Source organism: Eleginops maclovinus, chromosome 9 (assembly GCF_036324505.1).
Source record: "Eleginops maclovinus isolate JMC-PN-2008 ecotype Puerto Natales chromosome 9, JC_Emac_rtc_rv5, whole genome shotgun sequence".
Classification (NCBI taxonomy): domain Eukaryota; kingdom Metazoa; phylum Chordata; class Actinopteri; order Perciformes; family Eleginopidae; genus Eleginops; species Eleginops maclovinus.
Window position 1 is genome coordinate 10567158 of NC_086357.1, and position 144179 is coordinate 10711336.

General features: G+C 39.0%; 6 protein-coding genes and 1 long non-coding RNA gene across 15 annotated transcripts in view; 2 read left to right on the top strand and 5 right to left on the bottom strand.

Moving 5' to 3' along the window:
• Positions 1-33251: 33251 nt before the first annotated feature.
• LOC134869736 (complement factor H-like) lies at positions 33252-54561 on the top strand. Its single transcript, XM_063891618.1, has 26 exons — positions 33252-33501; positions 33608-33790; positions 34016-34121; positions 34545-34621; positions 34713-34895; positions 35164-35346; positions 35441-35635; positions 35752-35928; positions 37279-37446; positions 37728-37901; positions 38371-38529; positions 39063-39242; positions 39336-39521; positions 45254-45258; positions 46284-46392; positions 46579-46758; positions 47626-47731; positions 48096-48172; positions 48934-49125; positions 49231-49419; positions 50195-50380; positions 50716-50895; positions 51136-51324; positions 52218-52436; positions 53188-53367; positions 54209-54561. Exons 1-26 carry the CDS (start codon positions 33432-33434, stop codon positions 54397-54399), a joined length of 4044 nt encoding a protein of 1347 aa, XP_063747688.1. The 5' UTR covers positions 33252-33431; the 3' UTR covers positions 54400-54561.
• A 1730-nt stretch (positions 54562-56291) lies between these two features.
• On the bottom strand, positions 56292-60115 carry LOC134869641 (uncharacterized). Its single transcript, XR_010166438.1, has 3 exons — positions 60092-60115; positions 59992-60018; positions 56292-59910 (listed from the first exon to the last, which is right to left on the bottom strand). It is a non-coding gene; the product is annotated as an uncharacterized LOC134869641 (long non-coding RNA).
• Positions 60116-61211: 1096 nt separating this feature from the next.
• On the bottom strand, positions 61212-84390 carry aspm (assembly factor for spindle microtubules). Its single transcript, XM_063891459.1, is given in 27 exon segments — positions 61212-61969; positions 62068-62240; positions 62357-62533; positions 64162-64316; positions 64497-64689; positions 65104-65295; positions 65413-65562; positions 65820-68944; positions 68947-71743; positions 72041-72235; positions 72766-72894; positions 74065-74213; positions 74634-74838; positions 75332-75544; positions 75625-75710; positions 76478-76623; positions 77672-77847; positions 78640-78770; positions 79970-80111; positions 80221-80288; positions 80433-80672; positions 80878-81024; positions 81138-81242; positions 81349-81441; positions 81734-83270; positions 83769-83912; positions 84046-84390. Coding segments are annotated over 27 exon segments (11247 nt in total). The 5' UTR covers positions 84322-84390; the 3' UTR covers positions 61212-61866.
• A 1120-nt stretch (positions 84391-85510) lies between these two features.
• rpe65c (retinoid isomerohydrolase RPE65 c) lies at positions 85511-94352 on the bottom strand. 3 transcript variants are annotated; one of them, XM_063890481.1, is made up of 14 exons: positions 94225-94352; positions 92786-92868; positions 91935-92085; positions 91256-91363; positions 90541-90682; positions 90057-90204; positions 89827-89908; positions 89513-89645; positions 88678-88820; positions 88458-88587; positions 87416-87530; positions 87156-87250; positions 86947-87058; positions 85511-86727 (listed from the first exon to the last, which is right to left on the bottom strand). In XM_063890481.1, exons 1-14 carry the CDS (start codon positions 94257-94259, stop codon positions 86582-86584), a joined length of 1623 nt encoding a protein of 540 aa, XP_063746551.1. In that variant the 5' UTR covers positions 94260-94352; the 3' UTR covers positions 85511-86581. The 3 variants fall into 3 exon arrangements, with proteins under 3 accessions (XP_063746551.1, XP_063746552.1, XP_063746553.1); XM_063890482.1 differs by lacking the exon at positions 94225-94352 and adding an exon at positions 93937-94132; XM_063890483.1 differs by lacking the exons at positions 92786-92868; positions 94225-94352 and adding an exon at positions 92630-92727.
• Positions 94353-96468: 2116 nt separating this feature from the next.
• depdc1a (DEP domain containing 1a) lies at positions 96469-104482 on the bottom strand. 2 transcript variants are annotated; one of them, XM_063890671.1, is made up of 12 exons: positions 104290-104482; positions 102958-103223; positions 102703-102850; positions 102448-102572; positions 102144-102274; positions 101902-101949; positions 101007-101144; positions 99759-100700; positions 98479-98651; positions 97630-97806; positions 96852-97058; positions 96469-96766 (listed from the first exon to the last, which is right to left on the bottom strand). In XM_063890671.1, exons 1-12 carry the CDS (start codon positions 104335-104337, stop codon positions 96629-96631), a joined length of 2541 nt encoding a protein of 846 aa, XP_063746741.1. In that variant the 5' UTR covers positions 104338-104482; the 3' UTR covers positions 96469-96628. The 2 variants fall into 2 exon arrangements, with proteins under 2 accessions (XP_063746741.1, XP_063746742.1); XM_063890672.1 differs by lacking the exon at positions 99759-100700 and having other exon boundaries at positions 96477-96766.
• Positions 104483-106208: 1726 nt separating this feature from the next.
• Positions 106209-117649, bottom strand: si:ch211-198n5.11 (methylcrotonoyl-coenzyme A carboxylase 2). 4 transcript variants are annotated; one of them, XM_063892326.1, is made up of 13 exons: positions 117483-117649; positions 116124-116222; positions 115024-115188; positions 114723-114919; positions 114413-114591; positions 114209-114289; positions 110171-110349; positions 109863-110082; positions 108805-108896; positions 108020-108176; positions 107723-107845; positions 107216-107446; positions 106209-107134 (listed from the first exon to the last, which is right to left on the bottom strand). In XM_063892326.1, the coding sequence occupies exons 1-13, from the start codon at positions 117500-117502 to the stop codon at positions 107048-107050; spliced, it is 1830 nt and encodes a 609-aa protein (XP_063748396.1). In that variant the 5' UTR covers positions 117503-117649; the 3' UTR covers positions 106209-107047. The 4 variants fall into 4 exon arrangements, with proteins under 4 accessions (XP_063748396.1, XP_063748397.1, XP_063748399.1 ...); XM_063892327.1 differs by lacking the exon at positions 116124-116222 and having other exon boundaries at positions 117483-117625; XM_063892329.1 differs by lacking the exon at positions 116124-116222 and having other exon boundaries at positions 115053-115188; positions 117483-117612.
• A 1762-nt stretch (positions 117650-119411) lies between these two features.
• The window catches only part of fnbp1l (formin binding protein 1-like), a 39799-nt gene continuing 15031 nt past the window's right edge, over positions 119412-144179 (top strand). For all 3 annotated transcript variants that reach the window (XM_063891435.1, XM_063891436.1, XM_063891437.1), the window contains exons 1-5: positions 119412-119546; positions 140073-140188; positions 141463-141513; positions 142058-142205; positions 144076-144138. In XM_063891435.1, coding sequence (XP_063747505.1) covers positions 119523-119546; positions 140073-140188; positions 141463-141513; positions 142058-142205; positions 144076-144138 — 402 coding nt within the window. In that variant the 5' untranslated portion in view covers positions 119412-119522. The remainder of the gene's footprint in view (positions 119547-140072; positions 140189-141462; positions 141514-142057; positions 142206-144075; positions 144139-144179) is intronic.

A 144179-nucleotide genomic window follows, 5' to 3' on the forward strand; every position in this document is an offset into this window, starting at 1 on the left:
CAGTTCAAGCCTTATATTTTATATGTGTCTCATCGATTTTACATATTTAACTGTAGATTCCTAGCTTTTTGAAATCTGACAGTGTCTATGTTACTGAACAATAAGAATCTTCATATCACCCACCATAATAATAAGTGTATGCGTCATTGTCTGAGTGGTTTCACATCTTTTATTTGAGATAGTGTTAAGGCCCTCACATCTGTGAGCAAGCTAACAGACAGTTTAATATGCAAAACATAATAATGAACAATCACAAAAGGCTCCACTACATGTTCTGTCACATGAGCTAAGATTATTAAACCTACTTGCAATAATCGATATGAAACCCTAATCTGTTTTTTTTTTCATCATCTTTTCATTGCATTGAAATGTGCTTTTAATTAATTATTCAGTTTCATTACAGCAGAGAGTATGAGCAAGGGCAGGCAGCAAAAGTTATTTTCTTAAATCACGTCCTTATACAGAACTCTCCTGCTCATATAGCATAATTAATTTAACATTATCTTAATTAAATCAATAATATTACCTTCATTTTGCCTGGTTTAATTGCATGCTAATACATCCAGTGAGATTTCGTTCTCTTTTTTTTGCCCTGTTTGTATTTCTTTCTCTAATTTAGACGACCTTGAGGTTCAAATCCCTGTGTGTCCTTCATTAGTAATTAACAGCTGTGTGCTCTTCCCTTAGAGATGTACAGATGTCTGTTGCCTTTGTTGGCATTCTTGCCCCCCCCCCCCTCTGCACTGGTGCAGGTGCCGATGGTCTACAATTCTCTTCAAAGCAGGGGGGAAATTATCGGACCTTTTGAACTTCGAAAACCCCCTGTGTGAGATAAAAGAACTTGAATTAATATCCCCAAATTACCGCCGGCAAGAATACGGTGGAGCTTTCTCTGGGACGCCAGCAGATGCCACTCAAAATGAGATAGACTCCCAGCATTCCCTCTACTGGGGTTTGCTGTCAAATATCCACAATTTTCTCATAAATACAGGGGAAATCTTTCTAAAGGCAGATTGCATTGTCGTGAATATTAGCCTTTAGCTCTAGCTTGTGTTTGCATACAGTCTGTTATTAAATTACAATCATCTGTTACTTGATTAAAAAGAACATCACTCTCCACTAATGATGTGTTCGGAGGTTTATGAGCAAACAGAAGCTGTTGTTTTCCTGGCATACACACTTAATCTGTGTTTGTTCCAGGATTTATAAAGTTAGGAGAGCTGAATGTCTGCACAGATCCAGAAAGATCACTTTACCATTGTTACTAAGGGGGTTACAACATTGTGACTAATTTTAGATTAAGCTTCTGTCCCTTTAATTCATTTTTAATTATTTCAGAAGGAGTGTGAGGAAATAAGAGTAACATTTGTTAAATACAGTCTCCAGTTTGATATGTTGTATTCTGTATTATTGTAATACACAACAAAAGCAGTAGTAGAAGTGTTGCCCTTTGTTCCCTCCAATAACGACTGGCTCTGGCTCGGCTTTGGATGTTTTAACTGGATGCCATGAGTACTAACAGAGAACTACAACAAAGCCTTACAGTTTGAAGGCTCTTAAGTCAAATGAATTTATTATCATGGAAACTCTACTCAACCAACAACAATTTGAATCCCTTTCAAAGGGGATTACAATTACAGGGGTAAAAAATATTCCTCTTTAATAAATTCCAGATAGCATTTAAAAAAATAGAGCCTAAAGATCATACTAATACCTGTAACAGACAATGCAACGGTACGTTTTATAAGCACTTTTTTTTACTTACACTGGTTCCCAAATTCATATGTATAAGCATATTTTCTTTCATCAGGAAAAAACCTGATTATATGCAAGGTGTTTTCTCCTTAATTTTATAGAGGACAGTGTGGAAATGGCTTCGACGGATATGACATGCAAAAACAATCCCAAGGCCAGAATCCATATTGCCCACTTACTATCTACATTTAATGGTAAAATAACCCTATCTTCAGTATCCCATTACAGATAGTAAGTACATTAAGTCGCCATTGGATGTATACGCAGTTATAAATCTAGTTAAATGAAATTAATTAACAGTCATTTAACAGGAAAAGTATTAGCGACGCAGACAGCGGGGTATTGGTGGGCTTAGAGTTGAAAGCCAGAGTCAGAATGTATTGGGAGACAGTCTGACATATTGTTGATTTAAATAGATTTGAATGAAATTCATACATTCAATATTATTACGTATGTACAATACAAGAGAGGAGGAAAGATATAAAAGAAACAGAATAAATGATTAAAGCAGGACACCTGGAAGCAATGACCCAAGGTTGTTCACAGTGTGTCGGCGAGGACAAAGGATAAAAGACCCACAATCCACCAGTGGAGGTTCAGCACCTTGGACAGTGACCGCCAGAAAACAGGGATGTAAACCTGCAGCCCTGGGCCCAGCCGGTGAACCACAGTAGAGCAGCGGAGGTGGTGAAGGTGAGACACTGCACAGTCTGCATGAGTGGGGCTCTCACTATTGTTACTCTGACTCAATGTCCAGGACAATCAGGTCAACTGTGCTGCCTGTCCATCATCCTCTAAACAAGTGGACTCTGGAAATATAACCAAACTTGAGCAGGAAATAAATTCTCATATTGGTGGGCAAGGTACACCAGAAAGAGAAAAGTATATTATTGGGAGAATGAGGCACTGAAAAATTAAGGCAATGAACATACATTGGGTTCTTTCATTGTAATTAGATTTATTACATGTTTTCCTATTCAGAAATAACTAGGGAAACAGCAATGCAGTACAAAGACAATGCACATGCCCACAAAGAAACCAATAAACAGTAAGCGTAGGGTGGGGAAAGGACCGTTTTAATTGGTTTTATGTCATATTCAAGATATATTTAGTGGTGTTAATTATGTGTCACCATTTGACAGGTAGTGTCAAACAGGAATGTGCAATGAGCATTTATGTAGGGACACGGTACATGGTTAACTCCAACTATAAATATACTTTTTTGCATGTATGGAATCAAGTGGAAAACACTCTTTTTGCAAGCTTCATTGTGGTTTGCACCACTGATTGAAAGCCAAACAGATAATAAAAAATGACTATGAAGTTTTTTCAAAATATTAAAATGTAATTCAAACTTAACGCTTAAACGAAACAATGAACCAACATAGGAGATCACCAGGAATCCTGAAATGTGATGATCTAAATGCTCCTCAGCAGCTGTTCCACCAGCCTATATGTTCTGTGTCACTCTTCTTCGTCCCAATTTGTCCAATCTCTTATCTGTTGTTTAATTATTCCTTTGATCTCCAAATCTGTGGTCCATACCTCTCTTCGCTCCTCTTCAACTTCCTTCCCTCCCTGTCTCACATAAAATAACTTTTCAAATGTGTGATGTACAAGTGAGACCTTGAACTATCCTGGACTGACCCACTCTGGCACGTTTGCGGACACTGTTTAAAAAAAAAGGGAAAATTGAAAAAAAGGATAGGCCTTGTGTCTTCAGTGCACCTGCTCATACCGTTGATCCAACTAAAGGAAATATTAGAGATTCAAAAGCTTCTAAGATGTTAATTCTTAGCACTTTAATACTAGATATCCTCCTAAATGTGCAAATTAAAAGTCAGACCAGACGATGGACATAGAGAAAAGTAAGAAGTTCACCAATGCTATTGCAAGTTGATCTTGTTTTAAAATTGAAGTTTATGAGAAAATGTTGTTCTCACATTACTATCTTGCTTTGAGCTGCATGTTGTTTACTGAGGGAAAAAAAAAATTTTTGTTTATTGTCACTGAACAGTATGATTTAGAATCTTAGTGGCTCAAAAGCAGCAGTGGACTGGAGCGGATTTGATGTGCCATGTAATTGTGTAAGATTGTAAAGCTGCCTCCTATTGTCTGCGAGACAAAAACAATGGTATCCGAAATGCACAAATCCACTTGTTTGCTGCTGCAACTTAAGCCCAGAGAACATCCAGAAAATGTGTAGAATGTGTGAACATACTCTGCTCCAGGGTGGTGTTCACATTCACACATGCACAAACCCACACAACTCAAGCAAACACACAGAGCCACTCACACCCTCCCATGGCTCTCACTTAGGAGATCGTCTGGATCTTGCCTATTTCATGGATTAGTTACAGGAGACGCTTTTAAAATTGTTTCTGAGTGAACATTTTCGGAAGGAACCTCTGTATAACCTTGCCGCTTCCACACTGTGAGACTAAGGCTTCTCCGTAATAAGGCAGACACAAAAGAATATCCTTCCTCCTGCCCTGTTCGTTTTGAAAGCTTGGCTTCTTTTCTTTGTCCATCATTGTGTGTTTTTGCTGTGCTATTCAGGAGAAATATGTCAGCTAAATATTTAATTTAGTATTGTGGAAACTTTAGAGAGGACAGAAAATGTACTGCACACAGCACAGAGAAGGAAGAGATTACAAGCCGAGTTTTGGAAATAGAATGAATAATTCAAACAAATCTGAAAATGAAAACTGGTAACTGTCATAAAATGGGGAAAAAACATGTGACAGAAAAGGTAAAGAGACAATTCTTTACCTTTCTCTATACCTGCCAACTACACAGGTTCCAATGCACAGAAATTAGGTATTGAATAGAGAGTGTCATGCAAGAACTAAGAACTGTGCGCACGCTGCATGTGAGCTCTGAACTGAAGTTGCTAGCTTGACAGATTTGAGTACTAACAATAGCCCTTGTTCATTGTTGACATTCATAATCATCACGTCGGGGAGGGGCTTTGCAGGAAACCTTGAAAGACTGGTTACCAATTTGACCACTTTCTCTCTAGATTTAGCTACTTGTATAAACCTGACCTGCAAGACTAACAGTCTAGTCCGCCATGCTAGATGCTATACTTTGAGCTAATTGCTAACATTTGTATGTTCACAATGAAAATACTAATATTTGGATTATTTGGTTTCATTGTCTTAGAATGCAAATTATTTTCTAATTAGCGCTAACAAAGTTGAGCCTTGGCTGCATGTAAATAGTTTTGTAACTATAACGTTGTTATTCAGTATTAAAGAAATGAAAAGATTAGAACATTTGATGAACTGATGATGGCTCGCACAACTGTGGCAAGTTCTTACAGTTCATCCTGTGAGAGGAAGATGCATTTTTGTAACAAATTTCATGGCATTCAATCTTTATGTTAGCAAGACATTTATCTTAAAACCACATATTCTAACTTTATCGCAAGAAGGAACATCTGAGGATTGCCAAAGTATGTAGGATTTATCCAATGGGGATCACGAATGCCTGTATTAATTCCGATGGCAATCCATTTAACATGTTTTGAGAAATTTCAGTCTGGAATAAACTGACAGATTGACAAACAAACCCTGCCATTCAAGAGTTACTAACAAGGCCAAAAATTATCTCATTAACATCATTTTAATTCAAAGTAAAATCGGGCCCTAGGTTAAATTCTGAAACTCTCCGCATAGTAAAATAAAATTGCTTTTTCATGTTTAATAATGTAATCTTCCCAAAGCAGCTTTTTCTTCACAGCATTTATAATTTTAGAATCAAAAACATGATCCTTTAATGTACATCAGAAGAATTATTGTTGACAGAGTCTTGGTAACATAAAAAATAGATGTCCCTCACCTTTAATGATCAAGTACAAACCCCGGGGCATAATGTTGAAAGTATCACTTCAAAGTTTGCCGGCCTTTTGAATGGAGAAGAACTTCATAAAATCACAACTCTTCCTGTCCTTCAGGACTTCTCAATAATTCACTTTTCATGACCTAATCACACATGCCAAAGTGGAACACATCAAGGGGAATTAGATCATGGTGTCAGCAGCAGTGTGTTAATGAGCTATCACTTCATGAAAAATCAACTTGAAGGTTTATTTATTGTTAACTCTTTGCCCTAGAGTGCCAATTAGGGAGCAACCAGGGCCTTTTGAATGCCTGAATAAAAGAGCAAACATGTAAACATACAATTTTGAGGGCAGATTTAGTGAAAAGTTTTAATGTAAAATAGTACCTTGAAAACAGTTTTACTGTAAGATAATATTATTAATGTAACGAGATAATTTAGTCAATGTGTGATAAATATAAAAAGCAAAAATGTAATGTAATTAAACAAATGATGTTTTAAATACAGTTAAATGCATTGTAACATACTTTTAAATACCCACTTTCATTCATTTGTGTATTTTTCACACTTTTTTATATTGGTCTCTTATATTGTTTTTATTTATGATTATCTTTTTGTATTTTTGTATTTTCAAATGTCCTTGCCACAAATTTGATAGACACATGGGGAAAAAATCAACATGTCATCATCATGAGCATATGCAAAGTTATTCTCAGTATAGTGTAGTTGTAAACTAGGGTTACGGTTAGGGTAAGAGTTATCATGCAGAGAGAGACACCAACAAAACAGTTCCTTAAAATACCTGAACAATACATAAAAACAACCAGGTAAAAATAGAAAAATTAGTTCTTTCTATTTAACAATTCCTCGATCTGTAATTGTAGCATCTGACGCTCTAGTTTGGTCTCTGTGTTTCGATATACTCTTTCAAATAGATAATTTCTCATTAAAATGCATTTTTAGAAACACTCTTTATATTTACTGAGCACAGTTGTTATCACACTGTTTCTTAGCTTTGGCCAAATGCTGTGCCACTTGATTATGGAAGCTTGTGAAATTCTTCTTAGACTCAGAGCTTTGGAAGACCAGCAAATGGATGAGATTCTTCAAAGCCAGACAGGTTTATTGTTAGATATTTAAATGTGCATCAGCATTTAAATGGCAAAGGCTAGCACATGTGAACAGCCACACATTCAAATTAAATCTCCTATTCAAAAGCATTTTTGCTCACTACAGTATGGTTTAGAGTTATGGTAAATAGGTACTCTGCCAGTGAATGAAGTTGACCCTGCCCGCTCCCCACTTTTGTGCGCTACAGTCTGCTCTTTCCATACCAGTGCTTTATGACTTACATTTTCTCATCGGCATATGCTTTTTCTTTCCAGTGGAAAGTCTTCTGATGAAGCTAGATTCCATTCATCAATTCACTTTGAAACCAAGTGAAGAGGATGCCGTCTCTTTTCCTTTAATGGACTCCTTCGTACCTTGGATGACACCAGCTGAGGATTTAGCTGCCAGCCTGTCTTGGCTTTTTATTCTCTAGGAGCCTGGCTGACTGTTAGGCTGAACTCCAGGCTAGGAAATGTGTAAAGCTAACATGTCTGTGTAAACAGCATTTGGCACGTAAGGTTAAGTACAATACCATGGAGATACTCAACAAAGTACAGCTACTACCATCAAAAGTATCAATGCATGTTTCCAATATTGATAATAACAGACAGAGACTTCAGCACTGTAAACGCCCACCTTATTTCAGTACAATTCAATGTTTATTCACAAACAATTAAAACATTTAAATACAATCATATATAATGGAGATATGTGAAATGGGAGACTCTCCCTGACAAGCCACCTGAAGCTTAAGAATAGCAGCTCAAACATTGAAAATAAATACTTAAAATATATATTATTAACACATTTAGAATTAGAGATGAATTATACATAAACATTACAAGCTAAAATATCTTATACTAACCAAATACCATTAAATCAAATGGTCCAAGACATTGATTTCCACAGTATAAACATTGTTTTAAAATAGGTACGATTTAGACCCTGGTTCCTATATTGGGAATGGTGGTAAAACTCCTCAGTTCTGTAAAATGTTTTTTTATTCCTGGAAAGATTTCAGCATTTGGGCTTTTTCTGCCAATGAGTCCTGTTGGGTGACAATCTGAGTGCCTGTTTTCCCTTTTGTGTGGCATCAGAGGATACACAGCATCTCGGCCTGATCTGGATTCATGTCACACGCCTCAAGGATGCGTAATCGTTCAACTGTGGGCTCAACAGGTCATGGTCTGACTCAAGGGTTCTTTCATGGTCGCTAACCTCAGCAGGGACATTGCATTTCAGCAGAGTGGGGATCAGGTGAAGATACGTTACAGAGGTGACCTCAGCATTGGCCTGGCGATGATGATCTTTGACTGTTCTGCCTCAACAGCCACTTGTGTGAGAGTTAAATCAATCAGGAGCAGTGACTTTTTCATGTGCACTAGAATGCGTTTATTTTACTACAGCTCAATGAATGTGAATGAATCGCTCAAAGGATAATTTTTCCACCTGTGTGCTGCTTTTGTAGCCTCATCAAACATGGAGAATGGTTATTAGGTCTATGAATAAACTTTAACAGTGAACTGTAACTCATCAAAACTACAATGACACCTTGGTCCGGAGTCATGAGAAAACTGCATTGACAAAAAAAACAGTTTAGTAACACAACTGTTAAACTAGCATTAACTCGCCCATGATAATTCATATAGTAACACAAAGACAGGGATAGCTGAAATGTGTAAAATACCACCCAAAAAAAAGAAGTGTGTTACATTGCAATAGCATAATTTTACATTCAAACAAATCAATGTGGTTGCATAAAATGTGTCTATTTGTATGAAGAAGAGTATCTTTCATATATTTACCAGAGGCAATCTTGGGGGAATATTTCCTAATATTCGCTCAACATCTGTGACGAACAATGTCTTAAATACATGAGGTTGGGCCTGGACTGTAAACATTGATTGGGTGTACGGTATGTGTGCTGTTGCTATGTTGTCACCGAGTTTTCAGCAGAGTGTGGGCCTATATGTCTGTGCACCTTTGTATATGGGAATGCTTTGATAAGCTGTGAGACACACTGGGGAGCTCTCCTCCATAGGCCTGGCAGTAATCACTGATCAGAGGCTCAGCTCGTCTCACCACATTGGAAGGTTTTTCTCCTGATACAGAAAGCATGCCACAGCTGAGCTGTTGGAAAGCCATCAACTGATGGCCTCTTTCTAGGAGAGACGTGGGTGTATTGGAGTCTGTGCCTTTTTTTATATGTTCATGTTTATGTCACAAGTAGAGAAAAAGTCAGGAAAAGTCTTCACTCTAAGGTGATGCGAATCCAGGTTTGTTGACGCAATGGTAAAGGTTTAATGAGGAAACAGACAACTGTTTAACATTTCCTTTCCTAGTGTTTCCAGGCAGTAGCATTGCCGGTGTCACCAAAGCAACCCATGTCACTTTGTGTTTTCCTTTAGAGAAACCAACAACACAGGACATGCTGAATGTGTTTCTAGCTGAGAACCTTAGTTAAATAAGACAAAACAAATTAAATATCTCCTTTTATTTATACCCCCATTATTACTGTGATACTATAGTACAGTTACAAATCATCCCCCATCTCTCAATAACTGGAAGGATGCGTTACCTCTCTTCCTCTTAATAATCATTATCCCCACATGCAAATAAACATTCATACAATCACAAAATAGGGTTATTAATCTTTATACAAGCTTATCTCATCCCAGTTATTGTCATCAAAAATAAGTGTACTGTAAGTTTATGGAATGCTCAGAGGGAGAATCCTTAAAATGAGTTAGAAAATACTTAGAGCTAACTTGAACTAAAAGAAAAACAAGACTCACATCGTTTTCTGGTCATGTGTTGATCTCAGCTTTTTGTAATTTAAACCAACTTTTGTGTGTGTGTGTGTGTGTGTGTGTGTGTGTGTGTGTGTGTGTGTGTGTGTGTGTGTGTGTGTGTGTGTGTGTGTGTGTGTGTGTGTGTGTGTGTGTGTGTGTGTGTGTGTGTGTGTGTGTGTGTGTGTGTGTGTGCACGCTTGTCTATGTGAGACCCAGACTTCACCATTCAATGTGTGAAAGTTGCATCACATCATCACAGAATTTTCCAAAGTAATATAAAACACTTTAGGGTTTGTTGTTATTCATCAACCTGTTGAAAGGCTTAGTCATTTTTTTTCTTTTCGCTTCTGTACCAAAGTTAACTTAAATAAAATAAAATAAAAATTGATACCAGTAAATGCAATCAGAAGTCCGGGAAGCCTGATCTGAATGTTACACTGCCTAGCATGCACACAATGACACCTGCTTACCATACAGTAATGTATGTACATGTGTTAGGTTAGTCTGCCAGACTCCTGAATTGATCCGTTATCTGACTGAGTTTGTGCAACACAGAAAATATGGCCCCAGCTCTGGCTTTAAAATATCAGCAGCCTTGCAGTGATGTGTATAGATAAATCCATGACGGTGGTGCAAAAGTAGAAGACTGACGTTTTGTTTCAAGGATGGGTCGTATGTTGCCGGTAAATAAAAACAAATTAATTCCGAATAAAATGTAAAACAATGCCCAATAATTACATCCACTCGTTGTGCTCCTTAGCATGTCACGGTGCATGTTCATACAAAATACATATATTGATATCAATTTGCTACATTAGTGATGAGCTAATTGTCCGATGGAGACGGCATGTCTCTTTTGAACTGGCAAAGTTACACAGCTACCTGCAGCCTGTAAGACCTACATTACTGTATATATAGTAATTAGAATCACAAACATTGTTACAGTAATAATGTTACCTTGGCACCCTTTAACTTTAATTTGGAATATTTTACATCAGATGGCAATTTATGAAATTCTAGTTCTTTTAAAAATGTTTCCCTATTGCAGGGCTGGACATTTTTTTAATATTATTTGTACTGTAAGTCGTATTTCCTTAAGAAAACCCTAACCTAAAGTTGTAGTTCATGGCAACCAGGGGACACTTTTAAAATTGAAGTTGAGATTACAAAATCCTTCTAAAAAACCCTCCATCATTTTTTACCAGCAGCCTTTGTTATGAATAGATTAACACCATGGTAAATCCTTTGAGGGCATTAATAGATATGATGGGTACATCACAATAGCTCAACTAAAACCATGACTGTGGAGATAAACCAATAATTGTTCATCTTACATTTAACTCTGTGGTCAGCAATCCCAAGAGATCTAAAGCACTCTGATGCACCTGAAAGTCCTTCATAAAGCGTTAGGAACGGCAGTGCTAGGGCTCAGGAGACTCTTTGTCAGGGCCACTGAAAGAACGGATGCTTTCATAAAGGACTTTTAACTCACATCAGTGCTCCAGAACTCTTGGGATTGCTGCCCACAGTGTTGTGACCTTAACTGAGCCATCATTGCTTTATATCTCACTTGCCACATCCTAAAGCTGAACGTGTGGAGATTTCCTCGCAACCTTGCTCACAACCCTCGTTTTACCAACGATATGTACCATAGCCCACTGAACACAAGTTAGTGGTTTTAATGTCATAATTTAAATCTTGTCAAAATGTACTTGATCTATTTCTTTAACCTTCCCACTAGTACTATCATGATAGTTTAAATGATAACATTGAAATGTTTCCAATACTGTACTTAATGACAACATACCTAACAGACTAACTACAATCCCATCAGATTTTTGCTAATTATCTAATAGCATGCCAACATGCTAAACTAAGAGGTCCCGCATGTTGAAGCTATTCTTTCAACATTCTTACTAGCACTATCATGTGGGTAACATTTTACTGTGTCCAATACTTCATTTAATGACAACACACCTAAGAAACAAACTACAATCCCATCAAAGTCAGAGGTTAATTAATAATTAGCCAATTTTAGCATGCTAATACGCTAAGATGCAACAAGCATTTTGGCGTTATCAACATATACTCACTGGTTGAAAAAGGATTTATTAAAACTGGTTATTTACATTTTAAGCATTATTCCATCATTATTTTGCATATGCTTAGAGTAAATAGTTGATCTCTTTAAGAAGATCACAAAAATTGTAGCAGATTGCTATTGCAGCAGAAAAATATGTGTTTCTATATCAGCGCAAAGTTTAGGATCCAATTTCCACCCGTAGAAAAAGTACTTGTTCTTCCTATAAGACAATTTTCCCCTTTTGCGTCATGCACATGGTATCAAAAATTCAAAGATGGACAATACAAATGTCAAGGTCAGGAAAATACTGAAGAATCTGACTACTTCTTGCGTCATTGCAAAGTCATGAAAAAATATTTGTAGTTCTGTCTTCTTTTTATAACTAGGATTTATGGTCCTCTTTTAGCAATCCCTGCCTAATTAGATCATTAATTACTCTTGTTTTACTTCTATTAGTGTTTGCAAATCAAACTGTTGATCTTTCACTATAAGGAGCATGCTTGCAGTCCTATTGACAACACACATGGCACACATTGCTGTCCCTGTGTTAGTTAGAGTGCTTTAATTTTCAAATAATTTACTAACAACACCTGCTCTAAACGCCGCAAATACATTTAGACCTGGCTTTCGCTCGCCAGTGAGATGTGTGGTCTGAACGGCTCATTGGCTTGATTATGATTACATTCTATGAGATAACCTTTTCTTGCTTTGTACAGATGCCAGTAATTTTAGGGGCAGTTTTGTCAGAACAGCTCATTTTTCGAGTCAGGGCCCTCTGATGTCCAGATTCATCAGAAATCAATGATGGGTGTGTGTAAATTAAATCTTATCAGATCACCATCGGTGCTGGAAGGTTAGGTGACGGCTAAATATTATGTATAATAGTCTTTGTAGGTCCTATATACTGTGTGTACAGTACATAAATACATATACTGCATATCTAATTGGAATTATTCCCCTTTAATGTACAAACCTATTTGTTTGCTCTCAAACTCAACCATTTTATTTTTCCAGTGATCTAAAATCGGAGGAAGCTGCTTCCTAATGACCTATCCTCTCATGCATATTTTACGCAATTCTCATTCACATTTGAAAAGAGGCTAATTCACAGCATAAATATTTGATTTGGACTTTTTATATTCCCACCTCCTACATTTCAATTAACTTCTAAATGTATCTTTGGGCTCAGAATGTACAGCTTTTTTAGCCACAGTGGAAAGTACTCACTTCATTACCCTTACGTTTGTTATGCTATACCATTTAAAGAGGCAACACAAAGCATTTCCCATTTCACCTTTAAACGACTATTTAAGTCACCGCTGTTGACCATATTAAACACATTTTCCAATACGTTTCTGATGATTGTGAATAAAATGTTGGTAGCTTTACATGTCGAGGGGCACCTTATTATATTACATTACCACCTGTGTCAGTCCTTATGTAAGACCAAAGGCGGAAAGGGGCCAGTGCACCTCATCAATCAAACTAGGAGTAATCAGACACAGATTGCTGCAAATCGCCCAGGAGGATGGAAATCGATGTGAAGCAAAATTAACCCGAGGACAAAATTGACAAAGATGAATCAACTGGTACAAAATTGGATATGAATTCCAATTATGATAAATGCCATGGCTCAAGGTTCTAGACCTTGTTTGTTGGCAGTGTATCCTTTAAAGGACGCCAAGTGGAATTGTTCTGCATGAGTTGATATTGAATACGGAGTGGTCTCTTGGCCCATGAGAAATATCAATTATCTGTGTTCACCTTGTAAACTGGATCCCAGCTCTTTGTTTTCCAGAGTGTAGTATGATACTGCAGGACTACTGTAATATGAATAAAGTACAGTGATGAGAGCACTCAGAGCCACTGCTGGACACAGTGGAACATTCGTCAGCAAATAGCCAAATCTTTCCCTTACGGGTTGGTGGAAACCAAAACAGAGCTGAAAAAAAAGATTGAATATTGAATTTCCATTTTGCAGGTAGATGAATGTTGATCTAAAACATCAATATTAGGTGTTTTAACCTAGCAGTTTTATTGGCTTGACCTGAGCCATCCTCGACAATAAAGGTGGTAAATTGGAATAATGAATCTTAGAAGGCACATTGTCTTGTGGTCCTGACATTTAGCCACTTTATGTTTAAAGGTTCACTGTGACAAAAACAGGTAATTATGAGGTCTTTCCAATACATAGTATCATTTTAGCAATGATCAACAATTTATGCATTATTTCATTCTGTCTCGATCTTTATTAGTTTCTCTCTGTTTCTCTCCAAACAGGATTTAAACCAGCATGGGACAAGGTTTTCAAGGATTTTCCTTTTGGTTAATTAAAAATGATTCATTATTTATAAGAAATTATCATAATGTATGACTTTCAAAATATAAGTGCATCACTAACATTCAATAGGTCAATATTTTTCAAAAGAACCAACCAGAAGCATTGACAGGTTTCTGAACCCTAGAAAGAACTGAGCCACATTTTTCTGTAACAAGTCACTGAACCCAGACCAGTTAAACTGATCCTTTCTCCAGCCGAGCTCTGCTGTGCTCTTATCTGAAGGAGTCTGTTGATGTGAGTGTGTCATGATAATGGAGTTAGGGCCACAGAAGCCTGTTTCAGTGACTGAGTGATCGCCTGAGGGTTTCTGCCACCACACTCATTTATCACAGCGATGATAGTTATTCTCTCTTTCTCACTCTCCGTCCCTCCATCTGTCTCTCTTTTTTTCCATTCCCAGTCCCAGCATTTGCATTTGTACCCTTTCAGCTGTTCATTAACACGTGATGAATGCTGCTATGTAAAAAGGTTTCCTTAAAGTCATTTAGTTTGCCAGTTGTGAACATTTCCTGTGTGCCCCTGCTCTACCATACCACACCTATCACTCGCTATTTTCCCGGCTTCACGGCTGCAACACGGTTTCTAATGCAGGTCATTTGTCAGACACCCACTCATTATCTGTTACCTCTGTGAATATGAGATGGTTGAGGGCACCATTACCTCCTTTAACCCCAGAGCAACCTGAAACCTATGAATATCAGCAGAAGCAGCAGATCTGATCGGGCACCATAATGCCTCACAATATGCCATACTATGTTTTCGCTGTGGTTCATGTGTTATCTTCAGTCATATTTAGTGTGGGTTTTTTTCCGATTACTTCACTTCCAGCCTTTGTGTGTTTCCTGCCAGTTGTTGATTGTCTACCCTAGTTTCACCTGTCCCTCGTTAGCCCTGCACCTGTCTGACCCTCATCATCAGCCTCCTTTCTTTGTGTATTAAGTCTTTGTGCTCCCCTTTTCTTAGGCCAGTTTGTCTTAGTTCATCTACAGTATTTTAGCACTCAGGGCTTTTTCCAAGTCTTTAGTGTTTTTCCTTCAAGGTAATCCCAGTGAGTTGTTTTCATCTTTTTTTTTTTAACCTTCCGAATGTAATGGTCCATTTGGACTGGTAAGCCTTCAACTGTGATAGTATAATAGTCTCATGAACTGTTGTTGAACCTCATCTGCGTGTATCTAGTAAGTAGAGGGTACTAATAGACTGCTCTGAAGTTGGCATGCTAGAAAGCTACCCGCTAAGCTATGGTTTAGTACTTTTTACCTGGCTTAAGAACAATTTTAAACTCCCCTGATTCCAAAACCTACAAGTGGTATGCCTTTACCCCTTTATGCTAGCTTCCAGTCTGCTTCCCCTTCAATTAGCAAGCAGTTTTATCTCCATACTGTTAGTGGCCAGCCTCCAATGACGTAAATTAGCTATTGGTTCCTGAATATGCAGCCTGCTAGCTACCTGCAACTGGGCCCACTAATTTCCAGCCTTCACTCCGTCCGTCTACATCCTTAAATTAACTTTACTACGTTTCACCTGGTCTCTTGTCAGATCCCCTCCCAAAACACTTTGACCTTTTTCTTTTTCTGGGGACTTGCATGATTAATCCTCTCGTGTTATCCATTAACCATTGGCCCACATAGCAAAGGTGTTGGTCCAAGTACCTAATGCTTTCACAACAGCCACAAGATGGCCAACCATCTTCAGCTTATTACCATCCTGCTCAGTCATACCTTAAGCAGAAGTGAGTGCTTTTCCACTGCAGGTGTCACATAAGCAGTGACAGAGGAACAAGATGAAATACTTTCAAAAGACGCTAACGCTAATTGTGATTGGTTGATTGGACGCACTGCTCCTAGATGGAATACTGATTAATGACTGAGGCTTTTTGATGATAGGAACATGAATGTTACAGCATAATCACATTGAAAAATGACCTTCACCGCTCTTCTGCAACTGCTTGCTCTTAAATTGGCAAAGCATTTGATGTTTCAATTTGTGTAAATTATTTAAATATTTAATCCAGCCATATCTACTTGCACTGCCAGTGTAATATACTGTAACAGGGTAGAGGTACAGGACTGTATTTTCAAATGAAATGCCAGCTTGATAGCCTCAAAATTAACATAACGTTCAATACTACCTGGTATTTATACTGGAATCAGAAGGTAAAATATATGCAATAGGAATGAATCTTTGTTTTTCCCTTTGTAATCTTTGTGGCATCTGACAATTAGAGCGTCATTCTGCTGCTGATTACATTTGCAGCAGGTATCAATTATCCCCTATAACGAATTAAATGTGACACAGTTGTTACAAAATTATGTCCAGGTGAGTGCCTGTTGTACCTGAACGGTTCATTGTAATTATTCATTTAAACCATTTGCTTAAACTCCACAGTCAAATGCTGTGTTTAAGTGCTTTCTCTCAGTCAGATGCCATTTGTTGTTCATTTTCAACACAACATCATCGGTATGGATCTATGGGCTTTTAAAGCAGGTGATATCATGCAGAATAAGGTTCTCTATGAGGCTAGGAGAGTTTCAAGACACCGCCTTCACTGTCCAATTACAGTTTAGCAACCGTAACTGATGTAAAATGGGTCGCTTGTGGTGCTGAACCTACAGAGAATTCTGCAGCTCTGCTTAAATTTAATGAGCTTTACAGGGAGTTTCAGCTCATTGTTTATCCATCTGTCCCCTTACTTTAGTGTCTCTCTCACTTCACTCATAGTGTCGTTCCAGAGAAAAGTTCTTAAAACCCACTGAACATTACCTGCTCAGCCAGATACTGTACAGCAGAAAGACATTTAGTGATTATCTAGAGAAAATAGTAGTGCATTAATCAGTTAAGGAGACAAATCTTCTCTCTTAGGCGTTGGGAGAAACAAAAAACAGTGCTAAACAAGACTGAATGAAAATGTTGTAAAATCCTTCATGAGCTCACTCAAATATATGTTAATGCTTTATTACCATTACACAATTACTGATAAACTTCTTATAATAAACCATGAAACAACAACAATAAATATGTCCTGACGGATAAACTAGACAACTATGCAAAATATAGTCATCAAGTAGAAAACTGAAAAGGTCTGGCTGGAATGAGACTGCAGTGTAGGCGTTGTGTAGTTACAGGATGTTCTAGTGTGACTGCCTCAGTTAGCATGTTGGATTAAGCACAGTGAGCTCTGTAAGACCCCAGACCTTGCGGCCAACAAACACACTGGGATAAGCTGTTGCAACTGAGCAAGGTAGCGCTGGCACTCTTGGGTCAACTTTGAATTCCTGCTTCATCAAAACAATTTATACATAAATAATTTTGCAAAAACACTGCATAGCCGTAACTGCATCATGTTTGCTGTGTGGGGGATATGGAGAGATGTCTTTATTTTAAGCTTTTGGTGCACTGCAAGGAGACTGTTTGTTTTCCCTCTGCTACTAAAACAGTCTCTTTGAATCCCCACAGGACTCCGAGGCGTCCACTCTTCCAGCCTTGATATTGATGCAATTTGATGTTCACATCTGTGTATCTGTAAGGCAGGTTTTTTTTCTCTGGCTGGTTTCCTTAAGCACAATGTATACTCTGGTTTCCCAGCTGCAAGGTTGATAAAATTGGCCCAAATACAGATATGGTCTTTTAGCTACAACCAATCAGGCTTTATTATTGCAGGCTAAAAGAGTTTACTGTGGGTTGGTGCTCTCTATCATGCTTCAGAGGATCAGGATTCTGTCATCATGAGGTTGAGACAGAAATGCAGAGTCCTACCCACAGAAATACACACTGTCTTAGTCACAATTCCTATCAACCCACTGGCAGAAGTAGAAACAGCTGAGAGTATGCACAGGTTTAGATGCCACGGTAAGTATGATTTTGATTGGATTTAGAGTGTTATGTAGCCATTAGGGGTGTAGCATAAAGCAACTCCCTGTATGTGATAAAAGACAGCATTAATATAACACTTATCTATAGAACCAACCACTTACGTAATGTTATAACACGTGGCAGAATTTACACACACACGTGTGAACTCTGGGGAGTGTGTGTTTGGGGAGCTTCAGGATTTGACCTTTCGATTATTAGACCGCTCCAGCTCCATTACCAAAGCTACATCACCACATCATTGTTGTTCATCTATATTTCACAACAAGAGCTAACAGTTATGCTAATGGGTCAACACAAGCAGAGTTGCTTCGTGCTCAATGTTAGCATGTTGTCAATGGCAATGCTAGCATGCTGATGTTTGCCAGGTAAGATGTTTACCATTTTTACCAATATGGTTGAGTTTTGCTTACCTGGCGAGGGTGTGAGTGAGACAAAACTTGAAAAGATAATCAATGTCATCAGGGCACATATTCACGGAACCTTGAATGATGTGTTTCTTAATAAGTGAAAACTCTTGCTGCTAGTGCTATAAAAAGTCATAGGATTTAGCTGTTTAAATTTGCAAAAATGATAAAGATGGGAATGTAATGTTTGTCTAAAATGTCTTTCATGGAAAAAACTAATACATTGACAGGCAGTCCTGATAGCTAAATGAAAAAAAAATAATAAAACTCTGAAATAAAGAAGAATAACTGACCAAATTTGACCACCTCGAATAAACTTTTGAGACCTGATTACAGCTTTTCAGTGTTTTGTGTACTAGGAAGTAAGGTGCCAGGCTTCAAGAAAGGATCATAAAAGAAAAACACCTGGGCTGGTTACGCTTCATCTCGCACTGCACAACAAATCAACTGAAAAGTTATTGAAGAGGAACCTGGCTGAATGTCAGAATACTGGACTGCAAAGCTATCTACAACTCTGTGTTTTAGCCTTAACCTATTTATTTTCAGTCAACAGGGCATGTTTTCCCTGAAATCAACTGGATTTGTTAGGATTCTGAACAAAAAATACTGAATCTGATAATGTATTAATTTTTGGGCCTTTGCCCCTTTATCAAGTTATATAAGACCCTCAATATTCGATCCCTTGTTTTATGAAAAACACATCCTTTCCCTTTAATGTACTGTATTAATTATTAATCTGATCATTGAAGGCTGAACTCTGTCTACAGGGTGGGAGCCAAGCAAACATCCTCGACATGTTTCCAGTCCATTGGCGGGCAAACACACATTCATGCAGACAGCCTACAGCTGAGGAAGGTAGTTTAACCGTTTGCTGTCTGGAAGTCAACTCAAAAAATGCAGAAAGCTAAAAATAGAATGAGCAGACATATTTTGTCACAATGGCTGCTATACTTTCAAAATCACAGTCTTATTACCTTCATTTTCTGAACATTGTTCTCTGACTTGACCTCTTGGAAAAAAGACTACATGTTCTGAACCTTCTATGCTTTCCTGTCCAGTCCGAGGATTATTTTCCAAATGTCACATGCCCTGAATGTAAATCTTATCCCCCCAATTCTCTCTTTTTCTGTCTCTGTGTTTTAAGAAATAAGACAAGAAGCTGAATAAAAAGACAAAGACATTTTTGGCTTAATGACAATGAAGCTCAGCTCATCTCAGACTAATCTCTTTAATTCTCTCCCTCAGAAAACCCAAACTCCCCTTGCTGACCCATCACACTCTCCTTTGCCAATCCCTGATCCTCCCTTCCCTTTCGCTTTCCCCTCTTACCTCTCCAGTTTTAATACCAATTCTCAGAGGCCTGACTGTGCATATAACCCACCGTGGCTTGATAAGCCTCTGATAAGCAGTCTGTCTTCTCTCCCTGAGGACCCTGGGTTTGAGTTTCTCTCTCTGACCTCTCTTTGAGGTCCAGGTTTCTTCCCTGTGGAGGAGCCAGGTCCAAAGCTCTCATCCGGTGACACGTCCGAGACAGCCGCATGGAGCTGACAGGATCAAAAGCAGAGGCATGGAGCTCAGGGAATAGAGAGCTCTGTACATGTTCAGACTGGAGAGGAGGGATGAGACTCACCAGCTTTTCATCTGTGTGTCCATTTCTCTCTCTCTCTCTCTCTCTCTCTCTCTCTCTCTCTCTCTCTCTCTCTCTCTCTCTCTCTCTCTCTCTCTCTCTCTCTCTCTCTCTCTCTCTCTCTCTCTCTCTCTCTCTCTCTTTCTTTCTTTCTTTCTTTCTTTCTTTCTTATAGAGGGTGATTGTTGCTATATACATGTCTGGTGAGGCATGATGCTGAATACAAATGTATTTGAGCCCTCTGCGGCTTTGTATTATTCCTCTGCTGATGTTTCCCTGGCAGAGGTGTGATGTGCTGACCACAATATGTTATTAGGTAGATGTAAACAGAAGCAATGAACCTGAAACAGAGGTGGACTTTTTCCCCACAAGATAACACAACTAATCATAGGATATTGTAGACAGGTTTCATCAGATCACACAGCGGAGGATGCTGTAAAGAGAATTTCACTAGTTTAACAAAGGCAGTGGGCATTTGCCAAGTTTGTTCTTTATTTATAATCATCATTAGATTTCTTTTTAAGGGTCAGTTCACCCATATTATAAGATTTACACTTGGTTTTTTTCAGTCCATCTAGACTTGAGGTACATGTGTTATGGCTTTATGTCCCAAATTTTTGAGATAAGAGTCTGATATATTGTACTACCCCTATACATCATCTTTCAACCATTCATTCACCAAATATCCACACTGCACATACTGTTGCCAATAAGATTGTAAACAACATTATATGTTATGCACACTGCCCATTTTCTTTCTGCCTGGATTTATACAACTAAGAAAACTTGAAGTACTAGAGGTACATGTAAGAACTTCTTTAGTGGAATCCAAATTGGCCACCTTTGTTTGTTTACTGGCTTTGCTTATTTGTTATTTCTCATTCAGATTACAGTTAGATGAAAAGTCAGAAGATCACCAAAGCCGTTAAAAAAATGTCTTTAATGGACTGTGAATGTCTGTACAATATATATTTGCGCACTATTGAGATTACACAGGATAAGTTAAGTCCAAATGAAGGCTTCCTCTATAATGCTAAAATAAAAATGGCAACAGTTTAGGAGAAAATTCAGTCTGGTTCAAAATTGTAGAGATGATCATGCCTAAACAACTCAGCTTTGTTGAAATGTAATATATCTATAGTTTTCTCTGCATTTTCTAAGCAAACCTTAATTTAAATACTATATTACATCTGTGCAACACCTGCAACTTTGACACAACAACTCACACTTTTTTATATGAGAGTGCGTTTGAGCAGCTGTTGATGAACACTGTCATGACAAGGTCACTCGTGCCTCTGCAGACAATGAGGTCATGGCAAGCAGGAGACAGGGCCTGGCAAAGACTTGCTCAACCCTATCAGCCATGAAAAAGCAGATAAGAAGTGACAACACACTCACAGTTAACGCGTGTTGGATTAAGGTGACAGTAACAAAGACTTGGGGCAGTTTTTTTTTTCTAATTTTCAACGGAAACAACAGTAAAAAACCTCATTAAATGGAGCACATTTGTAGCAAAGAGATGATACATTGCATTCGTCATTCCTACATGTCCTTGGTTTGATTTGGGCCATGGTACCTCTTTTTGACATAGCCCTCTTTCCACATTTCCAATCTGTCTTTACATTGTCAAATAAAGACAAAAATACAAAACATGAAAGGTCACAAGATAAAAAGCCTGTGTTAGCTGTGGGATGGGCTGACCAGGCTCAAAGTACCAAATGGAAACGTAAAAGAGTGTTTCCCAAACGAAAATCGAATCAATTATTCATAGATAGATGAATAAACTAGAGACATTTTGATACACTCAAAACTATGTGAACCAAAATTAGGACACAAAATGAAACGGAAAATGAAATGAATAACGGAAACACAAACTATAAATCAAAACAATTATAAATCCACAATGTTTGTGATACGGTATGTATATCGTTCTTTATTATTTGAAAAACTGTCCTCTAAGGTGCTTGCTCTTATACCAAAATCAGCAGCCATGAGAGTATATCTACTAGAGTAAAACATTTCATAAATCTTTTCACCTCTGACTATCTAGGGAAGAAATACCTTCTCATAAATTCTACACAGGAGAGAACAAGTTCCTGAACTGAGTTTCAACATCAATGGGACAATATATTATAGCTCTGAGGTTATCTTCTTGGTTCTGGGTATACTGCACCCAGGAGAAGGTAGTACATACTAGGGAGTTAGCAATTTATGAAGAAATCAGGGGAATGTATACTTATTCACATCATTTTAAAGCACCCCAACATTTACAGCCATACTTAATCCTCCTGGTTGTTCCAGCAATATGTTTTTTTTTTTATTCTAAAACGTACTTTTATTCGTTAAAGTGCAGCATTGCCGTGTTGCCAGAAAAAGAGAAAAAAATAGTTCACATTTCTTGTAATAACAGCAAAAATTGTTTCTACTGATACATACTATGTATATAATTACACTGATCAAAAAACAATGTGTAACTTAAAGATGACCCCTAAAGTGGCAAACTAGCCAGGACAAGAACATGTGTACAAATTGTCATGGAAATTCACCCAATGGTACAATTCAAAATGTAATTGCAACCCATTAAATGGTTGTAAGGATATTTCAGTCAGGACCCAGGTTGGGCAGTGACCAAAATAGAGCTTCAGATTGACATTGGCTTAAAACAACTACAGTCTGCATTTGTCCAGCAGTGGCTCAGTAAGTAGGGGCTTGGACTGGGAATCGTAGGGTTGCCGGTTCAAGTCCCGGAACAGACTTGAAATAAGGAAAGTGGACTGCTACTTAGAGAGGTCCCAGTTCACCTCCTAGGCCCTGCTGTGGTGCCATTGAGCAAGTAAAACTCTAAGGCAGAAAAGACATGTATATGCTGCCCTCGAACGTCTGCCTCCAATCCCCCCTCCACCTTGCTCCCCAGTGGGCGCTGCACAATAGCTGCCCACTGCTCCTAGTAGGAAGGGTCAAGTGCAGAGAACACATTTCACTGTGTGTGCTCTGCTGTGTGCATGTATGTGACAAATAAAGAGGGTTTCATCTTCGATTCTATCTCAAGCTTTAAAACACTTCACAAGGTCCAGTCTCCATGGTTGAGTAACCTCCTAATATACATAAGCCTGTGCTGTCATTATATTAGTCATAGAGCCATTAGGGTCTATAATGCAAATGTGTCAATGCTCTTTCAAAGTGTTCACTTGTTGTAAATGTATCCCAGACAAACATCAGTAAGGATGCACGAACATTTACATAGTGACCTGGATTTGTGCAATGCTGCCGTGGTCGCAGCTCAGTGATCACAGGGCCATCTATAAATAATGTTGCAGCCGTTAGTTGGCTCTATTTTGTTCTGACCTCGCAGAGTGACTGATTTTATATCGAGTCTCCAGGGGAGTTGACATCAGGGAGAGTCTACTGTGTACTGATAGAGGTTTGGCTCAAAAACTACAGTAGGTTCCCAGTTTTTTCATGGGTGTAGTGTTATTTGCAGCCTTAAAGACAATTATTTTCTTTATTGTCAGTAAGAAGAGTACAGGACATAATCAGGTTTGCAAGGCAATGTGGAACAGAGAAATACGTATACATAGTTTCCTGACCGATCGGACTTTGCACTTCTGGTCGCACCGGATGTTATTGTTTTAGCCTCACTGTAGCATGTAGCTGATATTATATTGTATATGAGTAGAGGGAGAATGAAGCGTGGAGTTACATACTAAACACACCGCCTCTAACTCTCACGGAGTTACATACTAAACACACCGCCTCTAACTCTCACTCATTGACGCCACAATAATACTATTACGTGTTTAATAAACCAATAAACCTCAGAAGAATTGTATAATAAAATATCATAAGGGATCCATATTACTACTTCATAAGAGGGCGAAGCAGAACGTGCCCTGGACCCGCCTCCATCGACGTCAGCCAACAGAAGAAGACATAACTGTCCATCAAAAAAAATGTACCGCCAACCTCCACCGGGTGGATTTTAGGTTAACAGTACTGTGCTTTTTTTGCCAGCTCTATAAATCTAAGCTTTTCCCTCTGAGGCCATTATGTCCTTCCATGATACTCTCAGCTCCACAAAATACACGCACTGTGTTTCACACCACAATAGATCTGGTCTTATATAAGTGGTAGCAGCCATGTCCTAGGGACAAACAACTGATTTATTAAATGGAGGCTGTGTCGGATCATGAGGTATCTTATTTGCGACAAAGATAAAAACTGTTTGACATCTCTTAATGCTATATCAATATTTAACATTCTCAGAGATTATCATTAATGGTTAAGCGTTGGACTATTATCTTAAAAACATATTTTGAATAAAAAGGATTTTGCGGTTTGAGAGAGATGGGATGAGTGTTACAACAGAAAAACTGCAGGGGCATCATTGCCACTGGCAGTTGGAAAGTGACAAAATATACAGGACAGTGATGTGATAGGGTTTCAAAATAATACTTCAATATGAGGATGCAGGATGACTTTGCACCTGGCTGTGCAGACTGATTTAGTTATGGCCTACACCTAATCCCCAGTACAGTCAATTAACTTTAATTCCTCAGCAAGAGAGACAGCGACAGGGTTTTCTTTTGGACGACTAACCTCAGTAATAACTCTTCATTAGTTCAGAGAGGACTGAAAGGAAATAAAAGGATTGCTGTGTGTGATGCTCCTGCTGAGCTCAACAACATTGTCCCTGATTCGTGTGATGAATGCCTCATATACGTCCGTGAGAAATACTTGTCACTTACCTTAGGATTGCAGCTTTGTCAATGAGTGGGGAAATTGCACTTTGTGGATCTATGTGCACAGTGCGTTGAGTTAAATGTATTTGGATAAATGTGTGAGCAATGTGAATTACAGGTCAATCAATACAAATATTCTTCAGAGGAAGAGCTGCTTGGGTGAGCAGAAATAATTATGATTTTCTGGTAGCACAATTACGATGACGTTTCCTACCCGGACAGAGTTGTTAACCAGGTGCCTTTGCTTTTTAATCTTCCTTCTCTGATTAAGGTACACTGGTGTAATTAAAACTTGAATGGACTTTAAATTGATGATTTAACAGTCACAAACACAAGTGGAACTGTTCCCTATTTAATTTTACAATTCATAACAAAATGCATTCAGCCTGGCAGCCAATATATGTTTTCAATCTGGCCGACTGCATTTCAAGTCAACATCAAAGCGTGGATACAAAAAAATTCTACAACAATCAAACAAAGATGTCAACATTAAAAGTGGTTTCCCAGTTTTCCCCCTTTTTTAACTTAAGAAGATGTGGACGCAGCCAGATGCTGTAGCTAGCTAAGAAGGAAGATGATTTACCCATTCTCAACACTGCCTACAGAGCTCTAAATGGTCAGTTGTTACTTTAACTGGCAAAAATGGGCAGAGAAGCAGCCGGTGTTTTCACAAAAGGTCAGCAAAAGAAGATGCATTTTGAAGACAACACAGCTGTTTGACGTTCAAGTAATATCTTTCTGTCTCTTGTTGGCTCCCTGTTGCTTATCCAATACTACACACTGTTGTTGAAATACCTACACCGGCTAGGAAAGGACATGTGTGTAAGTGTGTGTGCCTACTTTTTGCCTTTGCATGAGTGAGATGTGTTGCTCTGTCTTCCGTCAGCTTCCTCCATGTGATTTTATAATTCCCTTAAGCAAGGCACTTAACCTGCCAGCTGCTACAAAAGCTGGATGATTTGTTTGAACTTCATTGTGAATGTACAGTAACAAGTGAAGTGTGGATATTGTTAAGAATATTCTTTGTTCTATGAGTTGGTCTTAAATGGACCAAGAAGCTTCTCTGTAAAGTATAACAATATTTATTTACTTAACGGCACGATAATTCTACAAAGGAAACACAGCTGCAGTCCCCCCACACCACGGATCCATAGTCCACGTTGAATCAGTTAGCTGTCTACCGCAGAGTGGAGAAAAGGCCTCGATCTTCTGTTTCCATCAACCATTTCTACTCTCTGGTCCTTCCAGTCTCATCTTCCCTTATTGGTTGGTGGCCGGATCCTATTGGCCCCTTGTTGTCACATGGGCATATCCCGTCTCTTATAGCCCTGTCAGCTAAAGTGACTATTCGAGGGATGAGCCTAAAAGCAGGAAATGAAAAACATGGCAAGCCAGTCTTAATAAAGGGCAGTGGGTTAGAATATGGATAACTGACTGTCAAACTAAGGTAAGTGCAATAATTGACAGGCTAGTTAGTTTGAGTTTAGTTGTTTGGTTCATTTGGTGAGCTTGCTAGTAAGCTTAACATCATGAATTTGATTTGAACAGCCTGATACCCATTGAAGGGCCTTGCGAAAACACAATTCAACATTATTACTCAGCATCCAAACGAGTGTATTTGTACACTATAATTCAAATGTGACATTACCTTTTTAAATAAAAGGCACAGTATGTCACATTCCTTCGAATAGTGGCCACAAAGAAGTCAGATGTTGTAAAAGGAAACTGTCTCGAGGTCTTTGGACTTATTTGAAGAAGTACTTTCAGCCCCTCTTATCAACATTCTGATGTTAACCATGATTCAAGTCACACCATATACCATGAAAGAGGTCCCTATAAGGATCTCGAAGAAACAACGTCCTCCACATGATTCACCAGTTTTGAAGCTTTACCAAGCTTTTTAGTTAATTTTGGATCATTATTTTGACCCCAACAAACAGGGAAAGTTTTGCAAACTGCATCGTACTCTACATCATGCTGAGAAACACCCAGATGTGTGTTTTTCTTTTCGTCTTTCATAAGTTGGTAGTCACAATAACAGAGCTAAAAGAATATGTACAAGAAAATGCTCTTGCTTTACTTTGCTTGCACTGTATGTCAAAAGAGAATTGTTTGCTTAATCATAAACTGTATCAGCTTTTATAGGCAATGCAATGTCAGAGGAGTGAGTTTCATAGATTGTTGTAAATGTTATACCAACCAGATATAATGTTTAGGCTGAAACGTCAATATAACCCAACAAGTATATCTTCAGGCTGTCCAATGACATGGAGCTCATGTGTGTCAAAGCATCAGCCTTCAGGAAATAATGATCATTTGATAGCATCGGAGAGTGCTGTGCTGTATTGTTGAATTATTTCTATAGACTGAGAACAGTGAGCCTTGGGAACTTCTTAGCACCTCCACTGCTGACCAAGCAGAAAGACAGAGAAATACAAGCTCAGTTTGAATTTATAGGTGGTTTTGAAGACACAATTCCAGTATTTTTGGCATACAGTCAGGTCTTTGACCTGCCGAGACATTCTGTTTTACTGAAGTATTATTGTTGTCAGATTAGGAAATAAGCAGAAAGACCCTCCTGACCACACTGAAAATTCTAACACAACGGTATTGGTCAGACCCCTCAAAGCACCCTTCAAAGGTATTTAGTTGTTAAACGATAGTTTAGGTAGGGTGTTGATTAGATTATCATATACATTTAATATGAATAAATAACTGGCTGACATTTTCCTTCATTTTGAGTTGTGTGTCTGGCCACTTGGCAAATCTTGGTTTACTGTTCACACCGTTCAGCTCCAGAGAAAATATCTGGTTCTTTAGCTGCTTAATGCTGCAAAATGTTAACCAGCCTTCACTAGCATTGTTTATATGTTTGTTTGGTGCTGTGCAGGTAGTGTACAGTGGGATTTTAGAGCTTATTCTCTGAAAACAGCTGCCTGCCAGGAAGCTTAACAATGAGCTGAAACGTGTTTTATATTACGGAGCAGAACTGCGGATTTAGCCTATTATTCTCTGCAGGTTCATCCATACAGGCAACCTTTTACACACCATGTCACTTGATGAAACATTGTTATTATAAAACGATCGATTATACCCATTTTGAAGGCGTAGCTCTAGAAGAGGATCTTGTCATATTATAGAAGTGAACAGCACGCTCTGGTCAATAAATGACATGTAATAAAAAAGCAATTGATATTTTCAATTCAAATGGGGGCATGGTCAATATTGTTTTGTCAAAATTCCGTCCCACCTGTCTTTATCTGATTCGTTGCTCTGGCTTAATGTAGTTCCGACGAGTCACTGTTTCAGCTTTCTACAGGTTTTTCACTGAGTATGTTTAAGATGCATTGATGGACCATCGTTTGGGCTTTTTTAGGTTCAAGTCTGCAGAGACCTCTTGTTTCATCACCCTGAATCATTCATTATTCCTTTTTTTGAGGGGCTCGGCCGGTGAGAAGACATGTATCGGATCTGAGTCGGTCAGCCATGTGTTTTTAACAGGGCCTCTCTTCTTGACAGTCAGCTTTGAGAAACATGAGGATCAAAGCAGGAGAGGCAATGGAACATAAATGAGTATTGAGTTTGTAGAAAGCCAATGAAGGCTAAGACTAAGCTTATCGTGACAATCTGACATTTTCACACATCAGCCAATGTTGAAAAGAAAATCCCCCTCTCTGATGGAACAACCAGTTCATTAACATGAAAAGAAATTGCTACTGTATATCATTAGCATTCAGTGAAATCCTTAGGGAGATCTTGGCTCTTTGTTCATTGGGGTATAAACATTTATGCTTATCCCGCAGAATAAACAGACACCGATTATCTTGCAGCCAAAGCCAACATGGTAACTGCTCCGGCTACAGCCTCAAACACATCTAAGCAGTCCCCCATCAGGAGCCTTACAAAGTTTACTCAGATACATGAAGCTGATTGGCAACTGATCAACACCGAAAATCAGTTCATTCATTAAAAAAAAGAAAAAAGTTTAATTATTGATTGGGCACATTTGAGGTTCATTATGTCAGTCAGATAAATAATGTATAGCTTCAACATTTTAACATCATGTATATTCAACATTTTACAAATGATGAACTGAGGTTTTCTCAAATTAGATATATTTGTCATCCTTTGTGCCATGGCCTATAATTCTTTTGAGGATTTTACCTTTCTTTTTTTTTTTTAAATAGCCATGTTTTGCAAATGCAATGTTGCACTGGTAATTTTGAAATAACAAATAAAGCAGGAGAAGGCATATTATTGCAATCACACATGTTTTGCTACGTGTAGAAGTTGGAGTCTAAACAGGTGATAAAATATTTCCGCAACAGCAGTCAGAAATAGTCTGAATTCTGCTCTTATTACTTTACCATCCATCACCTCTGTGTGGATATCTGCAACTAAATGAATGTGAAACACATATTTGCTGAGCAGAGCAAATATACATGTCCTCCCTGAAATACATAAACACTGTAAAGGTCAGACAGTATGCATTTCTTTTTCTATATTCTTTGAGATATTTGGTTTATTTTACATGAAGGCAAACTAACAGGCTGAGCAGAAAAGTTCAGGTCAATAATATGCTTACTTAACGTAATAAAACCAGATGGTGTCCAGTTTTGTTCGGTCCAACAATGTGTTATTATATAAAAAATGACATTTGAAATATTAGACTTTCGTTTGATTTATTTTGTTGTGTTTTCTTTTCATTAAACCTTCAGTTTGCTGCTGTCCCAGCATTGTGGATCAATTCTGTCCTCTAGTGGAGAAATAAAGAAAAGGTGCTAACACAACCACAGTTGTCCTCAAAATATATAGCTTATCAAGGCGTAAAATGTTTAGAATAATGGCTTGGATGATGCGTGTGATGACATTTTTACATTGGGGTGTTTTTGCCAATTTATGATGCTTGATATACATTCGCTGTGGAGACATTGCTACAGTTTTGGCACATTTTGCAGTCCATAGCCAGGGCCTCTGACCCTGTTGTAATCCATACATGGGGATATTTCTATCCTATTCACCCTCTATAAGCCTACAGTAAATGTATCCACATCAAGCATGGATGGCCCCTGTGGGAATGAGTGGGAGGGCCAGTGGGATTTAAATATGCCTCTGTTCCCACAGTGACTCTCAGCTGTGCTCTAAACAAGACTGACCCACAAAAAAATAATATTGATATCATTCATTTGATTTTCTTTTGGCTTAAAGGGGGGAAAAATGGTATACTTAAAATGGTGCTTTTGTTTTTCATATTATCATGTCAAATTAATTGACATGCCCCCAAACAAATGAAAGCTTTTGGTTAAATCCATAGAAATATTAATAAAGGATGACCTTTGTTAGTTTGGCTTGCAACTTTTGTGATTTTCATGTTGTCAATAAATAGAAAAGTTCATTTTATGCATACATAAATACGTTTTTATATCATAGATAATAGCTTTTTATGTTATAAATATATATTAAAGGAAACAAATAAAGCAGAGAAAAGATGCTCCTCATCGTATTTAACCACATAAAAAGTGCAAAGTTATGACTGGACTGCATTTCCAAATAATATTACAACAAATATTTGTTTGTCATTTCAATTTGGGGAATTGTTGAAGATATTTTAGTATAGTAACATACTACCAAAAAATGTGGTGAGTCCCAAATCTATGGCAATTGGTGCGTCATCTGTAGTAGGAATTTAAAATACAGTTTCTTTTAAAATAGAAAAACACCCAGCAGATTGACAGTTTCTACCAGAAGAACTAAACACAGCTAAGTTTATTTTTGTTGCATTCTGCTTCTCTGTAACTGCATAGCATTTGAATATTCAGCGCCATCTGTTTTAACCTCCACTCTGTATATCTGCCTGTCTGTCTCTTTGCCCCGCTGATTTACTTCATGAACTCGGTTTAAGGAACATGTGTTTAATCTAAACAGAATTATTTATGTGCCAGTTTTTGGCTGAAACAGTAGACTTAAGGGAAAGAAAATTGCTTAGTATAGAAAATTGTTTATTACCTCATTCAAAACACTTGCTGGGACCCGTTATTTTACCTCTGGTTATCTCTTCTTATTTCTCTTTTTTGTGCAACACCTTTCCAGTAACTCAGGAGGTCACTGTTGAGCGAATCCTGCAGAACTATGTTCTTTAGTCGATATCTAATCTTTAATCTTTGTGTTTTTATTTATGCTTGTCTCCTAGGCTCTCTTAAAAATGATTGATTGAAGTATTTTGCTGCTTTTATCATGTCTCTTCCTCCTCTATCATCTCTTTACTGTACCTAATGCAGAAATGCAAACATACTTAAATAAAACTGAAACAATCATAGGATAAGGAAACTAAAGATATCTGGAAGGTTTTTTCCACCCTGGCAGGAAAATAAATGATATTCTTCACACATAAAAATAGAAAATGTCAGCACATAAAATATCCAGTAATTGCAATTTATATCAAACCACAGGCCATCCAAAACCCACACTGGAACATTGCTCTATCCTTCTCTCCTTTCCTGCTTTGTGAGCAATGGAGGATAACGTAATTGAAAATGCACACAGCTTTCAAAATCATTAAACTATCAATAGAGAAGTTCCAAAACCATAAGCAACCAGTATTTTACTCTTAACGTTGCAATATTTGTAATGACTCAAACACTTCTGCTATTATGAATAACATCAAGCCATGTTGAGAAATGATGGCAAGTCCTGCATTGCCCAACAGCTACATTTTAATTTCCCAAATGAGTTTGGGATCTGAATTTGTTTCCAAAGCCTTTGGCAACTTTTTAGAAGGCCATCAAAAAAAAAAGTTTGTATTACAGTTTTTTTCAATTGCTAAAACACTTTTTCTGAAAGCAGGGCTCATTTTCTAAAAACACTAAACACAATTCACAAAACCACACACTTAATGTACAAAACACCTCATATATCTTGCAAAATTAAGCACTGCACCCAAAACTACATCAACACTTACCATACCAAATGTTGGCACCAAATGGTACAAACTTTGTCAATAGTAAAAAAAAAACACTTTGTCCAACCAACTACACATGGATGTGATCAATCTAAAGCACACTCATCTTTACAGACTTTTTCTGTATGGGGAGAATTCTGCACCAAAGAAATATTTGCAGAAACACAAATATTCTGTTGAAACAAACCTTGTTTATTTTTCAACGTGCATGCACAGCACATACAGTTACAGTTGTGTGAACTAAAATGTGCTCAATATCAAAGACAGTAAATGGAAAAGAAAACTTTGAGGAAAAAATCAACAAACAAAATCGAAAAAATAGAGGAAATGTAAATATTTAGGTTGCATTTGACCACCTGGCTGGGTTTGGCCACATCATCCATATCAACTTCTTCCCTACTCTAACATCTCCAATAATGGTCATCTGGCCAAAGATACCTTTATTGTAAAAGAAAGCATTTTCATTTGAGTTTTTGTTCTGAAAACCTTTGTTAGAAAAGTGTTCACTAGAGAAATTTGTGCAGAAAAAGCGATATACTGTTGGAACAAAACGTACCACCATGCATGCACAGTGAGAGTTGTGTGATCAAAAATATGCTTTCTATCAAATACAGTACATTTAAAAGTAACATTGACCTAAAAATAAAAAGATTTATTTATACAAAAAATCCTTATTTTGATTTGTGGCCTAGCTTTGTGTGGCCCCAGCACCTCACCACCATCACAGAGGATATCTCACCTCTCTCCCACTGCCTGTAGAAGAGGCATGAACACAGGGCTGACGCTCATATAGCTCCATGCTGAAACAACTCCATCACTTGATATCCCTCTAGCTCTTCCTCTCGCTGCTATGTCCATATATCCGCTGTTGTTGTAAAAAGTTATTACCTGTAGTCTTTTTCTAGTGTTTACATCCTGATTATTGTGTCAAGAATAAAGCAGTTCCGTGTTTATGGTCATTGGGCGCATGCATTTCTATTCTGGTTCATGTGTGTAGCATTTTTAATGGCAGTGTCTTGAAAATGACAAACAAGTGAATCTGACATATGTCTGTGTCTTCCTTAGAGAACTGTGTGCAGTGTTTTGCAAGAGTGAAAAGTTGAATTAAAAATTGAGTGCAAAGGTGTGAATGTGTTTAGAGTTTTGGAGACTTGAGTTGAGGTTTTGCTCTTTGAGTGTCACTTTAAATAATTATGCTTTATGTAATTTTAGTGTGTTAGCAATGGAAAAAAATCTGTAACTCTGCGTGAATGTAGTGACAACTTTGAAATGTATGCATATAAAAGAAACTCAGGATGGTTGGATATTCATTTTAAATCCAACTTTGAATCAAATTTTAAAGTGAAAAGTTTACTGTTTTATTTTATTTTATTTTCACTCAAGAAGAATCTGTGTCGACTTGATGAAACGCAGTGCATGTGTTTGCACTATTGATTGCTGCAAATGATTACCAAGAAGTAAAAAACAAATAAACCCTTACAGGAATATTCTGTTTGTGTCACTGAATGATAACAGAGGATGACTGCAAAGGAAAAAGAAACCATTGAAACATTAATTGCACTGCATTAAAAACAAAACAAAAAAACGTAGGTAACTTTTTTCCGTGATGTATTGAGCTTCTACTACAACATAAATCTTAATAATACTTGAACCAATATAAAGAATACATGTTTTCACGTTTTTTGTTTGTGCTGCAGTGTGTAATATAAGGTGTGTGTGTTGTCACTTCCCCCTTTGTTCTGTTCCCTGTGAGCCTCAGATTGTGTTTGGAGGCTGGAACAGACTTGCGTAAATCATTGAGCAACCTCTCTCCTGTGAAATCCTGAGCTCTCTACCTCTCTCTGTGTACAATAGTGTTTCAGTCTCCTGTTTCTACTTCTGTTTGGCGGTTCAGGGTAATGAAGATAAAATGCACCTAATAACCCAAAGCTTTCTTCTATTTTTGTGGATGCATTCGCTGACCTACGTGAAAAGTCAAGGTAAGTCCAAGTAGTTCAATGTTTTTATCTTACCATTACATTTACTGCTTTTTGTTTTGTTTCGGAGTTGGACCCAAAATAGTGATATTTATTTCTTGTCCCACAGACTGTACACTCCAACAGTTTTTAAATGGCCCCCTGTATGATCAAAATTTTGACACAAGCGGTATGGCGGACAGCTACAGTGGTGGAAGACAAGTCAGAGTGGGCTGCAATGTTGGCTTCAATGGCTTTTTCAAACTGACCTGTGTCGAGGGAAAATGGGATTCCAAAGGCACAATATGTAAACGTGAGTTAGCATCTATTACTTTATATATTCTACCATTACGAAGTCAGTAAGTACTTGTAAACATAATATGCAACATGTAATGTTGTATCAGTATAAGATTTGATAGATGAATGTTGTGGTTTGAATGGGTGTACATTGCCCAAGTAGGCTAAAAGTACTATTGTATCACTACTATCTTTATCTTATATAGGCTAAAATATATTTTTCTCATTCTTACTTTTGAAGCAAAATCATGTGGTCATCCCGGCGATTCCCCGTCTGCAGATTTTCATCTGGAAAAGGGAGACGATTTTGTCTTTGGGTCACAGGTGAAATACACCTGCCACAAAGGGTATGAAAATATGTATAATTACAAATGTTTAGTAAGTTTGTTTATGATTCATTCACTCACACCGTTACACATATATATTATACTTTTTACCTAGAGTTAACCCAGCAAAACAAGCAGTGTAGTGTAAATGTGGCTTTAACCCTTACATTTCAAATTAATTGATTATTATATTTCAGCCGTATTACATTCAAAGTTAACTCATGTCACAACCATGTTACACTGTTATTCCACCCATATTGATCTGCTATTTCACACATGTTACACCCTTATTACAACCGTATTACACTGTAATAACACTGTCATAACAACCATTTTATATATGGACGGAGCATGTCAAATGACTGTATCAACCGGGATACAGGAACCATCTAATGGTTGATAAGGCATGTCCATCATCCTGTTACTACATTACACTGTTTTCAGTTATCAAATGGTCAGTCGCATAAACTACCGGCGTTGCATGGCTGAAGGCTGGGATGGTAATGTTCCTGTATGTGAAGGTAAGAGCTAAAAAAATATATGTTATTCTTCCAATACCTGACACTCAAGAAACTCTACATTTAAAAATTGTTTGGGTTATGTTTGTTTCAGCGCAACAGTGTCCACTAATCAATGTGGACAGTAATGTCCTTGTGAATGGGGACATAGAGGAAGCTACCTTTGGCAATGTAGTTCGATTCAGCTGCAAGTTCAACTCTGAAGTGATGATTGGGCCAACAGAGATCTATTGTGATGAAAATGGAGAGTGGGAAGGCCAAGTGCCAAAATGCAAAGGTATTACAGGGTTTAAAAACAGGAAATACAAAGTGTCTTGTGTTGAGAACATAAAGGGAAAGGGGGAGAAGAAGACACTTACACTATTAATCACCCTGTCCAGAACACCAACATCACAAAATTCACATAATGACCACCATGTCAAATGTTAAAATAACAACAGATTTATGCAACCACACCCATGGTTAAAAGCTGCATCCAAACTACGGCTTTTCCATTTGCCTTTTCCTAAAGAAATGTTTATCCTCCTTTGTGTATTATTCAACAGAGATAAAATGTATAGCACCCGAGATTGAAAATGGTGATGTGCTTGGAGAAATCCAAGAGTACAAAGAAGATCAAGTCCTGGAGTTTCGGTGTAAACCCTCATTTATACGCGCTGAAGCCAGAGATTCAAAATGCACAAAGCAAGGAGTAAGAGCCGAATGGAGCCCCACACCTTTGTGTGAACGTAAGGATAAACAGAGTTATCCAATGTGCTGGTGACACTTACCAATAAATGTTGGTTCTGACGTATAATATGCGTACTGTTCCAACACATACAGCAATAAAATGTAAACTACAACTGCCAGCGCTGAAAGGAACCAGGTATGAACCTGCTTATAGAAACACGTTTTCACCTGGTGACGAAGTGACAGTAAATTGTGGAGACAAATACTGGATTTCTAACCGTCAACGCACCTCATTAGTAACTACATGCAAAGAGGACGGAGAGTGGACTATCAGACCGATTTGCCAAGGTATGATACTACTGTGATTGCTGTTTTTACTGTGTATGGTTCATTAAGCTGTGATGATGGTATCACTCGTCTCTTAATTTGTCACTTGAGATTTACGAAACATTTTCTTATTCTAGAGGTTACTTGCAGCAAACGAGGAGTCCCAGATGTGACCTCATGGAACTCCTGGATGGAAACATTCAAATTGGGTGAGACAGAAGGTTACAGGTGTAAGAGAGGCTACAAGAGCAAAGATGGCACCAATAGGGCCAAATGTACCCGAGATGGATGGCAACCAAATCCACTTTGTCAAGGTATTGTGAAATAAACCTTATGTTTATATGATTTCTGTTATCAAAACACACTTCATTCATAGTACGAGACACTTTTTCCAACCAACTACACACTGTGGTGCGCAATCAAAAGCACACCAATCGTCTATGGGCTTTGTACTGTGTATAGATAATTCTGCATGACAGAAACATGTGCAGAACCACAAGTAATCTGTGAAACTAAACCTTTGTATTTTTCTCCTTAACTAATCGGCGCAACATGAATGCAAAGAAAATACAGTAACAGTTAACAAAGAATATGCTCTGTAGCTGATAGACTTGTTTAAAATAGCTAAATCATGTTTTTTGAAACACAGCTTATTTTCTCCAAACACTAAACACAATTCACAAAACCACACACCAAAGTGAAGCACTGCACCCAAAGCTACATAAACACTTACCAAAACCAAACTGTTGCACCAAATGGCACACAATCAATCCAAATCATAATTATATCTCATCTATGATGGTGTTCTGTATGTGGAGAATTATGCCTATAAAGATTGTTCAAATCTATAAAAATATGGGCAGAAACACAAATATACTGTTGTTATACTTACATTTTTCTCCAAAACAAATTGCTAACATTTATTCACAACACACAGTAACAGTTGTGCAAACAATAAGTATGCCTCAAATACAGGAAATGGAATGGAAAACTTTGAGGAAAGAGAAATACAAAAAGTATTTTGACAAAAAACCGAGGAAAGAAAAATACTTACAGTTTTTTTTCCATTGCTAACACACTAAAATTACACAAAAAGCATGATTCTTTAAAGTGACACACACAGAGGAACATCTCAGCTCAAGTCTCCAAAACTCTTAACACATTCTCAGCTTTGCACAACATTTTCAATTCATCTTGGCACTTTTTGCAAATCACTGCACACCCTTCTCTAAGTAAGATACAGAAATCTGTCAGATTCACTTGTTTGTCATTTTCAAAACACTGCCATTAAAAATCCTGGCCACCTGCTCTAACCACTAATCTGCCAGCCAGTTCAAAAAGCTTTAGATTGAGAACAACGTAGGTGTGCCTAAATAAGTCAGATTGTAAAGAAATCACCCTACTTCCCACATGGTTTACAAACTCAATACAAAATGAATTCCAGAGGAGATTATGGGCCGAGTTTCTAGTCTTTTTCAATACAGCATGATATTAATTTAGTTTATTATTTTCCCATTTAGGGTAAAATAGACATTAAATCAGTGTATGTTTCAGGGTGTGGCTAACTTGTAATAGACAAGTCGCTCCCGCTGCATTGCTACCACTGATATGAAACAAATAATGTGTTTTTCAATCAATCTTTTAATTATTTTATTTTCTCCCAGTGAAAACATGCATTCGAAAGGTTTACGACAATGCAGACATTGACGGACTCTCCCTGAATGAATACGAATACACTGAACAGGTCCGGTATATTTGCAACAAAGGTTATGAGGGGCGTTTCATTATAACTTGCGGGGAAGACGGTTGGAGGGGATATTCACAATGTAGAGGTAAGAACTTTTTATTGTTTTTTTATGCTTGAACCACACCAAAATAATTGTATTTATTTGTAACAGCATCTGTTTAGTAGATTATCAAGACATTGGTCACTTAAAGAGTAAAAGGGGAGGTACCTTACTTTGTGACCTTGTCTTTAAGCTCCATAGTTTCTATTTTAACTTCTATTCATATTGTAATTTCGTTCATGTCTATTCATTTTTGTTTACTATTTGTTTAAATGTAACCTGAATAGCTGGAGAATGGGTGACTAACTTCATATTTTTCATTGAAGAGGCAGAAAGACAGTGCAAGACACCTACAATCGACTATGCAGACATTATCGGCGTTGCAAAGGAAACTTACAGGCAAAATGAACGCATCCGGTATGCATGCAAGAACAATGTTGAAAGACTCTTTACTGTTACCTGTAAAGAAAATGGTTGGACTGGGATTGAGAGCTGTTCAGGTAAAGTCAAACAACAAATTATACAACAAAAACAGTTTAAAGGCAAATTGTAGCGAGATTGGCTTTGGGTGTTTTAATAGCCTAGTCTAAGCGTGTTTTTTTAACAGCTAAAACATAACATCTTCAGTGATTTTAAAATGCATAACTACTCTGATGTAAAAAAAATACTCTTTCATGAGATTAATGTGTTTAGCAGAAATGTGTATTGTTGAATAATTTCTACTTGATGAAGTTCCTCTCTTGATTTATTGCACTCCACAGCCTTGCTATGACTTTGACTTAAATCATAATGCTATCTTGCTATCATTATGAAAATTGCAATGCTAGCATGCTGTAAAGATTTAATGTAAAGTGTCTTAGTTTAGCTTAGTACAGTTTAGCTTAGTTTAGCTTGTTAGGATATTAACATTAGCTATTTATCAAGTCACGCCATCTCAATACCTCTTATTTCTTTGTTTTTCATCGACAGCATGTTCAAACGTCATAGTCCCACATGGATTTTTTGTCGGGCCATACAATGACACTCTGTACTACTCCTGCGAAGACGGATATAAGTTTCCCACCAAGGCCTGGTGGGCTGAGGCCAAATGCAATGACAGCGTGTCGCCTGAACTTAAACAATGCATCGGTAATTCATCTTTAATCACTAAGGTCTTGTTATTACCAGCATGAAGCATACCAAAAACTCAATGAAAAAGTAGTAGAAAAATAAAGTGTTTTGGAAACGTTTAAGAGCAAGATTTGCAAAGGAAATACACAAACACATAAAATTATATACTTTCTGAAAGAGGTCAATTCTACCAGTATCACATTTTTTTACTGATTTTGCAAGCATAAAAACAATCGCAAGTATAAAGTTAACATTAAAACTTAATTTCTGCTATTAATGAATAACACAGTCACGCCACTTCAACTCCTCACCACCAAACTAAAGGCAGACCATTGATGACCTTTAATGTCCCCAAAAACCTATGTAGTCGGATTTTGCTAGTAGTTAGAAAACTTGAATTAGTTTTATTCTTTGTTTGAATTTGTTACAACTTCATTAACATTTTTTTTAAGTGACATCCTTGATTTGTGAAATTTAAAAAATGAGTTAATTATTGCTTATACCTGTTTGCAATAATAAAAACCAAATTGTTTGAAATGTATCCAATCTAGAGAATACAAAGTGTGGAGAACTTCCTGTTATTCCCAATGGGGAATTGATAGAATCACGCAGACAAGGAGAAAGCACCCAGGTTAATTGTAAAGCAGGATACCGCACTGATGTCAGATCCTTCACTTGTCGTGATGGAAAATGGCATTCCAATGGAATACCACTCAAAAAAATCTGTACACGTGAGTCATCTTCACTCTTATTTTCCCCTGTAAGTTATGATTTGAAGATCACATGGCGTAAACTAATGCTCTACATGTTTTCAACTTTTTCAGCTATTGCCACTCCCTGCAGTCCCCCACCTAAAGTAGAGAATGCAGTTGTTTTGACTCCATATCAGAAAGAGTACTTATCTGATTCGGAAGTTACCTATAAGTGCCGTGAAAGCTATACAGCGAAGGGAGAAACCACAATTCAATGCAGAGATGGGCAATGGGAGGAGAAGAACATGGAGTGCACACGTACGTACATGAACAAGCATTTCACTAAATATTTGTTATATTATATAAACTATGTTAAAGTGAATTTATATAAGGTAGTATATTGTTTCATAATAGAGCTGTTATTATGTAGCCTTAATTTGGTGTTCTTACAACTTTAATAATGACCTATGATTTTAACTGATAAATAACGCCTTAAGAAATGCTACAATTATTTTCCAATGTATTATCATCATTAAGAGGTGACGCAGAAGATGCACTGATTTATGTTTATAGGTCGCAAATGAAAAGCCTCTCAACATATGTAAAAGAAATGGAATAGAAGACAAAACGCATAACTATAATTCAGCAAGAAACATTTAACACTAACATTGCTACGCTTACGTTTAAATGTTTATATTTAAAACTACAAACCATCAGCCTGTTTCTTATAAGTTGTATAAATTATTAACAATAAAGATGTTGAGATGTAACTTCATATGTTGTCAGCCAAAATACCCATTCTGGCAAACCTAAAATGGCCTGTTACAACTACAGCATTTATAGACTTTGTTATGGTTAGGATTAGGTACTAGCTTCTCTTGGTAATGGTTAGAGAACGATCAGAGGAATCATGTAGAAAATGATGGAGCTGAATGCATTATTCACACACTGCACTTATATGATAGTGAACACATTTATTTCCTCCCACAGCTCCCACTCAAAAACAGTGATGCAGTGTTGGCGGTCCAAAGAAATGCTTTTTGCCTCTGTTCATCAGTCAGAAAGTGATTTTGCTAGGTGCATTACTCATACTCATATATCGTCTTAATGCACAATCATAAAACACACAATTGTTGAAAATGGAATGACTGAATCAATCATTTTTGTATTACAGCGCCTTTATACATTTGTCATATTGATTAAAGAAATCAGTGAAAATTGCCTTATTTGGTCTCTTTATTGTGTTATTCTGAAAAACAAGTCCTTAGCGACTAAATATTCCTTTTTTTAAGTTATTGTAAGCAGCATTTAGAGTAATGACAAACTAAAGCTGTACTTACACAGTGCTTTATCAGGTCTTTTTGCTTTTTCATACTACCAGTAATTTACCCTTTCACACCTCATTCATACAGAGCTGTTCCAAGGTTTCAAGGTTTCAAGGTTTCAAGGTTTCAAGGTTTTTATTTGTCATATGCACAGCAGATACAGCGTATATGTTGGCAATGAAAATCTTATGTCGCGTGCTCCTCCAACAACTCAACATACATGGTGCAAAAGATAAATAAAATAGTAAAAAAGAGAGAAGAATATTTACAATATCAACAATACAGATTTGAGGAGGTGAAATATATATATGTGGAATACATTGAGAGTATTTAAATACTTTACACTGTTGAATGAGGAGGTATGGACAGATGCATATATTATGTATAACAGATGTATATGGCAGATATGTATAATATATAGATATGTGTACTATAAACAGATATGTATAATATATAGATATGTGTACTATAAACAGATATGTATGGCAGATGTGTATAATATATATGTATGTGTGTACTATAAACAGATGTGAGTAGACATTCACACAGCTCAGGAGTTCAGTAGTCTTATAGCCTGTGGTATGAAACTGTCTCTGAGTCTGGTGGTCTTGGTCCGGATGCTGCGGTACCGTCTGCCAGACGGCAGCAGACAGAACAGATTGTTGCTGGGGTGATGGGGGTCCTTTAATATCCTACCGGCCTTCTTCCTACACCGCTGGGTGTAGAGGTCCTCCATGGATGGCAACTCCGTCCTGGTGATGTGCTGAGCAGTTTTCACCACCCTCTGTAGAGTCTTACGGTTGAGGGCGGTGCAACTGCCATACCAGGCGGTGATGCAGCCAGTCAGGATACTCTCGATGGTGCACCTGTAGAAGTTGCAGAGTATCCTGGAGTCCATGTTGAACTTCCGCAGCCTGCGGAGGAAGAAGAGCCGCTGTCGAGCCGTCTTGGATATGACCCTGGTGTGATGTGTCCATGTCAGGTCCTCACTGATGTTAACCCCGAGGAACCTGAAGCTGCTGACTCTCTCCACAGGAGTCCCGTCGATGGTGATGGGTGTGTGTGCTTCTCTCTGCCTCTTCCTGTAGTCCACAATCAGCTCCTTTGTTTTGCTGACGTTGAGATGGAGGTTGTTGTCCTGGCACCAAGATGTCAGGGCTCTGACCTCCTCTCTGTACGCCGTCTCGTCGCCGTCTGTGATCAGGCCGATGACGGTCGTGTCGTCAGCAAACTTGATGATGGTGTTGGAGCTGTGTGTGGCCACGCAGTCGTGCGTGAACAGGGAGTTACAATTACTATTGGAAACCTGCATTCACAAATTCATGCCATCAGAAGCAATTCAGGGTTCAGTATCTTGTCAAAGGATACATCGACATGCTGACTGCAGAGGCTGGAATCGAACCCACAACCCCCAGGATCAAAGACGACCGCACTCCATCGCTGCAACAATCACCGACACAAAAACTAATTAGAACTTTCCTGAAACCTATAATAATAATAATAATAATAATAATAATAATAATAATAATAATAATAATAATAATAATAATAATAATAATAATAAAACATGTTATTTGTATTGCACTTTTCATTTCAGCAATCTCAGAGTGCTAAAGAGCAGGATTTTTTTTTTAACCTAAACCTTTTAATCAAACAGTCATAAGGAGGAAAAATACAGTTTCCAGAATCACAGTATTTACAGTGGCTTCACAATTTAAAAATGTTTAATCTTGGGAGAAAATAATAATAATAATAATAATAATAATAATAATAATAATAATAATAATAATAATAATAATAATAATAATAATAATAATAATAATAATAATGTGTTTTGAGGAAAATTATAAAGAATAGGAAGAAAGTAACTTGTGAAATTCCTTGGTTCTATTGCACTGTTGAGTAATATAAATGTAACACTGTGAAATTGTGAAATATGAAACAACAATATATTATCAACATGATTTAAAATAATAAATAATGATTTGTGATTATTTAAATACTTAATAAATAGTTATTACAATTTTAAAGAGCAAATAAAATGGTTTATTAAAAACTAAAAAATATAAACTATTTGGACAAGAAATGCACTTACAGAGCAGTTGTAGAGTATAGGTTGCCCCCAATGTAGAAAAGTGCAGTAGAAAAAACTATAAATAAAACAGCACAGTGGTCATTTAGATTTAAAAGGGACAAAGTATACTATTGTTTTCCACCAGGACTTTCAAGAACAACATTGAGTTAAAAAAGGGCTCATTGGTCAGTCAAGTTAGGGTAAGAAAAATGTTTAGGGTGACTCGTACTTTAAAAGATGTAAATATGAAATTTCTTAAGCATTATTTAATTTACTTTTAGTTAAACATCAATAGTGCAGTATAAACATTCATTTTATTTCAATACATTAACTGTAATTCCTTCTTTGACAGTTGTTTTGAAGGTGTTAGTTCTACTTACAGTTTTTTACAGTTGCTAACACACTAAAATGACATGCATAACACAATTATTTAAACTGACACACAGAGAGCAAAACCTCTTAAGTCTCCAAAACTCTAAACACATTTTCTGCTTTACACACATTTTGCAATTCAAAATGGCACATTTTAAATGCACTGAACACGGTTCTCTGCATAAGACACAACAATCTGACACAAAGTCACATGTTTGCCATATCAAAACACTGCCATTCAAAATAACATTTCATGAGCTAATTGGCCAAAATATTTGCCACCTGGCCAAACACCTCAATGCTTAATTGTTAGCACTTCAATCAGGAAGTAAGCACTATAAAAGCACCACAGGTGAGCATCTTTTTTTACAACAACAATGGAAGAAGTTGCAGAGAGAGGAAGAGGAAGGGTGAAAATGAGAGGAGGAGGAAGAGTGAGAGGTAGGGGTAGAGTTGGTAGAGGAGTTCATGGCCAAAGACAACAACTTTCAAATGAAATCAGAGCAACCTTAGTTGATCATGTCATCAACCATGGGCTGACAATGCGAGAGGCTGGACAGAGAGTGCAGCCCAACTTGAGCCGTTTTACTGTCGCCTCTGTCATCTGGACATTTAGACTGGAGCACAGGCATGTAACTAAAGGACTGAGAGACGCAACCATGGTGGAGGAAGGGGCCTAATGTTCACCGGGGTACAGGAAGCTGCCATTGTAAACTTGGATTTGGAAAGTAATGAAATCAGATTAAGAGATATTCAAAGTCACATCATCCAAGACAACACCGTATTCAACAGTTTGTCCACATTGGCTCGCATTTTCGAGCAAAACCAAATCAGTATGAAACAACTTTATAAGGTGCCTTTTGAGAGAAACTCTGAAAGAAACAAAGAGCCCATACCACCGTATGAATGATGCAGAGCATCGAAGAAACAGGTATGTTATAGTATGGGACAACGTGAGCTTTCATCATGCAGCCGCAGTCCAAACCTGGTTTGCTAACCACCCACCATTTGTCGTGCAATACCTCCCACCATACTCACCATTTCTGAACCTCATAGAAGAGTTCTTTTCAGCATGGCAGTGGAAGGTTTACGACCGGCAGCCCTTTGTGCACATGCCTCTTTTGCAGGCTATGGAAGAGGCATGTGATGAAATTGATGTGGGTACGATTCAGGGATGGATAAGGCACTCAAGGCGCTTATTCCCTCGATGTCTGGCAAGGGAAAATATTGCCTGTGATGTGGACGAGGCGTTGTGGCCAGATCCAGCTATGCGGCGAGATGCTGCCTAATTACAGTATTTTTCTCGCCTCTTTTTTAAATATATATTTTTTCTGCACATTTTTTCTGTAATTTTCTTTTTCAGTTTACTGTTTTTTGTTAGCATATTTTTGTTTACTCCAATGTATCTGCTGTGCATATTTTGCATTGACTTTTTTGGTGAAAAATAAAAAATAACAGCAGCATGTGTGTGTATCTGCAAACATTTCTGTGCATGTGAACAATCTGAAGAATTTTCAACAATTTGAACTATTTTAGTATTATGGCAAAGCTTACTAAAGAGGTTAGTGCTTTACATTTTGCCCAACAGTGTGTAGTTGGTGAGACAAAAATCTGGTAATATGAATGAAGTGTGTGCCGTTTGGTACAAAAGTTAGATTTTCATAATGGTATATGTAGTTTTGGTTGCAGTGCTTCATTTTGCAGGATATATAAGGTATTTTGCAGTTTGGGTGTGTGGTCGTGTGAATTGTATTAAGTATTTTGATAAAACCAGGATAGTTTCCAAAATTGTGTTTAAGCAATTATAAAAAACTGTAATGATTTCAACAACGGACTTTGACTCTGTAGTATCCACACATTGAATATGGGTGTTACGTGCGGTGTTGTTTGTGTTTTTCTCTCCCCCTCTCCCTCTGATTGTCTTGCTGCAGGTGCAGCTTCTCCCTCAGGTGCTCCCAATCTGCAATCAAGGCCTGCCTAAAGGCCTGAGGAAGGCTGCAGTCTCGCTCTCTTTCCCCTCCTGTGACCTCCTGTGACGGCAGTGGCAGTCGGTGCAGCAGCGTGACTTTTCGTTATCCATTAAACCGCGTTTGATTAGTGTTGTTTCGAGTTATAGCTGTCGCTTTTGTTTGTAAGAAAGTTGTTTTGATTTACAGTTAGTTTGCTCTATTTTGTTTTGAGTAATTAAAGTCTCCCAACTTTTGCAATCAGTTTCCTCTCTCTGTTTTACTCCCGGTATTTTATCTTTTGTTACTTCCCTTGTACCCCTTGTTTTTAAGAGAAGGTAACAGAGGTAACTTGACATAATACTCACAAACATATCAGTCCCTCAGCTTTAGTTCTAGGTTTCTATTCAAAGTTGCCTTAAGATAGTGTTAAACCAGTATTTTTTACTGCATAAAACGATACCAATTTATATTCACTTTAATGCGGTAGTTTATTAAATACATCATTTGCTTTTGACATCCTTGTGACTGATCCTGTTGGGTCTAACTTGAGTTATCATAAAATATATCCTGACATCTGTCCCAAATGTTTATTGACATAATGTTTTTAGAAGGTGCAGACTCTCTTGCTGTATGTTATGAATTATTTAAAGGATACCAAAGGAATACACAAAAAAAATGGTGGAAAAGGTATTCTCAAAGTACCAGATTATAGGAATACTCTGCTACAAGTTTTGCATTTAAAATGTTGCTCAAGTAAAAGTACAAAAGTATTAGCATCAAAATATACTTGAAATACCAAAAGGAAAAGTACTCACTTTTCAGATTAGCCCATTTCAGAAAACTATGTATTATATGTTTTGATTATAACTATTTACGCATTAAAGTCTTATCGAAGCTGGTAAAGGTGCAGCTAGTTTTAAAGACTTTGTATGCAGGTTAGCATGTGAATTTACTCCAGGTGTAACTAAAATCTGATTTAAGGGTAGGTTATATTTCACATCATTAATCCAAATTAACTGAAGGTATTAAATGAATGTAGTGTAAAAGTACAAAGGAGCATAAAATGGAAATACTAGAAGTAAAGTACAAGTACTTAAAATGTTACTTAAGTACAGTACTTGAGTACATCTACTTACATACTTAACACCACTGCAAATGGATTATTTATAGTACAAAATATACTGTATGTGAACTTTTCTGGAGCTTTTATTATTGTTTATGTGAACAGCGTGTGCTCTGTGTTTTCTTATGCGTCACGTTGTGTTCATATAGCGTTGTGCAATCCCACTGACCCTCAGTAGTCCCCGAGGACTATGGCTGGGGACAAACACAAAAAGACAGAGTTTGTCATAGAAGTTAGTCTCTGTTAGACTTTGTCACTGCACGGCTGCTCCTCAAAATGCAATTGTCTTTATTCCTCTTCTTTCTCCAACTGTGGGGGAGTTTGGACGTTACCTTATCACAGCATGGTAAGACAGACTTTTTTTTGTATTTGTTTTTTCGGTAGTAGAAACAGATGACAGGTTAAAGGGAGCGGGGTGAAGTTCATGGTTGTGATGTTGGACTTTTTTAAGTTATAGTTTCCTGTAACTTTATATCCTATTTTTTAAGACATGTTCAATTAACTATTTTATTCCCATGTTGCTGTTTGTTAGCATGTTCAAAGCTCCCAGATGTTCCTAATGCCCATGTGGATGACGAGACCAAGAAAGTTGAGTACCAAGAAGGAAACGTGATACATTTCACTTGTGAAACTGGTTATATATCAGGTCTAACCATCAGATACGTATGCACAATCAAAGGCTGGATTGCAATCCGTGAAGGAGGGTGTCACTGTGAGTTAAATATTTTTCTTCTTCATTTATCTTGAGTCATTTTACCATTACCACTGTAGTGACGGCTTTCATCAGTTTACAACATATATGAATCCTTTATAAACTAGAATTCTTTTGTCACTGTTGCTTAAGTAAAACTACAAAAGTATTAGCATCAATATATACTTAAAGAGCCAAAAGTAAAAGTACTCATTCTGCAGATTGGCCCGTTTCAGAATAACATATATGATATATTTTGATTATAATTATTGATGCATTAAAGTCTTATCAAAGCTGGTAAAGGTGCAGATAGTTTTAAGGACTTTGTTTACTGAAGGGTAGCTTGTGAATTTAATCCAGGTGTAACTGAAGTCTGATTTGAGTGTTGATTATATTTCACATTATTAATCCAAATCTGCAAATTATCTAAAGGTATTAAATAAATGTAGTGAAGTAAAAGTACATGATTTGCCTCTAAATTATGGTGGAGTAGAAGTACAAGGAAGCATAAAATGGAAATACTTCAGTAAAGTACAAGTATCTCAAAATTGTAAAAGTACAGTACTTGAGTAAATCTACTTAGTTACTTCCCACCTCTGAAAACACCTGAATAATGTTTTACTCTTTTCATCAGAAGTAATAATTACATGGTACGAAGAGATTTAAAAAATGGTACATAAATGGTGCTGACAAAAAAAATCTAATAGACATCGATATTGTTCTATCCACAGAAAAAAAAAATGAGCCTACACAATGCAGAGTTCTTATCAAAAACCAAGCTTAATTGAAAATCAAGTCAATGTCAATTTGCGTTCATCTTTGATTGAAATACAAAAGATCAAATCATTGATAATTGCAAAGCTCTGTTACGGCCTTTTTTTTCTTCAGTAAAGCCATGTGAACTTCCGGACGAGACTCCCAATGGCTTCTATGAAATTATCCGTGGGAAGGAGCTTGTTTTTGGATCAATAATTAAATACTTTTGTAATGAAGGGTAAGTGCACATGGAATTATTCATAAAATTGACATGTTGTTGTAAGACATATGTCACATTATTTCAATTGTTTTAAATGATGTGTTTTTAGTCATAGCAAATTAAAATGTCCCAATATGTACTCTCACCTTCTTTATGATGTGTTATAAACCATATAATATAGTTTTACTTAAAAATGCAGAAGTTTTAAATTGGAACTGGCACATTCCATTACACATAACTGTTACACAATTGTTTAATGGTGTTAGAGTGATATAGCTCATAAATATATATCCATCTGGCACTTTGTTTTTCCTACCCTTGGTAATTTATCTGATGATGTTCATCTCAGCATGTAAACCTTTATTGTACTGTTTAATTACAGATATCACATGGTGAGTAAGGAGGACACCAGGACTTGTTTGCTGGATAATTGGACCAATCACTTGCCAATATGTGATTGTAAGTCTTGGTAACAACACAGCAGCAATATTGTTCAACGTTCTGTCAATTACTATTAACTTCATAGCTAGCATGAACATTCGTGTGGTTGTTTAACAACAACAGATTGTATTTTATTAAAGAACAGTAGCTTCTTCAGTATCTTTAGAATTGCAAAGTCATAGGAGCCCAGTGTTAATGTTAAATGACTCAGTTGGCTCAAAACTCTACCGAACCAATCATCAGAACCAAAGAGCCACAATTAGAAAGTATGTGTTTCTTTGATAAAAAGTCAAAGGTACAAGACTGTAGTAAAAAACAAAAAAGGGAGGGGTTAATACAACTCCCAAGGTGCATTTCGCTAAAATACATCCAAGCTTCAACCCATTCCGTTGACATTTTTTGGGTTAGTGATGGATGAATTCAACATCTATGGTGATATGTTTTGACAGGAACACCTGATCTGTGCCTCACTGTCTTACCTCAATTACAACTGCGACCAGGGCTCATGGATACTGTAGTGTTTCATTTGTTGATCTTACAAAAATGACCTTAAGTTCTACAAAGGAATCTGAAATGATTAAAGTGGTGGTCACAACAACAAAGAGTTGTTTCATTACCTAAAAAAGTCTTGTGTTTTCTGTGGTAAATGAGAATATTTGTCTCATTTTCAGACTCATTGTATTTTTGGTTTACTACAACATGTTTTACATACTTGTGATGTTTAAAAAACCCATTTTATTTTCCTTCATTGACCTTACTGAGTGTTTGTGTTGACTCAGCTTTGAGCTGCGATCCCCCGCCTGCAGACGGAGGGTTAACAGTAAAAGGTATTCCAGAAAATGACGACCCCATACTTCCTGACCGCTTCCTGGAATTCATCTGTGATGGTCCTGGGAAATATCTGAATGGCAGTTCGTGGCTGACATGTGGTAAAGACGGAAAGTGGGACAATGCATTCCCAACTTGTGAAGGTAAAATTCAATAAACATTCTGAGCACAATAGCTGTGTAAAACCTTTTTTTATATGTATGTCACTAAGTTCCTCATTTGACAATATCTGTTTACATTTCTTTCAGACATCACTTGCGAAGTTCAAGAGTTGTCCCTTCATCTCAATGTAGCTGGACTAGCTACAGCTAATAAAACAATAAAGGTTGGACATAAATTACACTTTCAATGCGAGGGTGAATATGCAATAGATGGCCCTGAAGAAATCACATGTTTACAAAATGGCCAGTGGAATGCCCCATTTCCAACTTGTGCTGGTATGTTCACTTTCATTGGACGTTAAACCAATTTACATACATTTTACATTACTTTATTCATATTTGAGTTCACCCATCCCTTCAGGACATAGTTATTCACAGGCCAACCCACTGAATATCATAAAAAACTATGGTAGCTAGACACAATCTAAATATTTGATGTTTTATTAGAGATACAGAAGATGTTAACATGTGAGATATGTTTATAGTAACATTAAGCTCAAAGTCTGCTGATTCATAATTGCAGACATTTTTCTACAAAATTTCCTCTCAAGAAACAGCAATATATTTTGTATATGCATTTTTAAAAAGTGTTGTTACTTGGGGGCAGTCGAAAGGAGCTGACACTGACATTAGTAATTATCTTCAAGTTAACTTTGTTTAAATGCTAGCAGTCAGTGTTTTAGTGTTGGTTTTTTTCTTTACAAACAAAGCTTCCCCCTGACGTCGAACATGATGAAATCAGAGCCCTGAGAGCAGACCAAGCCAGTTAAGTGGCGGGTCTGAAAAAATCAACATAATGTGACTTGTTGTTAGCTTTAGAATGCTCTTTATAGACTCATTTATAAAATCAAACATCCAATTAGATAGACATTTTTGTGCTGAATGCTGCCACATACCCTTCTGTAGCTCTGTATGATTCTAATATAAATGAGCAACAAGACATAAGAAGTTTTGGACATTTTAGATGAAATCCAAAAAGTCAGATTTTTGGTCTTTCTGTTGTTTGGACTGAACAAAACTCTTGATTGACCAGATTTTCTTCTCCAAACAGAGAAATGCAAAGTCACGGGTGTATCTACAAGTGTAATCGTCACCTCACACCAACAACAAAAGCAACTAAAAAAAGGACAAAAGTTGACGTTTAGATGCCGTAATACTGCAGACACTCTTCGGGGGAATGCAGAAGTGAAATGTTTAGAAAACGGACAGTGGAGTGCTCCCTTCCCAACATGCGGAGGTGAATCTTTTTGTTCTAGCTTATCTACATTACATCAACATCAATGTCTTTCTTCTGCTATGTTTCCTAGTATAGAGATTTAATTCTGACTGTCTCATGGTGATTAAACTGTCATAAAATTCACTGCAATCTGGATATATATCGCCTTGTTCATGACCTGAACATCAACACTTGCAACAAGGTATGGTTTGTTGCAGAGCTGTGACAATAGACTGTATTTGTTTTAAGCTAAGTGAACCCAGTAAAATGGCAGTGTGTATGTTTACAGACTTCTGTAGGAAAAATACCATAAGAGCGTTTATTCATTTGTGTGGGGTTTTTTTACATTCTTTCAGCTCCTTTGGGTTGTAGAACACCAACATCCCTTGAAAATGGAGACATTGAAGGAACTCTTACACACGAGTACAGGCACGGAGCAAAGGTTAAATACATCTGTCAGAATTACTACACCATGCAGGGTGATCCTTACAAAACCTGCAAAAATGGCGAATGGATTGGACAAATGACATGCCTCAGTAAGTTACAATTGAATTAATATTTTTCATTCTGTGAGGGTTTTGGTATAAGGAAATATCTTGTTCCTGTCTGTTTACCAGTTTGCTAGCCAGTAAGTCTTTGAATGTTGATTACTGAGAACAAGAACAAGATATTGCTTACATTTGGTAATTCAAGCCCTTAATATATGTTTGCGTATGAATTAGGCGTTATAGTCATTTCCCATTAAAAATGTGCTGTTTATCCATTTTCTCTTGCAGAACCCTGCACTGTGAATAGCCAAGACATGAGCACACATAATATTGACTTCAGATATAGAGGTGACAATAAACTTTATTCAGCCCATGACGATGTAATCGAGTTCAGGTGTACCGAAGGAGACCCAGACCGTAGATGGAGCATGCGTCAGAAATGTATTGATGGTGTGATGTTCCTGCCCACTTGTCAGTAAAGCTTTTTAGTCAACTGTATGTCATAGACAGGAACTAGCTGGATAAACATGTAATGGATTAACCAAAGTAAAGAGTAAGACCAGTTATTTCCTAATCGACTGTGTGTAACCCAGTACTCTGTGTGGTCATTTTAATAAAACATATATGTTCACTTGGTCTGTATTCTGCCTCTATTTTCGTTTCTGGGATAAACTCTTTATCTTTCATGGAAAGGAAAAAAAGACGATATCCAAAATATTAACAAAGCACAATAAATTAAGAAACTGGACATAGATTCCTTATAATGATTGGACCTAAACGTAAAGAGCATTTTCCATGAAGGCTTCTTCAACAGTTTTCAAGGAGCAGATCCCCCAAACATCAGAAATACATATTTTGCTTCGCACCTGTATTGCTATTTAGCAATCTGTATTGTTTGGGTCTGCTGTAGAGATGTCTGCCTTCTCTTGAATATGATGGCACTAGATGCTACTCGACTTGTGTTGCTCATAGCTTCAAAAAGAATGCATTTCAGATTTAGAATTTAAAAGCAATGTTTATTTCCGGAAATCTTAAAATAAGCCACAGAAATGGTTGTAAGCAGTTTCATGTAGGAATTATTTTCTTTCTACCGAGCTACATTTGCCTCCAGATAGACAAATACTGTATATATATATATATATATACAGTATTTATTTATTTTTTCATTGGATTTGTTCACCTGTTTTTACCATATTTGTAAAAAAAAAAAAATCTACATATGAAAATCCCCAGACTTACTGTATATTCTAAATACTGAGAAAAAAGCATAGAATAACTCTAAAAACATGTTTTTGTGAACTAAAACAGGAGTTTTTATAGTAAAAAGGTAGTTTATACAAATGTGCAAATAGTTGTCTGTATGTACAAAGATGCTGTCCAAGCAATTTGGGAATTTTTAGTATTGCAAAGAGTGCGGTGTGTTGCAGTGCGACGTGCATTGTACAATCCCACTGGGCAGTCCATGCTTTTAACCTCAGCGCTCCTTAAGGACTCAAACAACAACATTACTCAAAGAAACATGCTGTTGTCTGTAATCCTCCTGCTTTTCCAACTGTGGGGGAATGTGGAAGTTTCCTCATCACAGAACGGTAAATATGAGTCTTTTTATCAATGTTATATTTCAGGGTAAATATTGCACAGTTAATAATAATAATAATTTGACTTTATATAGCGCCTTTCTAGGTACCCAAGGCCGCTTTCCATTGTGTGAGGACAGACAGAAAACAAAAAAACAAACAAAAAACTAGGGCAAATAAAAAAATAGAATAATAGAGTCAAATAAAATAGAAAACTAAAATTGCAGTTGTGGTAGAAGAACGGGGGACTAAGATGAGTTAGTGGTCAAAGGCCATGGTGAAGAGGTGAGTTTTTAATGCGGATTTGAAAATGTCAAGGGAGGCAGCATTGTGGATCTCTGCAGGAAGAGCGTTCCAGAGGGTGGGGGCACTGAACACCCTGTCACCAAAGGTTCGGAGGCGAGTGCGGGGAATAGAGAGAAGGCCTGTGTCCGAGGACCGCAGACTCCGTGTAGGTGTGATAAGCACAGTCCAGAGTAAATATGTGTACGTAAATAAAACCTGTATTATATATTGCCTTTTAAAAGATATGCTTAGAATGGGGGAACTAGACTGATTCAATTTGTCATTTTCTTTTTAAAGATATGTCAAAAAGTATTTTGGGCTGAAGGGTAGTCGTGACAGGATACTGAAATGTCCTCTGTGCTCTCCATTCTTATCTTTATGTTTGTGCAACTTTACAGTACATGTTACATATTGATAATTTAATAATTGCAACCTGCTTACAACAATACTCTCTTTATCATTACCCAAATGCTTTTAGTAACTTTAGGTTGTGGGAGACCACCACCCCTTGCAGATGGAGACATCAAGGAAACTGTTCGAATCCACTACAGGCACCTAGAAAGGGTTGAATACATCTGTCAGAATTACTACGTCAAGGAGGGAGAGCCCTACAAAACCTGCATCAATGGTGAATGGATTGGACAGATAAGATGCCTCAGTAAGTTATAATTCCCTTTACATGTTTCACCTTCTTTTAGCATTTTTGCATAATTAGGGAGTTTGTTGCTTGATTAACATAATAATTGTAAAGAAACATAACATATTACAATTATTAAACATTGAGAGGTGGAAAAGCATCTGTTTTACCTTGACTAAAAATAAATATGCTGTCATAGAGTAACATTTTATCAGGACAACATGTCAAATCATCATAGCTATGCTATGCTAGCTTGGGAAAGAGCCAGAGCTAACCTAAGATAGCTAAAGCTCAATTTGCTCAAAGATTTTTCACTAGCTATTATCTCAAGTTAAAGAAGAACAATTGAGACCGAGAGCTACCTGAAGGGCAACATAATATGGAGGGCTGCTTGTTTGATATGATCTTTCTGAAGAATAATACATTTGCATATCATTCATTTAACAGGCTATATATAAGAATATTAAATAATTACATATTATTATTATTAATATTATTATTATTATGCATAGCTACAGTCTATTGTCAACACACGGATCAAATTAGAGAGTATTTTCCCGCTTCAGTGACAGCGGTGGACAATATCAAACACTGCTGCAATTGGGCCCAAATAGTTCAAATGTAAGTGTTCTCTGTGGCATGTTATGGTTGTGAGTCATGGAGACAAATTAGCAGAAACACTTCAGACAAAGTTTATAAGTTTTGACATATTTCTCCAAGCATAGTGATCAGAAGTTAAAAAATATTCTGAATGTTGGATTTAATTTACCGAAAACACTCGCTACACAGGGCGGAAAGACTCCTCTCCTCTGAATGACTTTAAAGTATTAACAATATGTTGTTTATCCATTTTGTCTTGCAGAACCCTGCACTGTGAATAGCCAAGACCTCAGCACACATAATATTGGCTTCAAATATACACGTAACAATAAACTGTATTCAATCCATGACGATGTAATCGAGTTCAGGTGTACCAGAGGAAGCTCTGACGGCACATTGAACATGCGTCAGAGATGTGTTGATGGTGTGGTGCTGCTACCCACTTGCCAATGAAGGGGTTATTTTACTCAAAGTGACTGGCCTGAATGGCTGAATTAACATGTAATTACTAAATAAAAGTACAATAATGGAGCATATATGACTGACCTGAATTGCTGTGCCTACTTCAGCTCTGTCCACTGTTGTAAATTGTAATAAAACATCAATCACTCTGTTTCCTTCCTTCTATTTATTATGATATAATATATGTACATACTCATTACCATCTTTATTTTCCAACTATAAGAATTTCATTGAGAAGATGAGGACACTACCGGTACTTTTTAGTATTATAAGTATTTATTAGTGAGATCTGCAATATATGCAACATTTATATGCTGCTTACACAACAATGCATAAATATTCAACATTTAATTACATCATATAAAATGTGTCATTCTGCTGAACAGTATCAACTTTGGTACACATATAAAAGGGATGTCAAATGAACATGTAAGTTAAGGTTAATTAAATATAAAAGTAATACTGTGTTGAAAAGGGAAAAGATGAAAGCAAATGAATGCATTTATAATAATACATTTTTATTTTTATAAACTGATTGTTACTGGAAGGTTCTGCATGTTAAATTAGACTTCCTTTATTGCCAAATAACTCGCTTTGTCATAGCCACATAACATTTTCAACTATCTCGGTGCAAGGGAACCATGTTGTGTCCCCCATCAAAAGTATGCGCCTTGCTGGCAAATGATTGAAAATAAAACTGTTTATTTATTTCAGAATAATATTTGTTATAGGTTTTGATTATAATTACTGACGCATTGAAGTGTTATCAAAGCTGGTAAAGGTGCAGCTAGTTTTAATGATTTTGTATACTGCAGGGTTGCTGGTGATTTTACTCCAGGGGAAACTAAAGTCTTATTTAAGTGTTGATTACATTACACATCATCAATCCAAATCTGTAAAGTGACTAAAGGTATTAAATAAATATTGTAGGGTAAAAGTACACGATTAGCCCCTGAATAGAAGTGGAGTAGAAGTACAAAGTATCTACAACTGTATTTAAATACAATATTTGAGTAAATGTGCTTAGTTACCCTACCCCACTGCCCCTCTCCCACCACTGTTCTGTCACTGACTGAGAAAAGGAATACCCTTTGGTACATTGAGATTGGTTCGATGTTTTGATGGTGTGATGACCCTGCCCTCTGCCAGTAAACGATTGAGCTAACTGGAAGTGAAATGAGATTGCTGGACTCACGTGTTAATGATTAACCAGAAGAAAGAGATTGACAAGACACACAGGAAGCCAGTGTACTTTTTGTAGAACAGGAGGGATATGGGTCTTTATTGGGACTTTGTAGAGAGACATTACTTAAGTAATGATAGAAGGTACGGGAACAACTTATTCTAAACCCGTGTCAGACAGCAGTCCTTAAATTTATGGACTTCTTCAGATAAGTCAAATGTAAATAATTACATTTCTGGTCTGGATTTGTCAGGTATTTCCAAATAAGGGTTGTTTTATATAGTTTTTTACAATTTCTTAAACACAATTTTGGAAACTATCCTGGTTTTATCAAAATACTACACAATTCACACAACCACACACCCAAACTGAAAAATACCTCATATATCCTGCAAAATGAAGCACTGCAACCAAAACTACATATACCATTATGAAAATCTAACTTTTGTACCAAACGGCACACACTTCATTCATATTACCAGATTTTTGTCTCACCAACTACACACTGTTGGGCAAAATGTAAAGCACTAACCTCTTTAGTAAGCTTTGCCATAATACTAAAATAATTCAAATTGTTGAAAATTCTTCAGATTGTTCACATGCAGAGAAATGTTTGCAGATACACACACATGCTGCTGTTATTTTTTATTTTTCACCAAAAAAGTCAATGCAAAATATGCACAGCAGATACATTGGAGTAAACAAAAATATGCTAACAAAAAACAGTAAACTGAAAAAGAAAATTACAGAAAAAATGTGCAGAAAAAATATATATAAAAAAAAGAGGCGAGAAAAATACTGTAATTAGGCAGCATCTCGCCGCATAGCTGGATCTGGCCACAACGCCTCGTCCACATCACAGGCAATATCTTCCCTTGCCAGACATCGAGGGAATAAGCGCCTTGAGTGCCTTATCCATCCCTGAATCGTACCCACATCAATTTCATCACATGCCTCTTCCATAGCCTGCAAAAGAGGCATGTGCACAAAGGGCTGCCGGTCGTAAACCTTCCACTGCCATGCTGAAAAGAACTCTTCTATGAGGTTCAGAAATGGTGAGTATGGTGGGAGGTATTGCACGACAAATGGTGGGTGGTTAGCAAACCAGGTTTGGACTGGGGCTGCATGATGAAAGCTCACGTTGTCCCATACTATAACATACCTGTTTCTTCGATGCTCTGCATCATTCATACGGTGGTATGGGCTCTTTGTTTCTTTCAGAGTTTCTCTCAAAAGGCACCTTATAAAGTTGTTTCATACTGATTTGGTTTCGCTCGAAAATGCGAGCCAATGTGGACAAACTGTTGAATACGGTGTTGTCTTGGATGATGTGACTTTGAATATCTCTTAATCTGATTTCATTACTTTCCGAAACCAAGTTTACAATGGCAGCTTCCTGTACCCCGGTGAACATTAGGCCCCTTCCTCCACCATGGTTGCATCTCTCAGTCCTTTAGTTACATGCCTGTGCTCCAGTGTAAATGTCCAAATGACAGAGGCGACAGTAAAACGGCTCAAGTTGGGCTGCACTCTCTGTCCAGCCTCTCGCATTGTCAGCCCATGGTTGATGACATGATCAACTAAGGTTGCTCTGATTTCATTGGAAAGTTGTTGTCTTTGGCCATGAACTCCTCTACCAGCTCTACCCCTACCTCTCACTCTTCATCCTCCTCTCATTCTCACTCTTCCTCTCTCTGCGACGTTTTCCATTGTTGTTGTAAAAAAAGATGCTCACCTGTGGTGCTTTTATAGTGCTTACTTCCTGATTGAAGTGCTAACAACTAAGCATTGAGGTGTTTGGCCAGGTGGCAAATATTTTGGCCAATTAGCTCATGAAATGTTATTTTGAATGGCAGTGTTTTGATATGGCAAACATGTGACTTTATGTCAGATTGTTGTGTCTTATGCAAGGAAACCGTGTTCAGTGCATTTAAAACGTGCCATTTTGAATTGCAAAATGTGTGTAAAGCAGAACATGTGTTTAGAGTTTTGGAGACTTAAGAGGTTTTGCTCTCTGTGTGTCAGTTTAAATAATTGTGCTATGCATGTCATTTTAGTGTGTTAGCAACTGTAAAAAACTGTAATACACACAATGTATATATAGGTAAACCAATCAGAGAGAAAGAGAGAGAGTATGTGTTTGTGTGTTGTAGGGGAGAGGTGCTCGTAATTTTTTACATTGTTAGGTTATTTATACTATGCCTTAAGATGGATACTTTGTTACAACAGGAAGGTAGAGGGGGATTTATTTATTAGTCCATCTGCCTTTCTATATATAATACACATTTATTATATAGGAATAAAACCAGATCCAGGACTTAAAGTGAACATACTGTATGTGTGAATTGAGCAACTCATACAACTGAAAACTAGTCCTAAAGGACAGTGCAACAAAAACATGTAAACTAAATCTGCCAACACCAGAAGGAACCAGCTATGAACTTTCTGTTAAAAAACATCAACAGATGTTATACAACCATACCCTCCAACACCCCATTGTTACAGGCTGCATCGACACTACAGCTTTTTCATTTGCCTTTTCCTAAATACATCTTTATTCTTGCTTGTGTGTATTATGCAAAAGAGATAATATGTACAGCACCCAACAACTATATTTTCCCTCAAAGGCTGATCCTAAATTTCTTTCTTGGAGACTAGTATTCATTTTGAAATGGTTCGTTTTGGTTTTGTTTGTTTCACCGCAACAGTGTCCAGTAATCCATGAGGACAATAATGTCCATGTGAACAATAATGTCCTTGTGAATGGGGACATGGATGAAGTAACCTATGGCAATGTAGTTCGATTCAGCTGCAAATCCAACACTGAAGTGTTAATTGGGCCAACAGATCTATTGTGATGAAAATGGAGGGTGAGTAGACCAAGTTCCAAGATGCAAAGGTATTGCAGGGTGTGAAACGGGAAATACAAAGTGTCTTGTGTTTCTTTCCATTTGCCTTTTCCTAAAGAAATGTTTATTCTTGCTTGGGTATTATTCAACAGAGATAATATGTATAGCACCCGAGATTGAAAATGGTGATATGCTTGGAGAAATCCAAGAGTACAAAGAAGATCAAGTCCTGGAGTTTCGGTGTAAACCCTCGTTTACACGCACTGAAGCCAGAGATTCAAAATGCACAAAGCAAGGAGTAAGAGCAGAATGGAGCCCCACACCTTTGTGTGAACGTAAGGATAAACAGAGTTATCCAATGTGCTGGTGACACTTACCAATAAATGTTGGTTCTGACGTATAATATGTGTACTGTTCCAACACATACAGCAATAAAAAGTAAACTACAACTGCCAGCGCTGAAAGGAACCAGGTATGAACCTGCTTATAGAAACACGTTTTCACCTGGTGACGAAGTGACGGTAAATTGTGGAGACAAGTACTGGATTTCTAACCGTCAAGGCACCTCATTAGTAACTACATGCAAAGAGGACGGAGAGTGGACTATCAGACCGATTTGCCAAGGTATGATACTACTGTGATTGCTGTTTTTACTGTGTATGGTTCATTAAGCTGTGATGATGGTGGTTACATTTAAATTATAACGAAGTGGGATGGAGGACCGACAACGCCATCTGTTGACTTGCACCCCAGGATATAAACATAAAAAGAGTATGACACAGGTTCAGGACTGAGGGGCAGAGACGTGTTTCAGAATAAAGTCACTTTTGTTAATTGTAAATCAAAAGAAAAAGGAAACTCAGGAAGACGGTGCTGGAAGACAAAATAATGGGTTATAAAACAACAAGAATTACTCAGTTTTAAAAGGATCTTTATTATATAATGGGATTAAAATTGTTATCTAAAATGTAACATTTAAAGTTTCTTGTTTCTATAAAAACAAGTAACTAAATCTAAAGTGAGCTGAGGCCAGTTAATGGGGTGGCAGGCTACTCCTCGTGACACTAGGGTGCAACCAAATACTCATCAGGTGCAGCCACAGAAAACCACACACAGCAAACAGGTCACTCACTCGTGCTTCCCGGTGATCTTCACCACAACAAATAATGAGGGTGACTAGCCCCCCCAGTGACCGGCACTCAGCTTTACAAACGGAAAATAAATAACTGAAAACAAGGTTAAACAAACAAAGAGGAACCCCAGTTGGCTAAACAAAGACTAAACTGAAACTAAACTATAAAGAGAAAGGCAAAACAAGCTAACCCAGTCAATATAAACAAAACAAGCAAAAAAAGCTAAATATAAACAAACAATATAAACTAAATCAAAACAGAATAAACCAAACAGTTAACTGGCCTAAACAAAAACAGCAACTGGCATACACAAAAAAAAAAACAGCAGCAGGTGAACCTAAAGGCAATGGTAAAAGCAATCCAGTTAAAGATTAACCACCATGAGGCACAAACAATTGAGGTTCTTTGCTCTACTCACCACAGGAAGAAAGAGTCACAGGACAAACTGAAAGGAAACAGCAAGTGAGCTACAAAAACTAGAAGTCACGGAGACCAATGTTTTGAGAGAGACAGCCTACCTGCACCACCGACCATGAAGGCAGAGCCAAAGGGAAGAACAATGGCAGCAGGTGCAATTTATACTCTGCACTAATTAGGGCAGTGGTTGGGGGAGGAGTCCGGCCCTGAGCTGCATTTCCCAAGCACCTCATTACAATTACATGACATTTATAAAGGGTTTTCTTATTCTAGAGGTTACTTGCAGCAAACTAAGAGTCCCAGATGTGACCTCATGGGACTCCTTTTGGAAGCAAACATACAAATTGGGTGAGACGACAGGTTACAGGTGTCAGACAGGCTACAGGAGCAAAGATGGTGCCAACAGGGCCACATGTACCCGAGATGGATGGCAACCAAATCCACTTTGTCAAGGTATTGTGAAATAAACCTTATGTTTATAATATTTCTGTTATTTTGTTTCCATATTGGGATAGAGGGGAAGGAATTTCTACTATATATTATATTGTTTATTCTCATGGCTATTTTTACTAACCAAGTCCCAGGAACTAATTACAGCTAAACACAGGAACAGTCAGGAATTTACAGTACCTTTTATACCACATGCAGTCACTTCAATATACTAGTAAGCTGATCCAGTCGGTGATGTTTATTGCAGATAATGTATATTGTCTGGCACTCCATGGTCTCTTCTGATTGCCTAAATAAGTCAGAGTGTAAGGAAGTCCATGAGGAAATCATCCTACTTCCCACATTGTTTTCAAACACAAAATCAGTAGTAGGTAATAGTGTTTGGGCTTTGTTGCGAGTTTCTAGTCTTTTTCAATACAGCATGATGTTCATTTAGTGTATTATTTTCCTATTTAGGTAAACTAGACATTAGAGCAATGTATGCTTCAGGTTGTTGCTAACTTGTAATAGACAAGAAGCAATTTTTTTAAACATACATTTTTTTTTTGTTTCTTATCAGTGGTAGCAAAACATTACAATCCAGTACCTAAACTGTACCGGTTTTTACAAGTCCTACGTTTTGGCACAACACCAGTCCTTGCAGATGGAGACCTCAAGTACACCAGGAAAAGGTCTCGTGAAATGAAAGCTATTGCAAAGAAATTAGGCTTTTCAATAATGAAAGTTTATTTTTCAAAGCTATTCATATAAAAAAAAAAAAGTATAAACATATAAAATATTGGTTTTACTTTAATTAAAGATGTATCCGATGTTCAATAATTATATCACATTGATTTCAAGTCATTAGGTCACATAATATAGAAGCTGTTGAAAAAAATCAAATTGTCTTTTTAAAAACTGCATATTTCTGATCTTATGGAGTCATTTATTGCTGCATTGTTTAAATGAAATGGGTCATATGTATATTTTATAAATATATACAACTCTAATTAAGAGAATAGTGCCTTTATTGTCCAAAATAGTTGTACAATTCTGCAATGACATTGACACATTTAGGTCTAATGATAAGGAAGCTATTTGAAAGATCTAGTCATCTTAGTACAATGACAAACATCACTATGATGTAATTCATTCTACAAATGCTTTAACACTCCTCATTGTAGAGTGCTTGGTTAACAGTGCTAACAATTACATTAGGTGGCAAAAACCAACCTGGGAGCAAGTTAGCCAGATTTCATTTTGACACACACCTGCTCAGCCTCATTTCAGTATAAAAACACAATAGATAGAATCATGAAACTGGCCCACGTTTAAGAAACATATCCATTTTAATATTTATAAGCAATACATGGATATGAGATAGTAAAAAATACACTATTTTTTGAAGCACAGGAGATGGTAAAAGAACATTTAAAAGCTTGTCTATTTACAACACAATACTGAGTGTGTTTGCCACCATCTGAATGGCCCTGAGAGGATCCACAATATCTTTTAGTTTGTCCTTTCTGAGAACCCAATCCGGTGCAAATCTGAAAAACAAAACAGGATGTTAGTTACCTCGGCATACATATGAAATCTGTGCATCTCAGCCAAATCGATTACTGCACATAGATAAATTAGTACTTACTTTGGTCCAGGGCGGGATTTACGAGGCGTTGCTTGAATGAAAAAGCTCCCGTTGATTGATGCGTTCATTTTCTGTTTCGTAACAGTTCTTTCAGCGTCCATCTTGTGTTTGCGGGCAGTGAGGCGGTAGATACTGCTTATCCTATCCAACACCTTGGGTAGCTTCATAACCTCCTAAAAAAGAGAGTTTGTGTTACATTTACAAAACTACAATAGTGAAATTTGAATTTTCTCATGTGTATTCTATAATAACATATTTCGACAGTCTTTATGTCAAAGTAGCTACGGACCACAACGCGGTGCTTGTCTTGCAGGAGGAGAGCAAGAAGGAAGCAGGCCTTTGTGAAGATGCTCCCGCCCTTTTCTGCCACTTTATCTCCGGCTTTTTCCCGGTATCTCTGCAGCAGATCCAGCAGAGTCTCCACGGAGTTTTCCACCGAATAAACTACCTCGATGGTCTTGTGGTACTATGGAAAGAATAGTTTGTGGATGAGTGGGAAAGATAGAAAAGACAGGGAATCAAGCTCCATTAACCACTCGTGCAGACAAACAGAAGAAAAAGATGTAAGATGTCACAAAGGCAATTAACAGTCCGGTGTGATAATATGATAAAGGATGAGTCTTTGTATTCATATTTTGTTCACATTTACCCATGTTTATCTAGCTGATTATTTTTCAAGCCAAGCAATTAAAGTGCTAACATTCAAGTAAAAAAATCAAGAGGGTGGAATGTCCAAACTTACGCAATGGGTCACCTGATATTCTAGGAATTGATAAAAATTCAAAATCTTTCCTCAGGTCAGGTGTTATCAGAGAGTTACACCATCAATGCTTTTGCGTCACCTTTCCTTTGAAAAGCTTTGATTAAACCATCTGCTGGTTTGAGGTCGTTGTATAATGTACTGGCATTCCTTCTTCCAAAATAAAAAAGGTTAAAAGTCCAAACTGCTATTTACACATGAGGACAAACAATTAATGCTGGTGCAGAACTGTTGAATAGAGCCAACGATGGAAAATGTTTCATGTTGAAAACCAGAATTTCTTACAAATAGAATCCACATTTTCTCAACTACACTTCCATCCGTATCTGAAAACAAACCAGAATCTTGTACGATTTTGTGCTACACATTTTTATAGTTAGATTTATTCCTCATTAAAAAAAAAATGCAGACAATGCAGAATGTTCAAGGAGTAACCACAATGACACCATTAAACTGTGGGAACAGTAACAATTCAACCTAAAACAGACAGAAACATCAGTCTGAACTGTTTTAAGGAAGAGAAACTGATCCTGATATAACACAAGGAACAGACAAGCTTTAAGTCTGTGGGGAAGTGAGAGATGATGAAGAAATGCTGTGGCTCTCAGTCACTGTCAGCTCAACTCACTAGTGTTAACCATGTGAACCAAACTCATGTCAGATAAGTTCAATAATAACCTGCTTTTCAGCACCATGTTCTGTAGACGTATGGGTGCTGCAACATGAACTAACAACAATAAATATAGTTTTTATAAAGTTAATTTTTGTTCCATCAACAATTGGCTACCTTTTGGCATGTTGCTACAAAAGTTGTATCCAGGTGGATGTTGTACGTGTCTTTGTTTGACCCACTAACATCCCACTGTGTTTTGTTTCATGAAAGTTCAAGGTAATATTTTAAAATCACCTTATAATTAGTTTTTGGGCAAACATGTGGATTTGAAGACTTCAAAACTGTTTGTGATATACACATGCTAGATAGATTTGTGTTGGAATACTACATTATTACGCATTTTGTGACCAAAAAAAACATACTTTTCAAATCAAAGTGTCTACTTGGCATTGCAAGCCCAACTTTTTGACTGTGATAAAAAATAGGAAATGTGAGCAAAATATGAAAGACTCAGCTACATATTACATATGCTAATACCTTGTTTTCAAAAGAAGAAGTTTATTTTATTTATGTAGCATCTTTCAACACAAGGTAAGTGTAGCTTTGAGTGTCAAAGTAGCGTTTCACAGATTGCTATAATCCCCATCGTTATTTTTTCACTCCATGACCCTTTTGCCTTTTTATGGCAACGTTTCATGAGCAGGGCAGGCGTGGTTTGTACCTTGGAGAGGTTGAGGAGGATCTGGATGGAGTAGGTGATGACGTCCATGCAGGGGACGCTCCTGTTGCAGCAGCGGACGAGTGTAAAGATGATTTTTGTGGCTCCGCTCTCCACCAGTCGCTCACAGCACTCTGGGGACAGTCTGGTTGCAGTCTCTGCAAGCACACGTTAAAAAAACACACAGTCAAAATACGGATGAGGGAAGAGAATAAAAACTGCTGTCTTTCATTAACTACCAAAAGAGGTTAATCTTTCATTAAAGCTACTTATGACTAAAATATAACTATGGTTTTAGCAGGAATCTTTATTGTCATGTCATATGGATGCATTATCACCTAGGTTTCTCAGGGCCTCAAGGATGTACGAGAAGTGTTTGTATCGGAGGAGGTAGTCCAGGGCAGAGGACGTCTTGTTGCACAATTTGTCCTCATTTCGGACGCAGGCGGAGACTTCACGTAAGCGGTGTCTCAACTTCACCACCTTGGCCTTGTCATTCAGTAGACGGGAGCGGTGTCCTCTCCAGAGAGCCTTTGGGGGAGATGAAGAGGAGAAAGACAATTAGAAGATTTCATTACATTATGTATTCCTAAACAGATTTAGCCTTTTTGTCCTCATGTGATCATATGTTCTAGTTTGAAATTTGAATATTGTCTGCCTTCGGGTCAGAAACATTTACACAGTTACTGAAAATAACATGTTATTGACTACTGTGTCCACTAATGAAGAAGACAATAGGATGAGGAGTGACTGAATTTTGTCCGTTATCCCTTCGTTTAAAAGCACAGTAAAGCCAATACGAATGAGAATAATTATAACCACAAAAAACCTGATTCAACGTTCGTATGGGCCTCTTATTGAAAGCCATGCTAAGAATACAGTGAGCCTATCATTTTATTAACAGAAGTAATTTGTGGCAAGTTAACTATTCACTAGTTGAATTACCTGAGCTTTGACAATGCCCTGTTCAACCCTCTTCTGGCGTCTGAGGAGGAGGAATTTTCTGGCGGCCTGCTGGATGACGGATGCCGCCTTCTGGCGACGAGCTAACCAACGCTTGACCGCTCTCTGTGCTACAACCACATTCCTCCTGTCCTCAAGATACCGCCTCCTCTGCTGCCTCGCCTTCACACATCGCTAGGAAAAACAAAAGCAAATCATAGTAAGAAATGTTGTTCCCTTCACTTGTTCATTGAAGTCATCAGAAGTGACAGAGTTTGTTTTCAAAATTCATTGTGGGTTCTGTTTCTGTACCTGTATTGTGATGACACAATGGATTTGTCTTTTGGCCGACTCCAAAGCCCAATGGGATCTGAGTGCTCTTTGGATTTTTATGGCACTGAGATGGTGGAAGACCGCTGATGTAAAATAGAGCCTCCTCTCTGCTTTGGCTCTCTCTAGTACCTGGAACAAAATAGAATGTAAATAAGGTAAGCTTTTTTGTTTAGCCTACTGGCACGTTCACAACGCATGAAACATTAATAGTCAGCATTTTTCCAGGCAGACAGTGGTTTCATTTAATTTCCCCTGACTAACATCTTCTTGCTTAAAATAACTGATGGATTACTTGTTATGAGATTAGTGAATGCTAAATAAAGGCTGCCTGAAAGGAATGAAAGGTCCCAACAAACAGTAACCTTTCAATAAATAAAGCCCATTACCTGTCGTCTTGCAATCCAGGCTCTGCAGTGCGATTGAAGCGTGATACTAGACTTCCTCATTCGGATGTAGTTGTTTCTCTCCAATCTGCCGAGCAGCAGTGCCCTGACCCGTCGCTGAAGTTTCACAGCAGTTTCTCGCTTCTTCTGGAAGATACGCTTCTGCACAGAGCATCTCCAGAATGACTGGATTACAATGGCGGCTTGATTTTGTCGACGTATATCCCTCCTGACACACCAGCTTCTGAAAGCTACCTGGAGGGTAATAGTTGATTTCTTCAATTTCAGGAACATTTCCCTTTCTTGCCTCTGAAGAATACAGGAGCGGTAATATCTCTGGATGATAATGGCGGACAGACGCATGGCCTGGAATTTGACTTCCTCTCTGTGCTTTCTGAATGCAGACTGGATCACAGTGGCAGCCTGATGCCAACGAGCAACCTCCTTTCTGACTTTCCATCCTCTGTATGCCGCCTGAAACGTGATGGATGCATTGCGCATTTCAATGTAATGCATTCTTTGCGCTTTAGCCGCAACAGAAGCCCGATATTTTCGCTGAATAGTAAGGACAGAAAACTTCAATTTCAGATATTGTTTGCGTTCAGAGAAACCTCTGTAAGCTCTCTGGACAACACAGGCGGCATGATGTCTTTGTTTGACAATTCTTCTGGACTTCAGTCTCCGGAAAGCGGCTTGTAAAAAAATAACGGCTTTCCTGACCTCTTGATATTGTTTTATGTCAGCATTTCTCAATCTCTGAGCTCTAAACCTCTGCTGTAAGACACAGGCTGCCCAACGTTGTTTCCTCAATGCTGATTGCTGTTGATGCCTCTTAAAGTTAGCTTGAATGACAGTAGCAGCTCTGTGCATTTTGGCAAGGCTGCTTCGCACACGATAACCTCTGAAAGAGGCCTGAAGAATGATGGCAGAATGTTTTACTTTCAGGAACTTTTCTCTGTCGTGTCTCTGAAGAATACAGGAGCGGTAATATCTCTGGATGATAATGGCAGACAGACGCATGGCCTGGAATTTGACTTCCTCTCTGTGCTTTCTGAATGCAGACTGGATCACAGTGGCAGCCTGATGCCAACGAGCAACCTCCTTTCTGACCTGTTGGCTTCTGAATGCTGCCTGGAAAACAACAGCAATAGTGCGCATCCTTTGGTATTGCTGCCTCTGTTTCTTCGCAGCTACAGTGGCCCGATATCTTCGCTGAATGGTGAGAACGGAAGCTTTTAGGGTCTGATACTGCTTGTGTTCACAGTGGGCTCTGTAAGCTCTCTGGATAACACTAGCAGCGTGATGCCTTTGTTTGACAAGTTGTCTGGATTTCATTCCACGATATGCAGCTTGTAGCACGGTAGCTGCCTTTCTGCACTGTTGATAACGTTTTATCTCAACATTTCTTTGTCTCTGAGCTCTAAACCTCTGCTGTAAGACACAGGCTGCCCAGCGTTGCTTCCTCAATGCAGATTGCTGTTGATGCCTCTTGAAGTTAGCTTGAATGACAGTAGCAGCTCTGTGCATTTTGGAAAGGCTGCTTCGCACACGATGACCTCTGAAAGCTGCCTGAAGGACGATGGCAGAATGTCTTGCTTTTAGAAACTCTTTCCTTTCTTGTCTCTGAAGAATACAGGAGCGGTAATATCTCTGGATGATAATGGCAGACAGACGCATGGCCTGGAATTTGACTTCCTCGCTGTGCTTTCTGAATGCAGACTGGATCACAGTGGCAGCCTGATGCCAACAAGCAACCTCCTTTCTGACTTGATTGCCCCTGCATGCTGCCTGGATAACAACAGCAGCGTTGCGCATCCTTTGGTATTGTTGCCTCTGTTTCTTCGCATCTACAGTGGCCCGATATCTTCGCTGAATGGAGAGAACGGAGAATATTAGGGTTTGATACTGGTGGTGTTCACAGTGGGCTCTGTAAGCTCTCTGGATAACACTAGCAGCGTGATGCCTTTGTTTGACAAGTTGTCTGGATTTCATTCCACGATATGCAGCTTGTAGCACGGTAGCTGCCTTTCTGCACTGTTGATAACGTTTTATGTCAGCATTTCTTTGTTTCTGAGCTCTAAACCTCTGCTGTAAGACACAGGCTGCCCAGCGTTGTTTCCTCAATGCAGATTGCTGTTGATGCCTCTTGAAGTTAGCTTGAATGACAGTAGCAGCTCTGTGCATTTTGGAAAGGCTGCTCCGCACACGATGACCTCTGAAAGCTGCCTGAAGGACGATGGCAGAATGTCTTGCTTTTAGAAACTCTTTCCTTTCTTGTCTCTGAAGAATACAGGAGCGGTAATATCTCTGGATGATAATGGCAGACAGACGCATGGCCTGGAATTTGACTTCCTCTCTGTGTTTTCTGAATGCAGACTGGATCACAATGGCAGCCTGATGCCAACGAACAACCTCCTTTCTGACTTGATTGCCCCTGCATGCTGCCTGGATAACAACAGCAGCGTTGCGCATCCTTTGGTATTGTTGCCTCTGTTTCTTCGCATCTACAGTGGCCCGATATCTTCGCTGAATGGAGAGAACGGAGAATATTAGGGTTTGATACTGGTGGTGTTCACAGTGGGCTCTGTAAGCTCTCTGGATAACACTGGCAGCGTGATGCCTTTGTTTGACGACTCGTCTGGATTTCATTCCACGATATGCAGCTTGTAGCACGGTAGCTGCCTTTCTGCACTGTTGATAACGTTTTATGTCAGCATTTCTTTGTCTCTGAGCTCTAAACCTCTGCTGTAAGACACAGGCTGCCCAGCGTTGCTTCCTCAATGCTGATTGCTGTTGATGCCTCTTGAAGTTAGCTTGAATGACAGTAGCAGCTCTGTGCATTTTGGAAAGGCTGCTCCGCACACGATAACCTCTGAAAGAGGCCTGAAGGATGATGGCAGAATGTTTTACTTTCAGGAACTTTTCTCTGTCCTGTCTCTGAAGAATACAGGAGCGGTAGTATCTCTGGATGATAATGGCGGACAGACGCATGGCCTGGAATTTGACTTTCTCTCTGTGCTTTCTGAATGCAGACTGGATCACAGTGGCAGCCTGATGCCAACGAGCAACCTCCTTTCTGACCTGTTGGCTTCTGAATGCTGCCTGAACAACGATCGCGGCACTGCGCATTTGTTGAAATTTTGCATTTGATCCATTGCAGCTTTAGTGGCCCGATACCTTCGTTGAATGGTGAGAACGGACGACTTCAGGGTTCGATACTGCTGGCGTTCACAGTGGGCTCTGTAAGCTCTTTGGATAACACTGGCAGCGTGATGCCTTTGTTTGACAAGTTGTCTGGATTTCATTCCACGAAATGCAGCTTGTAGCACGGTAGCTGCTTTTTTGCACTGTTGATAATGTTCAATCTCTGCATTTTTCTGTCTCCAAGCTCTACACCTCTGCTGTAAGACACAGGCTGCCCAGCGTTGTTTCCTGAAGGCTGACTGCTGATTATACCTCTTGAAGTTTGCTTGAATGACAGTAGCAGCTCTGTGCATTTTGGCCAGGCTGCTTCGCACACGATGACCTCTGAAAGATGCCTGAAGGACAATAACCGAATGTCTTGCTTTTAGAAACTCTTTCCTTTCTTGTCTCTGAAGAATACAGGAGCGGTAGTATCTCTGGATGATAATGGCAGACAGACGCATGGCCTGGAATTTGACTTCCTCTCTGTGCTTTCTGAATGCAGACTGGATCACAATGGCAGCCTGATGCCAACGAGCAACCTCCTTTCTGAATTGATTGCCTCTGTATGCTGCCTGGATAACAACAGCAGCACTGCGCATCCTTTGGTATTGTTGCATTTGTTCCTTTGCTGCCACATTGGCCCGATATCTTCGCTGAATGGTGAGAACGAAGTATTTTAGGGTCTGATACTGCTGGTGTTCACAGTGGGCTCTGTAAGCTCTCTGGAGAACATTGGCAGCCTGATGCCTTCGTTTGATAATTCGTCTGGTTGTCATTCCTCGGAATGCAGCTTGTAAGACAACTGCCGCATTTCTCTTGGCCCTGAGGGCTTTCATCTCCTCTCTCATTTTCTTGTTGGCTCTGTAATGTGCTTGCAAAACACTGGCAGCCCAGCGAAGGGACTTGTAGCAAGTTCTCTGCTGATACTTTCGGAAGTGAGACTGAATTGTTACAGCTGCCGAATGCTGGATACGCAACTGCTTTCTGACTTTACATCCTCTGTAGGCCGTCTGCAGACAAATGACTGCGCGGCGCTTTGAAATATAGTCTAATCGGTCTTTTCTTGCCAGAGTCACCCCTCTGTACCTCTGCTGACAAACAAGAACGGCTGCTTTAAGAGCTAGGAACCGATTTCTATCCCGAATAGTAACTAACTTCCTCTGTATGATTATAGCAGCTTGATGCATCTCTGCAATCTTCTTTCTGGCCTTGTGGCCACGATATGCTGCCTGGATAACTACAGCAGCCGATTTCATTGTCCTGTAACTCTGCATCTGTTGATCTCTGTGCATATTGGCCCTATAACGTTGCTGAATAATGATGGCGGCACACTTGGTGGCAAGGTAGGCCTTACGCATCATGTGCATCCTGAACCGAGCTTGGATGGCTCTGGCAGCGTTGTGCCTCTTCTTTAAGTCTCCTCTCACTTTATATCCCCGATAGACGGCTTGTATCTTTAAGGTCGCCAGCTTCAGCGCTCTGTATTTTTTTTGCTGCGCCTTGCATAACAGAAGAGCTCTGTATTGACTTTGAATGATAATCGCTGCACTTTGGAGGAGGATATACCGTTTCCTACAAACAAACATCCTAACTGAAGACTGAATGACAGTCGCTGCCTTGTGATGTTTCCTCAGCTCTTTCCTGACTTTCATGCCTCTGAAGGCTGCCTGGAGTGTAACACAGGCTGCTCTCATGCTCAGGTATGTTTTTCTCATCTCCTTTCCAGCCACATAAGCTCTGTAGTGACGCTGTACAACCAAAGCACAGGCCTTCTTGGACCTGTACTCTGCTTGCGATTTGTGCCGACGGTAGTTTGCCTGTATCAGAGTGGCACACTGATGCCGTTTCTCCATCCTCTTTCTGTCAGTTCTGCCTCTCCAGTGAGCTTGTAAGGCAAGTGCAGCATTCCTTAAAGCATTGTAATCCTTCTGTGTCTTACGAGCCAAAATTGTGGCTCTGTACTTTTGCTGTATCACAGCTGCAGCTTGTCTCAGGACAAGGTAGCGCCTTTGGGCAGCAAGCTTCCTGTAAGCTGTCTGAATTACGGTTACTGCTTTGTGCTGTTTTTTCAGGGCCTCTCGAGTCACTTTTGCACGATAGGCTGCCTGTATGGTAATTGCAGCGCATTTCATCCTCAATAACATTTTCCTTTCCATGGAGGCCCTGAACCAGCTCTGAATTATGACAGCAGCGCATCTCATCTCTGCCACCTGTTTTCTGAGGGCATGTCCTCTGTAGGCACTTTGAATCACAATAGCCGAGTGGTGCTGTAGGTTTAACATCTGAAAGCAGCGCCTCTGTGCATGACCTCTGTACTGGGCTTGAATGAGCACAGTGCTTCTCTTTATCTTTTTGTATTGATGGAGACACGTCTGCATTCTGTACCAAGACTGAATCTTTAAAGCAGCAGCAGTTTTCCCTGCCAATTTTTCCTCATACCATTTCTTAAATACAGTTTGTATCATTTTGGCAGCACGGTTTTCCTTCTCCATTTTCTGGGTTTTCCATCTTCTGTACCCTCTTTGTATTTTCATGACTGCAGCTCTAAGGTGAAGATAATGTTCACGGTCTCTTTTTGCCAGAGCCCATGCTCGAGAGTGCTTCTGAATGACAGTTGCCGCCCAGGATATTCTCCTATAAGCAGAGGCTGCCCTCCTCATTCGCCATTGTGCTTGGACAACAATGGTGTAGTATCTGAGACGATGGTAAGCCCTCATAGACGAAAACATCCTCCACTGAGCCTATATGGACATCATATACAAAGAACAATTACAAAAACATGACACAGCAGGTGTGCTTCCAGCAACAAAATTGAAAGAATGGTAAATGTTGGCTAGACAGTATGTAAATACAGGACCAACATCAATGTATTGTTCAACAAGTTAAGGCCTTTTGAGAATACAAATTGTGTACTGTTTTATTTCTACTGTAATGATTAGTATTTCAATAATTTAAACATATATTTTTTTTAACTCTTATGTAAACATGTACAATCTTTAGTATCTGTTAACACCCCGTTTCTTACTGCAAACACCTACCTGAATGACAGTTGCAGCTTCATGCTGTAGAGCCCGAAGATGGGCCTGTTTTTTTAGCCTCAGCCTGTTGCGGGCCACAAAACCTCTCCAGACTGATTGGATGATAATTGCAGCTTGGTTCTGTCTCTTAGCTCTGCGCTTCTGCAGAAAACTCCTCACAACTAACTGGATTTTCGCAGCAGCTATGTTCCTTTCCTGTACCCAGACAAAAAAAACAAACAAGTTCAACATGACTTTTTATACTTATCTAGATTTAAGTTACAATTCTGTTTTTTAGTATAAAAAGTAGTAAACCCTTTTTCCCTTTGCAGTTTTAATCAGATGTATCTTTCCATTTTACTTTAGAAAACGTAAAGAAAGTTCTCTTGTAATGTAATCATTAAGTACAATCTAAAATAACTTTAACACAGCATTTGTTTAATCAAAACAACTCTTAAAAGTCTTAAGATACAAATTGTACATGTATGTAGTTTATATCCCAAACAGCAGTGACCCGACTCAAGACTTCCATGTGAATACAACCGTGTTTTTTGTGCAACACGTTTTTTTAATAAAAAATAAAGTAAGGAAATTGAAGAACAAAACTTAAGTTGGAAAATGTGCTGCAGTGATTAAATATGAATCTATCCAGACAAAAATGCTCTCTCAATTCGAAAATGTGCTAAAATAAATACAAAACAAGTAAAACTCCATCCCTCACCAGTTGCACCAAACACTGAACCCACCTTGTAGAGCTGCAGGTCTTTCTTTAACCTGTATTTCCTCCAGGCGGCCTGTATGACTCGAGCGGCTCTGGTTTCGTTGCGAAGGTCCAGAAGACGAGCACACAGGAAGGAGAGGTAAGACATCACAACCTGGAAATAAACAGATGAGGATGAAGGTAAAGCATTTCATCAATTAGCATTTACAGAGTTTAAATTTTAGATTTTTTTTTTTATTTTAGAAGTTTAGATTTTGTGAACAAAGGTAAAGCCAGTTGATATTGCACAATGAAGACATGTATGGTCCTAGGATTTATTGTGCACAGGGTTTCCCACAGCGCTTTCCTGTTAAGGCGGCCGCCTTAACAACACGGGGTTGCCGCCTTGACTAACGTCACGTCTCCAGAAAAAAAATAAAAAATGATATAGATATAGGCCTATAGCGATATTTGCCGTTTTACTCTTTCATGTTTTCTACCTTTCATTCCAAACCGTGACTGACAGTCTATCTTCTCTGCAGAACGCATTTTAAAATAAAAAACAAAAAACAAATAAAAGAAACGTTTTTAAAATGTGGGGCTTCAAATATGCCTCTGAATCGCGTGATGCGTCCGAACAGCGGCATCTAGTGGTATATGTCATTGTGCTATCATCGTTCGACCAACATCCTTCAAAACCAGCATTTTTCGGAAAGACTATTTGGATGGCTGACAACCTGTCGTATCAAGGTAAGATTATTATTGAATTCTATACTAGTCTAATAATAGTCTGTCAACTGTTCACTAGTAGGCTACCTGGATAAGCGTAATGTTTTCTTATCAAGGCTAATTGTGTTTAACGTTTACACGTGGCTATATTATTATAGCCTAGCCTGCCTTTGACATTTGCACGTAATTTTCTCTCGCAATGTTCACAGCCAAATGGATCGAAAAACTCAGCCCAAAATCGCCGGCTTCTTCATGCGACGTAGCCGGCCGACTTCCGGCCCCCCCCCCCCCCCCCCCCCCCCCGGAGATGAGTACGTCCCCCCCCCTCACCACCTTGACTAACACATTTTCTGGGGGAAACCCTGATTGTGCATATTTTGCAAAACCACTGGCATAGTCCTTTTATTGTGCCTTATAGTAATACATAACTTTGGGGCTAAACCTATGGAAATGAAAAGTGTGGGGCTTCCATGCAAAATAGTCAGCTGCACTGAAAAACATCATATGCACTGTAAATATGGACTGGAATATTAAGCAGCTTCTTACAAATCTGCACTAATATTAGAACAATGATCTGTGTTCCTGTAGAGGGAGGAGGAAACCCGTCTGCGCTCACCTTCTCATTGGGGATGGTGTTGGACATGTCCGCTGGGTTGATCATGGCAGGAACTCCGCCCAGGAAAGAAACTGCAGTGTTGACCTGTCTGAAGTTATTCTTCTCATTCTCCAGGAGCTCTTTGAACTCCACAGATGGAGAATCTGGGCCTGTTCACAAAAATAACAGATAAAGACATCACAAGCCTGTTGCGGTCTCTCCAATGCCTTTGAAATCTCTTCTTTTTTTTTATAAAAGGGAGAGACTTCAGGTTTAAAGTTTATAATATTCAACTAATTTATATTATCATGAAACATGCCCAGACAGACCAGTAGAAAATGAAGCTAGGTCATACTAGAAAGGATTAATATTTGAACAGAATGAAACAAGTACAACTAGCTAGTATATACTAGCTACTTGTTTCATTCTGTTCAAATATTAATCCAAATGTTGTTGTTTTTTTAGGAAATATCTCTTTAACTCATTACATCAATCTGAAAATACTGTCTTAGAAATTGCACCCTAGATGTCTTTGTACAAGTAATGCACCACGGCAGACAGTTGCCCTGAAGACACCGAAACACAATTACCATTCAGTCCCGTGGGCGATGAGTCAAAGGAGTTGTCAGAGTCGCTGGCTGAGCAGTTGAGCTCCAGGCGGCCCCTCTGTGAACACTCCACTGTCTGAGTGGTGCTGTGACTGACGGCCCTCTCTGGCAGGACGCCCGGGTGGTAGTGGTGGATGAGGTAGCAGAGGACGCGGCCATCCGAGAACGACACTGTGAAGTTCTCCACCTGCACAGATACACGTAACGATTTATTAAAAAGCACTTTTATGATTGGATTGTAACATAGGTGAATAATAATCCAGAGGAATAAAGCACACTAGGCATTTGACATTTTTTCTGATTACTATGTTAATATGTAAAGATACTTGACTGCAGTATAGTGTATGCTGAGTTCAATTGTGTTTTGAAAACACAAATGAACTCAGCATACAAAAAACTGTTTTTTTTGGGGGGGGGGGGTTTTGTTTTGACATTTAAAGTTGTTTTCCTTTTGAATATCACTTATTGTAGCGTATTCAAACAATTCAAAGGAATAGACAGAAAATGGGAACATAGCAGAAACAAGACAAAACACAGCAACAGATAAAATGTTTTTTATAAATATGAACCCGCTTTTGAACAGGGAGTGGTTATGTAGGGCAAGTGTGTGTATATTTGTGCAGCAGGGAAACTAGCAAAAATCATCCAACTAGAAAGTCTGAGCTGAAATTCAAACTCACCTTGAGATTGTAGAAGTCACACACAGCGTGGACCCAGTCCATCAGCAGGGTGATCTTGGAGCTGCCGTGTTGGTACGGCACCTGGCTCTTTGCAGGACTCGGCTGAAGTCCCCGGTCGGCCCTCAGGCACGCCAGCCTCCGCTTGGCCGTCAAAGATCTCTTCAGGAAGCCAATTTCCTCCCTCAGCTGTTCCCCGTCCAGAATCACCTCCACCTTAAGGATCATTTGATGTACAGTATGTCAATTAACTCATCCCCCCACAAATGTTGTGCACTATTGGAAAGTGTACACACCTGAAACGCAAAGATGATTTTCCACAACAGGCTCAGAGTCTTTTCTCTGTGTCCATCCACAATGTCTCTGGAATCAATGTTAGAGCCTGGAAGTGAACACACAAATCTTTCATTTCCTCAAGCCACATTAAGATGAATGCATCAAAGTAATTTCTTTATCAAAAATATAAAAGCAACCTTTAATATTCTCATACTCGACGATGCTTTTATGCGCTTCACATTATTGTAAATTAACTATTTTGAGGTTTGATTAAAAAGGAAGAATTATTCAAAGACATTGCTTTGAGCTTTAGGAAAAAGTTATGTGAACTTGTCACTATTTTACCAACATTATTAATAATGACAGATGGATTATTATATGTAGTAATTGCAGCCTCATACCCATAATACTATCTTTTTACACCTTGAACACAGCCGTTGCTGAAGCTATTTCATGTTGTCTTAGATATTTAGTTGCAGGCAAAGTTAGTGTTAGTCATTTTTTTTACTTCCTTGATGTTTGTGGAACACTTCCCTTAGTCACACATGTTCACTTGTGCAAAATCGCAAAAACACTCAGTCACATAACAGGCAAAGCAATCCAATTATGTTGCTGCACTGCTGTACTACAACTACAAGAACAACAACAACAGCAGCTGTTCAAACACAAAGGGGGTAACAGTGAAATGGCAGATGTTCATGCTGCAGTGGAAAATGTCACAAATGGGGGAAAATGTCACAAATAAATCAATATGTAACAATTCTTTAAAGAACACGCATGAACAGAAAAACACACAACTCTCATTAAGTGGAGAACAAACGTTCTTCCAGGTTGGGAGGTTTGCTTTTTGGTGAGGAGGGAAATTATAATTACCATGTTCATCCTTAAGGTCCACCCCTTTGCTTTTGAGCACTTGCAGAGCCATGTCGACGTTGTGGATCTTCTGCAGGCGGCTGATTGCTGGCAAGCGGAGTTTGGCTGACATGCTCCAGTCCTGGATGAGGAGTTCCATCACACGCCTGCGAAACCCATGATGACATTTTTTTTTTTTTTTTAATGATGCTGCACAAGAATCTTTGTCGGCCTTTCCTTTCATCTTTTAGCACTGTAAATCATTGAATTGCTAATGACAACAATCTAAAAACCTTTTTTGATGTAGCATTTGGATAGGAAAGCGGAAATGTTATTCATTTTTGCAGGAAACAAGTCACTACTCGAGTCAATATATCTTCACATTTTGTATAATTTCCTGCATGTTTCTGGGTAGACAGCCTGTGATGGCGCCCTGGCTTTGATGGTAATACAATAGCAGCTATTGATTGAGAAGGTATTGGTTTTTTAACTAATTAGGTAGGCAAAGGGCTCTGTAATGGGCAGGGGCAAAAAATAAATGAATGAATAACAACAACTACAGAATTGTTATTATTACCAGTGATTCCTGCCAGAGATGTGGAATATTCTGCATTATTTTCAGACAAAATTCAAGTATTAAACATAAAACGCTGTTGCACTTTCTTACTTTTCATGCTTTCAAAGTTGACAGATTGAAAGAAACACACCAAGAATACAGCTGGGCGATATGGAGAAAATCAATATTATTGACCAAATACTCCTATATCCATTTTGTAATGGTTATTGTATTGTTTCCTTTTGGCGCTTTCTGAAAATATCCAAACCATCGTAATGTGGATAGAATGACTAAATTGGTAAATGTCAATAATTGAACAGGAATATGAAAAGGGAAAACTGTGAGGGAAAATTAATTGATGGACATTACTAAAATGCTGCCCTTAAAACAGGGGAAGAGACACATTTATGTCATGCTAGGATAGTTGGACAGATATCCAAAATTTAAAAAAATCAAAATTCTAGGCTCATATCATAATAACCATCTAATATTGATAAAGTGCCCAGGCCTTACCAAGACCCCGACTTTGCTTTTGAAATCCACCCTATATTTGAACATCAACAGACAGTAAGAGAGATATCCTTCAGTGAGAATCCCAGGGAGCCAAAATGCCATCAGGGTCCAGAGCATCACATTTAAATTCAGGTCGTCTCACTCACACTAGACGTATGCCGCATTTCAAGTCAACCGCCAAGTTCTTCACAGCAAAGTTGAACTCGTCCAGGGGCGTCTGAATGTGGGAGACTGGCAACCCCAGGTAGCCCAGGTGCCGGGGGAGGATCCCCTCTCCGCTCAGGAAGTCCCTGGAGAAGGCCAGGAGCAGGTCTTTACTCGTCTGAGAAGGAAGAAACATAACACATGGCAGAGTTGGATGCAAACCAAGGAGATGTAATGATAGGAAATACAATGAACTCTGTGGAAAAGTTATCATCACTATGTTGAATGATAGATAACATTCAGAAAACATGGGGAATGTGAGGTTCACTTAGGGCCGTTTTATTCTCTTTGATATTTAAAATACCATACTAGTGTGCTGGCTCCCTCTGCATTGAAATTCAAGTATAGATAAACTCCATCTACAGTTTCCATCTTTTGAAACATACGGCACTGAACTTGTTGGTATTTATGAAGCTGCCCCAAGTATGATTTTGTATTTTAAATTCTAAACATAAAGTCATTTTTCTTCTTACTATCAATCCATCTGTGGATGATTAACTGTTTAGTGTGATCTTATAATACATGTTTATGATTGTATTTGTACAAAGTGAGAAGGCCTAAACCTTTTGTATAATTGGGACGCAGCATGACACTGCCAGACTAAATTAACAGAATGACTGACAACAAGAACAGAAGTAACAGTTTAATGTATTTATATCTTTGAATAACATTTATTCATGTTCCTTACTTTCACAGCTTTTATCCTCTACTAAAAAATAACCCGGATTTTCAACTTATTTTGGTATAATCAGCATAGGATCTCTAGATCAACTAAATAAAAAAAGGCTAAAATTGTCATGAACCAAAAGTACATTTTTATTTGTTTGGAAAGGCTGTACCTTTGGCCTCAAATAAAAGAATCATGTAATGTTTATTTATGTATTGTTGACATAATAGGGCATTAGCCTACCTTGAACTCTGCGTCCAGGCAAAACAGACAGGGGTTGTGTTCAATCAGTCGTGACTCTTTGGCTTTGTCCAGGAAACACACCATCAGCAGCAGCTTCTTCAGAGTGAAGCGAGACAGCGCCTCCTCGTGGCCTAGCCAAGAAAAATTCAAGAAATGTTAACCAGTTCAGAGAAACACAAGTCTGACAATGTACACAGCATAGACAACTTTCATGAGGAACTACACAAAAAATCCATTGTTTTCTGGTACTACTACAGAGTTGATACCACTGAGTTTAAGATGAAATTCTCTTATCATAACAGGGGTACTCAACTCGTATTAAATTCACAGCACTAGGGATTATAAAACGCAAAACAAACCTTGATATGCTTGACCCTTATATTTAAAGCAACGGTAGTTTTAAATATATACAATTCCAGTACCAGAGCTGCAAAAATATGTAAATTGTATAAACAATTACACCAAAAGGGTTCAATTAAGTGCATCCTATCTTAAAACTAAATCTAAATTAAAGTATGCATTTCTCTTTCTATTCATTAAACTTTGTTGCGGCTCTGACAGTACAAGTGCTGTGGGAGGAAATATGCTGAATCCTTTTAAAAAGCTGAACACCTAGATGGTCATAAAATAAAGTAAGTTAGCTGTTGAGTGCAAAAAAAAGGGTCAGATGTGAATCAACAGGAAATGGCTGTGAAAAAAAAGGCGGAGGAATAATTATAGCTGCCGAAGCTATTCCAACAAGGTGCTTGATGTATATAACTGATCTATTTTTGAGCCTGTTCGCACATAGAAATAAAGAGCAAAGCAAAAAGGTATACAAAACAATCAGCACTATTAAAGACATGCAACGTCAAAATGTTGGATGTATATAAATATTCCCTATTGTCAGCATAATCAGCAGATTTAAATAGATGAAAATAGTCGAAGGTTGCTGCTTAACATTTTCGGCAAATCTAAACCTTGCAAAATATTTTAATTGCAGTTGAACTGAATTTCCCATTTAATTGGACCCCTGCCTTTAGCTGCTGGGATATGCTTAGAAGTTTGGTTCATGTCATAGATAGAATGGTGAATCAAGCTGTTAATTAAAGTTAAACTAAAACCCAAGTTGTCAATTTCCTTTCTTTTTTCTTAGTCATATTGCTCTCTGCGAATTGATATGGTGAAATACGTTTATGTTTCTGCTCGTGACCCAAAAAATTGCCTTTTACTACTTTGAATTCAAATGTATCATAAGGAAAAAAAGTCTCCAACTGTCCCGAGTTCCTCCTGAAGGTTTGTATGATAGTAACAGTTTCCAGTTCAATAACCCCTGGTGCTCTTCCCTTACCTTCTTTGTAAAGGTTTGGCACCTTGGCGTGTCTGAACTGCGCAGCGATGTCTGGGTTCCAGAGCAGCCGCTGGAGGATGAACATGGCCAGACCCAACGCATCGCTGTTGCTCTCCAGTGAGATCAATTCCCCGAAGATCGTCTGAGGGGGAACAACATTTGTGTTAAGCAAATGTTGCATGGAGAGTGAAGAAACTTGAAGGATTGTCTTGGGGATAAAAGCAGAAGGAAAAATGTTTGTATCAGAATACCTCGAGCCCAATCCGTAACCACAGCGGATTGTATGAAAGAAGCCAGTTGAGGACTTTTCGCCGTTCACCTGAAATAGAGCAAAAAAAGAAAGAAATTAAGTTACTAATCCGGGGGGTTCACAGAGCATAACTTCAGCAGATATTTCCCTGATAATGATACAGCAAAAACGTTTTTCACTGATAAGCCCACTCAGTATATAACACTCAGATACCTATATCCTTCCAAAGATGGCGATCTTTCCGGACCAGCAGCCTCTTGGCCTCCACCTCCAGTTCCAGCTTCTGAATGGCCTTGACCATGGCCTCAGAAGTGAACAGCTGACAGGCAGAGCGACGGAGGCGATTCAGCTTCCGCCTGGCCGTGTAAGTGCTGAAAGACATCTCCTCTTTGGTGGGAGCTTTGGGAACGCTGTACTTATCGTCGCTGCCAATGGCAATGGATACAGCATTAACTACACAGGAAAAAAATAGAAAAGGCAAAGTTTAGTAATCGCCATGTACAATCAGCTTGTGCTCTGATACTCCTATATAGAAATATTCCACAGTGACAATAACTGCGCTTAAGTTGTTAAGTGATTCAACTGTAATGGAACCAAACACTGTGCACTTAAGATTTTCCTAAGCATGTTTTAGGAGTGAAAGCCTGCAAAATGCTACCTTTAGCGACTTCAGTGTTGACTTTAAAGTCATCCGGGGTGAGAACGTGGTTGATCCACCATGTGAATCCCCTCTCCTGCTTCTCGATCCACCTCTCATCGTAGAACATGTTCTTGGCGGCAAACGGCATTGGGTGTCTAGGTATGGCTGGAACAAATTTAGAAAATGCAGAAAACTTGATACAAATATTGAGATAAACAAACAAGCAAGACACATTTTGCAACACATGACCAATGTAGAATGTTCTTCCATCCAAATACCTGTTTGCGCCGCCGGCTTAATAAAGGTCAGCTTTGACTGCGCTACAGCAGCAATCTTCGCTGTCTTCATAGAGGAACTGCGAGATGACTTCAGAGACTGGACATCTGAAAAAAATGGGGAGAACAAATGTGTCATTCTGTATTTCACTATCACATTTACTCTTTGAGATGTATTCAACTTCTTTAAAAAGGCAATAACATAAATTCTAACCTCGTGATGAGGTGAGTTTGGAGCTTGGTTGCTTTGCCTGGGCAGGAACCACAGACCTGGCCATCTTTAGAGAGGATGTTGTCATCGATCTCACTGAGCCCAGGGAACAATGCAAAACAGTAAATGACGAGAATCCAGAAACAAGGCAAAGCTCCAACGGAAGTTAGAATACATTTTTGGAAGTAGGTCAAGAATTTATTTAGGTAAACAAAAAAAATTGCTCTGAATATCACATTTTATCGTAGTTAGAACTTTAAAAGGCTTTTGTGCTGTGATACAAAAGTTACAAATCTTTTCACACTGAATTTAATATACAGGTTTAAATCATTCTGTAAAAACACAACGTATTATAACATATCCTAACATCAATTAATATTTTGCCCACCTGCTGTTCTCGGCTTCTGTGATGCACTCCTCCTCTCCTGGAAGGATCTTGGGGGCTCCATTTTCCCAGGTACCATCTTGCTCCTTTTCACACGCTCAGCTTTCCCAGCATCCTCAATCTTCACATCACTTTTTAAATACTCCTCACTCTTTCTCTTCTTGCTCTTCACGGCCATATAAATGGGAAATGATTCGTCCTGCACAAACTTGGATACAGACAGAGTTGGAGACGCCTGTGGTGTCAGATTGCGGTGAAGAGGAGAAGATGAGCACAGGGGCGACGGGGAGCTGACAGTCAAAACAAGGGGAGTGGGGGCTGCTGGGGGCGTGGAAGTGCCTGAGAAAGAGAAGCGAGCCGGGGCCAAAGATGGGGGGGAGGTGACGGGGAAGGTGATGGGTGTAGGGGAGCCATCAAGCCGTGGAGACAGCCTGGAAGAGGTTAACTCCTGGGCTGGAGTTCTGTCATCACACGGGGAGTTGGCAGAGTTTTGCAAACCTTTGGTGTCCGTTTCTAGATTTATGACAGGAAGGTTAGGAGTGCCTGGTGCAGACTCACACTGACTGCTTCCATCAGACAGTTCCAGGGTTTTCTCTAAGAGCCTTCGTCTTGACTTTTTTATCAGCCTTCCATTTGAAAGATTTGCCTCCACTGGTGCTTTGTTCTTGATCACTGTGGCAGAAGTAAAAGAGGTCTTTTTGACCCTTTCCGTAGCCTTATCACCCTTGCAAACAACCTCACTCACAACAATATTTTTACTGACAAAGAAGGTTAGCCTCGGCTCATTGGAGTCTGACCCAAGTGGGCTATCAGGTAACGCTGGAAGGGCATTTTTTTCAGGTCCACAGCCACGAGTCCCACTCTTGGAGTCCAATGAATCTGAAAAGTCACAGCTTGAACTTGTGTCTCTAGAACTGGTGTTCATTTTGCTCAGATCAGAGTCAATGAGGGTTAGTGCGTCTTTCAAAGAGGGAACCGGGGTTCCAGTTAACCCACTGTCAGCAGAATTTAAAGCAGTGGAAAGTGGGCTGTCTGACTGAATACGTGGCATGAACTTCTTAAACATCTCCGGTGTACCGATAGGTGACAGCGTCTTGTTGAGCATCTTGATTAGATCTCTATTTTCGGGTTTGCCCATGTGCAGATCTGGACTAGCAAACATGTTGCCAGAGTCCATCAGCTTCCCGGCAGGGATGAGCAAGACAAGAGGAGAGTCATTCTGAAGACAATGGATATTCTCCTGGTCAGACAAACCCAGAGACCGTTGCCTCTGAGAGGAATTATAGGCCTTCTGCTCCTCTGAATTCTGGGAGTAATCGACCATTGGAGTAGGCTTGGAGAGGGACCTCTCTCTGACATCTGCGCACTTATTGAGGGAGGCAAGAGGGCTGCGTGGCTTTTCCCGCTTGTACTGTGACTTTCGGGAAACTTGGAAGGTTTTGTTGGCTGCCATCTTCAGTGGCTGCTCAGTTTTTCTTCTCCTGGGTGCGCTTACGTTTTCACTATCCCTTTTGTTTTTGATAGTGTCCCATAAGCTTTTCTGAAACAAAAACAAAATGTATTTGTCATGTTAAAATCACTTATGTTTAAATGAAAACAGCTTGATTAAACCAAATAAGAGTACCAACCAGGAATATCAGGCTTGTTAACTTGAGTAATTTTTCTTTTTATACATTGTGTATCAGCATTACTGGAAGAACCCCAACAACAAAGAAGTCCGTCCAAGCAACTGTTTCACTAGAACTGTCGTGTATTATGACATAGAAATCCAATTTAGAAACGTAACAGACTATCGTTTTCGTAATCTGTAAATTTGCCAGATATATTGACGATTAATCATCTTGATTATTACATCAGAAATTGAATTAAAATATTAATCACAATTTCCTAGAACTGAATCTGATGTCATTAAATGCCTTGTCCACCAAAACGTCCAAAAGGATTACTATGATAAGGTATAAAAGCTGCATATTTCCCCCACTTCAGAAAGAATATTATACATTAAATCACTGATAAAGCTCTACAACAGGGTATTTACCTTTTTCTTTTTGGGGGCTTCTGCTCTCCCCAGCAGAACAGCCTGGTGTTTGAGGACCCCATTGGCATTGAATACGATGAGCTCTCTTATTCCACCTTCTTCTGTTGGAGTCCATGTTACGTTCAAATTGAATGAGTCCTCGGGCTGCAATCGCAAAGCACATGGGAACATGGTCATTCAATGGAGAAAAAAACAAAACATTAATGGTATATCGAGCAATGGGAGTTGTGTCCCTCAGTGCAGAGAAACGCTAACGTTAGCTGAGAACATAACTTACCTGAATCGTGAACGTCCTGTTGTCCACAGAAAATCCTTTACTTGCAGGGATCTTTTCAATCGTAACATCCACTTCTGAATCCTCTGTAGGGTTCTCAATACGCAGAACAGCCGATTTGGAGGTGCCCAACTTCACTGTTCCAAATGTCACAAAAGGAGCCTTTGAAAACAGTGTTAAAACCAAAACTGGAACATCGTTCTCCTTGTTAGCTTCGGCTCGCTTTACTGGACTAATGTCCAGAAATCCTCTCCGTGCTAAATTCTCAGTTTCAGCCATTACAAATTAGATAAAGTAGCAGTAGCTAGTGGCTAGCTACATATCACGTAGTTTTAAAAACGTATAGCATGTGAGCTGCAACTAATGTTGACTAGCAAACGTTAAAATCACTCTTCCTTCCAAAACACACCGAATGACGGTTTGAAATTCGGCGTGGTGTTTGATCAGCCAATGGTAAGCAAGGGATGGCCACTTCTTGTCCAATCGGTAAAGAGCATTGGTCGAATCCGTATGAATACAAAGTCATTGACCAATCAGAAATCAGCTACATTTTTGAACTGCCTAAGCCGCGCCCACGTAACGAAATTCAACAAACGAAGATCTCTCACTCTAATGTTATTTAGTCCACTAAAGTCAAGATTGTGATTGTCATCTATCCTCTCACCTATTAATTTCCCTTGATACATGAAAGTAATGCTAATCCTTTCAAATTTTAAAAAGTCCGTTAAGTTTAATGATTGAATGGTTTAAATTGCTCCTCTAAAACAGATGATGGTCTTACGTTTTACATTTCAGTGAGGGGTCTGCTTACTAAAACGATCTTAAATGTGCACTTTATTTCAAAGGATTTCCTATTTCGGTCATTTCTCATTCAAAAATAACTAAAAGTGTTTGATACAAATACAATTATAATGCCAAATTAATATTCGAATTGATTCAATGAATGTTGAGGGTTTTTACAGAGGAGGTCTGAAAGAACGACATATTCACTATTATATTTGAGTGCAGGCAATAAAACTGTAAGCCGTTTATTGACAGATGAACAGCTCGCCCTGATCGTATAGTGGTTAGTACTCTGCGTTGTTGCCGCAACAACCCCGGTTCGAATCCGGGTCACGGCAGTCTTTTCAGAAGCTCAATAGCACAAATAAGCTATGACACCTTTAACATTAATATTGGAGCTCCAAAAGAGGTTGATTTCCAATTAAAAGGATCAAGCTATATGCCATGTACTCTAATAATACACCTGCTGCTCAAGATAAGTAATCAATACAAACTAACTCTCAAACATACTGGAAGTGCATAACAACCCAATATGTGAAAATCCTAAAAGTTATATAATGATAAACATTTGACTTGTATTCTATTTTACCATATATTGCTGTATTTGCTAGGGTATATTATTTTCAAACATTCCTAGTAATAGAAAGTTATTATGTTTTGATTACACATGTCCCGTTAATTGAAATCAGAGTAGTAAAAGTTTTATTTTCATACTTTGAACAGAAATTGGCAATCATTTTTACATTCTGAATACAAATGTGTCCACATGGACAGTGTACAGCAGGTACAAAAAGCAGTTAATTGCCCACCCCAATGAGCAGAACCCTTTAAAAGGGATGGAAGGTACTTTTAAAATTAGCGAGATATCATTTAACATGCATTTATTGATTGTGCCACTTGGGGGCAGCACAAGAAAACTTGTAAACAGAACAATTCTAACAACTGTTACACAGGAGCTGTATTACTCGTTTCTCATGTCCGTATTGGAGTTTTTGTCTGGATAATATAGGTGGCATGTACAAAAAAAATATGTACTTCTATATAAAAGTATTATCACAGGTCAGATACAAGGATAGATACAGGAAAACATTCTACTGTAGAATATATATACGTCTATATGTAAGTCTATATTTCTGTTGCTGTAGTATATAGTCTTTTATAGAATGGTCTAACTAAATCTTGAACATTTTATATTGAGTATTCTTTGTGGTTCATCTCCATTCTACTGTAGATATGTATATTACCTTTATGATTATTGCTTTTACTTGTATTATATTTTATTATGTTTATACTTTTTTTCCACCTTTTATGTTTAATTATTTTAATGGTTTTTTTTGTTGGTGTGTACACTATAAAGAAGCAACTGCAACCAGCTTTTTAAATAAAATATTTAAAAAACGTTTTAAAATATTGTGTTTGACACCTACTTTACATAAAATCATACAAAAATATGCAGTTATTATTTTTGAAGTTAGCTCTCTCTACACGGGCACTCCACCAGCAACAAGACACTTTTTAATTGTGAGCAAGTTTGGACCAAAAAACATTAATTCTACTCTATTTAACAACAAAATAAATGTACAGTGTTTTATCAGGTCCTAAGGGCATGACGGGGGGAAAAAAAGTTCTAATTAAATCTAAAGAAAGGTACTTTGGGAGCCATTTTTAGTTGAAAAATGTAGTGAGCTGGCAGGAAAGTGAAGGCGTTGTGCTGTTTATAAGGCATTTCTTGGCTGTTTCAGGACGAACGTTGAAGTCACGGTTTGTAGAGGCCGTGGAGGGTCACGGGTATGATGGTGTTGACCTCGGCCCGGGCCAGCTCTGTTAGTTTCACAGCATCCAGCACCAGCAGGAAGCCCGGTCTCTCTGCACCTGGCTTCACCACGATGCTCAGCAGCACACCTGGAACGATGGGTAAAAATCTGAGTTTTAATAAAGACATGATAAGATGTGTAAAGAGATTTGAAAACAGTTAAAGTTTATAATTTGATCAGACGCAGATTTTTTTTTCATTTATGGTCAATTCTCCAGATATCAAACGGCTCACTAGTAGAGATAACAAGATCATTTATCTTCAGACAAAAATGTTGTGATAACTCAATTTAGGAGAACATGTAGTACCATCGTCCTCCTCTGTAGCTTCCGGCGTTGGTACAAACAGCGGCTCTGAAGGGTAACAGTCCTCCTCCTGCCACACCCAGGTCTCTTTGGTCTGTACGTTCAGCTTGACTATCTACAGCAAGACAACAATAAACACCCAAAGTCTCGATCACCAAATCATTATCATCATCATAATTACTTCTCCTGTGAATCATGAAAGCACTCCTTACCCTGTCAGGGATAAAATGGTTGAGTCCCAGACCGTATGCAAAGGAATACTTCTTCCCACGACACAGAGAGTAGTTTATCTGTGGAAACTCAAAGGCTGAGAAAATGAGAAAAAAAAAAGAATGGTAGTAAGCATCTGAAAAAAGTTAATTGGACCTCAATTTTGTTTTGTCATGATTTTAGGATCAAGAATGAACCCTGCAGATACATTTAAAACCATTTTACTGGTGTGAAATTCACAGTTTTTCTGTGTGTGTGTTACCCTGTCTTGGTCCAGAAAAGAGAACCTCAGGCTCGAGCCAAATGGTTCCATCGCTGTGAAGAACAGCAGTTGCTGTGGTGTAGGGAAGACACACCAGATTCTTTCCCTGCTCCTCCTAAAATATACATGAGACACACACAAATGGATGGATGTATGTATATACACACACACACACACACACACACACACACACACACACACACACACACACACACACACACACACACACACACACACACACACATGCAAACACACAGTTTACTCTGAGGGGGTATGTTATACAGTAGTGTGAGAACTGTGTGCTTTATGTGAAAAGACTAACTGGGTAAACACAAAAAGTTTACACAGCTAGCTCAGCAGTTAATTTAAGTCGAATATGCTGAGGCTAGTAGCTACAAGTAACCGACACTGTTACATCCACTATTTTTGACAGATCTTGGTCCCGGTATTGCCAGGCATCTTTTATCTACTCCTTAAATGCCCCTGTTGGAGCAATATCTGTAAGTGCTGTAAAGGTTTTCATTACAGCTGTTTTTTGGTTGTTGATTGAGGAAAATTTTGTTTTTCTATGTTTAGCTTGACTGCTAACCTAGATCTGTGCTAACAACATGCTTTCAACTTTTGTAATGTCTTGTTTACCTTGTCCTATTGTCTTTGGTTTAAATGTGTGTATAATGTCAATATTTCTCTTTATCGGTACTATAAACTGAACAATGCATAATAACGTTTCTGAAACTATACTCTATATAATATTTGCCTCTCAATTGGAGCTATGTTAATAACATTTAATTGTATTCTATGTTTATGACATTAACACATGAAACATGTTTGCGTGTACAGTAGGTAATTACAATTATATTTTCATGGAGTGTGTTCAAAATAATTTATTAGCGTTGATAAAAGATTTTAAACACAGATCAAGCAAAGTCCAAAAAACTGATCAGTCGATTAAAACATTGTGCATTTTATGAAATGTGTTCAGTTAAGACATTTAAAGGACCTCCACAAATTTCAAAGTAAAAGTAACATTACTATTGCTGACCTTGTGTATATCCAGTGGCAGTACATATCGCCTGACCTCAGGCTGAGGAGCTCTCATCGCTGCCTTCTTCACTTCCTCCCATTCCTGCTTTATGTTGGCCAGGTACAGGTAGTCATACACAAAGTCATGTCTGCCAAAAAACACAGAGATATTTCATTATGACATAATTAATTACACTTTTAGTTTTCACTCATACAGACGCACAAAGGCTCACACTCACCCTTTCCACGTGCAGAGGTCAACCACAATGAACCCCTGATCCTCGTAGGCGTTAATATGGTGAAAGATGTTGAAAGCTGATGTTCTGAACTTGTGGCTGCTCAAATGTTCGGCTGGGTCCTTAGTGGCCAAGTGAAACCATGTCTAGAGTAGACACACCCACATACATGCAGAGACACATAATGTAGACATACTGTATGAACAAAGATGCGCAGGCACAGTCACATGAAACCATACACACTTCCCTTCCCTCTTCCAGAACTCAAAATATACAACATCCCTGGAATGATTATAAGACAATGGGTTTCTGTGCACAGACATGTAACAGCTGCATGTCACTTGTGGTCGTTCTGTATCATTCTGTGCCTTTTAATGGTTGTTTAGCATCTTTTTGTGGTAGTTATGTGTCTCTTTATGGTCATGTTGCTTCACTTTGTTGTGTCTTATTGTTTATTTTTTTATAGTTCTGTGTCTCTTTTTAGTATTATTCTGTCTTTATGCATTTGGTGTTGTTGTTGTAGTTTGACTTCAGTTTGTGGTAGTTTGTGTTTATTTGTGTTCATCCTGCATCACTTATTGATTGTTTTGCTACTTTTTTTTCATTTGACTTTTCTTTTAGGTCCTTAGTTATTACTCTTCATTTTTGCGACAGCAGTTTGTTGTTCTCTTTATCTCTTTTTGGCTGTTTTGCTTCTCTTTGGAGTTGTGTATGATTGACCACCAACAAATGTTAATACTTTATACTGACAGTGTCGTCCAAAGGCCCCTGAGTCTGTAATCCATTCATTGTTCACAAACCATCTAACCACCACCCTCTTGTGCCGCCTCTTGCTTACCCCCATGCTTTCGTTGGATTCAAAGCAGTCCATGTATGTGGCCCCTCTGACGCTCCAAGCCGACAGGAACTTGAGCAGGTTGATTTTTACCGGCTGCTCCACAAACACAAAGTGGTTGTCTGTCATACCAAAACTACAAAAAAATAGAGCGATAAACAAAACAAATCACTAAGCAGCAGTTGCAACTTGTTCAGGGATCATAGAAACAAAACAGAGTTTCTTCAGTCAGTAAGTGCAAAACAAGTACAGATGCAAAGCTCAGATTCTGATGAATATGTTGTATCTTGATAAAATTAGATGAGTTTACTCAATACCTGTGTACATAGGAGGGTTTTAACCTCTCACTGCTGGGTAGTTGAACAACAACCTGGGATTTCTCCAGGGGATCCGACCCATCTGAAAACACAAAGTTGCAGTGGGTTAGTATTCTGTAATGAGTGGGTGCATGTGATAAAGTAACATTTTAGTCCAGCTCATAAGGTGAGTCAATTTAAAATCAGTCGCATTCAGTCAGATGACAGTTTAAATGTGATACAAAAGTCACCTTTCTGAGTGGGTGGGATCTTGACGATGTTATAGGCCAGACTCATGTTCTTTCCAAAGCAGTTGCCGATGTTATAGACTGTGCCATCTGCTTCAATGTGGGGGTGGGCCGTCAACCCATTTACTGAGAGGTACTTACACAGGTCCACCTAATACAAGTATGCACACAAGACAGAAAATAATTGAAGAGTCATTGTCATCGGTTCGGCAATAACATCTTTCATAAGGCCTATATCATTGATAAAGCATGACGTCATCATTAATAAGTCTATGAACAATTATATAAACACATAACAAATAGTCAAATAAAAAAATGCTGTAGAACAAAAAATATCACTTTTGGTCCAAAAATGTAAATTGAAAAGATTTACTCAAGTTAAATGTACTCATTTTAGAACAAAAACCTGGTACTTGGCTTTACTATGCAAGTGGATATTTTTTAATTTGTTTCTGATTCAGCAGGATGTAAACCAATCATCTCTCACCCTCTTCAAAGTCTCCAGCGAATCAGGATCGACCTTAGTGATAAAATTAGTCTCTGTGACGGCGTAGAAGTCTTCACCGACTGGATAGATGTTCACCATGCAGTTATCAGTCACCTCAATGCCTCTGAAGTAAGTAAAGAATCTACACAGAAACAAGGCAATATCTTGTTAAAATAATACAACTGTATTTTGAGCCCATTGGGCATTAGATTTTTTATTATATGTACAGTGTATATAATCAGGAATAAGTACAAATAAATGAGCATTACTACTAGCATGACCCTGATTTGCCATAGTTAAACAGCTTTTTTGTCCAACCAACATATTAAAAGACCAACATGCTCAGTTTAATATCTTCATAAACTTAGATAACAACCACATATTAACATTACAGGAGTTTTAATCTGGGCTAAATCAATTGACTAAATGTTTCAGCTTCAAGTTGACCATACATTTAAGGTACTATGGTTTAAACATGGGAGAAAATGTTAATAAAAAATGTTATGGTACAAGAATGTACCTGGTTTTATTTTAAACTCTCCTGGCCCCAGCTTCATGTTGAATGGACAAATATTAAAGTATTGTAACATCATCACCTAACTGTCGTTAACATAGCAAGTGAGCATATCACCCAAAATGTCATCACTATGTTCTTTTAACACAATTGGCTTCATGAATTAAGCAGAGCACCTTCAGTATGTGGTTTTGGGGTTACCTGGAGAAGATGTTTTTGCAGGGGTCTGGGTAGGCTGCTGTGCCAAACTCAGTGATGACTATTCTGTTCTCTGTCATGGCACGAACATACGCATCTGTCTTGATAAACCTGAGCAGAGAAATAACACACATCATGCTTCGCAACAAGAAATGTCTGGTCTGTTAATCATACTGTCAATCTAGTTTTGAAATTTCACAAAATACATTACTGATTCTGCTCAGTCAACACAACTATTGGAGTTGGAATAAGGATTGTTGTGGTCTGCAGCTGAGTATTGTTTTTGTTGCCTCCATTGCAACATTCCTGTTTTGATGAATTCATTGCCAGCTTTTTTATTTGGCTGCACAAAACTGCATACTTCTGTGCAGTAACAGAAATCAGATGCCATAAAAGATCTGCGTCAGGATTTAAATCTGTAGAAGAAATGTAGTGCTGGGAAGTTCACACAAGTGAATTGAAAGTGCTTTTCTGCTAGGAACAAAACAATTTAGTTCAAAAATCTGGCACAATTTAGAAAGCCTTACATCAGATGACTATAACAAAAATGTAGTGGCACATTAACAGCCTTCTTCTGGTTGGGGTATTCATTTTTTGAAGTAGAGAAAGAACATATAACTGAACACACAAATATGTTGACATGTGTGTTCTGATTTGGAAAGGTAATGAGAAGGGTTCTTACTTCCTGTAGTAGGTCACCTGACCATCCTTTAGGTCAAACTTGTGAATGAGAGCCTGCCCATCAAACAGGTGGTGGAAAGGCTCATCTCCCACCTCAAAAAGACCTGGACCCATTCGGAGAAGACTGCCGCCCAGCCATGACGGTATGACACCTGTGAACATACACACAGACACACAGACACACACACACACACACACACACACACACACACACACACACACACACACACACACACACACACACACACACACACACACACACACACACACACACACACACACACACACACACACACATAATTGACATATGGATCAAGTACATAAATATCCTCACAAATAAATTAACACTATTTTATTTGTGTACAGGTTGAACAAGCAAGATATATCGGGTAAAGATAAAGATAAGAAGATAAGAATTAATTTATTAATCCCAAACTGGGACGTTTCTGTGTAACAACAGCCTAGTACAATACCAGTCATTGCACAAGGTATAATAAAATAACAAATAAGAAATAAACATGGACTATGAACGTAAATAATCAGTCGGACAAGAAAACACTATTGCATGGGGCTAACAAAATATAAGGCAGGATATTATATACATAAAGCTACAGTTGGTAACTATTTTTTAAATAGCTTTTTGTCATATTTGTCACAATATTTTTTGGACAACAAAGAATAGGACAGGCCACTTACTCTCAATTTCCCAAAATGTCCAACCTTTCATTAGATATGAATCTATCTTCCTTTTTGGAAAGTATTCTGGAAATGTCACAAGGCCTTTCTTTCCAGGCTTTGCTCTAAGGCACAAAATGTCACTAGAAAGGTAGAATAACCTGCTTTCTCTCTTACCCTTGAGTGTAGCAGGAATAGGTTCGTTCAGCTCCTCCACTGTCTCAAAGATCTTCTTGTAGCCGGCAGCAGGATGCTCCACTCTGCAGAGGAAAACAAAGATATGGATTGGAAAAAACAATCATGTAGTACGAGTGAAAGTAAATTATTGAACAAACAAAATATGTAGCATATAAGTCTACTCACATTTTGATGCGGAAATGTTATATCATTTACTCTGGTGGTGTCATGCTCTCAAAAGCTTCGGATCAAATGTCCTGCCAGCTGTTGATACCTTGTTTCTGTACTGCCCTATTCAAAGGTTTCTTTCTTTTGTTTTGACCACTTTTTCATTTATCCAACATTCACTTACTGTGTACTGTGATACTTGTGTCTGTTTCCATTCATGTTTTTTTTTTAATCAAATTTGGACAAATAGGCAAAGTAAACATTGTTAGGAGACAGTGTTTTTTGTTGTTGACAAAGGCACTGCAGGACAGAGTGCATGCTATGGTGGAAGGAGAGGAGGCAAACTGTGTTTACATCACAGTTGCTTGGTGCTGTTATCTCACTAAAGATGGATAATGTTTCACTCATGTCGATATTGTATGTCAAAATACTGGCCATATTATCTGTTAAGAGGATTCACTTTGGTTTTTGTTGGTGCTGTTTACATTTCTCCTGATGAAGATTCTAAAAATGTAAACGGCAAATGTAAAATAAATGGGGTTTTTTTTGTTTTTCTTGTTTATCCAAAATGCAATGCAACTGCATATCTCAACAATGTTCCTTGAAACCTTAAATTCTCTAGCTATCAGGAAATCTGACACTTTTTGGACATCAGACTTAAACATCTACCCCCCAAAAAACACCACAGCTTAGAGCACAGGAATGCAACTTCTGCAAAAAAGTGAAGTATCTCACTGCTGCGCCAACAACTTTTTGGGCTTATTTTCAATTTCTTTGGTGAGTTTCGTTCAGTTTTTCTCCAATAAAAAAACCCCAATGGAACATTTTTCATGACTCACCATCAAATATTTTTCTCTTACAGGAAAAACAAAAGTCACCAACAAGATGCTTGCTCTTATAACATTTCTAAGAACCAATATATTTAGATCTTTCAGTTTCTAACTTCAAACATTTGAGAAAAAGACAGAGAAAGTTCCACTCACCGGCGTGCCATGCTGCTGAATGTTCCTCACACACTTACTCAAAAGTATCCTGCAAAACCAGACTCTGGCTTGCATTTAAAACCACTCACAGACTTCCTGTGGTGAGAGATGGAAACACGGTCCCCTCCTCCCTTTTTCCTCTCTTCCTCCCCCATCTCTCATTTTCTCTCCTACCTTGCCTTCCCTAATCCCTCCTCTTTCCCGCTGCTTCTTCCTCTCCTTCAAGTTTCCTTTCATGCCTTTTGCTCCCCTTTTTTTTTTACCCTCCTCCTCCTCCTCTGGTCTTACCCGGAGCAAAACAAGCCGGCTTTGTCTCTGCTCATTTCAGGCGCATGGCCATCAGCTCCATGTAGAATGTTCTCTTGGCCTTGAAACAAAGTCTTTCTCAACCTGGGGGCACAAACTGGCCGATGATGTGGGTCCAACCAGTAAAGTCAGCTTTTAAAGGGCAGAATGTGCTGGTATTGTTTGTGCGAGTAGAAGGAATCCAGTCTAATAAGTTCCAGACAGCCTGGACAAACCCTCAAACTATTTTAATTGGGGGGGAGAAAGAGCAACAGTTTTCCCTGGGAGGGAGAGGGTGAATGATTATCCCTGTCTGTTTCTTTGGTTCATGTCATGTTGATAAATGAAAGTTGAACAGAAGGATGAAGCGGTGAATTAAACGGTGTGGTTGCATTAACAAGAGGTTAAAAGGCTCAGTAATAGATCATCTAACGTGTGTGACAGCTAAAGTAGTACAAAAACTACTGGTTGGATTGCCATTAACCTTTGTACAGACATTCATGTTCCCCAGAGGATTAATCCTTAACACATTGGCATTCAGTTTTCAAGATCAACAACAATGTCATTTTCCAGAAATGATGACTTCTTTACTCCAAATAATTTACATACTTTCAAACAGGGCATAGTATTTGAGTCCTAATGAGATAGATTTTTCAGCTTTCACAAGGACTCAGCTGCTGTGAAAGGTAGTATTTGTTTGAGGCCATTGCATGCCAGACCTAAAGTGCTCCACCATCCTGCTGTGAATTTGTTGATGATAATTAGATTAAACTGAAGCTACTTAAACGTGCCTGTATGTAAAGTGGTTCTAACTGCCAATGACCCCTAAACAATTAAGATGGTAAATAACAAATAGAAATAACAAAAGCCAGTCACATGTTAAGTACTTGGTAATCACACAAGGGCTGCGAGATTTGGAAAAAGTCATTGCAGTTGTGACTGATATTGAAATTGAGAAATTATTTATATAAAATGAAAAGAGAATTAAATATTAATCACAATAGTAAAAGAAAATATTTTAAAATGATAAGATTAAGATAATTAAGCTAATTTCAGATTTTTTAAAATCAAATCTTAACTGTTAGTTGGGCCGGATTTCTCTTCAGCACCAGAAACCTTTATTTAGAATTTATATTTTCACATGTTTTTTAACCAAATATTGAGCAAACTGACATTGGATATTGCACTAGTCTATATTGGGATTTCTATAAAATGTCTGTTAACTTTGCAGCCCTACATCGCACACATGCTTTCACACACAGTGGTAGATAAAAACAGGAGTATGGCAAATAAATAGAACAGCTGAACATTTATTTCCCAGGAGTTTGCATAGTAAACAATAGAAAGTAAACAAAGAGTAAAACTGTGTAAGTGTACAATATAAAACACGCTAATGAATGCATATACAGTTACACACACTTCCATCTGAGGTAAAGACAAACATATCATGGTAGAACTAATACTTCAGGTCCAGCTAATAGCCATTTCACTTTTACGCTCAAGTGATTTATGCTTTAGGTGTTCAGAAAACACAAGCAGTAGCAATAGTTAGGACAAAATATTACAGGTATCTGGTAAAACCTTCTTTAGGGAGTCTAATAGGTATTAAATAGGTATAAATTAGCTATTCTGATTATTTGCAATTTACAATACCTATTGTATATCCAGTGCAAAACATCTCTATCCAATAAACTAAGCAGGGATGGGATCAACATGAAACACAGTGTCAGTAATAATACAAAAAAAAACTGTGAAAGAAGTTTAAACTATCTAGAGTTGTTAATGAAAAAGCCAAGATCCCTTAATCCAAGATCTTTTCAAAAACCCCTGAAATGGTACCGTTAAATTGCTTGAAAAGCAGAATAAAGAGAAAGAGCAAAAAAAGGACAAGAATGGGAAATGAGATCAAAAGACTAAAACAGTTTCCCAAATAACTTGAGATTCTATGATATAAAAAGATTAGTAAAAAAAACAAAGACAAGAAACAACCCAAGGAAAGACATTTCACTGCTCCCAATGTCATAATTTATATAAATTAAGAAATCTATAACTAATTATTCCCATATGGACCAGGGTCCTTAGAATTCTCCCAAAATGCAATCTGCAGTTTATCCACACACACACACACACACACACACACACACACACACACACACACACACACACACACACACACACACACACACACACACACACACACACACACACACACACACACACACACACACACACACACACACACACACACACACACACACACACACACACACACACACACACACACACACACACACACACACACACACACACACACACACACACACACACACACACACACACACAGTATCAGTGTGGTTATATTGCAGCGGACAGGCTGCGGCTTCTATAATGCTGCCAACCTGTATGGTTAGTTCCTGATACTGAAAGCTTTGGTCTTCTTGATGGTGAGGAGTGGAGGTTTAATCTTCGGTTTGATGTTGTTCTTACTTTCCTTGCCTGAGGAAGGAACCTGGCGACTGTAGATGTCTGGGTACTGCTTCTGAAACTGAAGCAAAGATTCAAATCAGATCTCAGTTGCCGGTATACTTGGTAAGGACTGCTTGTTAAACATTCAGAAAGTGTTTTGTTACCTGCTTCAGTTTCTTGCGTCTGTCCTTCTCGCTCATGTTTTTGTTGTTCAGCAGCATCTCAAGCAACTCCTCCATGGCCCTCTGGGAAGATTCCAGCTTTTGCTGTTCAAACTCAGCGCCGCTGATCTGGCGGCAGAAGGCGTACATGGGCATCGGAGCGCAGACCGCATCGGAAGCTTCCACATTAGAAACAGCATCCATCGGGACCTGGGGTCAGGGAATTGAAAAACATCTGATTGACTGTATCACAGCAGACAAAGCCAAAATGACACTTTATTCCAATTAGCGATTCAAGCCTTTCCATCTTGGACGTGTTCCATATTGTTTGCAAATTGCATGGTCGGCTACAGCTTGAACTTGAAAAGTTTTTAAACAAAAGGTTTATGAAACCATCTCAAAATAACTTTGATAAACTAATCAACAACTCTCAAAACACAGAAAAAGAGATATTAAAGTAACACGTAGTTCGCTGCTTTAAATAGTAAATCTATCGACCCCTGGCCCTATTTCAAAATAGGTCACTGCAACAAGTTAATCCCTCTTTTATAGAAAAACAATTTGACAAAGTGACTGTCCATTTGATGAAAAAAAAAAAGAAATGTCTCCAATCATTTGAGGTAGCAGTAAATTAGAATCAAATCATATTTGTGATGCCACACCCACAAATGGGATTTTTCTGTTTTATGCAGAATTTATTTTTGCATTGGGGTTTGTATATCATCCAGGCCCTATGTTAAATGATGCAGGACCCATATAGTGCAGTAGTTTCTGCGTGTACCTGTACGGCGCGCAGATACTGTATGTGGTCATTGATAGCACTGCGCAGGTACTCTGGCACTGAGAGGATGCTTTCTTGATGGTCCATTAGAAATGACACCAGTCTGGTAGCTAACAGCTCGTCCAAATCACACTCCTCAGCGCTGCCCAGGACGCAGCCGGAAAACGTGTGAACCATCTTGAAGGACAAACAAAAAAACAAGATTGAAACAAGATCAAATGTCATAAGATGTCACTGATCCGCAGTTAAGACAATAAAAGGTAACAATAAGATCTTGAGCAACACAGACACTTTTCTTGAAATAGTGCAATAACCACCATCAATCATCATTTTTAGTGTCTCAACACCTTACATCACATATGTCACTAAGTTCTGAAGTGGCTGCTCATTTTTTTTGCCATGGATGTGTACTTTTGTTTGTGAAATGTACTAGTCATTACAAATACCAGTGAATATCCACAATTCTAAATGTCCAATAAAAGCACCCATGTACTTCAAAATACACATTAATGTTGTTTGCATGCTGGTTTTTGTAAGGAAATAAAATAAAAAATCCTCTCATAGAAATATTGCGTTGCCATTGATAACAACTCCTTGAAACTGTATTTATTAAGGTTCTACCCAAAAAATATTTGTTACAAATACATTTGAACAGATCTTGATCATCTGAATGCATCATCATGTTACTCAGTGACTCGGGTGCTAACTTAGAGCTAACGGCTAACTTTAAAGGGCTCTCCTCCTGCCTAGTTCAACTATTGTTCCTTGGGACATCCCCCAAAAATTGTACTATAGAGGGGAAAAGATTAAGGTCTTGTGAGTGATCATTCCATCAGTTGCAAGTCTCACCAGTGTGCGGGTGCCGATAGCAGGGTGGAGGCGGGGCATGTCAACGTTCTGGCTGATGCGTGACATCATCCTCATGAGGAGCTGCAACTTCCTGCGGGAGCTTGGGGGGAGGAGGAGGGTGCAAAGCTGCAGGGCCTCGATGGCCACGCGCTCGCACTGAGGCTGGAGAACGCCTGTACACATACACACACGGTCACACACTGATAATAATGGAGTCTGTAGTGCAAACAGTACGAACACAAACAGCAGTAGAATCACTGTGTTACCACATTCATCCATCACTGCTACATTCACTAAATCAAAGAAATGGATGGATGAATGGATGATGAGATTAATCAACTACAGCTACAGTGTGTGAGGAGTCAAGATGTTTAAACATAACATTATATTTATAGTAATATGCTATTAAAAGCATGTGCACCCTTGTTCATAGCTCTGATTCAGCACTTGTAAGCTGGAACATAATACCTGCATACATTTGTCCTGGAACTTGGTCTTTTCAGTCACAGATCCACTCTTATTATGGTAAGAGTTTAATTAATTTGACCATATCTTATTGTGAATATTTGTCTTATCACAGACTGGTATATGTCAAAGTTTAGTAAGGATTCTGTTTTTGAAGCAGTTATATATTTTTAATGGCAACACATAATCACACCTGTTGCCCTCATTTTTTTTTTAGCCCGCTTGGATTGACTGTATTTTGCCGTCAAAATATGTTTTTTATTCATCAAATGGTCTGAAAATGATATGGGTCGTTCAATTCTATGCTCTTAACGATTTGATTGAATTATGGGTGTTTGATTGCATTTTACAAAATGACCCCAGGACAACAGGAGGGTTAATGAATGATAAGAAGCAAGATTTTTCCATCAAGCTTGCATCTCAATGGTCTTCCTGTCACACATTTTTGTATGTGGATCTGTCAAAAAAATGTCTTAGTTCCAGGCAATATAAATGCAGCACTGTGATGCACAGCGGCAAAATGCATTGCATACAATAAAAAGCAGCATAGCTAACATAGCATGCCATAAGCAAGCACAATATAATGTGCTGAATAATTCAACTATGTGATTGAAGTTGCACATGAGCCCTGTGCACCTTGAACCAGGGCTCTCCTTCCTTACTTTGTTCTGTCAAGGTCTGCTGGAACTGGAAGCTTGAAAAAATATAGTATTTCTAAGTTTCCCGGTGGTGGTTAGATGTTAGATGGAGTTAGTGTGATTAGACATCTAGAAACATGCAGACACACAGAGGTGGGAGGTGAGAGAGGGTCTTACTGTGCTCAGCATTGGGTTGTGTGGGAACACAGACAGGCGGTTTGAACAGTGAAACAGGTCGATGCAGCTTCGACACATCGAGGGAGCTGAGGCAGCGGCGGACAACAGCAGGTGCAGGGAGCGTCCAGAGATTAGAGGTGCTGGAGGCGGGTCTGGGCCCGCTGGGTCCTGTAGTTGCACGGGAGCCTTGTACTTTGGCCGAAGCAAGTGAGAAGGAGGAGGAGAAAGGAGCATAGGAGGAAAAGGCGGGAGTATAGGAGGGCAACGAAGGAGGGCGTGAAGCTGAGGAGGAGAAGTGATGCTGGTCTGCGGGAGTGTTCACGTTGATGCAGCTGGTCGCGCGATCTTGCAACTTGGACTCTTTGACGTCTTCCTCCTTTGTTTCTATGACAATGTCTAAACAGCTGCCCATGCTGCGTGGTCGCAGGAAGCGGGACCTCTGTGCAATTGAGAGTCTATTTCTGATTTTGGCTCCTGAGGTAAAAGGGGTTGATTTGGAAACAGAGGTATGGTCTGTATGACTTGTGTTTGCTATACTGTCATCCTGGTTCATGTTGCTATGGGTGCAGGACGCCAGGCTCTCATTGGACAGAAACAGCTGTTGCCTGGTGAGAGGGGCAGAGTCATCTAGGATAGTTTCAAGTGAGCAACTCCTGGTTCGAGGCCTCGAAAAAGAAGCTGTACTCAGACTGGTGCAGCTGCCTCCCAACTGACCCTCGCCGCCTTTCAGCGCCGCCAACCGCGACTGAAGCTTCCCACCGAGCACCTCTGTCATTGGGGACTCCGTCTCGTCACACCCTCCCTGTCTGAGCAGGGACAGGAGGAGACACTCCGTGGAGCGGAAGGAAGTCTTGGCTGGAGGTGGGGCCGAGGGGAGGTCGAGCTTCTTGCGTTTCCCACGTTGGTGTATCGTGTTGGGCGCTGCGACGTACCCGCAAAACACTGAAAGCGGATGCAAAAACAAGAAGGGGGCCAAGCGGGGCAGGCGTGTCAATGCAAGCAGACAGAGTAGGGGAAGAAGAGGGTTAAGTTAGTTTAAACCTTTACTTCACATAGAGAACCAGAGAGGACACATAACATGACATCATCTCGCTGTTAGGACTTCAAAAGTGACAACAACCAAAATCCTCCTGTTAGCAGTCCACTGTTAGTGAAACAGCCCATCAATAAGACGGAGAAACAAGATGCTGCATACTTCCTGTTTCCTTTTCAGGAAAAAGCCTAGTGAAATGAGTCCAGAGAACTTACCCAGGACGTTGATGAACAGTTCATACAGCTCATATGTGAGTACAGGCTGCGGAAGGCTGTAGAAGTAATCTGACACAGTTTTAAAGACGTCTCTCTCAAAGCCGGGATAGGACGGCTGTGCGCTGTCGTACTTTGGCCCTAAAAATAAAGAGCATGTTAATGCATCTACCATGAGGCTGAAGGATATTTGAGGGGTCCCAAAACAAAGCATTATGTACAAGAGAGTTCATTTTCCTGAAAGTTGATCCAAGGCAATGATTTTGTTAAGTATAAGAAATAAGTAAAGAAAAGTTATGCTTAATTATGCAATAAGACATTATTACAGACATTGAAAATGTGCTAATTATTTTCTGTACTAAAAGTTCTCAGATATACAGATCTGGAAAAAACTAAGAGAGCACTTCAGCATTATCAATTTCTCTGGTTTTAGTATTTATAGATATGTCTTTGAGTTAAATGATTATTTTATTGTATTCTATAAATTACTGACAACATTTCTCTGTGTTGGAATTCAACCGACACTGCAATGGCTGCCATACATGTAGAGATAAAGATTAAAGAAACATTTGGAGTGGTCTCTTTTTTCGGAGCTGAATTTTGTTTAGAGATGCAAAAAAGACAATATCTCATGCGTGTGACTTTAAGAGAAAGCTACAGACATGAATAAACACAGTGGGATTAACATCTTAATGTGTATTTCGGATGTTTTCTTTGCACTAGTCTGAAAGAATGTCATGTTATGAATGCAAAACAGCGGGAACTCTTGAAATTGAACAGTGCAAAAACAGTGTTTCGCTTGTATTGTCTCGCATTAGGCTGTTATTTTTTCCCCATGATCAGCTCTTAGCTATGTTCATGCAGCACAGAGGTGTGAAAGCAGCTTGTTGTTACTCACAGTTGGCCAGGCTCTTCATGGCAGACAGAACCCAGTGTGGGAGGTCATCTAGAGAGTCGATAAACAGGTATATTGAACCGGTAGTTTGTTGTATAACCTTAACATGTGATTTGAAATGTGTCACGTGTCGATGGTCAGATTTTTTAGTGTATTCAAAAATGAAAATCCTTATAGCATAAGGGGATTTTTTTAATACTTTTCATACCGTGATGTAACAGTTTTTAGTTGTTATAGAAACCTACTAGTTTTGTCGTCCAGAGTGACCACCCCATGCTTGTTGACGTTGTTCATATTATGGAGGATGTTCTGCGGGTTCACATAACGCTGGTCTAAAACCTCATCCAGAGATGCAACGCTCAGAATCCTCTGCAGGCTGAAACACAACACACAAGGTTCAGTCACATACAAAAAAGCTCTTTCACTTTCTGATTTCAAGGCTTAGTTTAGATGCATCAGATATTTTCCAACGGTATCATTCAACCGGCTATTTGAAAATAATAGTGATTGTGAAATGTGATAAATATTTTTGAAGTTTGGGGTTTATACTGGGTCATGGTGATGTCTCTCCAAATCTCCTGTTCATCCTCAACTGTCAGCTCTCGCCTTGGCACCTGCTGCTCTCCTATTGGCTGATTCTCTCCTCCTGCTTGGAGAGCAGGATCTACATTTTCCTGGAAGGCACAAACAGAGCATCACACAATGGATTATTTTTTTCAAATTCGAACCGTAGGTCAAACCTGCGTCTGGGTTTTGTGAAAAAAAGTGTACATAAAAACCAAAACAATGCCCTGTCTTGCTCACCTGCGTCTCCTTCTCATGTTGCTTCTTGATACCCCTAAACTTGAAGAAACCTTCCCTGTCCCTGAATGAAGGCCTTTTCTTAACAGAGCCAGGAGCCGAGCCTGAAACTGGACAGGGAATTGGTTTCAGAGGGGAAGTGGTGGGGAATCTGGGGAGAAAAGAGAGGGCATGTGTTGCATCAGTTTGTGTAGGGGGAGTGCAATCTAAATCTTTTTTGAATTCAGTTTTTAAATATTTATAAAGAAAATTGCCTACCTGTACAGAGTGTTGTTGTCCTCCAAATCCTCGGAGCCCCAACGACCCTTCACGTCTTCGATCACGTGGTTCTTTAGAAACTTCTTCAGGAGCTGCACTGTCTGCTGCCTGGTGACATCGGGGCCAAAATTGCTGTTGTTACATAGCAGCTGGTGCATCCACTCCACAGCGGCTGAGGCGGTGAAGCAAGAGGCGTAGTGCCGGAAGCTTTGGCGGTGTTTTCTGAGGGGCATACCAGCCCGAAACAAGCGAGTCACCTCATTCCACTGAAACAGAGAGGGTGGAGTTTAGTAGGTTAACTTATGATAATTTATTTCAAGAATGTGTCCTGTCTGACTGGACAGAAGGGATGCTGGTGCAGTTTGAATAAAGGTTGCAAACATTTCTGTCAAAGAAACAGGAAAAAAGGTTGCAGCTGTCATGCATTGTTCTGAGACGAAGTTCTCCAGTCGGGACCAAACAATACAGACCAAGAAGTCCTAAAAAGATTTATGGCTCAGGGTCCTAAATGCCCTAAACTCCAACAACATGTGCAGTATAACGAACCAGTCTTTTGAGAGAACAACTGCCGTCTACTGGGACATACAGGGGGTTAAAGGTCAAGGGTTTAAGAGTTAGGTGTAAGATTGTTTACACGTGTAGCTGACCTGTTGGAATTTGGACCATTTAAAACTATTTCCCACCCCTGGCACCTTGGCAAAAGGGAGAGTTGAATGTGTTGTATTGTTGTCAGATTTGAAGACATTTTTTTGCAAACCTGGAAATTCTGGAAAGCCATTTTGTTATTTTACAGACTTAGCCTAAAGATTGATATATAATTATGTCCACAGTAAAAATTGAATTCTCTCATATGTGATCCATTACTAACTGTCTTGGTTCACATCCTTTTGATGTACAGCTCGGTATCTATTTAGCTGTCAAAGTTGATAATGATTGACATTTATGAATACAGTAGTTTTTTAAAGCAAAATCATCTGATTCAACCTTCTCAATTTTGAATATGTTCTGGTCCATAATTGAACTGAAACTGTCAAAACATAATTAACAGACTACACAAAGAATACTTGACGCATTCATGATAATGTGGAAAAAGACGTTGAGAAAAAGCTAAGCTAAGTTAACAATTGAGCAGGATTTACCTGAGCCATGCTAGGGTAAGCAATTCACAAGAGACGTCATTAAATATATGAAAACACTCACAAAACGTAAAGAGAGTACATTAATCAGCTAACATTAAGAGCGTTGCCGAGACGGTAATGCGTCTCATGAATTAGCGGTTAGCCAGCTCTAACGTTAGAAAGCTAAAGCGCTTATCAACAAATGGTAACTTACAAGTTTGGTGGCCCGGTACGGTCCTGGGGTGATAACATGAGAATTCATGTTTATCTTAAAAACACAGAACGTTTCTCCTTTAAACGATATGACGAGAGGTAAAAATATCCATTACGCAGGGGAGTATTTAGCCGATATTTCGCTGCAGGATTGAGTGAATGGCAGCATTGATAATACCCAGCTCTGCCTGGCTGTTCGCAGTCTGTTCAAAATTACGAGCCGTGTGATTCTGCAACGCGATTGGACGACCAGCGCCTCACGTGATCAGGCTCGAAGTAACGAGGTTGGGTGGAGTAGAGTAAGAAAACAGTGTGACAATGGCAGAACGTTTAGTTGTTTCCAACACAATTATTTATGTCGTTTTACCGTTAAGACAACCTCTTTACTTTATCATCTTTAAGGAATGCAATCATTTAAAGCCATACATAGGTATACAATTTCAAAAAAGAAACCACATACATCCCTAGCATACATGAGTCCCTTTATGGCTTCATGTTTTTGCACACACACACGTAGACACGCGCGCGCGCGCACACACACACACACACACACACCCACGTAATTTACATTAGCATGTTTTAAATGGCCTTTTGTGGGGCTCATGCTGATCAGTTAAAGGCAGAATGATAGTATGGTGGGGTCAAACACAAAGACAGTGGAAGTTAGAGACATTGCAAAGGGATAGATACTGGGGAGGATGGGCTGATTTAAGCCATGGCCTTAGATATGCTAATGTTTGCAGACTACACTAGAAGACTGGATCTCTGATTGGAAGATTACCGCTGAACACATTTCAAGGCATTCAATCGCTCTTATTTGATTAAAAATGTTATTGGCCTTTGCTGATTTTGTCAAATTGTATCTACTTCATCTTCTTTAATCAGTTATATTGAATCATTGAATATGAACATAATGGTAAAGGCCTAGAGATCTAACTTACTCAAAAATGGAGGTCTTGCATTTTACCAAAACAATTCCACAAGTTGCATCTTGGACCAGGATGGCAACATTTCAAAAAAGTATGCTCATGCTGACACATCCTAAAGTTTGATTTATGGTGCAGACAATGCAGAGAAAAATGTCTCTTCAGCAAATACATGTGAAGAAATGCTCCTTGCATGCAGATTCATCAGTCTGCACAGGGAGGCTCAAACATCCAAAACATTTTCACATTTTTAAGAGATGAGAACTTAAGATCTGGAGCTAATAACCACACCTTTTGACAGTAAGATTGAAATGAGCAGCTGTGGGGGTTAACTGCTCATCAAGATACAAGGAAAAGCAGATGCCCCGCCCCCCCCCCCATCCAGGACCAACAGTGTATTTAATGCCTGGTAGTTAGGTTAATTTAACTAGCATTCCGTTTGAAAAACTATCAGGAAAGACTTAAGCAACTTATTAATAATACTTATTTCAAAAAGTTGTTTCTGAAACTGTATGTGAATTATTCATTTGCGCCCTCTGGAAAATACAATTGGAACGCTTTATCCTTGTAATGCAATGACAAATATTATTTGTGATGCTTCAATATATATATTTTTTAAAAAGCCTTTAAAAGGGGGGTTCCACATTTTCACCAAAAATTTAAGTTTTGTACTGAACTCTTGATCATGGCTGCCCCCAGCTGGTATTCAATGGTACCAGTGGATCATCCTATTTTCTCCATTGGAAGGTCACCATAGAGTGCATTTCAGTTACCATACTTCACTTGCTTTCTTTGCTTGCAAACATGTAATGCTATTTCAATTTCCTTTGAATTAATGTCACATTTGGATGCAAGTAGTATTTTCTTCAACATAACAGTACCTTTGTTAAAGCAAACTCAAACCATTTCACGTGAAAATATTTAAGCTCATAATTAAACTGGGAGATTCGATTTTGGAAAACCATCCTTATTAAAACAATGACAAACAACATAGTAGTTTTTCAATTTAAAACTATATTTACATGTTTTGTTCATAATAGTATACAAATTAAATAAAACTATAATTAATTTACATTTGTAATTACAGAGCATGCTATCTTACAATGTGTTCATTTTGGACAGAAGTTACTTTTAAATAAATCGTTCCAGGGGAAAAAATAGTCAGTGCTATATGTGTATATAACAAAACAATCAAAAGTGGCACATGATAATCTGTGAAAAAAAAATAAAACATGAACCCAGTAGAGGTTCAAACAGACCACAGAATACAACAGACACTCCATAACAGTACTTGTGCTAAGAAAAGAAATGTAACAGTGATAAATTCATCACAATATTTCACACGTTTTGTAGCACTGGGTGAATTTCAAAGTAACATTTCTTTATGTACTCGAGCAATGAGGAGGCACTTTTGTAGGATTAACCAGGACTTTTTTCAGTGTCTAGATTCATAAAGCCAACAAAAAAATGTATGAGCTCCAAACCTAAAAAACAATTTAGTATTTGAGGACTCTTGAACCGCTTGGAAATATTTGATCAATGAGTGACTTTACCCAGTATCTGATACGTTTTTCTAATTATATATATATCTTTTTTTTAAGGGCATTTTAAATGCTGCAATTTCCCCTTTTTTCACTTATAGGATGATGCTCATTATCCCACACATTGAACAGTTAGACTCAATTCAGGCCAGGCCTTGCATTGAATCCTCTTGGCACATTTTGGTAAATGTCACCAATGGGCTCTAGCAACCAGATTAAATTATAAACAGCAGCTCAGTGGACAGATGCTTGTAGAGTCGAGAGGTAGTGAGGAGAAGAAAGAAGGCTGCCTTTATATACGCAGAAGTGCTGACTGGAGTTTCTCTGTGGAAATCTGATACTGCTGCTGTTTGATGATATCCAGACAGTGTCTGAGAACCTGCAAACAAGAATACATAAGCATTATAGACATCAAAGTGGCGGGGAAAAAAGAGAAATTGTATTGGCGATGCTTTTTTACCTTTCTGGTGTCCTGAGGCAGAATGACTCCATCGTCCCAGAGTCTGCCGGAGGAGAAGAACGCTGAGCTCTCCTCATCCAGTCTCTTATTTAACTTATCTTCCAGCTTCTTCTTCTCCTCTTCTCCCTCACTGTCAGGGGAAGGCAGAGAGGCAGCGTGACCCGGAGCTGTCATTGACACTCTGGCGTTGGGCCACAGGAAGAGGAAATTAGGGTCAAAAGCCCGCCCACACTAGAAAAAAGAACAGGAGACACGATTCAAATTATGGTGGAGTTAATCCCGATCTACAAGAGCATGAAGTGTGATGAAGAAAAGTAAGAAACTGCTTGTGTATGTAGAGTGTCCTTAGTGTTGGCTGTTTAGTGTTGGCTGTTTGCATTAACAAATGTTACAAGCATATTTAAGCATATTTATCTTGAGGGAAAATTCAATGCACATTCTAGTATGTTTTTTTTTTTGCCGCAGAAGAGATAATAACAAAACAATAATGTTTACGGAAAATCTCACCATGGCGTAGCTGTCAGCACCATGGCAACCACCAATTACCACTGTGATTTTGGGTACGGAAGCACACGCTACTGCTGACATCATCGAACCCTGAGCCTTCAGACGGTTAGTGTTCACCTCTGCCTGGAAGAGAAGGGGGAAAAAAACAGATACGAAAATCCCAAGATATCAGTACAAATTGATTGAAATTATAATAATAACTTTAATGAGTTATAAAACGAAGAAAAGACTAAATAATAATAATAATGTTGTATTTTAATTTGAAACAGGCCTGTATGTGTCACTGGGAGTGAGTACCTGAGTGGTGGTGAGGGTGAGCGCTGCGGTAGGCGCTGTGTTCTGGAGGAAGAGGAGTGGGATGTCTCTTTGGTCACACAACTGGACAAAATGACTTCCTTTCAGAGCTGCTTGGTATGACAGCTCTCCATTGTTGGCTACTATTCCCACTAAGTTGCTAACACAGAACATATACACAGATGTAAAAAAAAAAATACTCAAGAACAAGTAATTCCACAACAGGATGATGAGTCAGGGCTGACTTCAACAACAACAGTAAGTGTTATGTGACAGTTAGTCAGTGGTGGAGGGATGGAGATTTAAATTAGTTTGCTTTTAACATCTGCTGATCTGATTAGGACGTTACTGAGGGCAGCAGCTAATCCTTTGAGGGTGAGGGGTCACTGTGTTTCTGAGGGTAAACCTTAAACTATGCAAGTGTCTAAAGAAGCAATGATAGAATCAAAAAGAGTTTCATCAACCTACCAGGGACAACCCAACTGCCCTACGAAGGACTCTTTTTGCTCTGTGTTTATCAATACATTGACCCCCTATACTATAATTGAGAAAATATTATACATCTGAGATAAAAACAAACAGGGATGGAGAGGGGGGTTGGCAGATTAAGAAGCCTCATGCATTTTGGTCATTTTGCCAACATGTCAGATGGCATCCCCCCTCATATCACCTGCTGATAACAACGTCTACTATTCTCACATAATTAGAGACCGTTTGTTGGCTGAAAATATGTCCTGTTATTGCCCCTGATATCGTAACCTAAATCTGTGTGTGATTGTATCTTTTACCCATGAATCTTTGCAAAGCCAGTGATGAGCGTGGTTCCATAGCGAGCTTTAAACTCCTGGAAGCGACTCCCGTCTGTCAGCCGACTGACCACCTGGACAGAAACACAGATACAACAAACAGCTTTTATATATACTGGATCAGTGAGGCAGCAAAACTCACAATTTATTTATGTGTTTATTCCACACCTGGTAGTTATTTTAAAATGAAACATCTACACTTTACAAAACAAAACATGTACACTTAACACAAATGTTATAGCACATGGTGGAAAGTAGCAGGGAGAAGAACATCTTATTTAACCTGCCCCTTCTTAATAACAAAATAACAAAAAAATGAAATAACCACAAAAAAAGTCAAATAAAAAAGCTATATCCTGCCAGTCACAGTTGCTTACAAATGCATACAGAAAAAACAAAACCAGAACACAATCAAAAATCTACTTCATATTGTCTGATTACTTTTTCTTTATACATGTTCTTAAACTTAATAGCCTACAGTCCTTTAAAATCGGTCATCAAACAATTCCATGTTTTTTATGCCAAATACAGAGACACACATTTGCTTTAAAGTAGTACGTGCAAACTGATGCCTAAAATAACATTTTCTCCTGTGATACTCATCCTCCTAGATCACAACACATTTGTTTTGTATATTTTCTGGTAGTATTCTTGTTTTTGCTAACTAAAGACGTCTGTAATTCTATTAAGTCTTTACATTTTAACAGCCTTGACTCAATAAATAATTTGTTTGTATGTTCGCTGGGTTGCACATTATGCAAATTTCTCACAGCTTTTTTCTGTTATATAATTAAAGGTTTTAATGAACTAATATAAGTGTTGTCCCACACTTCAACACAGTAATGCAAATATGGCAATATCAAACTAAAATACAGCATTGACTTGTAGTCAAGCACATATTTGGCTTTATTCAACACAAAATTATTTCTTTTCACATGTAATATATGAAGTGTGAAGTGATCCTCTACAAGAAGTTACATTTACAGGCGATTGAGTTTAACGTGTTTACTGTTTACTGCTTGTGTGTGTGTATACTGTACCACTTTAACGTCCAGACTGTGGGTATAACTTTTAGGAGCGAGCCCCAGAAGCTCCTCTGAACTATACAGCGGCTCTTCCTCAGCTTTCCTCTTCCTCATTCTCTCCTCATCCTCCTCCTCTTCCTCGGGCAGTTGGAAGTTGAGGGTGGACACAATGTTTCTGGTACAGTCGTACGCCTCCTTTTCATCCAAGGAAAAATGGTCCACACAGCCACTCACCCTGACACCACAAGAGAAACCGACAGGCTTGATAATGTGAATTTACTCTTAATTCTTTAATGGTAATAACAATTTGTTTATTGACATACTCTGCGTGAAGCGTGGCTCCTCCCAGGTCTTCTGGTGTGACTTCCTCTCCTGTGGCGGCCTTTACGAGCGGTGGCCCACCCAGAAATATGGTTCCTATCCGGTGCACCATCACTGCCTCTTCTGCCATGGTGGGGATGTAAGCTCCACCGGCCGTGCATGACCCGCACACCACCGACACCTTTGGGAATGTTAGTGGTTTTAATTTGCAACCTTTTTTCAGAGAGCACATTTTAAACCTATAAGACCTGTGATTTTATCCAATTCTTATGTGGATTTGTGTCTTTTCTCTCAGGTCTTTCAAAATGGGCACAACATGTAACATACTAAAATACGTATGCCAGGTAGGTCGGGAAAAGCAATAAATATACTGTATGAGTGTGTTACTTGTATAATGGAGGCTCTTGGTATTGTTACCGTGTTGTACCATATTTGAAACTGTAATAAAACTAGGACCCGTCGAACTGCACCCTTCAGATCTCGTCTCATGCTTTCTCGCCACAACAGTCTTATCTGCTTGTCAAGATGGCGCCGAGGATGGCTGCCGTGTCTCGAGCTCCTCACCAACTCCACATCTTAGTGTTTTTATTGTTTTACTTAGTTGGTTGTTTTTAACTTTTTTTTGCAACATGCAAACCGCCCAAGCGAGCCCTATCATCCAATATGATAGAGAACAACTTTTACACATCAGGTCGCTGGTGGACAGCAATAATCCACGACGACCTGCAAACAATGGAGAGTCTCCGTGTTTACCTGCTGGAGCTCTACCTGTGGAGCGCAGGAGGAAGAGACCACGAGGTTCCCGGGCCGGGGTCCTGGTCAGGCTGAGGAAACGTGAAAACAGGCCTCCTCTACCGAGTTTACTTCTGGCAAATGTCCAATCCCTGGATAATAAGCTGGACGAACTCCGTAGCAGGGTGGCATTTCAACGGGACATTAAGACCTGTAATGTTTTGGTTTTCACGGAGACTTGGCTCGACGGTCGACCCCACGATACCGGACGCCGCCATTGCTCCACACGGATTCTCCATTCATCGCCAGGACCGGACAATAAACTCAGGGAAGAGCAAGGGAGGAGGTGTCTGCTTCATGATTAACAACAACTGGTGCTCAGATGTGGAGATCATTTCTTCGGACTGTTCTCCCAGCCTAGAGCACATCATGATCGGATGCCGGCCTTTTTATCTGCCGAGGGAGTTCACATCTGTTGTTCTAACAGCAGTGTATGTTCCGCCGCACGCTGACAACAACACAGCGCTGGAGGAGCTGTATGGGATTATCGACAGGACAGAGACTTCTCGGCCAGAGGCCGCATTTATTGTGGCCGGGGATTTTAACAGAGCCAACATGAAGAAAGTCCTGCCGAAATACTATCAGCACGTCAGCTGCCCCACGCGCGGTGGAAATACACTGGACCATGTTTACACTCCTTTCCGGCATGGATATAAAGCCCTCCCCCGCCCCCCCTTCGGCAAGTCAGACCACATATCTCTTCTTCTGCTCCCCGTTTACCGGCAGAGACTGAAGAGGGACCGACCTGTGACAAGGACAGTGCAGCGTTGGTCCGAGCAGTCTGACTCTGCTCTCCGCCACTGCTTTGGGTTGTGTTTGAGGAGGACGATATAAACACACACACTGACGCGGTCATTTGCTACATCGGCAAATGCATCGATGACGTCGTGCCGCGGATTACTGTACGGACATTCCCAAATGAGAAGCCCTGGATAAACGGCGAGGTCCGAGCTAAACTTAAAGCACGGGCCATCGCGCACAGCGGCGGTGATTTGGATGAGTACAGGAATTCCAGGTATGCACTCCGGAGAGCTATTAGCAGTGCGAAAAGACAATACAGGGACAAGGTGGAGTCGAACTACAAGGGCTCCAACGCCAGAAATATGTGGTCTGGACTAAAAACAATAACAGACTACAAAAGGACAACGAGTGGTGCTGAGGAAGTGTCTGCATCTCTCCCAGATGAACTGAACACATGTTATGCACGCTTTGAGAAGCCCCCGGCTGTGGAGGCACAAAAGGCCCAGGATCCCTGCTCACTGGTTTTAACCAGTGCAGATGTGTGTAGATCTCTGAAAAGGATCAACGCACACAGGGCTCCAGGACCTGATGGCATCCCTGGCCGTGCTCTCAAGGTGTGTGCAGTTCAGCTGGCAGATGTGTTCACAGACATTTTCAATAGGTCACTGCTCCAGTCTGTAGTCCCCACATGTTTTAAAGAGTCCATCATTGTCCCTGTCCCCAAAAAGACAAAACCCATCTGCCTCAATGACTACCGCCCAGTTGCACTCACCTCCATCATCATGAAGTGCTTTGAGCGGTTAGTCAAAACTTTTATCACCTCCTCCCTCCCTGACTCACTGGACCCCCTGCAGTTTGCCTACAGAGCAAACAGGTCCACGGATGATGCCATCTCCCTCACCCTCCACACTGCCCTCTCCCACCTGGACCAGAGGAACACTTATGTGAGAATGCTGTTCATTGACTACAGTTCAGCATTCAACACCATTGTGCCCTCCAAGCTCATCATTAAGCTCAGGGACCTTGGGCTCAACAGCGCCCTCTGTGACTGGATCATGAGCTTCCTGACGGGCAGATCCCAGGCAGTGCGGATGGGGAACATCACATCCTCCACCTTGACCCTCAACACCGGAGCCCCTCAGGGTTGTGTGCTCAGCCCTCTCCTCTACTCCCTGTTCACGCACGACTGCGTGGCCACACACAGCTCCAACACCATCATCAAGTTTGCTGACGACACGACCGTCATCGGCCTGATCACAGACGGCGACGAGACGGCGTACAGAGAGGAGGTCAGAGCCCTGACATCTTGGTGCCAGGACAACAACCTCCATCTCAACGTCAGCAAAACAAAGGAGCTGATTGTGGACTACAGGAAGAGGCAGAGAGAGGCACACACACCCATCACCATCGACGGGACTCCTGTGGAGAGAGTCAGCAGCTTCAGGTTCCTCGGGGTAAACATCAGTGAGGACCTGACATGGACACATCACACCAGGGTCATATCCAAGACGGCTCGACAGCGGCTCTTCTTCCTCCGCAGGCTGCGGAAGTTCAACATGGACTCCAGGATACTCTGCAACTTCTACAGGTGCACCATCGAGAGTATCCTGACTGGCTGCATCACCGCCTGGTATGGCAGTTGCACCGCCCTCAACCGTAAGACTCTACAGAGGGTGGTGAAAACTGCTCAGCACATCACCAGGACGGAGCTGCCATCCATGGAGGACCTCTACACCCAGCGGTGTAGGAAGAAGGCCGGTAGGATATTAAAGGACCCCCATCACCCCAGCAACAATCTGTTCTGTCTGCTGCCGTCTGGCAGATGGTACCGCAGCATCCGGACCAAGACCACCAGACTCAGAGACAGTTTTATACCACAGGCTATAAGACTACTGAACTCCTGAGCTCTGTGAATGTCTACTCACATCTGTTTATAGTACACACATACATATATATATATATATTATACACATCTGCCATACATATCTGTTTATAGTACACATATCTATATATTATACATATCTGTTTATAGTACACATATCTATATATTATACATATCTGCTATATACATCTGTTATACGTAATATATGCATCTGCCCATACCTCCTCATTCAACAGTGTAAAGTATTTAAATACTCTCAATGTATTCCACATATGTATATATTTCACATCCTCAAATCTTTATTGTTAATATTGTAAATATTCTTCTCTCTTTTTGCACTATTTTATTTATCTTATTTGCACCATGTATGTGGAGTTGTTGGAGGAGCACGCGACATAAGATTTTCATTGCCAACATATACGCTGTATCTGCTGTGCATATGACAAATAAAAACCTTGAAACCTTGATCTGGTTCACAAACTAGATTTGAGAACAAATAAAATATTCTTTCACAATGTTATTGATCGGCATGGCCCCAGGGACGGTAAGGTCACATGAGATATCTGTTTATGTTTAACATCAACAACAACTTTTATTTTTTATTTACTACTTTGTATTTCGTTACCTGTGGGATCTTCATCGCAGACATAATAGCTTCGTTATAGAATGTCCTTCCTCCCTGGTTCTTATCAGGAAAGATCTCTGACTGGACAAGAATAAACCCACAAAATTAAAATTGCATTCATGTAATTAAACTATCTATCACATTTACTGAAAAACACTGTTATGATGCTAACCTCTTATTATGGATGTGTGTGTGTGTGTTTACCTGCAGTGGTAGAAAAGCTCCTCCAGAGTCGACAAGGTAAACACAGGGCAGGCGGTTCTGAATTGCTACTTCCTGTGCTCGTAGCTGTTTCTTTACAGTGATTGGATACGCTGTGCCGCCCTTCACTGTGGCATCCATGGCAATGAACACACACCACAAGCCATTGATCCTGCCAATGCCTGGAGGGTTACACATACAAACACATAGTATAAGTCCGTGACATGTGCATCAAAATTAATTGCTCACAGTTTGAAATAAAAGAATAAAAGTGATTTAATCAGAGTCATTCAGCAAGAAATTGTTTTTTCACCAGTCAGGCAGCCTGCTGCAGGGATGTCCCCATATGGAAGACCAAGACCAGCCAATGGCGACAGCTCCAGGAAATCCTCATCATCCAGTAGGAGGCGCAGTCGATCCCTGACCAGCAACTTCCTGTTTCTCTGAGTGTGTCTGGCGATGGCTTTTTCCCCTCCACCTTTCATTGCCTTGTCAGTTAACTCCATCAACCTTACAGAGAGAGAGAAAGAGCATGCATTTGTGGACATTTTAGTAAATCATGTAGTGGGGGGAAACAGACAAGATAGATCCGAGCTAATGAGAGCAGAACTGACTTTTTGTGGCAGGCATTGCTATTTCGTACGTTTGCTTCATACACATGTTGGTGGATGGGCTGGAGGGGCTGCTTCAGCACAGGGAAGGCACTGTGCAGAGATCTTCTCCTCTTGGCTGCAGAGCTCATACGGCGGACGGAACACTGCCAACGCTGCTCAGCCAGCCTGAAGCACAAGATTCATAAACTATCTTTGTTATCACCGATAGGAAGGTTCAACCTTTAGTCAGAAATACAGCAGGGTAGAATGTACTACTTTAATGGCCTGTTAACAGCACGACAATAGGATAGAAGGGTGTGCAAAGCAACACCGAAGAATATGTAATGAAGGTACTGTTAATCCTAATGCAAGTTAGTGAGTATGTTGTTACATTTATACCCTGAAATGTAATTATATCAAATCACCAGCTCCAGTTCTCCTTGCTAACCCTTCAGTAAGCTGCATCTACTAAAATAAAGTTAATACCATTACCTAAAGAGTAAGCACGCAGACTTTGAAAAAACAATCATTTGACTCTTTGGTTATAATACCTTTACTAAAAAGGATATATTTCTCCTCAAATGAGCAGTATTGTTTCTTAGCTGCATAACAAGGCAGATTTGAATGCATATCAAAGTCACAAGAGCAGCTTATTTAATTGTGATCTACATAGTAACCAGAATTTCAGCATTCAAGCAAAGGATTTTACAGATTACAATGACAATGCTAACCAGCATATTTAATCAGCTGTAGCTGATTTACATTAATTCAGTGCTTTTTTAGAAACAGGCGTGACTTAACAGCAGTTTAAATTCATATTTTTACCATAAATGACTCCTTTACAGCATTGTAAGGACCAAATATTATTTGTAAAAAGCAATAGTCATGTACAACACTAATGTAATAATATGTTATGAATGTGTGCTAAAGTGGTCAATTTCACTTCTTTTCATTAATTAACCTTGGAGGAGTTTAAAAGGGAAAAACACATTTTATATGTTTTACAAAGGAAGAAACAAGAGAAACACGCAATTATAGCTGGTATATTGATACCAGAAAGTTTATTCACATTATTTTCCAAAAAATATAATATTTTCTCAACCTCTTTGCGAATGAACTACCTGTGATGTCTCTCCTCTGTGGTGTTTCTCAGGATCCATGATGGTGAGAGAGTGTATGGAGGCACAAAGGAAGAACACACTTTTCCTCTGCTACACACACTTGTTTTTGGGACAGAGAACAAACAGGAGTAGGTACAGTAGCTTTAGGGCAAGTGAGAGGTAAATATTTATTCTGACTATCTGTGTATTTGCATCGGGGATACTTAAGATAATTAACTACATTTGAGGTAGTTGTGCTTCACTTGAGTATTTTAATTTAATGCTGTTTTATCATTCTAATTCACTACAATTCAGATGGATATGTTGTCAGAGGTGGGAAGTAACTAAGTACATTTTGTCAATTAAGTACAATTTTGAGGTACTTGCACTTTACTTGAGTATTTCCATTTAATTCTACTATATATATACACACATTTAGAGTTACTCCACTACATTTATTAAACCGCTTTCGCCATGCATCTGTGCATATTCAACTAGTGGACTCGTGAACTATGTAAGTCAAATCATAGTCTGATTTTTTGAATATTTTACAGTCAATCAGAACTTTGTTTGTCTTCAACAGTAAAATTCTACTTGATGCAACAATATTATCTAGAAATGTCAAAACAATAAAGCTAATTATATTCACACATAAAGGCAATTTTTCTGCACATTGATTACTTGTACTTGTTTTTAAGTAGGCCTACATTTTGCTGATAATACTTTTGTACTTAAACTAGAGCAAGATTTTGAATGCAGGACTTTTACTTATAATGAGGTATTTTGACAATAATGTATTGATATTAGCATCTGAATACTTCGTCCACAAGCGCATGTTGTACTTTTTACCCCCCTACATGCATTTAACAGATAACACTACTAGTTACTTAACAGATTAAGACGTTAACTACAATCAGCTTCTAAATTATGATGGAATTCAATACATTTAACTACTTTATGAAATACCTCAATATGGCTGCAGTATAATTCTACTGACACGTTAATTCGACGACTGGCACTTTTACTAAGTAACATTTAGATAGGCGTGGAGTTTACTGTGTTATTGCCATAGACTACAACTGCAACTTTATAAACCTCAGTTGCTAATAGAAAGTTTGAACCCAGTAGGCTGGAAACATAAACAAACGTATGAAAGTTCAAAACTTGCATGTTAAATATGATTTCAACGACGACAATGCCCACGCACATTTTTCTCGCATTCTGTTACAAACACATTATCAGTACCTTTAACGCGAGACAAGTGGTTAAGCTAACTGCATACAAAATAATGTATGCCAAAGGTCGTAAGGACCCCTGACTTTACTGACAAGGGAAAAATATGTGTACATTTGTATAAATGGCAAATAATAAGTCTCTTACCTTACTATGCAGCGGTACATGTCTCTGTGCCTGCTGAAATACCGCGAATTATCCACTTTAATAACTAAACATTAATTCAAAACAGAGCTCGAGGTCCCCTCTTCCTCCGTGTTGTGCTTGTTTGTAGCTGTTGTTCCTGTGATACACATTACCGCCACCCACAGGAGAGAATGGTGCAGTGTGGAACAGAAGAATCAGAATCAATCATGTATTTACATACATGGAAATTGTATTTTGCGCATAAAAATGTGTATAATAAAATTACACGTATGGCTGCTATCGATCTATCTATCTATCTATCTATCTATCTATCTATCTATCTATCTATCTATCTATCTATCTATCTATCTATCTATCTATCTATCTATCTATCTGTCTGTCTGTGCGCACCCACCTATCTCTCTCTCTCTCTCTCTCTCTCTCTCTCTCTCTCTCTCTCTCTCTCTCTCTCTCTCTCTCTCTCTCTCTCTCACACACACACACACACACACACACACACACACTACAGCTGTAGTAACATATATTGGCCGCTAGAGAGAACTATAATATCACCAATTCAAGCATAGGGTTTCTGTCCAAAGACCAGTTGCAGTCTAAAAAACATTTACAACATAACACGCAAACTGCTACACAACACAGTCAAATATAGCAAGGAAAACTAACTTCTATGTAAGTACTACTGCTTATAGAGTGACTTCATTAATTATACCTGATGGTCACTCCTTTAAATGAATGAGTTATTCTCAAAATGAGTGCAGTTTTTTTGGGACATCAAATCTTATTGCATGTCTGCAAATAAAAACAAGTCAGCCAAAAGATTAAATTCATGCTTCAAAACCTAGTTTTTGTTCAAGTAAATAGACCAATGCCACTAAAAGGAAAAGTTGTTTTAAAATGTGCAATGGCAATCAACTCCTCTGAATATGGACTCTTAACTGCATTTAAGTATGTCAGTTTTGTCTAGCTCAATGATATTGTGTATAGAACTGAACTTCTTAAAATCTTATTTCAAGAGTATGGAAAAGTTAAATAGGAAAAGTCAATAATGTACAATACTATACTTCACATAAAAATGATGTGCAATGTTTTGCTTTCATGTAAACTTCAATCAAATGACCTCAATGCCAAAAGAAAATCCCAAACCAAAGCAACAATTAAAACACCTGCGGCATGTCTTTAAGTTAATGACAAAAGTATTTTTCTTAAAACAACTACAATTTCACTGAGAATAAGCTCATCAAAAAGGCATGGACAGGCTGTATGGATTTCACCCATTTGTTCTTTTTTTGCACTCTAACCAAAACATGTGTTGTTAGCTTGAATGATTGGAAAACTGCAATGAATTCAAAATGTATTTATTTATCATGAGTCTTTAAATTAATATATTTGGCTACAGTAACTCAAAATGACCAGCACACATTTATTTAAGATTACATAGATTCAATGACCAAATTGACAAAAATACTACGATTACAATGAATACAAATAAAAATTATTGTATGGCAGACTACAGATAAAGGTCTAAATAACTTGTTATCAATATTGTAAGATAGCCTACCAAGCATTTTATTCTCTTATGCCTTGAGAATGAATTTGAACTGTTTGATTAGAAATCTCTTCTTCAATACATGGCCCCAATTTATCAATATTAAATCATTTTGAATATGCAAATTAAAAGAAAAACCGTGAGAAATCCCCAAACACTTGAGTTAAATACAAATACATGCAGTGAATTATTGCACAAGCTCATAGTGTAACTTCTATTTGATTTATTTATGTATTTTTTGGTCTTTCTAAAATAAATATATAAGAATCACCATAATCTTGGGGCCACTGTGATCCAGGATCCCTGTTTTGAGCGGCCCCGCTGATTCAGGCGGATAGAGCTGCAGCAGAAGGAGGAGGAGAAGGAGGAGAGGAGGAGGAGGAGTGTGTTAGAGGGCAGACAGTCAGCAGGACCAGAGTCCCAGCGGCAGTTTAGGAGAGTCTAAGCGTGGAAATCAGCGTCCAATACGGGAGAACTCAGAAGAGGGATCCGCGATGAGTTGGGGAACGGAACTCTGGGTATGTTTAAACTCTTTAAACTGTGTTTGTGACTAAGTGTTTGGCTTGGTTGCGTTGTGTTCTGGCCCGGTCAACACACAGACTGTCGGGAAACCGAGTGGAAGAAAGGTGCCGTGGTACCTTTTAGCTTTGTGTGAAAAGGCGAGTGGCTAACATTGACGCTAGCTGGCCGGCTGTGCAGTTAGCCGGCGAGGCTAAAGCTAAAGCTAATCCGCGGTGCACCTTAACGGCTGTGACAGCGGCGGAACAATAGGCTGCAGACACACGGGCACGGGAGCCGGGGCGAGGGTCACGCTGATTTCTCCGCCCGGTTACTTATAAACTTACATTTTATCAAAACTGCTGAATTTATGTTTTTGTTTTATTGTCAAGTTACGAAGTTGTATGTTGAGGTTTTTTGGAGTGTCACACCCTGTTTCAAGGAGAAGCTGCAAGGGATTCTCAGTAGCAGAATCCCGACGCAGACCACCATCCTGCTCGATTTACCTAAAATGAACCTTAACTTCAAAGCTGCTGGTTTAACTGATCAGCATCACATGACTCTTTGTTGCCACTTATCCAATCTTTTGTCTTAACTCCCATGCAATTAGAAGTGGATCATGAATCAGCCCATGCAACTCACCTCCCAACGTCTACCCTGTCTTTCTGGCTTTTGTAACTCAACGTGTAGTCTTATGTCACATTTGTATTACTTAAATCACGAGTTGCTTCTGTAGATATTAAAGTAAGTGAACATGTCTTTTTCATTTAGTTTCTTGAGTCAAATGAGACATTATGATGTGGTTTAATTTTGTGTTTCAGCATGCAGTTCATTTATTTGTTTGAATAAGAGTCATAATGACACACTGTATTTTTTTGGGGTGTTGGCCATCACAAGCTGTTGCAACCAGAGAGGCTACCAGCAGCATCCTCTCTCTGTGTGTATGCAGAAAGGAGGGGGTACATCCCCCTTAGATGATACTCCTCCAACTGACCTCAGTGGTTATTATCTTCAGTTTAATATGCTATTTCTTTGCTTGCTCAGCCCTCAAATGTAACATAGCCATGCTGCTACAGACAAAGACAAAACTGTTTTCTTGTCTGTGATTCCAAAGGATTGCAAAAATAATACACAGATATGCTGTGTCAGTATTTGTTTAGTTGTCTTCCGTTCATGTTAACCATTCTTTTTTTATATCTTTTTTTCTGGCAATTTCTGGGACTGTTTCTAAAGGCGTGAATATGGTTTCAGCCAACGTGCTATCTTATGCTTTTTCTGTTTATGTTGCAACCATTTGATTTAGTTCATGAACATGTATTGGTTGCAATGATTGTACAAGAATAATGTGGTCCTTATAAAATGGCCATCACAAGCAATTAAGCAATAATATTTTCAGATGTCAATATGTTGTTTATTTTACAAAGCTCTATAACGCATACAATTCCTTAAAAAAGCTCTTAGACATAAGACAATAATCCCAGTGTAAATTCAATATGACAAGAACATATTAATAACCATATAGTTTAACAGTTTTAGTAAAGCTTTAGCAAAAGATACTACACTTCCAAGTGTACTATGTTCACTTCATATCTGCATCGTCTTTTCGTCAGTGCTGCAGCAAGGCGCATTATGATGTGTTGAGTAGGGGGACGCCTGCCAATCCAATGGTGAGATTAATGTGTTGGTTGCCTGATGTCAGATTACACATGATTGGCTGCCTGATGTCAGATTACGGATTATTGTCTGCACAGTGGGGAGTTAAACTACTGTGTTTAACAGATGACTGACTATTTAATGTCAGATGTTATACAATATTGTCTGTCTAATTTGGAAGTAGGTGCTTGGCTGTCTGGTCTCAAATAAAACCTGATTGGCTGTCCAATAGAAGAGATTACCGTCTTTGGCCAGATAACATTCATATGATTTTTATGGATCCATTGAGTCAATCAATTTAATTGAATAATCATTACATTTTCTGCATTTTTGCTTATGAATAAAATTATGATTACATCCAATAGCAAAGAAAGCTTTTGCTGTATTTTATTGGACAATTTTGAGAGGCATGTTAGAGATAACAACACATAGTAGCAGACTTTTATCCCTGCCTTCCTATCCTTTTGATCATTGTGTGAGCCCTCAGTTTTTTAAGGTGCCACAATGTACGTTCCAACGATTTGATTGTAAACCAGCGCACTAATCATTTATGGTTTTATCAAAAAGCATTATATGAACAGAAAGCTTCTAGCACTCAAGGCAGTATTATCTTAATTTAAGCTTGGTGCCTTTGCTTTTGCTCTGGCTCTAACCCAGGTCTTTGAGACGTCACAAAGCAAGCGAGGAACATCCTATTACCGCGCTGGCTTCCTGCCCTCCCAGACACACACATAAAGTAGGAAGTGTTGGTCTGAATTAAAGCTCTGTGTTCGTTTGGGGTGTGCGCTCAGTGCCAGGATGCTGCCATGCTGAGCTCTGGTCTGTCTGGTTGAGGTGAGCCGGAGGCCGGCAGAGCAGAGCAGCCAAGTCTGACTGAAGGACAAGAGGCTGACGGGCAGTCGTCTCACTGATCGGCCAAACTCAAAGACAAGGATTAGAGGATAGAGGAGGCAAAGGTAGAACACGGGACAGGCTTTAAACGGCTGGCTAGACTCTTGCTTTTACTTTGAGTCTGTCGGTTGTTAAATTGAGAGGAGATATAACACCAATTGTGGAAGCTTGGATTCAGAGCAGTGAGCAGGTTTTACCCTCTTGCAGATGAAGGGGTCATAAGAGTTGGCTTTTCTTTTCTTTATGTGTTGTGTGGATTTTTCAAAGGCTTATTACTGTGTTCCCTCAGGTGTTCCATGCAAGGTGTTGTTGAACAGGGTACCGGGGTTAGGTGCAATCATTTGATACTTCGAGCAAGAAGGTTGTTTGTGTTCTTGGCATCAGGTGGCCACTGTCTCAGACAAGGCTGCGCAATATCCCCACTCCTGTTTGGGATATTTATAGATGCATATTTGAAATCTTAGCCTACAGTATATCAAGGTCTTTCCGACCACAGGGTAGCACATCTGCGACTTTCCCATCTTGTTGTCTTCCTTTATGGCACTATATCATGTAAGATTTGAAGAAACGGTAATATAGAATATTAAAGAGACATTTGATTAGTGTTTTTGTTAGTCAGACAAAGAACATATAAAATATTAAAGTGATCTAGTGATCTGCTAGTTTAGTTGTCTCACAATCATCCCTTGTAGTACTTGCACCATTTGATTCATTATTCTATCTATCAACAAAAAGATGCATTGACAACAATTTACCTTTCACTCTCAATTTACTTTTCCCCTTCCAATTTACTTTTCCCCTCCCAGTAGTTTCTGACATTTGAAACGCTTAACAGTTAATCAACAAGACCATGCAAATATGTTCAGCAGCATTGGTGAGCCGATACTATAAGGCAATAGATGTAAAATTCACCTTAATGCAACATTTAGCCCACTTTTTAGAAAAGTCAAATTACAGGAAAATATCTCCAACTATTGTGATAGTCAATCAATAGTTAAAAAGGCAGAAAGGAAACTGTTTTCAGCCTCTCAAAATAAAAGCTAACGGTGGACTTGTGTGCGTCATGATGACGTTTAATTGTCTTTTTAGCGACTTGTTGGCAAACACCCTTTTTGAGACCTAAAATCTTCAGACTTTTACAAATGGGGGTTTTTCAATGGATTTTTTTGTCGTTGAACAAAACCTGAACATCTCGTAAGCCTTTATTAACCACTGACAAGGTTTCGGGTATCTATCCAAAAGCTTATTTAAAAAGAGTTGGATTCTGAGACAAGCGAACCCTGGAATGATAACGTGCTTGTTTCAGGGTTTATGCCTCATTCCTGCTACCTTATATCTTCTGATTTAAGATTATCAACACGCAGCTCAATATGTTCCGCCTTGATCCACCATTCGTTGTATCTGATTGTCAGGTGTTGTTGGGTTGGGCAGTGGTCTCGATCTTAGCAGGTCACAGTGGGTGTGAATGAAGTCATGTTGAAGCTGAGGGCACTGGCCTGGACATGACAAGCTGTTATATCCAACCGGCCAAGCTTTTCAACACATTGAGTGTTATGTAGAGGCTGGAGGTGTTTTTTTTAGGTGTAAGTACGAGAACATGTTGTTTTTTCAGTCCTGGTTGTGTGAGACTAATTCTTGAAGCCCACATTACTTTGTGTATGCCCTTGGTGGGAGGGTAAATGTCTTTTTTAATGAACACAATTGTGCTAACGCACATCTCCAGGAGACAGGGAGGAAAAGGAGGGTGGAAGAGTGTAAGAGAAGAACAGAGGAGAAGGAAGGACCATGAAGAGGAAGAGAGGGAGGATGTTTTTAATGATCATAGAGAAGGGAGATATTTTCATATCCTGGGAGGAGGTGAATGTATGAAGGGCCATGCAGAGACAAGTAGAGTTTACACACACTTAATGGACTTGATGAAACATTAACGATAGCGGAGGAGGATTGGATACTGTCTCAGGCCATATTAACTGGATACATAAAGTGAATAGAGCAAAAAGAGGGTACATACACATCCACACAGTAGTTGCACAACAGCAGCAGAAGCTACTCTACCAATTTACCATTTGACTATTTCTACTGCATGTAGAAAGTTTGTCCATCTTCATTTGAAATATTATATCCATGCCTGATTGGGTAGTGATGATACTGGTTTGGCATGCCTTAGTAGATATTATTTATTGAATATTCCTTGATCCATTGCATTGAAGTGTAAATTAGGTCCTTCTGATCAACAACTTAGGCCTATCTATAACTGCTCATTGTTATGTGGACACTGTTTTTTTACTTTACTTTTCATAGATGAAATGATGGCAGCAATGCGACTTTTCCATTGTTGTAATCAATACATAATTCTTTTGGTGGGCCCTGTTTTCCAGGTTTCATTTTCGATATAATATTGCCTACACAGATCCATACATTTATCAAGAACTAAATCAGAATTTGTTCAATGCGGTCGGCAATTTCAGGGATGACAAATGAACAAACAAAGGAAGGCAGTGACAAAAGAGGCATTAAACTTCCAAAAGGAAGAAATTAATTATAGAAAAACCAATCTATATTGCTCTGTCTCTAATTATTTCTTCTGTGGGACTCAACACAGAGCTGCTGCTTTCCTTCTCTTTTTCTCAGAATCCATCCCCAATGCTCCTTTCACCCCCTCTCTTCCTTCCTCCCATCCTCCCATAGCTCCCTCTCTTCCCTCTGGATGCAGTCACAGCTGTATCCACACTGCCAGCTGTTTGGCAGGCTAGCTTTTCTTGGATTCAGTCACCTGTGCACCTGTCAGACCAGTGCAGTGACCCTCAATAAACCCTGTTTGCTGTAGTGTAAATGGGTCAACACGTGTTTTATGACCTGGTTAAGCCACCTTCCTCAAGATCAGGGCCTACCTGCAGGGTAATTAATCAATTTGTGTCATGATACACACAAAGCATCGGTGGAAGCCGCCTTTGAAAGGGAGTGAATAAAGTATGGCATATTCTTAGATTTTTTCGCCAGATATCTACTGCATGTATTTTTAACTTTCAGTTCATTGTTTCCTCATTCCAGTCATAAGATGATTATCATTTACCACTTTTATCTATTCTTGCAATATCTGTGTTTATGATAATTGCTTTCCAGGAAGTAAGAACTGAATCACCAGAGACCGAAGCGCTTCCAGACGTCTCGGTTTCATGACTTATCTAGATGCAGGGTTTTGGTCAGAATTGCAGCTGCATTCACTGTTTGCTGTCCTTCAGGAGTCACTTTGTCTGTCAACTGTTTATTAGTCAGTTGCTTTATTAGCCAGCAGATAAAAAAATCTGGATTTAGGACATATGGAAAATTGGAAGATGTAGGGAATGTTTCTTGGGAAATTTCCCTAGATTTCCGACCCAGTTATTACATTAAGCCTCTTCTGGATGCTGTCTGCTGTCAGTCTGCTTGTGAAACATGCTCACAGACTCTAACTCAATACAGATGGCATTCAATTTTGTTGTACTTTTTGGAAGTTTCAGAGCTATTTAATATGATTTACATAGGAAGAGGGTTGGGCAGTATGAGGATATAACAATTTGTTTACTGTTTATATTATAGTAACTGTAGCCATTGAATATCTAAGGGAGCTTGAGGCTTTGGTTTGAAATGCTGCAAGTCCATGAGCAACAATTATTTTGGGAGAATTATTAGAAAAAACCTGAATTTTGCTTTTGACATCAACAATTTCTTGTGGATTTCCCAGAAATCTACTATGTCACGATACAAAGGCTATTTATGTCACATCATGACATTACATATACTGGATAAAATATTTTTATGAAGCCTTAAAAAGAAACCATGTTCTCAGAAGCCTCAACCATATCTGTAGCTGGTGTTTGGCATTTGTGAAATTGACTGGCGAACATTTGTATTTTTTTTACAGAAAAAGGCTCAATTAGTGTATGCTCCTAAACATTCTGTAATTCCATCTTTTTACATCTTATTGTCTGCTGCTGATATGACTTGATGACTTCCCATTGAGCTTTAAGACACAGTTTTCTCACATTATATAGACTGCAGAATGAAAAGAATCATCAGCTGTTGCCCAGTATGACTCTGCATCGAATAGTCATCTCCTCACTGTATAATATGCCGGTTGAATGATCATTTCACTAACCTCTGTTGACTAAAATGCCAGAGAGACAGATATCTGTGTCCTGGCTATGGACCCTGTGGTGAACAACTTGTTGAGTTGGTGATGTAGAAGGAAGATGTCCTCCAGCTGATGTCCTTTAGTTGCTGTGTACTAAACACATCAGCTGCCTGTCAAACCTGCTCACCTCAGCTGCACTGATGCTATCTGCTCTGTGGACGAACAAAATACCAAATGAAAGGGACAAAGAGTTGCAGAGATAAAACATGAAGAGCTTTAGTGAAGAAAGCACAGTCTCTTCGGGTGGTTGGTTCAGTTCCATGTTAGGTGATCTAGCTCTCTGTTTCTACAGTACCATCACCTCCCTTAGCTACCAATGTTAGTGTGTGTAGAATAAATCAAGCATGAATGAATTCGAGAACCTTTTTGTTCCCTGTTTGTGGTTGTGAGGAACGACCAGCAACTGTGGGTGTGAGGAACGACCAGCAACTGTGGGTGTGAGGAACGACCAGCAACTGTGTGTTTGCCATGTGACAGAAAATCAATAGCTCTTCCTTATCCCATTGTGCAGTTGATACCTCTTACACCAAAACTCTTCACCGCCCTCCTCCACATGACCCCCCTACTCAAACCCTTCCTCCTTTCCCATGGGACAAGGCAGAATTGTCCAGCACAATAACTTTTATTAGAGTTTCCCACAGGCCAAGATAGAAGTATTTTAAAATGGTTTAATGTCAGTCCCGGAATAGACTTGAGTGATGTGGAGCTGCTGTTTAAAAAAAGTGTTCTACCAGGATCCTTATGATGTGTTTGTTTGAGTTGAACTGGATATAATGGTGGTGAGAACATATGGTGCAGCTTGTAATTGTTGAAATGGTGAATGTTTCTTCCCTTTTCTACCTGTGACACAATAATATCACAATTCTTCAGACACCACAAGTTCATCTTTAAAATCTGAACCTTTCTTTTACATTTTGCATTCCTCATTAGCAGTTTAGATTGGCAAATAACGTAATAATAATAATGTTATTTTTTGCATTTGTTGGCTGTCGGTTTACTCTAAATAAGAAAAATGCCAATCACTTTCAATTCTAACAAAAGCCAAAACTTGAAGCATGTTTAGGTTAAATATGACAAAAGCAGAACATCCTATAACCAGATAATGTATGGTATTTCAGAATCAGACTCAGAAATACTTTATTTATCCCAAACTGGGATTTTTTTAAAAAGCTTTTAGTTTTTTTTTGCTCGGCATGAACATGAACTCACTTCAGAAACATTTATTAAACCTAGAACTCTCCTGTGAATGCAGCTGCACATCAACCCCACATGTTGTGGTGACCTCAAGGTCACTACAGACTTCCAGGAAACTATCTCAAGGGTTATGTAGCCCCCCCCCCTCCCCTAGCAGTTAGCATTGTGTACAAAAGCAATTGAAGATGCTGCTTTATCAGAAAGCAGGTTCTATTTGTTGTGCATTTTTACTGCTTCTGTGTTCCATTAGTCTATGTATGGGAAGCACTGACTTTTGGCAGGAATGTACCATAATGCACATACCCTAAATACTGCCCTGTGCAAAATTGGGGCATATACTTACATGGGACAAGCTTAACTAGGACCCCCCCTCCTTTATCTGTCTTCCTCCCTGTCCGACATACAGTCTCTTAGCATTCCAGGACGCAATGTTAATTCTAGCACCACAGGAGCTTTCCCAGGCTGTTTATTAGGCCGATGAAGTTTCAGAGGCCAATAAAACTGCTCTGTGCTGCTCCTTTGCACACGCACATGCTAGCTGCTATGCATAGCGGGTTTCTTGTAACCATGGAAACCTTTCCAAGAAAGTTCCCCCTGGTTATCGTGGGCAACCGAGACCATAGTACACCAGGTAGATTCTTGATTTTTACAAACTGTTATAGGAAAGATACTTGTCTGTTTTTATAAATGCTGTTTGCTCTGCTGCCTCACCTCCACTGACAATCCACCATTTTTGAGGCAACTTCCTTGGGGGTTTACCGTCCATTCATACGTCTACATCCATTTGTCTAATTCTTTTGAAAAAGAACTCTCAGGCACGCCTCAAGGGAATGTTTTTTCAAAGACACATGCAGAGCAGGGGAAGCAGCAATAAATCATACTAATGCCATTTAAGGTAATACTACTAGCTAGAACAGTTCTTAATGTCCTATTTAACACTCTCCCAGACAGTGTTGACTTAACACTGAGTAACTACAGTAGTTCAGCAACAGCAGCATTAGTAGAAGTTGTACTAGACCAGTGTTCTGAGGTCATATCTTATTTTAGTCATATGATATGGAGTTAATGGTTAATCTACATGATACCAATTCATGGCAAAGTACAATGTGGTGGCCAGTATGTGTTGTTTTCTGCTTAAAACATGCAGACAACAGGGGAAAAAGTGAAGCTGTGCATAAGATTCAGTGTCAGCATGTCACACAATAAGGTCAACCATGCTCAGTAACTTCCTGCAGCAAGTAAAAGGGCATTTCTACAAATCTACATGCTTATTTAAACTGTGGTAAAAGCTTATATGAAGACATGTTTCTACTGAATGCAGGCAGTTTTAAGTTTTTAAAAGGTTTTGAAACCGACTTTCTGCTGGACTATAGGGAAACATTGTAGGGAATACTGTTACAGCCAGCTGGTGCCTTACGTACTGAGCCAGTCGTATGCTTTTCACTTTGCATACTTAAATTCATTTGTTGTTCCCCTAACTGTTGCAGTGCTAGTCACAAGTTAAGCTGCAAGTAAATGTTTTTTTTTTCCTCGTAAAAACAGATTTGTGATTGTTTGTGCTGAAAGGACTAAAGTTAATGTGATGTGTTCATTGCCTAAAAATAGTGTCAGCTGTCAGCACCCAAACCAAGTGTCATAGCCTACAGTCAACCGCACTAACCTTCATGATCACAGTGAGGAGCTGTCATGGTTAACACACACTCATTCACAGCTGGGAGCCTCATGCCAAACCTCCACTGTGATTAGGGCCCTTGAGTCAGCGGTAAGATAAATCAGGGATCCTTTGGCTTTTTTTCTGAGATGAATGAGCTGTTTGTGTGTGTGTGTGTGTGTGTGTGTGTGTGTGTGTGTGGTGTGTGTGTCTACACATGCATGCACATATGGTCTGATGACACAGCTCACTGGATTGCTGAACTGATACAGTAATCATCACATCCTGCTCTTTCATATTGGACTCACACACAGGAAACGCTGTGGTTAATACTGTGGACGACCACTGAAACTGATTATGCTAAAATTAAAAACCCCTTATGGTTGCAGCTGCATGATGTGTTGCAATATAGTAATCTTGATTCAAACTCAAAAGAATACAACTCAACAAAAACATTGCGGTTTGGTCTTTTACAATGTTACAACAATCAGCTTTTTCTGTCAGAACAGAAAAGGTGTTGTATCTTTCTCTATCGGCCTGCTAAGCAACTTTCAGTCCCTCTTCAATGGCAAAACAACAACAAACCCAATCGTTTAAGTTCTCAAACAGTGTCTGAAAGCCAATATATTTGTCCGATTGACCAAGCCTAGGAAACCCGTCATATGTAGCTCAAGAAAACCAAACTCTTCTTTAGAAAAAGGATATAATATCAATTTTAAACTCGGCAATGTATTAGCCTGGTTATGAAGGTACCCTCAGTGTTGGTACATTGTAAGTTTCAAAAGTAAGAGCGCCAATTAGATCTCATTTAGGAAGGATTACGATATGATGTTTCAAACCTGTCTTTAAACTCAAATAGTTCTGCCATGCCACCTGCTTGCTTTAGTCTGTAGTATGGATGGATTATGGCAGGTTTTTATCATGTGAGCCACTCTAATAGGAACTTCATCTCTGGATATATTCAATAGTCTTGTCAGTTTAAACAAATAACCGTTTCCCATTTCAGCAGCACTATAAGGGTTAACACAATGCTCCAGTCAAACTAACTGAAGCTCTTTCTGATGCCCTGAGTTAACCTCGAGCTACCATAAAACATCCGTCACTGGACCGGGGGTTTCAACAGCTGACCCAGCCCTGCCCTGTGTTTAATAAACATAAAGCCACAGGCATCATGGCTGATGTTGACTCAGTGTGGCAAACTAGACTGTAACTGTATAGAGACGGAGTGCGACTGCCGTTATTTCCATGACTGCTGTTGCCATTCTAAGCTTGGAAGTAACTAAAAATGCAAGAAAAAAAAAAAAATCTTCAGGATCTTATGGCGTCTGTTACTGTGAATCTCCATAATGAAGTATGACAAGAAATACTGATACTTAACATTGTACTGTGCATTATCTTATAAGTTAAGATTGAATTGTATGTTTTTTCCAATGTAAATGTGGGATGAGTCACAGCAGAATAACAATGTCATAAACATTAAATAATCCTTTTCAAAAACAACATTTAACAAAAAACAGCTCTGGAAATCTCCAAAAGAACAGGGCTTCCTCTCTTTCATCCATTCAGATCAGATAGTGACCCAGGAAATCCGCTAGTTGACCGTCGGTTTCAGAGGGTAGACCCTGGTCAAGATCAGGGTTCAGATAAGCACTCAGCCTGCACAAGCTAAAGGGCCCTATAAAAAGTAACCGTAAAGCTGAGAAATGGAGTATTCAGCTTTTTATTTAACAATGTAAAGATCACATTTGAAACCCATTCCTAAGCATGTTCACAAGTAATGTTTGAGACACTTTGTCTAGTTAGAATTCCATTAAATTATTAATACTAATATCCATATTATTTCCTAGCCCTGGTTCAACACAGTTTGACAACGGTTTGCAGTACTTTCACCATGTTAAATATTGTAGTTTCTTTGCAGTTTGTTGATGATTATAATTTTATGTTGGCGCTGTGGTTATAGTTTAGCCATGTGAACTAAAATATGCAGCTTGGTTGTTTACTATATAGTGCACAATATGATGATGACTGTAACCTTTTTGACAAAGACTGAAATGTGCGTTTGTGTTGCTTGGTTGTTTGAGAAATAAATAAAGACATACTGTGGTTCCAAATCGCTTACTGTGAACTACGGTAAGCGATTTCAAGTGGATCAAGAGAAGAAAGAGATGGAAGACCAAGTGTGAGGTTAAATATGTCATGGAGCAAGCTGGGGTTGTTAACATGGTTAAGTGTTGATAATGGCATCCTGTGCTTGCTTGGGCATGATCATAGCTGGATTAGATTAATTTATTTCTGGATATCCAATCATGTGTCTTTCTGTCTCTCTCTCGTCTAACCTGTCTGTCAGGGTGTGTGTGTGTGTGACGCAGCAGGAGAACAACACAATGGTGTGGATCAGGTTGCTTTGAAACCTGACTAGCTAGACACAGACAGGAGTGTCCATGTGTGTGTATGCGTGTGTTTTCAACAGAGAAATAGTAAATATAGTGGGAATAAACTTTAGTCAAACCCTTGGTTTTGGGAACAGGTTACAGAGGATTAGGATTTCCACACTTATTGAAAACTTTGAGAGAATAAACATGACTTTCATGCCTAATTACCCCGACTAAATGCGTAAAGCCTTGAGCTTTGTTGAATGTTGCCCAGTGGGTGGCAGTTTTTCCTAAACTACACAATGCCTAATCTCAGGATTGCCCTAAAAAAACTAGTATTGTTTTGTACCGTGCTCTAAATTTGCAGTGGCTCATTGTTAAGGTTTATCAGGCAGGTTGGTTATTAAAATGGACATTTAAAAAGATCTAAATGTATTTTTGAACTCATTTTGTCTAGCTAGGCTCTGACAAGGAATGTGACATTGTGACTGGAAATGTCTTCGTACAGTCGTAATGGTAATGGTCATTAGCAGGTATTGTTGTCTTCGAACATGATAAAGCACATTGGCCTAAATGTTGAGAATTGCTTATTGTTCTGTGTGTATGAAAGAAAGACCGAGAGAGACAGTGGGTATGCGTGACTGTGCTGCAGCAACAGTGTGTTTATTGTGGTAAAGGAGGTCAGATGATTGAGTCGGTGTCATCCATTTTTATTATCAACACATGACACACACATGTGCACTTGGTCTCTCTCAATGCTCCCTTTTCTGTTCTTGCTAACCATGTGCCTTTATCTATACAGTCAGCAAAAAGCTTGTTTTGCATGGACCAACTTCGGCCTTGTACACGCACTGATTTAGGACCCTTACTGTTAAGGACATTCTTTTTCCTTCTTTACTTGCATGTTGACTTGACCAGCACCTTCCGTTTTATTTGCTATATAGTTACGCCAATGACACCGAGCAGCATTAGCTTGGGTCTTCTTGCAGAGATAATCTGCCCACTGTAGTGCTTATTCTGTGGAGCAGAGTCCCACTGTGGCAGGGTTGGGTTAATGTTTGACTGACCCTTCTCTGACTCAAACACAGACACCTCCTGATGGGTTTTGTCTGTGTCCATTCAAAGACGGCCTACTAGCTAGAAAAAAATTGCACCATAGCCAGACATAATTAGTTACATGAGCCATCCAAGAAATGTGGTCTGCAAGGGTAGATGTTTAGTGATGGAAGACTCTTATACTTTAATGTTATATATTTTTATTGCTAGTTACGTTTAATAGACTTAAACCCAAATATATTGAGTTTTCAGTCATTTTTTTTTAACGAAGCAGCAGTGAATCTTTAAATTCAAGATGCTGAAAGAAGAATTTTTGACATATTTGATGAGATAAGTTTGTACATCTATAAATAAACTAATACAATCATTTTAATCAACTCATTTATTAGATTACTTATTGCATCATTGGCACACAGCGTTCTTCTAAAGGTGAAAGATGGACCTTCTCCTCTGTTTCTAGCATGTTTCTCGTCTCTGTTTGTCCACTTACAAATGGAGAAACAAGTACTTGACCGCAGTTGACATTTTCAGCCAACACATCTGTTACAACTTTCCAGTTGCCGATCAATTTCAGTGTTGAAAATTCTGTGTATAAGGTATTTATTAGCAGCTGCAATGTTTTTCCCCCTTTCCATTCCTTTTGGTCTTTTGTAAAAACATGGTATTTTTTGATGTCTTCCCCCCGAGTTGTGTTTGCTGGCACACAATGAACACAGGTTGCTTTTGAATCGCCTCCTGGGGCTTTGACTGCATGGTCCAACCATTTAAGAAACTGAAAGCACACATTCCAGTGGAGAGTCTGTCAAAAGAGATCACTGTAATGCAAGATTTTCAGTTCTGATACTGTTTCTGAGCTTTGTCTTTGTGCTCATAAAAAAGTATCTGTGACCTGAATTTCCTTTGTAACGTGCACAAGCTGTCAGCGAGGTGTAAATCGGTGCACTCTGTTTGGGATAATCACCCAACTGAACAGTAAACAATACACACTGGGGAACAAAAGCTTAAGCTATTACATAAGAGGAAGAAACACACGGGGATTCGTCATCGCAAAGGAAACCTAGTTGACGCTGTTGGTATTCTCCGGGATGCACACAACTAATTCCCTGATCAATGGGGATTGAGTCAAACATGGAGTCGCAGGAGGGGAGCATCGCTATGACTCGAGTGTGATCCATTAGACTCACTCTCTGAATCATTTTTAACCCCGGAAGTTATTTATAATTTAAACAACTACCATGAATCACATGTTTCCTCAATGGCTTTTGTGTATAGGCAGGTATGTTTGTGTGTAGTTCTATTGACATGCAGTAGTTCCTGTTTCAGCAAAGGAACGAAAGAAAGAAAGAGAAAATAGATCCAGCCAGGCAGAACAAATGTGATAAAGGTGTGTGTGTTTAGGGTGTTGATAACACAGCTAATTTAAAATTGTATCAATTCAATTACCAACACTTCTACAAAGATAGGTCATGCCGAGTACCAAAAAGCAACATTTAATAGCTACTATAGAAGATTTTAAAGCAACATGAGACATTTAACTGAGCTAGAAATTCAGTTATCCAAGTCTAGATTGCAGGTGCAACATTTCCAAACAAATGCAAAATAATGTAATAAATTATAGGAAAAATGACTTGAATTTTAGCTTAATATTCCCAATGTGCTTTCTGTTGTCAGTATTGTCATTTTTGTGAAATTGTGATAATCTTTTGTGTATCAACATGAAGGAAGGTGGAGAGCTGCCAATGCCTACACAGTTAAATCATTCATCAACCTTCCAACACAGAATTAGGCTAATGGGCTAGGAGGGCTCTCTGTTGAAAGCTCTTTTGGGATCAAAATACAGAAGGCTATCTTAAATTTAAAACCACCTTCTTCACAGAGTGTATAAAGCAGTCTAAGAAGCTGGCTGTTCCTCCTGCCTGCAGAGCAGTGACGGAGGGGAAGTCAACAGTGTGCCAGCACTCCTCTCTGATTTGCCCATAGATGGATATTGGAGACATTTCAACACAATAACCCCTTTTAGCAACCAATCCAAATCTATTCAAATCCAGATGCTCTCAGCAAAGAAACAGTAAGGCTTGTGTGTTTGTAATAAACACAGGTATGAACTACGCTTGCTTCCCTCCTGGCACTTGGGCCTCTACTCACTCGCAGTTCAAAAAGTACGAATACCATAGTCATTGTTAAAAATGAAAGTGAATTGTATAAAATATCCAAAGGTTTATAGCTTATCAGGGTTAACAGTGCAGGCCTATTAAATATATGTACAGAGTTTTGAAAAATAAATAAGTTCCCCCTAATTGTTTATGCTGTAGGCAATGGGGCAAACCAATGAGAAGCGCTTTGATCCGTCATATTTATACATTTTTGGACAAACAGGAAATAAACAACATTCCCGTGTTGATTTGAGACATAGCCTTTTATTCACATTACCTATCTTTAAATTCATATCAGTTAACCTGAACAAAAATGTGTAGTGTCTTTAACAACCTGTTATTCCATCTATGTCTACTGATGACACTAATACACTCTTATTTCAGAATTGCTATTCAATCCAATTTGATTGCTGATGTCCAGACTCAGCCCATAAAAAATGTTTATCAGACACAGATGCAGACCTGTTCTCTTGAGCAATTTCCTTCTACTTTCCTCTTGTTTTTATTACTCCCTTCTTTAAATGCCACTCTTCTCCTCCCTCCCTCACACAAACAAACAAACACACACTGTACCCTCCTCCCCCGTCTCATTCCTGGAAGAGATGTTATTTTTCTGGTTGTTTTCGAGGGAGATAAATACAGATAGACAGCGTAAACACACAAAAACACACACACACACACACAGTGCAGACAGAGCCCGGGGGTCTTCAGAGTGATGCCAGTGTTTCAGACAAGTTGACATTTCCCACCCAGTCTCTGCCATGTGTGCACTGGTGTGTGAGTCTGTGGGTGTGTGGGTGTGTGTGTCTGCTCTGGAATGCCGCTGTGTAATTAATCTTTTGTCCTAGCAGCATTTTCTATGCTAATTAACCTGCCTTCTCCCATGGAATGCACACACAGGCTGTCTAGTCCTCTGATTGGCTCAGGAAAGGGCCGTCTAGCTGCCTGATTGGTGTACAGGCGACTGGGGGATCATCACACAGGGTGTCTTGAGCTCTCCTCCTCTGGGAGCTAAAGACTAATTTATTCTTTCACCGTGAGTTTGGAGCTCATTAAATCAGAGCAGCAGCTTTGTCAGTGAGACATGCAGCGGAAGTACAACCGTGACCCATTTTTGGGTTTGAATCCAGGAAGGAAAGAAATATTATTGTCACCTGTCATAGTGGATTGTGTCAGGAAAAATCCTGGAAGTGTGTCGTTATCATATACAAAATTAAAGCCCAACCGAAAACAGAGTTGCTCGTAAGACAATTACGTTTGATATATAACCTTTAATTAATTTAATTTGAGTAAGTAAGGATCTCAAAACATTTAACAGTTTAAAAAATAGCCCGGCTGGTGCTCTTTCTTTGAGAAAATATTATCCCACACATCTTCTTCATTCCCATTTTTAATTGTTGGTTTTCTTTCAAAGATACGAATACGCCCATAATAAGCTAATCGGTGCACCAGGCTGTCGGAATCATCACTAAAAGGTTTTAAAGAAATCTGTCACAATGTAAAATATAGCGGTTTTTTTCTCATATATCAGACTTTTGACAGTTAGTACGTTATAACATACCCTTTCGAAAACAATTATTACAACGTTTTCTAGAATGATTTGCAAGTAATCGCTAGAACACCTCATATCCTCTTTAAATGTAACTTGTACATAAACGTTGTTATCTCTCGTTTCCTTGTGTTTTCTTAAGGAGGAAAATATTTCAATTTCCATGATATCTGCCTGGAGGACAGTTTTGTGATTAGCATGCAGAATAGCTGCCCCAACTGAACATTGTTAATGTATCATTGGGTCTCGTACAGAATGAGGTTATGATGAAGAGTTCTCTGCAGGGATGCATGTATTGGTCTTTCATTCTACTAGCAGAACTGCTTTCAAACAGTCTGAGCTCTCTGTAGTGACTGGAAAAATTAGGAGGAATTCTACTTTTCTCAATCCTGTACACATTCAACACATATCAACCCACTGTGGTGGAGGGTGTGTTTGTGTAGACATGTCTTCCTGTGATTATGTGATGATTATGTGACAGGATGTAGAATTGTTTCTGCTGGTAACATGGCCATTGGTGCACCTTTCTGTTGCTAGCAAGATCAGCTGATGGTTAACCTCGGTTATTCAGCATTGTATACAGCCATTTATGTTGTTCATTAAACAGGTTTTGTAATTGTTTCCTTTATTAATCTGTGTCTATGTGCTCTGATCAATGAACAACCAATGGAACCAGTAAGTAAATATATTTTAATTGTTTACCTTGATGGATGTTCCAAAAGTGAAATCTTGAAAAATGATTTTAATTTACATGATGTCGTCAAAGATATTTGGTTATCGGCAACTTGTTTTTGCAAAACCTAACATTTCTAAAATATTCGCACCAGGCTTATTTTTTCTGAAAGATTCATTTTGGAGTATTTTTTTTAGGAACAATTAAGTAACATAACAATGAGATAAGAAATATGTTAGACAGCTATTGCATCATTAGGAAGTAACAACTGCTAGCTTCCTAATGTTAAACTGGAGTGAGAGGTCTGATTGCCAAAGAAAAAAAAAGGCTGAACAGACAGGATTAGTTGAATGGCAGGCGCAGATTGCAGTCCGTGTTCCAACTCTTTGTTTCCTCCAGCTAAGCTAAAAACCATCCTCATCATTTTCATCCTCCTACTACCTTTCCTGCGAGCTGAGAGACCCGGAGCACAAAGATGCTGTCATTTCCCCAGTGAGCCAGTCTGTGCTCAGCTTGCCACAATGAGCTCATACTCTATTACTTATTCATAGACAGCGTCACACAGGCTGACGCAACCAGACACACAGCCAGCTAATAGGAGTCGGACAGGCATGTTTGCAGGCCTGGCTTGCAACAGACGGGCTGCTAGGTATTGAGCAGATGCAACTGGCAGGATGCAGATGATAAAGACCAAACAAAAAACAGGCATCCAGATACGTACTTGGTGGCGTCTCGGCTGCATCCTTACGAGCTAAATTTTTGTGGCTGAACAGCAAAATATGCTTGAAATTGGCGGCTAAACACTTGGCTCTAGTTTGCACCACTGAGATATTTTGCAACTCCTTTCTGCTGTTAAAAACTGGCGTCAGGCCTAGGAGAGACCATTGGCTGCTGTTTACTCTGCCGGGTCCATGTTTCACCCCCGACACTGGTTTGTTTTAACATGCTGGGGCCCTTTTGTTCTTCTCAGTGGTTTCATTTTGTCAGCCTTTTCTTTGATTGATGGTTCCTTTTCAAATGCAGACGTTCTCTTGCTTTCTGCTTTTTTATCAGAAAAATGTTCTCGAGATCACAATGGAAATAATACACCAGGCTTTTGTTGGATCTCGACGTACATTGGCTGCACAAACAGAGTCAAACATAAGATGGCTTATTAAAATGCAGTGCAGATCAGTTTGCATCATTCAAACAGCCTGGCATTTTGCTCTAATTTCTAGTTGGAGGAAGATTATTGTGTTAAAGGTGGCGTGTAAGATATGGTTACTTATTTCCAACGATAACAAATGGAACTGTGTAGGGATTCACTGTCTTTTCTCAACGACAATTCAGCAGGGCAACTGCTAGACATGGGATCAAACCCAAAAGTCCCAAGAATCTTGGCTGTGCACATTTCAAATTGTAATGAGTAAACAGGTTAGTTTCTCAACACACACTTTCCGCAAACATTAGTGACTAAAGGCGAAAGACACATTGCAACATGGCCGTGCTGCTGTCTTTTGTATTTGAAGAAAATGATAACTGAGTCGACAAGGAGGTCAGCTGTCTCTATTTCCCATGGTGACCCTTATTTGCACCAGTCAGGGCCTTGGTTTCTGTTGACACTCAAACAGAAAGTCACAGAGAAGTATAAAGAGTGGTGGCTGGCAGCACACTTATCACAGATATCATGATTATCGCAGTAGAGCTTGTGTATCTTATATGTCACAATGCTGACTAAAGTTGAGATGCTTTTTATGTTTCATATATGAAAGCTGAGAGTGGACACTATCTAAGCAGTTTTCTTCTGCAAATGTGATCATTTCTTGAGTATTTCTGAAAGGGTTGTTGTCACTTTGTGTGCATTAGTGTCCTTTAGATCAGTATATGGACCTTTTTAACTGGAAACTTTGATGTCCAGTTTGGCTGGAGAGTCTAGACGTAAAAAGCCAAAGAGCAACACCTGAGCCTTTCTTATTACCGCCATTGTGGTGCACTTAAACAAAGCACTTAAAGGACCAACAAACCACCCCAATGGGAAACCGATAAGAGGGTGTTTGTGTGAGTGAGTGCAGAGCAGTGATAAAAAAAAAAAGAGTATTTGTGTTTGGTGGATGCCTCTCTGAATTCATTTTAAGAAAGCATCATCCAGGCACTAAACACGGGCTATCAAATCTTCCCTAAGACTGATCAAATATGCACATTTAAATATTATAAAAATGATTCATCTTAAATTGCTCATTTCTTTAAAAAGGTCAACGCTGCCTGGTGGGAAAAGGTTGGAGATGTTTATTGTGTGTACAGATAGACATCTGATAACTAAACTGCTATAATCTGTGTGTGTGTGTGTGTGTGTGTGTGTGTGTGCGCGCGTTCAGGAGCTGTAAATGATTGTCCTTTTCCAGTTGAGCGGAGCCCTTGTTGCCAGTCTAGCAATCCTGAAGACACACACCCAGTAATGTCTTGTAGACGTCACGTGAACATAACTGATTCACCATATTGTGATTTGATCAATTGCTCTTGAATTTCATTGTGTTTTTACTAGAATTCGAATAGTAGTTGAACAATAAATTGGTGGAAATTAGAGAGAAGACATTGTTACTTACCTTAATGTGTTCCTTTATTTAAATACTTTGCTTTGGATCAATGAAGCCGGGTTCCATCAATTCTTAATCCTCATTGATAATAGCTTTGGTTCTTTGTAATGTTTAATATGCATGAACTGAATCAGCACGTGGATATTTAACAGTTATCCATATTTTTTCATATGTATAAGTTATCCATATAAAAAGTTAAATTATCCATAACTTTTTATATGGATAACTTATCCATTTGTTCTGGAGAACTTTCAATCTGGTATGATGTATGTGACGTGTGTGTAATGTTTCCACGACAAATCAATCACTAACTGCTGAGTCACTAGCAGCAGGACATGTGTGTTTTATTTGTATAAATAGGAACAGGCTTATACACGTTTGGACTGCTGAGTCATTTTACCCAACATGTCAACCTCCCATATCTAACAAAAGAAAGTTTCTCCATCAGTCTCCCTCTTTTATTTTGTATTCATTTTTTAATTACTATCTAAAGATTCTTTTCAAATGTGTCTTTAAGTTGCAAACGTGTTTTTAATTGTTTTGCTAATCCAGGAATACAATTCCAAATTAACAGTACATTTCTCTCCCTCTCTTCTTCGATCTGCAGGACCAGTTTGATAATCTGGACAAACACACCCAGTGGGGCACCGACTTTATTGAGCGCTATGCAAAGTTTGTCAAGGAGAGGCTGGACATAGAGCAAACCTATGCAAAGCAGCTAAGGTACACACACACACACACACACACACACACACACACACACACACACACACACACACACACACACACACACACACACACACACACACACACACACACACACACACACACACACACACACACACATACAAACAAACACAAGTTAACGTGGGCAGATATGCATACATTCACACCAAAGGCTTTTTATAGTGCAGCTAGTAGTATCCTCTCTGATATTTATACTTTATTGTGGTTCACATTTGTATTTTGTGCCTCTACTGGGACATGTCTCCATGCTTTGATGTTCAAAAAGCTCTTTATTCTTCTCATACTGCCTGTGCTGCAGCACTTCTTTTCACCCTCGGTCTGAAACCAGAGCCCAGTCAGATGTTGTGATTGCTCAACCGCTCACAGATATCCCACCCCTTAGCCTATCACGTGCAATATGTTGGAGTGCTAGCCAATAGAAACGCGAGTGTTACATAGTGATGTCACTATATAATGCACTGCAGGTAAGGGTAAAGGGTAATTTGCAAACACCACTCATCTGTGAGGCCAATATCCTGAAGTCTGATCTCTTCAAAAGTGTTAAGAAAAGTTCAAGCATGATTTCTGCAACCTGTCTTAATATCCAGCATACACATACTACTTTTACATTTAAGAAATTCTTCAAAAACATTTCAAGTGTTAAAATAAAGGTGAAATTGACTGGTGATATTTTTTATTTAGTTGTTTTTTAATCCAGTCTCGTTGAGGCCATTCAACCAGCACAAACCCAGTAATCCTCATTAAAAACCAGTCGAGTCCCAGTGGTTGATTTCAAAGAGGGGGGAATCCCTTCAGAATACATCATACACACACACACACACACACTTCCACTCTGCTGGTCTGAAGTATGATCAAAGATGGAGCTGTGTGAGTGTAGGGACGTGTATTGCAGGCAATAAATCAGGCAGGAAGACCCCTTTCTTTGTTGCTGAAAATACACACACACACACACACACACACACACACACACACACACACACACACACACACACACACATTCCTCTGCTCTCTAGTTAAATCATTTTCTGACTGGTGTATTGTCAGAGCCTGAGGGAATGGACAGGCAGAGGCTCTGATGTTCACATTTTCAATTCATCTTAAATAAAATACTCAGATCCTGTGTGTGTCTGACTGGATATGGGTGAATATGTGCGTGTCTGACTCTTGTCTATTTACCTGTCTACCTACCAGGCTTAAAATATCAGACAGTATTTGTAACTTCCTGTTTCTGCTTCTCTCTCTCCCATCAGGAACTTGGTGAAGAAATACTGTCCTAAACGCTCTAAAGAAGAGGAGCCAAGGTGAGTAAAATGTGTTGATCCACTTTACCTGCCATCCCTCTGAAACAGTTGGGCCAAGTGACTGTTGACACACACACACACACGCTTTGGTTTCCTTTCTTGTGTTGCCAAATTGTTTTACACCTTCAAGTGATTCCTCAAGTAGCCATAATAAAGAACCAATGTTGAGGTAGCAGCAAGAACTGACAATTTTTGGGCGGAAATTTCAAATGTACTTACAAAAAACTTTGTTTTGAAAAACACACACACAAGGTACAAAAGATATGCTTCCAAGGGTGGGAACTCACAAACTATATGACGGTAGTCAATTTTTTTTCGATTAAATAAATAGCACTCCTGCAATAATTCAATAATATAACATATCACACTGCATACATACACTACATGTATCACACATTAATGTTATTAATAAGTAATGATCATTTAGGCTCTGGATTCTCCTCTGCTCTTAATGGACAGCAGATGCAACTGTGAACAGTTAAAGGAGGAAGCTTGTTTGTTTTTGCATTGGTAATCACTTGTTTGATGTGTGTCTGTTGTGCAGGTTCACATCCTGTCTGTCTTTCTACTCCGTACTGAATGAACTCAATGACTACGCCGGTCAGAGGGAGGTGGTGGCCGAGGAGATGGCTCACAAGGTGTACGGAGAGCTGATGAGGTACAGCCAAGACTTCAAAGCTGAGAGGAAGCACGTGAGTATATTAGCAAGTCGTCACTGCAAAAAGTGCGGCTTATTTTCATTGGCTTTCAGTGTATCTATCCATAAGTGAGACCACGTTTCCCAGAAAACCTGATGCTTTCTGTCATGAAACGGATGTTGCCGTTTGCCCTTTATATCCTGTGTGTCGCCTCATATGCACTTATTTCTGTTTGGCTTCACTCAAGGGGGATAAATATGTTGGATGTGATGTTAACCATCTGTCTTTTACTTCTTCTACCATCTGCTGAGGCAATAGGCTCCAAACATTTGTCGTCCATGTGTTTAGGAAGAACAGCGCCCTCTTCTTGTTTAGTGACAATCAGCAGCAGATAAATGGACGCAAAGGCAGGATTTTACCCATAATAAGAAAACTACTTCACACAATGAAATATTACTTTAACCTCTTCAGAATCCGAATCGGTTCTATACAGTAGGCTTACACATACGAGGAATTTGTGTATTTGATGCATACAAAGACACAGAAAGAAGAATACGTAGCAAAATAAAATAAAAATAGTACTGTTATAACAGCTATTTTAAAAAACAATTTTAAGATTATCCTAAAAAATAAAGACAGTATTTACTCAAATATAATTATGTGAGAAACGTACAAAAGTACAATAAAATATGAAAAATATTATGTGCTGTATTCAAACTGGAGAGTTGTGCTGATTAAAAGAGTTAGTATGGAGAAGAAATGTGCAGGATTTACTCTTGTGTTCAGTATGTGAATTTTATCGTGGTTGTCGAACCATCCACATATACTAAATCTATTTAGAGATTTTAACAAAACTAGTGTCTCACACAGAAAACCATTAAAGAGAATTGAAATACAGCTCCGGGAAAAAATTAAGAGACTACTCCACATTTTTCTTAAATCTTTATCTCTACCTGTATGGCAGCCAATCCAGTGTCTGTTGAATTCCAACACAGAGAAATGTTGTCAGTAGTTTATAGAATACAATGAAAAAAAAAAAAATCATTAAACTCAAAGACAAACCTATAAATAGTAAAACTAGAGAAACTGATAATGCTGAAGTGGTCTCTTAATTTTTTGGGGAGCTTTTTAAGAAAGTATGTACATCTGTGTCATGATGCACATTTAAAAATCTGACCTTGAAAACCATAGTTTCTAAAAACATCCTCAACTGTAGGTCTACTGACCGGCACTGCACAGTAGCTGTTAGGATTTCATCCACAGCACTTGCAGGGTTTCTCCTCAGTGCTGGCTTATAAGTGAAGCAAATTGTTGGTTTGACAAAACAGTCCCAAACCAAGGTCCACTCCAGGCCTCTTCTGCACTCATTACCTCATCATGTGGTCGTCGTCAGCGCATGTCAACACATTCATCTCCATGGCTACACTACAAAACTATCTGCCCTCTGGAAAAGCTAATGAGTAGACCTTGATCTGGGATGGTTTTGGTCAAATTATGAATATATTTAAATGGGGATATAAAATGTGTAGTCTCATGACATCGTCATAATGATGTATAGTAACTTATTTGCAGTTAAGTGTGATTTTGTTCCTTTACTGTTTTAGTCCCTGGACTCTTGTAAATTTGTGTCCGACTACTTGGCAATTTTCTTTCCAGTGGATTGTAGTTGTGTTCGTAACAGTGATACAAAGTCCAGTAATGTTGTCAGTGTGCATATGAATGTGTTCTATGAGCTGTATTTATGTGTTTTTTGTGTGTGTGTGTGTGTGTGTGTGTGTGTGTGTGTGTGTGTGTGTGTGTGTGTGTGTGTGTGTGTGTGTGTGTGTGTGTGTGTGTGTGTGTGTGTGTGTGTGTGTGTGTGTGTGTGTGTGTGTGTGTGTGTGTGTGTGTGTGTGTGTGTGTGTGTGTGTGTGTGTGTGTGCAGCATCTACAGGAGGGCAGGAAGGCTCAGCAGCATTTGGATCATTGCTGGAAACAGATGGACAATGTAAGTGAGGAGGGAGGGCTCAAGAAGGGGGGGAATGCAGA

Bases quoted from the DNA above. Each gene is read 5' to 3' on its own strand.
- si:ch211-198n5.11 (XM_063892326.1), bottom strand. From the start codon at position 117,502: ATGTACCGCTGCATAGTAAG. The intron at 108,897-109,862 runs GTACAGTATACA...GTTTCTGTCCAG, and splicing joins ACAGTCTGGACGTTAAAGTG to GTGGTCAGTCGGCTGACAGA. The intron at 107,846-108,019 runs GTACTCACTCCC...CTTCTCTTCCAG, and splicing joins TCACCCTCACCACCACTCAG to GCAGAGGTGAACACTAACCG.
- depdc1a (XM_063890671.1), bottom strand. From the start codon at position 104,337: ATGAATTCTCATGTTATCACCCCAGGACCGTACCGGGCCACCAAACTT. The intron at 102,851-102,957 runs GTAGGCAATTTT...TTTTCTCCCCAG, and splicing joins GACAACAACACTCTGTACAG to ATTCCCCACCACTTCCCCTC. The intron at 100,701-101,006 runs GTAAGTTCTCTG...ATCCGCTTTCAG, and splicing joins ACTGTTCATCAACGTCCTGG to TGTTTTGCGGGTACGTCGCA.
- LOC134869736 (XM_063891618.1), top strand. From the start codon at position 33,432: ATGCACCTAATAACCCAAAGCTTTCTTCTATTTTTGTGGATGCATTCG. The intron at 33,791-34,015 runs GTGAGTTAGCAT...TTACTTTTGAAG, and splicing joins CAAAGGCACAATATGTAAAC to CAAAATCATGTGGTCATCCC. The intron at 49,420-50,194 runs GTATGTTCACTT...TTCTCCAAACAG, and splicing joins CCCATTTCCAACTTGTGCTG to AGAAATGCAAAGTCACGGGT.
- rpe65c (XM_063890481.1), bottom strand. From the start codon at position 94,259: ATGAGCAGAGACAAAGCCGGCTTGTTTTGCTCCGG. The intron at 89,646-89,826 runs GTATTGAGTAAA...ATTTTTTTGTAG, and splicing joins AAACCCTCCTATGTACACAG to TTTTGGTATGACAGACAACC. The intron at 87,059-87,155 runs GTAAGGAGTGCT...GTCTTGCTGTAG, and splicing joins ACCATTTTATCCCTGACAGG to ATAGTCAAGCTGAACGTACA.